A 141486-nucleotide genomic window follows, 5' to 3' on the forward strand; every position below is an offset into this window, starting at 1 on the left:
CTTTCTTTTTCTTTAATGTTTGCTATTTTAAATATGTTGTGTCTAGTGAGGGTCTCTTTGGGTTCATCTTGATTGGGACTCTCTGTACCTCCTGAACTTGTGTGACATTTTCCTTCACCAAGTTGAGAAAGTTTTCTGTCATTATTTCTGGTATTCCTGTAATGTGCATGTTGTTATGTTTCATGTTGTCCCAGAGTTCCCTTAAGCTATCTTCCTGCTTTTTAATTCTTTTTATATTTGCTGTTCTAATTGGGTATTTATTTCTTTGTCTTCCAAATTGCTAATTCAATTCTCTGCTTTATCCAATCTACTTTTAATACCCTCCGGTGTGTTCTTGATGTCAGATATATCATTCTTTGTTTATATCTGGTTCTTGTTCATGGCCTCTATTTCCCTTTTCATACTGTTGTATTTGCACTAAGAACTTAAGCATCTTTATAACCATTGCATTGAACTCTATGTCTGATAGGTTGCTTGCCTTCATTTCATTTAGGTTTTTTTCTGGAGATTCCTTCTTTTCTCTCATTTGGGGGTTGTTTCTTTGTCTCCCCATTTTAGCTGTCTCTTTGTATTTGCTTCTATGTGTTAAATATAACTGTTATGCCTCTCAGTCTTTATAAGATGGCCATATGTAGAAAGTGTCTTGAGGGGTCCAATAGTGCAGTCTCTTTTTTCACGTAAGCTGGATCTCTAGGAATGCCCCTTTTGTGTGTTATTTGGGCTCTCCTATTGTAATTAGAACTTGATTGTTGATGTCCTGTTTGTGGGAGGGATCTCCCCTTTGACTTGCAGCCAGTGAGGTTCAACTCCAATGTCGTTGTGCCAGCTGTTCTACAGGTGCTTTTGGGTCCGCTATTTGAGGGACTTGCTGGATTTTGCTTTGATGTTGTTGACTCTGGTCCTTTGGTTAGTCTATCTTGGGCCTCCTGGGAGCTTCTATAGTGCAGATGAATGTGAGTCATTGTTCCTTTCTGGCCCTGGGCAACCTGATTGAGGTCTGAGAGGTTGAAGGCCCTAGTAGTCCAGTGGTCAGAAACTCCTTAGCCCAGAGGCTGTGTTTGCCTTGAGTCTCACACTTTGATTATTCCTGTTCTGAGCTGTACTTCCTTCCCCAACAGAGTTGGTCCTACAGATGTCAGCTGCAATCACCTGGGGTCTCACTGACTCTTGCTTTGCTGAACGGTCCAGGATGGTGTCTGTGGTGGGGGTTGGAGGTGGGTGGGCCTCACGTAGGAGGTCCCGTTGGCATTCTCCTCCCTGCGTTGTCTGGGGTGGTGAGAAAATTATGTTATATCCATAACTATGTTATATCCATACAATAGAAGACTATGTAGTTATTAAATAGATGGAGGGGATACTATATATTGATGTATAAAACTGAGTATTTAAAAATTATGAAAAAGCCAAGTTGTAGAACATCATGTGAAGCATTATGTATTTTTTTTTTTAATTTTCTGTTTATGTGCATGCATGTTTACACTTGTATGTTAAGATATGGTGTGGCTCAGTGGTTGAGTGTTGACCCATGAACCAAGAGTGCACTGGTTCAATTCCCAGTCAGGGCACATGCCTGGGTTTTGGGCTTGATCCCCAGTAGGGGGCATGCAGGAAGCAGACAATCAATGTCTCTCCTTGATGTTTATCTCTCTCTCTAAAATCAATAAAAACATATTTAGAAAAATATGAATGGAAAGGGGTTATAAAGATAAACACCAGACATTTGAAACTAATATAATATTCTATGTTGATTAAAAAATAAAAAGATATTTTAAAAATATTTTAAAAGATATACACCAAACTGTTTAAGAGTTGATTGGGAATTTGGGAGGAAGAGGGAATGGACAGCAGTTCAGAAACTTTCACATTTTACTTTACACATAGCAATATTATTTGATATTATTATTATTATTATTTTAAATATATTTTATTGATTTACAGAGAGGAAGGGAGAGAGATAGAGAGTTAGAAACATCAATGAGAGAGAAACATTGATCAGCTGCCTCCTGCACATCTCCCACTGGGGATGTGCCCGCAACCCAGGTACATGCCCTTGACCGGAATCGAACCTGGGACCCTTCAGTCTGCAGGCTGACGCTCTATCCACTGAGCCAAACCGGTTTTGGCTGATATTATTATTATTTTAATCCTCATTCGAGGACATGCTTATTGATTTTTGAGAGAGGGGAAGGAGAAAGGGAGCAAGGGAAGGAGAGAGAAAGAGAGAGATCAGTTGCCTCCTGTATGTGTCCCAACCAGGGACTGAACCCACAACCTTTTGGTGTACTGGATGATGCTCCAACCAACTGAGTCACACTGACCAGGGCAATATTATTTTTTCAATGTTTAGAAAGAAGAATATTTTTGTTAACCCCAAAAGTCTAATTGATGGGATAGATTAGGAAATCAAATCCAAACCAAACCATAATTGGATTAAGATAAAGTAATAAAAATGACTGAGCTAGAGAATGGTGTGTAATAATTCTGTTTGGTGTTTAGGCAGAGTTCTTAAATAGGGGATTTCAAATCAGTAAAAGTTATTATAATGAAGAGAGATTGTTTTGTCTGCCTGAAACTCATGCCTTCTTTCTCTGGGGCAGCACCCTATTCTCTTGGGAAATGCTTCTCTCCCCTTTGCAAACATTTGGCTTAAAGAATATGCAAGTTTCTTTCCAAGTCTATGCTCCTGACCCAAATGATAGGCCTAAAAGCAAACACCTAACCCATAATGAGTCAACCTTATGAACACCGCCACCTCACCCCAATTATAATTGACGATGTAGTATCCACCTGACCTGGCAAGACCAATCACAGCTCTTTTGTGGCATTTTTTCAAACTGGACTTGGAGGAGAGAATCATTTCTTCTTGATGGTGAGAATTAAGGAACGTGTATCCCTGGGGCTGCCACCACCCATGTGGAGAAAGCCAGGTTGTAGGAGATGATGGAGCCAAAATCAGAAAGGCGCCATGATGAGACATGGAGAGCAAAACAGCCCAGCTCCACCACTGCCCCACTTCCTGGTTTGTGGTTGTGTGGGAAAGCAATTCTTCCCATGGCCTAAGTTAGTTCAGGTTGGGTTTCTGTCCTTCTCAGCCAGAAACATACTGGCTAATAACACACACACACACAGAAGGGTGAGCAAGCTAACATTTATTTGCTTCCACCTTCGTTGCAATGGTAGTGTAATAATGATATATGAATCTGAAAAGGAACTGATAATATTCACAAGATTATAGATTAGGATGACTACCACTTTTAGAATTTAAATAATAAAATCATGAAATAGCGCAGTACTTTTAAGTTCTCAAAGAAAACAGTTCATCCAAAGATCATTGTTTTCTGGTTGAGTGATCAATCATTTGGTAAAAAAATAGAAAGATTTCTTACAGCTTCAAAGACCAGAGACAGAATTTCTGACCACATATTTCACCTGTAAATAACATTTGAAAGTTATTTTTAGCAGCTCCCTAGGTAGAAAAATTATGTTGGAGGGATTTAATGGAAAACTATGACAGCTACTGGATGGTTGTCACGATCAGTATAATGGAGACTAAAAACCATAGGTGAGATCAGAAAGATAATGAATGAAACACACATTCAGACATGGAATAATTAGTGCAAAACTTTATGTCAGAGAAAGAAATCCAAAGTTTCTGCTTTGGTGTTTAATATAGAGATTAGACTGTTTTTTATTAATCTTGTGGAATTGAGTTAAATACAGCTATCTTCAACCCATTTTAGAAAATAGTACATGCCAATGTACTCTGCATAAAAAAGCATGATTGTTAAAAGCAAAATGAAAGAAGTATAGGAGGGAGAACTACTTCTCAGAAGGTAAAACAACTCTCAAGAAAAGTCTCATTCAATATTGAAAAGTATAGCCAATTTGTAAAGTTTAAAAATAGAAGATGAACTAAGATGCTACTACTAAATTATAGAGAAGGTATAAATGATATTCACTATAACAGATGTCAATGCATAAATTATTAATCATAGTGGTCACTATGTAAGATAATGGGAAGGCATAATAGAAAAGAATATTTAAATAATTTTACATTTGATCAAATATAGCACTAAAACTTTTAATGAAAACATGTTTAGAATGGAGCAGAGTAGGGCAGCCATCAGAACTCTCTTTGTAGACCTCAAGTACATGGAGTAATTGAGGAGAGCTCCAGCTGCTGGGCTGTGAAATCCTTCACCGTGGGAGGCTCTGCTACCCACAGGCCGCTCCCATGGTATCTAAGGCACACCCATTCCTGGGGACAAGGGATTCTTCTGACTAAAGCTTCAGCTGGAGGAAATCATCCTGGGATGATTTCCCAAGCTGCCTTGACTATGTGGTCTTCTGGAATGCTTCCACCTACCTTCCCTCTCTCCTTCGTCCCTCCAGGCCAGACTTGCATTGTGCTTGAGGACTCTCCCAGCCTTCTCTTGCTCCCTCCCTATATTTCTCCCAGGCATTTCCCTAATAAACAGTTGCATGGTTAATCTGGCTGTCGCATCTGGTTCTCTGATAACCCAGAGATAGTGACAAAATAATGCATTTGTGGTGAGAGCTGCACAGTATCAGACTATGAGCTACCTTGGCAAGTCCAGGGAGCAAGCATGCTAGAACTTTAACATTTCAGATGTGGCAGGAGAAGGAAGGCATAATTAGACTTAACAACATAGTGGCTTCCCAATATGGGTACATCCCAGGGGCAAATATGGATTTGTTTTTGTCTGAATTCAGCCCTTTGAGAAGATCTTAAATGAGGCCCTCAAATGTAGGAAGCATTAGCTCCAGGTAGTAGCCAGGGGATGCATACTGTGGTTGGCTCATGTACTCATCAGTGCAAAGGGTTCAGGGAATAGAATCGAGCTTCCCAGGCAACAGCAATGGTTGAGCTGGAGATGAGATCCAATCTTAACAGCGGTTACAACCAGAAATGGACACAGAAGTTCTATGGCATCATTCAATGCAGAGGTCACAGTAGGAAAGCAGCAGCCCAGGAGGCTCACTCAGTCACCACAAATAATCATTAAGGAGTAATAGCACTCACCACAAACTGCTCATACTCAAAGTAATAGGACCCATAATGTAATTCTTATTGGTCAGGATTACCTCAAAAAGAGTGGTGCTTCTTGGGGAAGGGAGGCAGGGAAGAAAAGGACTGACATCTTATATAATAAAGAGGTAATATGCAAATTAACCCCAAGCCCTCACAAGATGGCTGCCTACGACCAGGCAGGCAGGGGGGTTAGTGAGGGATGACCAAACAACTGAACAGCAGACTGTGTGGGGCGACCAGGCCAGCAGTTGGGCGGGCAGTTGGGGGTGTCCAAGCTGGCAGGGAAGGGCAGTTGAGGGTGACCAGGAAGGTAGGCAGGTGAGCAATTAGGAGCCAGTGGTCCAGGATTGGGATAGGGATGTCCGACTGCCAGTTTAGGCCCTATCCCCGGGATCCCCCAAGGGGTCCCAGATTGGAGAGGGTGCAGGCTGTGCTGAGGTGACTCCCATGCATGAATTTTGTGCACTGGGCCTCTAGTTACTCAATAAAACAAATTAATGAATATATTGATACTTGGACAATCCATTTATTCAGGCAATCTTAACACACTTTTGTGAAATTAGATGAAAAAACTTCCTAATAGCAGGAATTCTTCTCAATACCTTCTCTAACCACAATAGATTTGAAGAAGAAATTAATAATAAAAATATTAACAAATTCCTTTATTTTGTGAGATAGTAAAATATTTTTATAAGTAAAAATTGGCTTAGGAAAGAAATTAAGAATTCAATAGAAACCTATTTTAAAGCATTAATAAACACAGCTCTGCATATCAGAATGTGTTCAGATGTGGCCAAACAGTGTTTAGAAGAAAATGTATTCTAAGAGGTCTGTAATAAGAAATTTTTAAAAAGAGAGATTAATGAAAAATTATCACACTATAAAATTCTAGAATAGGACAAAGTATTAATCTAAAACAAAAGAGGAAAATAATGTAAGTTATTAATATGGAAAATATGTGGTATAAATTATATCAAATTAAAAGTTGGTTATTTGAGGAGAAGAAAATTGGTAAACCTCTGATAAATATAATCTACACTAATAAACATGCAAATTGGTGTCACTCTACTATGCCCACCAGCCAATCAGGATGAGCATGCAAATTAACCCAACAAGGATGGAGGTTAATTTGCATATGCAGGCACAGAGTGAAGACTGAAGATGACTAAAGACTGAAGACGACTGAAGACTGAAGAGGCTTGGCTTCTTTGCTGCGGCCAGAGCAAAGGCCTGGGTCCCGGGTGCTGGAGGAAAACCAGTGCTGGCAGCCAGGGAAAGGAAGGCCTATTGCACGAATCTCTTCATGCAACGGGCCTCTAGTAATAGTATATAAAGATATCTTTATGGTCACCCATATGTTTCCCATTATATCTCTTGGGTAGCTGTGACATCTACCAATTAAAAAAATAAACGCACGCACGCGCACACACACGCACACACGAAAAATCCTAACATGCCCTGAATTAATCTCCTTTGCTGGCTCTTCTCTTTCTAGCTATCAAATGTTGGACAGACCCATGATCTGACCTCTAAGGTTCATCCCTAGGGGATTTCCTCTGGACCCTTGACTTTAAAAATAAACTAAATTCAGACTTCCAATTTGTTACCTCTATTCTTGACCTTTCCCTTGAACTATAGATGTTTCTCTTTAATTTTGTACTCAACATCTCTACTTCACTGTCTAGTAAGCATCCTTTAAACATTTAAACAGAACCTAATGCATGTACCCATTCACAGCTTATTCCTCCTTCAGTTTTCTTTCCCACAGTTCCTCCAGCTTTTCAGGTATCAAACCTAGACATTTTGTTATTGCATCTCTTTCACCTCTCACCTCATCTCACATTGGAATGTATCAACTAGTCCTATTGGTACTATCTTTAAATATATCTATATTTCAGCTGCTGCTTGCCATTTCCATTGCTATCACTTAGTCTGTATCTTTATCTTCTCTTTTCTGGATTTTGTAGTGATTCTAATGGCCTCCTAACCAGCCTTTATGCTTCTATTCAACACTCCCTTCCCAGGGGACTGGATGATCACTCAGACACTATCCATTGATTTCCCATCACACATAAAGAAAAGTTCAAAGTCTTGCCTCAGATCATATGGTTATCTCCTTTATTCCTGCCCAAATGTCAGATCACATCAAACATGGTGCTTCATTCCCACCACCCTCCATATCTCTCTACTCCCTTTTCCTGCTTTAGTTTTCTTCACAGTAGTGGTCACTACCTAAGATTGCAGTGTTTATTTGTATGCATGTTTATTCTCTGTCTCTCTCTCTCTGGCTTCCAGAACACTGCCTACCCTTGCCCTGCCCCATCCCTATTCACAGCTATTTCCTATGGCCTCTTTTAAAAAATCTACTCAGGCCCTAGCCGGCTTGGCTCAGTGGATAGAGCATCAGCCTGTGGACTGAAGGGTCCCAGGTTCGATTCCGGCCAAGGGCACATGCCTGGGTTGCGGGCTCAATCCCCAATGGAGGGTGTGTAGGAGGCAGCTGATCAATGATTCTCTCTCATCATTGATGTTTCTATCTCTCTCTCTTTCTCCCTTCCTCTCTGAAATCAATTAATAAAAAGAAAAAAAATCTACTCAGACATAGCAATTCTCAAAAATACTTAGGTAAGAAGGTGGAGTGGAGGCTTGGAAAAGGTAACAAACTGTCTGAGACTATGGGAGGCCCCCATATGTCATAGTCAGAAGCTGGAGCCACAAGCACAGTTGTTTCAATATATGCTGGGCACTGAGTTATCACACAGAACTGAGATGCTATGACCTCATCAGAGAATATAACAGCTATATAACAAATACCTGCTGCAAAGGTAGACAAGACCTGGAAGTACTATCAGTCATCCATAAATATGAGAATGGTGGTTGAAGTTCACTTCACTTGATGATCTTTCTTGTTATAGGGTGGAGCTAGAATGGAGTCTTTATTTCTCAAAGTGAATCTCAAAGTACAAAGCTTGCTGGCTCTAATTCACCTCTAGTCACAGGGAGAAACTGAAATCAAAAGGTTGAAGACTCCCGGTATGGAAGTGTTGGGAGAGAAGTAGGGAGGTCTTCTCAATAATCTGTGAGCTCTCCGGGAAACTGGCTGTGCTCAGGTTTCCTCAGGGCCAGAACAGCACTTTTAGTGGGTCTCAGTGAGTTTGGCACTAGTAGCCTGAACAGGGTGTGTGCCCTGTAGCTTCGGACATCTACAGCCAGCCAGCTTCCGGGTCATCTCTTTGTTGGAGAACCAGGTGTGGTTCTGACTCTTATCAAGAGTGGTTACGCCTTCCAAGCTTGAGTAACCTAGTCTTTTAAATATAGACAGTGCAAATCCATTAACAACACTCTTACATTTTAAGCATAGCGTTGGCACTACAACTCAAACTGCTATACTAAAATCAAGTTGCATCCGCCAGTTCTATATTTACAGACCACAGGCTTTAAAAAATGTAGAAAACAATCTGGAAAGCAAAGTAAGAAAAGTTCATTTCAAAATAAGGTTTGCTTGGGAGACTCCGGGTGCCCAAAAGCGAATTGTCTTGGAGACTCTACCGCAACAGCCACCCAAGATCTAGAACAGGAACAGAGGCAAAATACACACATTCTTATTATCTCATGATAAATTTGGATATCTTATTTTTTTCAATTAAGAAGTGAAAACAACCCAGGACTAGCCTCATGAGAATCTGGGGTTAGATAGATGTGTCATCTTCATATCCTCTTTGGAGAAATATCTCTCCATGTCTACTGTACACTTGCAATTTGGATTATTTGTTTTTTAATGTTGAGTTTAGAGAGTTAGGTAGGGAGAGAAAGAGAAAGATTGATGTGAGAGCTGAACATTGATCAACTGTCTCCTGCATGCTCCATACTGGGATGGCGCCCAAAACACAGGCATGTGCCCTGACCGGGAATTGACCAGCAACTTTTTGGTTGGACAATGCCCAAACAACTGAATCACACAGGCCAGGGCAAGAGGTTTTCATAATTATGTATTTTAGATACTAGTTCTTTGTTGGATGTGTGGTTTGCAAATATTTTCCCAGTGTGCACTCTGTCTTTCCATCCTCTTAACATTGTTTGTTGCACAGCAAAAGTTATTAATTTTGATAAAGTGCAATTTATTAATTCTTCCTTTTATGGATTGCAGGCCTGAGAATCAGGAGCACCAGTGTCCAAAGGCAGGGGAAGATGGATGTCCCAGCTCAAGCAAAGACAGCAACTTCATCCTTCCCCTGCCTTTTTCTTCTATTCCAGCCCCCAGCAAATTGATGACACCCACACACACTGGCAAGGGTGACCTTTCTCCTTGCAGCTTCATTGAAATATAATACTGTGTAAGTTTAAGGTGTACAATGTGATTATCTGATACACATATATAAAAGCAAAATGATTGCCACAATAAGGTTAATTAATACACCCATTACCTCATATAACTAGTATTATTTTTTTGATAGTAAGAACATTTAAGATTTATCCTCTTAGCAACTTTCAAGTATATGATATAGTATTGTTAACTGTAGTCACAATGCTGTATATTAGATTCCCCAAATTTATTCATCTTGTCACTGGAGGTTTGTAGTCTTTGACAAGTATTTCTCCATTTTACCCACCCCATCCCCTATTCACTGCCACCCCTGGCAGCTCTGTTTCTGTGAGTTCAGCTCTTGTAAGAATCCATATATAAGTGATATCATGCAGTATTTGTTTTTTTCTGTATGACTTATTTCACTTAGCATAATACCTTCATTTTTATGGCTGAATATATATATATATATATATATATATATATATATATATATATATATATATATAACATTTTCTTTTTATTGCCATAGCTTTCCATCTATTATGTGAATAATGCAGTGAACATGGGAATGAAGATATTCCTTCAAGATCCTGCTTTCATTTCCTTTGGATATATACCCAGAAGTGGGATTGCTGGATCATATGGTACTTCTATTTTTTTTTTTTCAGGAATATTTGTATTGTTTTCTGTAGTGATTGCACCAATTTGCATCCTTGCCAGCACTAATCCGTAGTCTTCCTTTTTTTTTTTTTCAATGATTTTAGAGAGAGAAAGGAAGGGAGAGAGCGAGAGTGAGAGAGAGACATCAGTTTGTCTTTTCACTTGTTTATACATTCATTGGTTGATTCTTGCATGTGCCTTGACCAAGAATGGAACCAGCAACCTTGGTGTATCAGGATGATGCTCTAACCAGCTGAGCTACCTACCCAGAACCTCATCTCTTCTCTTTTTAACAGTAACCTTTCTAACAGGTGTGAGGTGATAGTTCATTGTGGGTTTGATTTGCATTTCCCTGATGATTAGTGAAGAAGAGCATTTTTCACATACTTGTTGACCTTTTGTATGTCTTTGGAAAAATGTCTGTCTATTCAGCTCCTCTGCCCATTTTAAAATCAGATTATTTGTTTTGTTTATTTATTTGTATCAAATTGTATGAGTGTCTTATCTAATAGATTAGATATTAACCCCTTATCTAATCTATTGTTTAAAAAGATTCTCTCCCATTTTACACATTTTTTTACTTTGTTGATTGTTTCTTTTTCTGTACAGAATCATTTTATTTTGATGTAGTCAAACTTGTTTATTTTTGCTTTTGTTGCCTGTGCTTTTGGTGAGATATTCAAGAAGTTACTGCCAATCCCAATGTCGGAAGTTTTTCTCCTATGTTTTCTTCTGCAAGTTTCACAAATTTAGGTCTTACATTTTAGTTTTTAATTCATTTTGTGTTAGTTTTTGTGTTTATGGTGTAAGATAAAGGTTCAATTTTATTCTTTCGCATGTGGATATCCGATTTTCCAGCACCATTTGTTGAAGAGACTATCCTTTCCACATTGTGTATTCTTGGGTTCCTTGTCTATGATTAGTTGACTATATATATGTGTGTGTGTTTATTTCTGGGATCTCTATTCTGTCACACTGATCTCTAAGTCTGTCTCTATGCCAGTATTGTACTGTGTTTTTTTTTTTTTTAAAAAAAGATTTTATCTTTTTAGAGCAGTTTTATATTCACAGCACAATTAAGATGACAGTGCAGAGATTTCTCATATACTCCGTACCCCTACACAGGCATGTATAGTCTCCGCCATTTTCATCATCCCCTACTAGAGTGGAACATTTGTTGCAATAGATGAACCTATATTGACACATCAACATCACCCAAAGTCATAGCTTACATTAGGATGAACTCTTGTTACATATTCTATGAGTTTGCACAAATGTATAATGGCATGTATCCATCATTATAATATACAGAGTAGATTTACTGCTCTCAAATTCCTCTGTGCTCTACTTAGTAATCCCTATTCCCACTCCCTCACAATCCCTGATAACCACTGATTATTATACAGTATCCATTGTTTTTTTAATTGTTTTATTGCTTAAAGTATTTTTTTTATTTTATTGCTTAAAGTATTACAAAGGGTATTACATATGTGTCCATTTCCCCCCCCCCCCCGCCCTAGACAGTCCCCTAGCCTCCCCTACCCCCCAGTGTCTTATGTCCATTGGTTATGCTTATATGCATGCATACAAGTCCTTTGATTGATCTCTTTCCCCTCTACCTCCTGCCCCCCAACCCTCCCCGGCCTTCCTGCTGCAGTTTGACAATCTGTTTGAGGCAGCTCTGCCTCTGTATCTATTATTGTTCAAAAGTTTATAATGGTCTCTATTATCCATGAATGAGTGAGATCATGTGGTATTTTTCCTTCATTGACTGGCTTCTTTCACTTAGCATAATGCTCTCCAGTTCCATCCATGCTGTTGCAAATGGTAAGAGTTCCTTCCTTTTTAGAGCAGCATAGTATTCCATCGTGTAGATGTACCACAGTTTTCTAATCCATTCATCTACTGATGGGCACTTAGGCTGTTTCCAGATCTTAGCTATGGTGAATTGTGTTGCTATGAACATAGAGGTGCACATATCCTTTCTGATTGGTGTTTCTGGTTTCTTGGGATATATTTCTAGAAGTGGGATCACAGGATCAAATGGGAGTTCCATTTTTAACTTTTTGAGGAAACTCCATACTGTCTTCCATAGTGGCTGCACCAGTCTGCATTCCCACCAGCAGTGCATGAGTATTCCTTTTTCTCCACATCCTCTCCAGCACTTGTCGTTTGTTGATTTGTTGATGATAGCCAGTCTGACGGGTGTGAGATGGTACCTCATTGTTGTTTTGATTTGCATCTCTCAGATGATTAGTGACTTTGAGCATGTTTTCATATGCCTCTTGGCTTTCTGAATGTCCTCTTTTGAAAGGTGTCTATTTAGATCCTTTGCCCATTTTTTGATTGGATTGTTTATCTTCTTTTTGTTAAGTTGTATGCGTTCCCCATAGTTTTATCTTTTCCCTAATGTCATATAGTTAGAGTCATACAGTATGTAGTCTTTTCAGATTGGCTTCTTTTACTTAATAACATCCGTTTAAGTTTCCTCAATGTCTTTTCATGGCTTGATAGCTCATTTCTTTATGGCACTGAATAATATTTCATTGTCTGGATATACTACAGGTTATCCATTATCCTGCTAAAGAACATCTTAGTTGCTTCCATATTTTGGCAATTATGAATAAAGCTGTTATAAACATCTGTGTGCAGGTTTTTGTGTGGACATAAATTTTTAACTCCTTTGGATAAATACCCAGGAGCATGGTTTCTGGATTATATAATAAGAGTATGTTTAGTTTTGTTAGAAACCACCAAACTGTCTTCAAGGTGGCTGCACCATTTTACATTCCCATCAGTAATTAATGAATGTTCCTATTGTAACACATCCTTACCAGTATTCAGTGTCCTCAGTGTTCTAGATTTTGGCCATTCTCATAGGTGTGTAGTGGTATCTCATTGCCATTTAATTTTCATTGCCCTAATGCTATATAATGTGGAGCATCTTTTCATATGCTTATCTTCCATCTATTTATTTTCTTTGGTGATGTATCTGTTAAGATTTGGGCCATTTTTTAATCAAGTTGTTTTCTCATTGTTGGGTTTTAAGAGAGGTTTTTTTGTGTGTGTATTTTTTGGATAGTAGTCCTTTATCAGATGTGTCTCTGGCAAATATTTTCTCTCAGTCTCTGGCTTTTCTTCTCATTTTCTTTTTCTTTTTTTTTTAATATATTTTATTGATTTTTTTTCAGAGAGGAAGGGAGAGGGATAGAGAGTTAGAAACATCGATGAGAGAGAAACATCAATCAGCTGCCTCCTGCACACCCCTTCCTGGGGATGTGCCCACAACCAAGGTACATGCCCTTGACCGGAATCGAACCCGGGACCCTTCAGTCCACAGGCGGACGCTCTATCCACTGAGCCAATCCGGTTAGGGCTCTTCTCATTTTCTTGATATTGTATTAAACAGAGCAGAAGTTTTAATTTTAATGAAATCCAGATTATCAATTATTTCCTTCATGAATCATGCCTTTGGTGTTTTATCTAAAAAGTCATCACTATACTCAAGATCATGTAGGTTTTCTCCTGTTACCTTCTAGACATTTATAGTTTTGGTTTTTTTATACTTATTTTTTAAAATTTTCAATAAAAATGATTTTAAGTATAATAACGTTACATGCAATAAACATAAATATTTTAAGAAAAAAGATTTTAAATATAATACTAGAGGCCCAGTGCATGAATTCATGCACAGGTGGGGTCTGGCTGGCTGGGGGGAAGGGCCACAGCCAGTTGTCCAGCCCCAACCCCTGGTAGAACTCCTGGTCAAACTCCCAGTCGAGGGGACATTTTGCATATTAGCCTTTTATTATATAGATTACATGCAATAAACATTAATATTTTAAGAATAGAAGAGTTTCTACATTTATAGTTTTGAGTTTTATATTTAGGTCTGTGATCCATCTTGGGTTAACTTTTGTGAAAAGTATAAAGGTCTGTCTAGATTTTTTTTTTTTTTTGGCATGTGGATGTCCAGTTGGTCCAGCACCATTTGCTGAAAAGACTCTCTTTGCATTGTGTTGTCTTTGCTTTTTTATCAAAGGTCAGTTGACAATATTTTTTTCAATCTTTTTTTAAAATATATTTTATTGATTTTTTACAGAGAGGAAGGGAGAGGGATAGAGAGTTAGAAACATTGATGAGAGAGAAACATCAATCAGCTGCCTCTTACACACCCTCTACTGGGGATGTGCCCGAAACCAAGGTACATGCCCTTGACCCGAATCGAACCTGGGACCCTTCGGTCAGCAGGCCAACGCTCTATTTACTGAGCCAAACTGGTCAGGGCAAATCTTTAATTTCTTTATTGATTAAGGTATTACATATGTGACCTCATCCCCTCATAATATTAATGGGAGTCTAGTTCTTCCCCCTCTATTTTGTTCCATTGATTTCTCTTTTTATTCTTTAACCAATACCACACTGTATTGATTATGGTTACTTCATACTAAGCCTTTGAAGTTAAGTAGTGTCAGTCCTCTAATTTTGTTCTTTTCCTTCAATATGGTTTTGGCTATTCTGGATCTTTTGTTTTTCTATATAAACTTTAAAATCAGTTTATCAATATCCACAAAATATCTTGCTGGTATTCTGATTAGAATCGCATGGAATCTATAGATCAATGGGGAAAAAACAACATCTTAACAATATTGAGTTTCCCTATTCATAATTTTATTCATCAGAGTTTTGTAGTTTTTCTCAGACAGATCTTGTACATATTCTGTTAGATTTATACTTATGGAATTAATTTTGGGGGATGCTAAGGTAAACATGTTTTTAATTCTAAATTCCATTTGTTCATTGATGGAATATCATATGGTTTTGATTCGTATCACTGTGTAATACACACATTTGAAATCAGGAACTGTGATGCCTACAGCTGAGTTATTCTTTTTCAAGATTTCATTGGCTATTCTAAGTATTTTATTGTTCCATATAAATTTTAGGATTTTTTCTATTTCTGTAAAAAAATATTATTGGAAATTTGATAAAGATTGTATCAGATCTATAGATTGTAGTGCCATGAGAATAGCAATGTCCATTCCAAGGATGCTGTTTCCAGAGGATAAAAACATGTAATTCCCAAGATATTGATAAGTTCTCCACATGAGAAGATAGAGTTTTCTTCCCAGCTTTGAGTCACTCTTGATCATCTGGGTCTTAAAGCAGTAGTGCATGTGCTCAGAGCTTTACAAGTGAACCAAAAACTCTTAGTAATTTGTCTGTTTGCAGATCAGGCCTGACCTCTTCTGCATAACCTATTCTACATACTCTTTATTAGAAGGAACTAAGTTTCCCAAGGCCCCTTCCCCTCTGAGTTCTAGGAAGATGCAGTCAAGAGGAATAAGGTAGAAGTAGAGAGGAAGCCACGGTGTTTCTCTTTTTCTCTCTGCTTCAGGGAGCACCTCCAGTGGTAGCTGTATCTACTCTGTGGCTACAACTCTCACTGGGCAGCCTTTTTTTCTACAGTCCCAGTTTGCTGAGCACATCCAATATGATTCCATGTTCTACTGGGTGATCCCTGATCCAGGGCTCTATTAACAACGTCCTTCCCTTCATTCCAGTAGCCTTATGGGTGGTAGTAGTTTTTTGTTGTTGATGATTTAGGGGTTTCTCATTGTCCCCCCATCCATATGGCTTCTCAATTCTTCTATCATCTGTGTACCCAATTACATGTATTGAATATCCTCTGTTTGAAATACCTAGAGTGGTTTGTTTCCCTGGAAGGACTCTAACTGTTAAAAAATTCATAAAAATAATGCCAAGTTGAACAGTTTGAACAAGGATATCAAGGTCTCTGGGTGAACCAGCAAGCATTATAGGCACAACTTAGCAGTATGAGTTCTACTTCCTCTTTTCATACTATACTTGTTCTTAAGGGTTGTCATGTGGCACAACTGATAGAAAATCATTCACATCCTAGTCCATGTAATTGACAATCCTTAGAGTTGTGCAGTTCACAATATGGTCATCTGTATCTAACAACTCTGGGTGGATAGATGTTAATCTAATTTTTCTTAGATAGTGATGTCTGTTCATTAGTAAGACTGGAGTCAATTCTGAGAGATAGAAGAAATTACAATAACTCAAAGAAGAGTAATTTTTTCACAGAAAAAAAGCCTGTAGAGACACAGTTCAGGGCTGGTATGGCCACTCATCTCCATAAAGTCCATAGCCACACAGACAATAGATTCCTTCCAGCTCACGAGTCTGACATCCCTAGTGTGTCTATCTTATCCTTATAATCCATGAAGCATATACTTTCCAGGCAGAAGAATGGAGTGAGGGACAAAATAAATGGAGAGGCAATGGGAGGTGCCAATTATCTCCTAAGAAGGATTCCAAATAGCTACTATCACACTTCCGCTCACATCCCTTTGGCTAAAACTTTCAGGAGTGAGGGTGGGTGGGCTTAGGTTGTTCCTTCTCTGGTCTATGGTTATCTCTAAGTAGTTGATGCTCATGCTCTGGCCTTAAACTTATAGAAACTTCTAAGGCCCCCATAGAAGAAAGAGAGACTAAATCAGAAACCTAGAATCATAGGCTTTGAGTACTAGATTTTACAGATATGAATAATTAGGTTAAAAAAATCACAACTAGTTTATGAAAAATGTAGGATTGGAAAACAGATTTTCTGATTCTTACTTTGGTGATCTCTTCATGACATGTTGCCTCACAGGGAAGGCTGTTCTTCTCCCTGTGGCATATTAAACAGAGATGCAAACTCTTTACAATTCATCTCCTCAAGTGGTAGAGTTTATTTTTCTGTTCTTTGAACCTGGGCTGGCCTTGAGACTTGTGTTGACCAATCGAATATGGCAAAAGTTATATTGTACACGTTTTCAATGTAAGTCTCCAGAGTCTTGCAGCTTCTACTCTGCTCTCTTGAAATGCAGTTGTCATGGGAACAAGCCTGAGCTGGCCTCTGGGGGTGCTCAATGGGGGAGATCTCAGACACCTTGGCTAATAGTTCCAGCCAACCACCAAATTGTGAGCCCGTTCTGGTCTAAGCAGCTCTGAGCTGGCCTGTTACTTGAAACCAAGCACCATAAATGGGCACAGCTGACACTCCAGCTGTATTTAATTTGCCAAGCCATAGAATGGAGAGCCAAAAAAATTATTTTTAAGGCACCAAATTTTGGCGTTGTTTATTATGGAGCAATAAATTACTGGTGCACTACCAAACAAGCCAGTCATATTGTGTGTGTGTGTGTGTGTGTGTGTGTGTGTGTGTGTGTGTGTGTGTGTGTTTAAGCTTCACAGAGGAAGACCACAAAACTTGTCCTATTATTTGGTTTCCTATTGTTATAAGTGGGAGAATTGTTGTTCATCAATCCATTGTACAGCACAGAAAACCTACTGAACATTAAATAGGACCATCCAGTGCTAAATTTTTAATGCCATTTGTATTGATAAGACAGATTTAATGAAATCATGCATAAATATTTTCCTCTCATTTTCCACATGATGAAACAAGTGAAGTTCCTTGTCCTTGGTCATGAAGTTAATGTGACTGATTTAATAATGGAGCTAGACTCAGCAAGGTGGAAGCAGAATTGTCTTTATTCTTTTCTACAACTATTCATGCAAAACCTGTTCTGTCAACTTGTTCAGCACCTCTGAGTGAGATCCAGGGGCTTTTCCCAGGTACTGTAGAAAATAAGAAGTCCCCCAGTCATTTCCTGGTAATAAAAAGGGCACTCTACCTCCAAAACTCTGGATCATTGTCTCTTTCAAAATTTCTGTTCTTTGCCTGTCTGCACTTGTCTCAGGCTTGAAGAATGCAGTGGGAAATGCAGCTCATGGTCAGAATCTCCTCTCTTTCTCTACCTATCTCCTTTCTAACTTGCAACTGCAGTTTTGGTTCCTTTCAGGTTGATGCTTGGGAAGCGGGTAGAAGTAAGGATGGAAAAAGTTTTACTTTTAATCTAGTGTTGGATTCCTCTGTCTTGGCAAATTAAGAGACTAATGTCCAAAGTTGTCTCTCCCTTATGGGACACTCTCTTATGGGCTCTTCAGAGTTATTCTCACTAGAAACATCTCCAAATTGGATTATGCTTCCTTTGGTTTACTGATTTCAATTTTGCCTTAATTTTTACTCCCAAGGGTGTATGTCTAACCACTTCTGTCTGGGTAGCCTTTATTCTGGCAGGAAGCCCTGCAGCATGTACATTCCAACTCAGCTTATGGCCAATTCACTCCATGAGATTTACAGAGCACGGAAAGTATGTGGAAGGTGCACATCCATAGAAGTGCATCTTGTGTCCAAACATGTGCATCTCAGGGCAGGCACCCACCTAGAGTCTCTTAATGACATAAGTTATGTGCTACTTATGTCAAGTTCTCCAATTTAACCTCTTGAACACCTTCATTTATCTCAAAGCAAGTGATAAACATGATTCACGGCGAGGAGAAGGAAAACCCTAGTATATCCCCAAACTCTAAAAAGTCTCCATTTTCCAACACCTTAGCAAATTCAGTCTTCACTATAATTCTAAAAGCTATTATTTTTTCCCATTTTATGAACAAGAAAACATGAAGGTATAATAAACTTTCCCAAAGTTATAAAGTTAATAATTATCAGAGCTGGGAGTCAAGCCAAAGCCTTAACCATTGAGCTTCTCAGTCATGAAGATTCTGTTTTTTGGAAGTCTCTTCCTAGACAGACTCTTCTTTTATCTAAACTCTTTAAACTACCCCTCATTGCTTGACCATCTATATATATAAAAGCCTAAGCAACCATCACAACTGAACAGACAACCAAACAGGCTGCGTGGGGTGACCAGGCTGACAGGGGGGTTAGTGAGGGGCGACCAAACGACTGAACAGCAGGCTTCATGGGGTGATCAGGCTGGTAGAGGTGTTAATGAGGGACGACCAAACAACTGAGCAGCAGGTTGCGTGGGGCAACCAGGCCGGCAGGAGGGTTAGTGAGGGACGACCAAATGACTGAGCAGCAGGCTGCAAAGATGGCGGCGCCCACAGCCACAAGATTGCTGGCAGGGGAGGGCAATTAAGGGTGACTGAGCCAGCAGGGGAGGACAGTTAGGGGTGACCAGGCCAGCAGGGAAAGGCAGTTAGGGGTGACTGGGCCAGCAGGGGAGGGCAGTTAGGGGCAATTGGGCCAGCAGGGGAGGGCAGTTGGGGGTGACCGGGCCAGCAGGGGAGCAGTTAGGCATCAATCAGGCTGGCAGGGGAGTGGTTAGGGGGTGATCGGGCTGGCAGACAGAAGCGGTTAGGGGCAATCAGGCAGGCAGGCAGGCAAGTGGTTGGGAGCCAGCAGTCCTGGATTGTGAGAGGGATATTTCACAGGGATTGGACCTAAACTGGAAGTTGGATATCCCCCAAGGGGTCCCAGAGTGGAGAGGGTGCAGGCTGGACTGAGGGACAACCCCACCGATCCCCGCCAGTGCACAAATTTTGTTTACCGGGCCTCTAGTGTTATATAAGTGCCTTGGGGCTGGTATTCTCCAAACTCTCAAACATCTAATTTCACCTTTGGAAGATTGTGGCCTTTGTTATCTGTCCATATAATCAGCTACTATCTACAGTGGTTAAGGTATCAAAATCAAGGATGAGACATTTATCTGTATAATGTGGTACTCTCAGGTATGTACATCACTAGCAATTCACTTCTAGGATCAATTGACTTCAGTGACAAAAGCAAAGAAGCTACCTTCTGAGGAGCAATAAACCCAATTTTGAATGAGCCCGAAAAAGTCTTGATGTCCCAGGAATGCTGGGGCAGTTGACAAGAGAAGGAAAAAACAGATCACTGAGGCAGGTTTGGGGACATTCTAGTTGCATTTTCAAAGGGAGCCATAATGAGAGTTGGGGATCACCTTTGAGAAAGTAGAATTTATGATTTTTGGAAGAAATTTAAGTAATGATAGAAGGACTACCTTTAATATTTACACCATGTGCATCTCTTTTATAGATATAGGATTAGAATAAGAATATGTAATCACTGTTAAATTAGTAAGTCATCAAAAATTATTAGGTAATAATTGGTTTGGTATTTGAATATGGCAAAAACTTGAAGGCAATACCCAAAGACTAAACTCTGAAAGTGTACATGTTGACACATCTCAAAAAGAAGATCCTTGTTCGTTATTTTTCTTGGTATTTTGCCATGCTACCACTTCCTTCTTCCCAATCGGACAGGGATACAGGGAATTACTCTTAACAAAGGAAACTTCAGTCAACAAAGGTATCAATTTCATATATGTAACTCACAAAGAATTTCGATAACATCTTGCTAAGCCCACTGTCTTAGTCAACTACTACCATGATAACGCTTTATAAAAACTAGATGCTTGTTGCACAAAAATTTGTGCACTCAGTGGGGGGTCCTTCAGCCTGGCCTGTGCCCTCTCACTGTCTGGGACGCCTCAGGGGATGTCCACCTGCTGGCTTAGGCCTGCTCCCTGGGGGATCGGGCCTAAGCTGGCAGTCAGACATCCCTCTGGCAGCCTGGGAGCCCTTGGGGGATGTCCACTTGCCAGCAGGGAGCAGGCCTAAGCTGTAGTTGAACATCCTTAGCGCTGCTGAGGAGGCGGCAGAGGCTCCCGCCACCACCGCTGTACTGGCAGCCATCAGCCTGGCTTGTGGCTGAACAGAGCTCCCCCTGTGGGAGCACATTGACCACCAGGGGGCAGCTCCTGCATTGAGCATCTGCCCCCTGGTGGTCAGTGTGTGTCATAGTGACCAGTCATTCCCAGTCGTTCTGCTATTAGGGTCAATTTGCATATTACCCTTTTACTATATAGGATAGAGGCCTGGTGCACGGGTGGGGGCTGGCTGGTTTGCCCTGAAGGGTGTCCCAGATCAGGGTTGGGGGTCCCGCTGGGGTGCCTGGCCAGCCTGGGTGAGGAGCTGAGGGCCGTTTTCAGGCTGCACACAGTCCCTTCGGGGGGGGGGGGGGGAGTCCTGCTGGGGATGCCTGGCCAGCCTGGGTGAGGGGCTGATGGCTGTTTTCAGGCTGGCCATGCCCCCCGGCAACCCAAGCTCCCAGCCTCTCCTTTTTTCTTTTTTTCTTTTTTCAGCACCTCCTTGAGTGGAGGCCAGGGTGAGTTGGAAGCAGGTATCTGGGATTTATTTATCTTCTATAATTGAAACTTTGTAGCCTTGAGCGGAGCCCAGGGCCAGCCAGGGCAGGTGGGAAGCTTGGCTTCCTCCATCACCAGGGGCAACCCAAGCCTCCTGCTCGCTCCAGCTCTGTGGCTGCCGCCATCTTAGTTGGGTTAATTTGCATACTTGCTCCTGATTGGCTGGTGGGAGTGGCTTGTGGGTGTAGTGGAGTGGTGGAGTGATGGTTAATTTGCATGTTTCTCTTTTATTAGTGTACATTGCTCAATGGTTACAAGAATAAGCATCTGTGCATTGACTACTCTCCAGCTGATGTAGGCTGTGTTCAAGCATGCTTCAGGTTGCATTTGGATGGGCTTGAACCTAGGACATAGGTTTATACAGGTCTGCCACATGCATTTGTTCAGGAACCCAGGCTGAAGGAGCAGAGCCTAAGCAAGTCATGTTTTCCCATAAAGGATCACCTGAATGCAAGAGTCAAGCCAAACCATGCAAGTAATTTTAAGACTTAGTTTTCATTTTCATCGTGATTAGTAATATTCCACTAGCCAAAGCAAATCACATGGCCAAGTCTAACATCAATGGATGAGGAGAAGTGTTTTGTTCATAGTGGGAGGGGAAGGGTAGTGAATCATTGCTAGACATTAAAGCCAAACCATTACACCCTCTTTATTGAAAACTTCACATGCTTTCTAGCTAGGATGAGGACCTTGGTCTACCTGTGTGGCAGCAGAAATATTGTCACCTTATATGAGACCAGCAGAAATCTACATAAAGAAGAAATGGCAGGAACTCAACTTGGCCAATCGTCTATGTGATGAACGCCTACAAATACTCATATCACATAAATGATGGCCCTTGTTATATATTATCAAGCATATATTGCCTTACCCTGGGACTGTTAAAACAGACTGTTTAGTCTTTTCTCCCTTTCCTCTTCTAAGCAACATGGCAGTTAGAGGCATTTACATCTCAGCAGGCCATACCTTCCCTGTGATCTCACCTCTCCCAGCCTTCTGTATGAGTTTTGGTTCTACCATTCTTCAATGTTATCAAGCATTGCAAGGCATCTCAGGCCACATGGCAATGCGGCACTTTCTTATCTATGAACTATAAATCAGCATTTCCACTCACATCAACAGTCAAAGGCTCCCCTACCTTTGCAGAAAAAACTAATAATTTAAAGATTGACCTTGACTTCTTAATTTCCTTCTGGTTATGCTTCAGACTATTGGCTCTGCCCCCTCTTTTAGGCCTAGAACTTATCTTTCAGAGTTTGTGCTTGCACTTGCTTGTACAGATTTAAACTTAAATACACTCTAAGAAAATCACCTTAAATTTACACCTTGGATCCTCAACTCCTGACAGACTCAGGTTAGGTTCTATAATACAGCTTCATACCCACAGACCTATATTCTGAATTCCATCACTACCTGACTAATATCTCAGAAGGGTCATACCTTTGGGTAGAAAAACACAAAAATCAAGGCTAAGAGTTTAGGTACTAAGTCATCAACAAGATGTATTGAATTCAAGAACTAGATGAAACTATCAGGAGTTGTCAAGAGCACAAGACTCAGGAAGAAGATATCCAATATTAGAGCATGGAAAAATCTGCATTGATAGCTGTTAGTTATATCTGGTCTCCAGGGAGTCCAAAGAGTCACACCTTTACCTGGCCTGATGCCCTCATTCTCTCTCTCTCTCTTCCTCTCTCTCTCTCTCTCTCTCTCTCTCTCTCTCTCTCCCCCCCCCCCCCCATCCAGTCTCTCCCACATAATTTCTATCTGTGAAATAGACTGAGTATACTTGCTGAGTCTATCAGGTGAAGAATGGTAGAACCAAAACTCATACAGAAGGCTGGGAGAGGTGAGATCACAGGGAAGGTATGGCCTGTTGAGATGTAAATGCCTCTAACTGCCATGTTGCTTAGAAGAGGAAAGGGAGAAAAGACTAAACAGTCTGTTTTAACAGTCCCAGGGTAAGGCAAACATTTGAAAATAAAGGAGGCAGAAAATTACAACCAAGGATGCATTATTGTCTAGATAAGATGCTGTGTGTGTATGGGAGAGGAAAGGAGAGAATGGGAAAAATAGAAACATCTAATGATGAGAGAGAATCATTGATTGACTGCTTCCTGCACACACCCCACTGGGGATCAAGCCCACAACCTGGGCATGTGCCCTTGACCAGAATCAAACCTGGGACCCTTCAGTCCTCAGGCTGAGGCTCTATCCACTGAGCTAAACCAGCTAGGGCCTGATGCCCTCATTTTTAATTTAGAGCTTCTACTACCAAGAACATTTATTAGTTACTGATTGATTGTGTTATCACACAACAGGGCAAGCTTACTCTGAATTGAAATAGGGAATCTCAGTCATATCTCCAACCTGGGAAGCTATTCCTTCTACTTCTTCTCTTCTCCCCCAGCCCAAATTCAATTCTTAAATTCTCTTATCATTATTTAAGATTTTTTAAAATTGTTTTTGAGAGGGGAGAGTGGTGAGAGAGAAACATTAAGGTGAGAGTGAAACATCAACCAACTATATATGCCTCCTGCATGTCCTCTACTGGGAATTGAGCTGCAACCTAGGCATGCGCCCTGCTGGGAATTAACCAGAATCCTTTTGATGCATGGGATGATGCCCACCCAACTGAGCCACACTTTCCAGGGCCCGTTCCCTATAGTTAAACACACACACACACACACACACACACACACACACACACACACACACCATCTTATCTAGAAAATAATGCATCCTTGGTTGTAATTTTCTGCCTCCTTTATTTTCAAATGTTTGCCTTACCCTGGGACTGTTAAGACAGACTGTTTTGATTTTTTCTCCCTTTCCTCTTCTAAGCAACATGGCAGTTAGAGGCATTCACATCTCAACAGGCCATATCTTCCCTGTGATCTTACCTCTCCAAGCCTTCTGTATGAGTTTTGGTTCTACCATTCTTCACCTGATAGACTCAGCAAGTATACTCAGTCTATTTCACAGATAGAAATTATGTGGACTAGTGTAAAGCAGGAATTCCAGATCTAGACAGTCTGGAGTTGATTTCAATCTGGATTCTACCAGTTACTAATCATGTGATCTTGGGAAAATCTCTTAATCAATCTGTACCTCCAATTTCCTCATCTATAAAACAAAGTAACCATACCTTATTTGACAGATTAGTATAGGACTAAGGAAGTAATGTATCATTGGTATGTTGCCTTGCATATTGTAGACCAACAAAAAATGATAGCTATCATAATTTGCATGTATTTATTTATGTTGTTCCAGAGTTTCTAAAAGCAATACAATAGTATCAGACCATCTATGTAGTAAAGGATGAGATGGTGAACCTAGTTTTTCCACTTTTGGTTTCTCTCACATCTCAATGGAATATAAGAAAAGGCTAAGAATTTGCTAAGATGTTGGAGAATGGGGACTTTTTAAAGAGAGTTTGGGGATACTGGGGTTTTCTTTTCCCTCACTGTGAATCATGTTTACCACTCACTTTGAGGCAAATGAGTATATGAAATAGTCTAATTTGGAGAACTGACATATCAGGAAGTAGCACATGACTTATTTCTGAACATTATAAAAGACAAGAGACTCTGGCAAAGGGGCAGAGCAAGGCAAGAGGAGCCTCCCAAGGGTAAGATTGCTTGGGGAGTGAGGACCCCCTCCCCCCTTTGCCTTCCCTGAGAAGCTAAGATAAAGGAGGAGAGGCCAGGGTGTCTCCTGACTGATAACCAGGCTCCACCCAGAGGCCAATGGTGTGTGTATGGGGACAGGGGCATCCAGTGGCAGAAGTGCCCCTTCTCCAGGACCAAAGAACGTGTGGGAGAAGGAGGGGGTCCATTTCCTGAATCCTACTCCTCAGACTCAGCATCCAGACCAGAACCGGGAAGGATTTTGGAAGCCAGAGAGGACAGAGAGACGGACAGGCAGACAGACGGCAAGTCCCCTGAAAAAAAAAATTTTTTTTTTTTTCATTTTGGAGTCAGAGGCCTCAGCTGGGGAGTGGGGGCAGCTGCTGTGTGAGAAGGCCCTGCTTGCCACTGGAGGGGAGGATGTGGGAGGCTTGGAGAGTAGAAAGGAGAAAGGACAGGAGACGTTGGGGGTAGGGGGCTAGTGGTACATCCTTGGGACATTTTCATTCTGAAGCCCATCTGGGAACACTGCCCTGGGATGAAAATATGCATGGAGAAGGTGTGAAAATGACCTGCTATAACTCTCATTACTGTACCCCCTCCCTGAATCAGCTTCTCTCTCCTCCTGTTCAGTCAGTTCAGGAGGGTGGGGACAAGTGTGAGGAGACCACAGGGACTGAACCTGTTGAGTGGAATGGGGACCCTCTGGAGCCAGGAGGTAAGAGATGTCCTTGACCCACACTGGGCAGATTTATGACACCCTTCCAGCTCTAGCATCCCACCCCTCACAGACTGCTTTGTCCTTATCCAGGACAGGCAACATCTCTTGTCTATGCATCTCCCAGTGGTGCTCATGGGCCTAGTTAGGGAGAATGGTCTTGGAACAAGGGGCCGTAGCACTAACTTATTTATTCTCTCCCCTCTCCCTGTACCTTTTCTCCACCCTTCCCCTCCCTTTTGTGTTTTTCATCACCTGGTTTCCTGTATGCAGAGACCTCCAGAAGAGGGGCAATCCACTGAACAGAGCAGATGGTGGGCCATGGCCAGGCGGCTGATAATGGCTGTCCTGCTTTTAGGCCTGCTCCTTGGTTCTTCTGTCCTTTTGTTCTACATCTTCCGGAGCTGTGGACCTCGTAAGCAGGATCCTGGAACCCCTAACCCCATCAGCCCTCACTCAGTCAAAGGCTTTATATGTCCATCACCCTGAGGCTCCATGCCCACTGATTTAACTCACCACTCATCCTGACCCTTCCATCTACCCCCTTCCAGGTCTCTCTTTGGTCCTCACCAGATGTTCCTTTTCCCAGACCCTTGGGGGAGCCCTCATCTCTCTTTTCTCCCAGCTCTGAGCATTTTCCCCACAGGTCCCTGTGAGATGCCCATGTGTTGGCATCTCCTGGATCATTACCTGGCCTCTGGGAACACTAGTGCGGCACCCTGCACTGACTTCTTCAGCTTTTCCTGTGGAAATGCCAAGGGAATGAGTAATTCTTTGCAGGCCCTTGCTGAGGAGAACAAGAGCCGACTTCGGAGAATACTGGGTAAGGAATGCAGGGCAAAGATTCTCTGTTTAAATGGGTGACTGAACCTAGAGCCATCATGACTCCCAAACCTGTGTGGTTGTGGAACAGCTGGCCTACACCATCCCTAATGGGCTTTCAGAACACTGCCCAGGTTTGCATTTCTCCTACAGTACCTTTCACCTCCATACCTCCTCTGATCCATCTCTTCCAGTCCCTCACTTGGTCTTGATCTAAATCCTATCCTCTTTTCCTTCCCATTTATCCATGATTACTCCGCTCTCTCCAAGTCCTCCCTTTTACCAAGCTCCATCTTCTTTGTTATCTCCCTTACACTTTCAATTTCTGTTCCTATGCTTGGCATCTTCCCCACCAGCACCTCCTCAAGAGCTTTTGCACTTTAATTCTTCTCTCCATCACTTTCAGTCTCTAGCCTTCAAATCCTTCTTGTCTATAATGCCCCCTTGTCATGTTATCCTCTCCCTCCCATAAATTCCCCATTCCATGACAATCATCTGTTCTCTGCTGAAACCTGGGACCATGGAGTGCAAGCTGAACTTGAAGAAGTGGGATAATGGGGATGGATGATGGAAGATGATGGTGAGAACGAAGTGGCATAGTGGGGTGAGAAGTGATAGAGGGGACTTTATATGGCTGTGTGTAAGGAATGAGTATAGATAGACATAAAGAACAGAACCAAGTTAAAAACCCCAGGGCACCAATTGGAATTTAGGAGAAATAAATGGATCCCTGTGCTCTCTTTATGACACAGAGAAGTAGGCTAGCCCTTGGTGGGGGGCATGCTTTCATTTAGGTACAGAGATGAAACGAAATAATAGGCTTAGGATAAATTCTTTTTTTAAAAAAAAATCTCTTTTTCTTATTTATTTATTTATTTATTTATTTATTTATTTATGTATTTATTTATTTGATTGATTGATTTCAGAGAGAAAGGGAGGATAGAGAGATAGGAACATCAATGATGAGAGAGAATCATTGATCAGCTGCCTTCTGCATGCCCCCCACTGGGAATTGAGCCCGCAACCCAGGCATATGCCCTTAGCTGGAATCGAAGCTGGGACCCTTCAGTCTGGAAGACTGACACTCTATCCACTGAGCCACACCGGCTAGGACAGCTTAGGATATATTCTGTTGCCTACAGTGGAATGAAAAGATGTCAGGAGGACTGAAGGAGAGGTGTTAGATATTCGAAGGTGGATGATTTTAATGGGTATGTGTTTGGGTTATTGTCATGTGTTTATTTTAGGGAAATCAAAGAGTGCGTAGTCTGAACTAGGGGAGCCCACCCTGTTTCTTCTTTTTGCTAAACCTTTCATTATGAGCTTTCCTCTCTTCAATCCCTAAAAGTTCTTTGATGTCCTAACTTTTTTAATTCCTTTACTCATCTCCATCCTGTCTTCAATATTTACCCTTTCTCCTTTATTCGTATCTCGCTCATTCCTCTCTCTTCCTTTTGTTTCCTGTATTTTCCTCCTTATTTTCTTTCTCACCTTCCCTTTATTTTCCTCATTGCTGTCTCCACACTCTTTTCCCCTGCTGTTATTCTTCCATCTAGGTCAGGGGTCCTCAAACTTTTTAAACAGGGGGCCAGTTCACCATCCCTCAGACTGTTGGAGGGCCGGACTATAGTTTAAAAAAAAACTATGAACAAATTCCTATGCACACTGCACATATCTTATTTTGAAGTAAAAAAACAAAACAGGAACAAATACATTCTTTGTATTTGCATGTGGCCCACAGGCCGTAGTTTGAGGACCCCTGCTCTAGGTGATCCAGTCCAAATTGGACAGTCTTCCCATATTCCCAAATTTCCTCACCTCTCCCTTCCTCCCTTCCTTCCCTTTTCCCATGAGCCTTTCCTTTCTTTCCTATAAGCCTCACACCTTCACTGCTTGTCTCTGTGTGGGCCCTATTCCTTTAATTCACCCATGCTTCTTTTCCAGAGACCCCAGGATCCTGGCATCTGGGGTCTGGGGAGGAGAAAGCCTTCCAGTTCTACAACTCCTGCATGGACACAAGTGCCATTGAGGCTGCAGGGGCTGGTCCCCTCAGACAAGTGATTGAGGAGGTGAGACATGGGGCATGACTCTTATGGACACATGTTATGTAGGATCAATTTATGCTCAGGGTTGCCACTTTATTTTCTAGAGGGTGGATCCCCAGGTTCTAGGAGAAATATGGAAATGGAAATGCACTGAGAAAGTATTAGGACCTTGGGTGAAGCTGGAGAAAGAAGGATAGAGGTGGAGCCCTAGAGAGATCAAATAGCTCAGAGTAAAAGTCAGGAAGTAGTAGCTATCTGAGGAATGGGATACAGGTGTCAGGGATGAGACCCCTTTGCTGAGCCTTGTTTCTCTTCTTCTCAGCTTGGAGGCTGGCCAATATCTGGTAATTGGACTTCCTTAGACTTTAACCGAACTCTGAGACTTCTGATGAGTCAGTATGGTCACTTCCCATTCTTCAGAGCTTATCTGCGACCTCATCCCAACCCTCCACACACGCCAGTCATCCAGGTGAGGGATGTACTGGCAAAAACACAGGGAGACCTGGGCCTGCCTAGAGTTCTAGCCTCTTGTTTCTTAGAGGAAGGTTGCAGGTTTCAGGAGAAAGGATAAATGCAATGCAGGGAAAAGACCTATCTTTATAGAAAATTATTCTTGTGAGAGTTAGGGACTCTAGGCAAGATTAGGGAAAAGAGTAGCAAGGCCAGTCCAGGGAAGACATAAATAGTTGTGGTCTTCCTTATTGCTTATCTGATTACCCCAGAGCCTCTTAACTAGACCTCTATCTTCATTATCACCCTTTTCTTATTTACATCAAGAGCTAATTATGCTAATATCTCTGCTTAAATGCCCCTGACTCACCAGGTCATCTAGTTCTTAATCTTTAGCAAAACCTTGCAAGCCTTTTTAGTCTGATCCCTACAGACTTCTCCAGCTTTATCTCCTGCCACATCCCTTCTGCCCCTTAAATTCCAAGCCATGCTCACTCACTTACCGCTCCTCAGTCCAATATATATATGACTTCCTTTACCTACAACACTACTCCCCAACTCCCCATGCTCAGCCTGGAAAATGTACATATTTGTCAAATTTTGGCTTACATTATTATCTCTTCACTGACATCCTGGCTCGAGATAGAGAACCCATTCACCCTCCCCTTTTCTATGCCCTCAGCACTTAACACTGTGTTGAAGGGTGTAAACCTTTTAAAAACAGGACCACACCTTATTCACCTGTGACTCTCAGGACCTAGCACAAAGCCAGGCCCACACCAGGTGTTTGTTGAGCAATAAATAAATAAAAACACTGGAGGCATCTGTATTGTGGCAGGTAATGTTATGCTATATATTTGACCCCATTCTCAAAAACTTCACAAGTTTATAAAAGATAAATATACAAGAAAAACTGACAATCAGTATATGGTATTCTGACTTTAGTTCCAAAGGGTGTGCTCAGAAGTTTAATGAACTTGGGGGATTAGTTAAAATCTGAAATGGTTAAGGAAGAATCAGAGAGGGGAGAATATGGGCTGAGCCCTGGAGTATGGTTCATTCATAGAGGTAAAGGTGAAGCTAAAGGACATGAAAAGAGCCCTTTAGCTTCACCTAAGAGGCTTTTTAGGGGAAGCCCTGAACTAAGAGAAAAGTCTGGGATGGTGTGACTCCTCTGTGGGGTGGGTGAACAGAGGCTATGGGGTGAGATGCCATCAGAGGTAAAAATAAGCCTGAGGACATGAGGTTGAGCTGTTTATTCCATACCTAAGAAGCCAGATCGAGGTGATAACTTTTGACATAATAGAAAAAAATTGCAACTAAAGTCTTTCAAATACAATGGTTGTACAGTGAACTTAAGTAGAGTCATCAGTTTGGGAGGTCAACCTAGACGTGCTGAGGAATTGAGATGAGCAATTTTGAGGTTCCGAGCTAAAATGCTTATGGTAGAAATGGAAAGGAAAGCCCAGATGTGAGGGTTTAGGTGACTCTATCCTTGTGGTCATGGTCCAGAGGACTTGATGACTGATTGAATGTACATGAAGGAAATGGAGGAGTTGCAAAGTGACACCCCAGTTTTGATTTTGTATGAATAGAAAGAGGTGGTTACTGTCAACTTGAGACTGGATGGACTCTGGGGAGTAGAATGAGTAGAAAGAATAGACTGGGGGAGCACTCCAATAAGGGGGTGGAGGCAGAGAGGAGCAAGAATAGGCAGCGAGGTGGGAGTCAGACTAGCCACAAAGTGAGCCACATAGGACATGGGAGGAGGCAGTTTCAGGAGAGAGGGGTCATTTTTGATTCTAAGATTTCTGAGCTCAGAGAATAAGGAATGAGAAGGCAGCCTTGGAAACCTCCTAGAGATAACATCAGAAAGGGTTATGAAAATGGCCACAGGTCATACAGAGTGTAGGAGGAAGATAAGGAAGCTGAAGCAGGGATATAGATGACTTAGTTCTTTAGCTTGGACATAAAATATGACAAGGGAGTCAGGTGAAAGTTTTTTCAAGGTCAGGGAAATGTAGATAGCTCAAGGTGGGAGCGGGATATTGAAGTTGGAAAAAAACAAGGAAAGTGTAGGAGAAATAATCCAGAATAGAATCAAGGACATGCCAGTGCCAGAACCAAGATGAGGCAAGGGAGGTGAGCAAGCCACTTGGCTAGTGAGCAAAATTTAAAAGAGTCCCTAAAACTCAGTAGTCAAGATAAATAATATTTAATGAAATTTTTTAAAAAATGAAAGTCAATGGAAAAATCCACAATAAACAAAATATCAATTTTTTTTTCCATTGTGGATTTTTTGAAAAACAAAACAAAACATTTTTCCCAAAATAGATTAAAACTCTACTGTAGACTTTTTTGAAAATATCTACAATTTTTTAAAAAAGTGAATAAAAAAATACATTTGAATCAATCACGCTTCAGGGCTCAGCTCATATTCTCCCCTCATTTTGGGGGAGAAAATCTATGGTGAACAAAGCCTTGTTATTTTACTCAGCATGGATTTTTAGCATTCATTTTGATTTTTAAAAATATCAATTAGGCTATTAGTTACCTTGATTACTGAGTTCTATTACCTCTTAAAGTTTGCATCTGAGATGGTATCTCACTCCTATACTCTAGGCCTGGCCCTAGCACAGACACGGTTTCTTTCAGGAGACGATTATCATGCTTCTCTCGCTGAGCACCCTCAAAACTGATTGAAATACCCACCTTCTCTTCACATTTCCTCCATCCCCTTGCACCCAGTTCTTTCCTTTCTTTGTATTCTCACTCCTTCTCTGTGCCCTCTTCATTCCATCTCCTGAGGCTGTCTTCCATGGCACAGTCCCCATCTCCCCACACCTGTCCTCTCCTTCCTCCACACTACCCCTTTCTCTCCAGTCTCTCTTGTGTCCAGATAGACCAGCCAGAGTTTGACATCCCCCTCAAGCAAGAGCAGGAACAGAAGATCTATGCCCAGGTAAGGTGGAGCGGTGGACAAAGGTTTTGACCTTTGACTCTAGGAGAAAGACGGGGGCCACTAGTGCCTGTGACTGAGGTTACCCCTCCCCCAGATCGTGCGGGAATACTTGACTTACCTGAATCAGCTGGGAACCTTGCTGGGAGGAGACCCAGGCAAGGTGCAAGAACATGCCTCCTTGTCCATCTCCATTACCTCACAACTGTTCCAGTTTCTGAGGCCCCTGGGGCAGCAGCAGGCACAGGGGAAGCTCTTCCAGCTCATCACTATAGACCAACTGCAGGTGCCTTGAACCGGGGACTGGAGGAGGATGGATATAAGGTCCTCTCTTTCCTTGACCTCCTTCTTTCTCCTCATTCCCTGAATTCCTTTCCATCTCTAACATTTTTGGCTCCATCCTTTCCCCTAACCATCCCCCTCCCCAATCCCTCTCAAACCCTGAAGGTGGGGAAACCCTTCTTCCTTCTCTCCTCCTTTTCTGTTCCCCTCAGCCTTTGTGTCCCTCTTCTAAGGAAATGGCCCCTGCCATTGACTGGTTGTCCTGCCTCCAAGCAACATTCACACCAATGTCCCTGAGCCCCTCCCAGACCGTCGTGGTACATGACCTGGATTATTTGAAAGACATGTCACAACTGGTGGAAAAACAGCTGTTGAGCCACAGGTTTGCTCCAGGTGGGATCAGGGAGGTACAGGGCAGAGGGAAGAGTGAAAACCCAGAGGTCTCAGGAACACAGGTGGCTTGGAGAATGAAGACTGGTAAGAGCCTCCCAGGAAGATGGGAGGGATTCACAGACACATGGGACAGAGAAGGGTTGGGGTTGACAGCCCAAGATAAAATGGAGGAAAGACGAAAGGCTTGGGGAAGGAAAAACACACATGAAATGAGGGATACCAGTGTCTGGCAAGACACAGTATTTGCTGGAGTAGAACCAAGCCTGTGAAGAGCCTCTGAGTTGTAGGAGATTTTGGAAGGCAAGTCATGGGGTTAGCTTGGCCATGTGTCTCATTAGTTGCTGATGAGTGTGGGTGGGAGGAGGAGGCATATGAGGGGATTGGATGGGAGAGATAATGGTTGGGCTTCTCTGGGGGAAAAGCTGAGGCAGAGGCCATTTCTCATATGTGGAGATCTTGTGGGAAAGATCAGGAAGTCAAAGAAGGTGGGGGACATGAGGGTGAGGCTCTGTGTTGGGCCTTCCTCCATCCCTGATACCTGTGTGGCCACCACCTAAAGGGGCTTTGGGCCCTTCTCATAGTAACTCAGTGGCAGCAACATCTAGAGATGCTTTCTGAGGGAAACAGACAAGCATTCATGTGGGTATGAGCAGATTTACGTAAAGGCACAAATCAAACCTGTAAGAGAGTTGCTATCAGGGCAGAGAAAAGTCCCTGATCCCAGCTTTGTTTTGCTTAGAATACATCTTAAGATGAGAGAGATCTTGGTCATAGAAGTAGATAAATCAGTTTTGTGAAATCTAAGTCCAGTCTTCATCTAGTCCAGATCTTTCTCTTCCTGTGACTTGAGAAGTCTGCCTCTTCATCTAATTCTTTGTTTCATCGTTCTTCAACCCCACTCCAAACCAAACCAAACCAAGAAAATCGCTCCTTCACTTTTTCACAGTCAAACAGCTCTTCTCTATAAATACAGAGGGAAGAGGCTTCTCCCAGGAATCCAGGTGACTTATACAAGGGACGACTTTGCATGAGGGATCACCAGAGCCATGAGATGTGTGGGTCTCTTTTCTTTCCACAGGGACTTTCTGCAGAGCCACATGATCTTTGGGCTGGTGGGGACCCTTTCTCCAGCCCTGGACAGCAAATTCCAGGAGGCACACAGATCCCTGAACCAGAAACTGTGGGAACTGACGGAACGGCCACCTGTGGTGAGGACAGGAGGGCATAAATTGTCCCAGATTGGGGGCTAAAGGAGCATCTGTTATTTTGAGGGGTAAATTTTGGCCTATTCCTCTCAGGTAGGGGACATAAGAGTAGATGCCTCTCAATGTCTGGGCTTTCCATGGAAGCAGACAGATTTGGAATGCAAGGCTTACCTTGAGAATTGAGGTACCAAGTAACACACCTTTTAGGCACATCTGGCTATGTCTATGCCTATGGCCTTTTGCTGAGTATTAAAGTTTGAATATAGAGCTCTAAAATTATCAAGAACTGCTTTTCCTTTGTCGTGACCCTTAAACTATTTTCCTAACTATCCTGAACTCTGTGACTTGAGGACTGGATGAGACACAGATGTAGCTAGTAGTGGCTTTTCCTTTGCCTGGTGATTCCAGTGTTTGGTGCTCATATTCTTCACAAAGAATTAATCTCTGACATCCAGTGGTATCTGTTGGGTCACACTATGGGCTTCGTGGTGCAAATCCTGATGTATCTGAGGAAGGAACTGCATAGCAAACACACTTCACTAATTGAAGTCTCCTGTGTTAGGTAAGATGTGGAGACACTTCTTTACAGATAACTTTGAAATCTGGATTGGACACATCCAAATGCAAGTGGAGGTATCTAGTATGTTAGAGACACCCTAACCTCTGCAAAGGCCTCGGTTTAGTCTTGAAAATCACTGCACTTTTGTGGGGGTTTTTCTTAGTAATTTATGAACCATTTCTCTGCCTTAAAGAAAATCACTGCTTTGGCAACCTGAAATATCTGTGGAATTCAAAGAGGGAAGATGTATGCACATGGTCCTGGGGTATATTTATTGTTTATTGAGAATTTACAAATGTGCCAGACATTTTTCTAAGTCCTTTAGATAGATGAGCTGGTTTAATCTTCACAGGTTTTCCATGAGTTAGATGCACCATTTCGTCCCTGTTTTATAGATAGGGAAATCTAGGCACAAAAGAAACTTGATCAAGGTAGTACACCAAGTAAGTCGATAGAGCTAGGATTTGAACTCTATCAGTCTGACTCCAGAGTTTCTGTGATTAATCATTGTGCTAAAAACAACAAAACAAAACACACACACACACACACACACACACACACACACACACACACACACACACATTCTTCTTAGTACTTACTCTTAAGACCCCAAGTAGGTTCCTTCTGCTCAGCCTTCTCTTGACTCAGATGAAGAAGAACAGAGTCCTAACTCCTATTAGTTGGGGTTGCTACAAAATACCTGGCAACAACTTCCTGTAAATCCCAGAACAGTTTTCCTGATGGCACTTCTTGAATGGGGAAAGAGTGACGGCCAACATTGAAACTCACACTTGAACTCAGAAGGCTTACAAATGGCTAAAATTAGGAGAATATATATATATCCTATATGGTATATAGTTGTTTGGGGGATGAAAAGCTGAATGAAGCTCTACCAACAAATGGTTGTGTGGCTTCGGGTAAGCCACTTCACCTCTCTGAAGCAACAGTACCAAATATGACACATAATAATAACAGCTGATACACGGTGTGTACCTACTGTTTTGTAGTTTCATTGCATGCAACTTTTAGCATAAATTGTTTTATTTAATCCTCCTAGAAACACTCAGAGGACCTCAGAAAGAACAAATACCTTTTACAAGACCACACAGCTTATAAATAAAAGAACAGACACCAAAACAATGTGCCTGGCTCATAGGGCCATGTTTTTAACCACATACTATGCAGAATTGAGAAATAAGTGGGTGGTACAGAAAATGGGTTCTTTCTATAAAGGTCAAGAGAGTAAAATTTTTGGCTTTTTGGTCCATATGGTCTGTGTTGCAACCACTTAACTCTGTTCTTGTACAACAAATAAATGAAAGGACTTAGTTTCATTCCAAGGAAACTATGGTTTAGACAACAGATACTTCTGGAGTTCCCAACAGGGAGAGACCTGGGTTGGATTGACAGAAGAGTGAGATCTCCACACAAGAGGAAGGATAGAAATAGTTTCTAGAGAACTGAAGTTTTCTGGCAAAGAAAGGACTATTATTTCATTGAGACAACGCATGGGATAGGCTGGCTAAAATGTGGTGTAATATGACAGATCCTCCTGGTGGCTCTGGCTGAGAAGAGCAGGCTGGACTATGCCTGCTGCTTGGGGAGCATGCTTAAGAGTTTGAGGATCAGCAAGGAGCCAGTGCAACTGAAACAGAGAATGCAAATGAAATAACAGTAGGGAGGAGTTCAAAGAGCATATAGGGCCTGGTAGGTCACTGTAGAGACTTTGGCTTTTCTCTGCATGAAAAGGGGGCCTATAGGATTTACTTGTTTTATGTTTTAAAACAGGGGTGAGGAACCTTTTTTTCTGCCAAGGGCCATTTGGATATTTATGACATCATTCATGGGCCATACAAAATTATCAACTTAAAAATTAGCCTTAAATTTTTTTTTTAAATTAAAAAGGAAGAGGAAAAAAAAGTAGCCTTCTATATTTGGTCAAACATTTAATTAACTCATTCCTAATGCCTTGGCAGGGACAGACCAAATGATTTCACTTGCCAGATATTTCCCACCCCTCTTTTAAAAGAATGTAATTTGAAATTAAGCAACAGGGTTTCCTGACAAATGTGTGGTATGAGTCAAAGACACTACCAAGATTTAAGCCTTAATTTGACCTGATTTATGATTCTGTTCTATGGTTATTAAGTACAAATTTCTGACTATATTCCTCTGAATGCATTCTATTTTATAGTGTCCTTATTTAGAAAGACTGCTAGGTCTCATTATATGAACATATTTTGTTGATGAATTTTGAATATATAGTCAAAAAATGGCTATTAATCCAGGTTTTATTATATTTGAGAAGCTGAATTTGGGGAAGTAAAAGTAGGACTTTACATTTGTACCTGTTAAATGTGAACTGTTTATATTCAGCCCAGCTTCCCAATGTACTCAGGTAATTTCATCCTTTTTTTCCCAAACATTCATTATATTACCTTCTTTCCCCCCAACCTTGAGTCATTTGCATTCTATAGTCTGTCTTCATCTAGATTACTGTTAAGATCTTGAAAAAGAAAGAGCATCGGGTCAGGCTGTTGAAGACCTGGCTATAGATCCATCCATTCATTTATGCGGCAAATATTTATTGAGCACCTGCTAGGTACAAGACCCTTCTATAGGAACTTTAGACTGCAGTGAACAAAAGAGATAAGAATCTCTGCCCTCAGACACTTATATTCTAATGGATGTAGAAAGATTTTTCAGTAGTCCTGGTCAGGGAAGCTCATACAAACTTGAAGTCATTAATTTTCAATGTTTTGTTATAGTTCAGCCAGCTGAGAATCCACTCAAATCATCCAACATAGATTTCTCCAATCTAATTCTCAAGGATTTAATTTGTGGTTTTACCAAATGCCTCCTTGAAATCAAAATAATGCTAGTAGGGTAACAGCTTAGAATTTACAGAGTGTTTTCAATGGATTCTTTTACTTCATCTTTTAAACAACTCTGTAATAAACTTGGAACAGATAGCCATTCTCACTTTTATAGCTGGTGTATCTGAAGTACCAAGATTTAAGTTAAACATCAACATTTAGTAAATACTGAATTCTCTGTGTGGAAGAGGTATTGAGGTGTTCCTAGAGGATGCATCTAACCTATCAATGTGTTTTGTTGGTCTTTAAAGCTTTTTATAGACGTTTAATTCATCATCAACATTCAAAAATTAGGAGATGGCATGCCAGTAATCTGATTTTTAGCCCTTTGTTGTAAACATGAAGTTTGTGTATTGCTGGGCTCGTCTTCTCCAGGGCAACAGCTGACTGCAGTTCAGCCCAGACTGGATGTGTTCTCTCCTATTTGCCATCACCCCTCCATGTCCTGTGGTTCTGATGTTGGATAGCTTCTCTGTTATGTCACCTCATGGCCCCTATTTGAGTTTGTGACTCCTGGTTTGAAGTATGTCCTCACGTGATTCCTGTTAATCATAGAAATCCCTATTATTTTGACCTTGTTTGTGCTCAGTGATCCTACGTTAGCCCTTAGTCACTGCACATTATTTTCCAAGTGTTAAAAAGTGGTCAGTTTAATGATTCCCAGAGTTGTACAGGGGTGAGCAATGGGTAGTCTGAGGTGGCATCTATATTCTCCAGGAATCAGGGCAGGCCTGCCATGGCCCAGGATATGGAGACAGGCATGGAGCAGGCAAAGGCTGATGGAGAAAGGAGCAGGCACCAGAGAAAGGGATCAGGGAATAAGTCAAGAACCAGGAGATATGAAAAGGGGAGGCACCACCAAGCACAAGGCCAGTGCTGTTGGCTGCTGTGCCAGCTGTCACTCCAAACGAAGCTTGACATAGGGAGGCCTGAGAGGGATGGACCTTGAAGATGGCCAGAAGGGCCTGCACTTGACCCAGTCATTTCACTATCAGACCCAGGTTCCCTTTCCACTTGTGTTTGCTTTTCAAATTTGTGTTTCAGCGCTCCAACTAATACACTAGAGAAAGTGTCTGAGTGCCTTCTCCTCACAAGGTCCTTAGCAGGTCTCATAGCGAGGGGACAAGAATACACAATGTGGACAACCAGGTCTGGAGCCACCTCAAAAATGATAAATGTCCTAACAGCCAGGCTCAGGACTTTCTTCTTCACTGAAGACAATACTGGCCTTCTCTTTCTGGTCCTTTTGTGGGAGCCCCATAAACTCTCTCCAGTCTTAGGGCCAGAGAGCTTAGTGGCAGCCTAAGAGGAGATTTAAGGGGAGTAAATAAGTTACAGGAATGAAATCTCGTGACTTCACCCCACTTAAATTAGCCTATTAGCTGGTTTTTTTAAAGTCCCAGCTCAGCTTTCTCTTAGGCCAGCTCTCATATTCCTACTGTGGCCCATTGGCCGCATTTTTCAGTCTGCCCTAAGTCATCTCTGGGCCTTCCTCTTGGTCAACTTTTTCGAAACCATTCAAGCCCACCATCAAAACCTCCCCAGCATCACTCTTTTTCTTATTCTTTCTGTCCTACTGTTAAAAATCACCCCAGATGCCAAGAGTCTCTTGGGTTTTTGTCTAACCATCTCTCTGCCTTTGAGGTTGAAGATGTCCCCTACCTCATCCTATTTTCTCTTCATTTTATATGGCTTTGGCTGCAGGTTCCTTACCTTTCTGAATTCACATCTTTAGTCTTCTCTTCAGTACTGTTCTCCTACCAGGCAATAGTATGGCATCTGAACCCCAATAATTTTACTCTGATGATTTTCTTCTTTATAAGACAAGATCTTGCCATATGATCCGTGATAACCATTTGGAGAGTGGGGAGGGTGGTGGATGGGAGGGAGAAATGACCTTCACTAATTTGCATTTTAAGCAAAGAAACGTGGGAAGGGGAGTCATTGTTGGGTTTCCAGAGCAGTGCCTGTGGTAGGTGGGGACAGGGTGGCCCAGGGACCTGAGAGGTTTGGTATCTAGTCCTCTCCTTTCCAGGAGCCTTTCCATTCTTCATAAGGATACTTCCCAGAAGCCTTGCTTTCAAATTCAGTAGGCAATAAACAAGATGATTTGCCCAACCCAGGCTTCTGAGGTTAATCTTGGAGAACTAAGCCTGGGTTAGCTAAACAGCAATGAACCCATGTATACCACCAAAAGGCATAACAGAATAAAGTGAGACAAACCCAGAATGTTCAGAAAGAGTACAGTCTCTGTTGGGAGGAGGACTAGACAAGATTGGCTTGGGAAAACAGATGAGGAAGACCCTGGATGGGAACCTCTCATTCTAACTTTGTCTCTGTAGCCCGCCCACCCTCGATGGATGAAGTGTGTGGAGGATACTGGAGACTTCTTTGAGCCTACCCTGGCAGCCTTGTTTGTCCGTGAGGCCTTCAGCCCAAGCACCCGAAGTGCTGTATGTGAGGGCTCTTCCCCAGCCTATGTCCCTCCACCCCTCTCCACCCAACATATCCTCTCCTATTTCTATTGACGGTGTCCTTCTCTATGGTTTGTGTATTTAAGGAATCAGGCAGTCACAGAGAGAGAACCCACTGTCCACATATATCAGAAAGAGAATGCCTCGTGCTATGTCCCCAGGGTTTGCATAGTTTAGCTATGAGACATAAAGGGTACACAACATGCACTAACTTGAACAAGTCATCCAACGTTCCTGCTCTTGTGTTTCCTCAACCAGAAAATGAGAAAACTGAACTCCATGACCTCTAAGGCTACTCCCTGTTTATGATTTTTTAACAACACATGAAATGACATGAGGATGGATTGATATAATCTTAAGAAGTGAAAATAAATAACTACTGAATACTTTTTGAGTGCCTATCATGTGCCTCGTACTCTTGTAAGAACTTCTTTTGAACTACTTTAAGTACAAGCATCATTCTGATACTTTAAGAACTGAAGCACAGAGAGGCTTTCCCAAGCTACCAAACAGCAGAGTCAGGACTTGAACTCAGGTTCCGATACTGTCGTCCATTTTCCTCCATTAAGAAAAGATATACATGAGATGGTAAATGGCAATAACTCTATAGTCAGGTTGTAAAGCTAGGGCGACTTCAACTTGTTGGGATGCTGAAGCCCCCAGGAAGATGGAAAGAGGAAAAGCATGCCTTAAGGAAGAAGGTGTGAGGAAAAAAAAGGGGTGTGTGTGTGAGGACAAGAGTCCTTGAGAACAGAGATAGTCCTCATCCTCCCTCTACTTTCTGAGTGGATTGCCTGGCCCAGAGTAAGGATGGGGTCTCCCTCCTTTGGCAGGGTGAGCGCTCCTCACAAAAAGACATAGCCTCCCCTGTCGACCCTCAGGAGTGGCCAGCTCCCACTTTCCCTTTCTGTCTCCACAGATCTTTCTGGGTTTTTGGCCACTAGGGAATACCTCTTTCTACTCTCTTCCTGATATCTTCCCCTTTCTCTGGCAGCTCCTCGGGGCCAAGGCCCAAGACCAAGACTGGTCCTCATCCTGTTTCTCTGTCCCTGCCCCCTCACACCCACAGGCCATGGACTTATTCACTGCCATCAAGGATGCCCTCATCATCCGCCTCAGAAGGGTTCCCTGGATGGATGAGGAAACCCGGAAAAAGGCCCAGGACAGGGTGAGGCTAGGGGAAAGAGACAGGTTGGTTATGTGCAGGGCTGGGGGTGGGATTGAGTATTGGATCAAGAGATCACAGAGGCAAGAGGAGAGCACCCAAGGCACAAGGGTACACCAACATGTGGTACACATACCCTAGTGACAACAGGGAAGGTGGGAACAGGGCCGTGAGCAGGAGAACTTCCCTTTGATAGCTCAGGGTAGCTAGGTTCCTTCTACCTGTGTCTCTCCCCAGGTCACCCAGCTGCAGGTGAAGATGGGGGGCCCAGAATGGGCCATGGAGCCAGCGCTGGCCAGACAGAAATACAGTGATGTGTGTTCCTGCCCTTGACAGCTCCACCTTAGTCTTCAACTTCTTCACCCCCTGACCCACTCAAATGGCAGATAATCTATTTTCCTTGGGTGATCTGAACCAATCCCTTCGTGCCCTCCTGCAGGCTGGACTTTATGGGCAAGATACTGTGGGTCTTGCCAGCAGATGAATGGAACCTTTTCAGGTCCTAATGTGTGTGCGCACACGTGCACATGTGCATTCTTGTGACTTGCCTGAGGGTATTTATCTGTGTGCTGACACATGTGAAGCCTATCTAGCCCATGTGTGGTGTGGTGGTGGTGTGCTGGTTTCCACTGTACTGGGGATGTCTGTGTGTAGGGCTAATCTGTTTGGGTTCAAATGTAGCCATCAGGGTATGTGGATGTACACTCGTCACCTCTTGGCTCCTCCCAGGTACACCTCGGACCCAGCTTCCTGCAGTCCTTCCTGAGTGGTATTCGATCCCGCCAAGCTAGAATTGTCCATAGCTCCTTGCAGCCTTTTCTCCACCACAGGTATGAGAGCAAAGTAGATACAGACACTGCATCCCAGAGATAGACATCCATGATTAGCAAGAGAGCAATCTAGGGGCTCAGGGAAACAGGAACAGTGACAGTAGTTGGGGGCAACTATATATGTCTTGATGGAGCTGGTATTCATATGTGCTCATCCCACAGGTGGCAGGTGTCCCCCTGGAGGGTCAATGCTTACTATTCAATAACTGACCATGTAGTGGTCTTCCCAGCTGGACTCCTCCAACCACCATTCTTCCATCCTGCCTACCCCAGGTATGGGCCATTCCATGAGGGTGGACAGGAAGTTTCCTAAAAGTGATGGGCAGCTGTGAGGTTTGGGGGGATGGGGCTGGCAATGGATGGGACTTGTGGTTGGAGGATTAGGGTTAAAAATGTCAAAGGGTTCCGGGGATAAGATAAGCCCTGTCTCTTTAGGGCCGTGAACTTTGGCGCTGCTGGCAGCATCATGGCCCGGGAGCTGTTGCACATCTTTGACCAGCTCTGTGGGTATCAGTGGGCCATTGGGAGGTGGGGTCATTGAGAACCCAGGTGAAGGCTCCAAAAGAGGCCTAGAGGAGGAGAAAGGGAGGGTATGTGAGGGCTCTGGGTGGGATAGTCCTGAGTCTTTGCAATACTCCTGGGAGCCAGCCCAGCCTGTGGTACCCCCATGTCCTCACCCCTGCACCATGCCTCAACATTCTATTCCCTTGCCCTATTTTCAACAGTACTCCCTGGAGGCTGCCCAGCCTGTGATACCCATGCCCTAGAGGGGGCGCTGCTGTGTCTGGAGCGCCATTATGCTGCCTTTCCATTATACGGTGTAACTTCCTTCAATAGCTCCCACATGGTACTGGAGAATGCTGCAGACATGGGGGCGTTGGCAGTGGCACTGCAGGTAACTCACACCCCAAAGGTCAGAATCTCTTTTCACTAGCGAAACAGACATCCCTCATGCAGACATAGTTGCAAAGCTTTCTGCCCATCATACACCCACTGAACAGTGGCCACTTGGGGATCCCCCTCCTACCTAATAGATTCCCTCTTTTCTAGGATAACCATAGATTTTCTCACATTTCTCCTGGCTCAGACCTGTGTGTCAGTGCAAAACTTGGGAAAGGGGACCATGAACTGGTTTGGGGGTTTGTGTATAGGGCATCAGACTTCCAAATGGCACAGGTTTGGAGCCTAAGGGTTACTCTCCATCCCACCCCCATATCTAGGCATACAACAAGATGCTATTATGGCACCGTGGGGAGACCACCCTGCCCAACCTAGGCCTCACCCCCCAGCAACTCTTCTTCCGAAGCTATGCCCAGGTAGGTGGCTGCCATCTCCCACCACGGTTTGCTCCACGTCAGATAAATACCCTATTGGTAAAGCTTAAAGAATCTCTTCCTCCTGATATGCATTTCCCCAAATGCTCCCACCATTGCCACAGATGTTCTTTCACACATGTCCCCTTGGGCCCATCCTTTCATGTTATCACAAATTCTTCTGCCAAATTTAGCATGTCCTTCAAAAAACTAACAAAAAATCTCTACTTCCAAATCCCTCCCAGGATGAGCTCAACTTTACCCCCCTCTTATTTCTTCTCCTGAAAATACAAACCCATGAAAAACAAGTCTTAACAGACTGTCTATAGACTACATTTCTCTTCAAAGACCTCACCCCCAAGTGTGAGCCCCTCAGTACCATGTGTTCCTCAATAGACGCTGCCCCCAATTTCTCAATATACTTAAAGACCTTGTCACAGAGTTCTTCCAATAGACCCTACCTCTCAGTCACTTACAAGTGGTCTGATTCCACAGCGGGGGCCCTCCCCTGAATGCCTAGAGCCAGGTTAAATGACCTACAACTGGAAAATGCTCTTCCTCTCTCCTCATGGCCCTTGGTCATTCCCATCCCTGCTTGACCTTTGTCTGCTGTTCCTTGCACCACCTCGTCACTAGGTCTTGCCTACTGATCCTTATCTACCCTGTTTTTCTCCTTACCCTCTGTGAACCTCTCTTTCTTCCTAGGTGATGTGTAGGAAGCTCAGCACACAGGATTCTCAGGACACTCACAGCCCTCCCACCCTTCGAGTCCATGGGCCCCTCAGCAACACTCCAGCTTTCGCTAGACATTTCTACTGTCCACGTGGTGCCCTCCTGAACCCCTCAGAACGCTGCCAACTCTGGTAACCTGGCTACCAAAGAGACCTCAATGCACATATATCAATATCTCCCTGCCCCATCCATGGAATCAGGGTGATGTCTCCTCTCTTCTTTTCCAAAAATAAAATCTGGCACTTGGTTTCTGCCTGTCTCTTAATGACTCTTTCCTGATTTGCACTGCCTAAAAGTCAGAAAAGATAAAGGAGAAACTTTGAAGCAGAGTTCACAGACATGGGAAAAGGAAAGAACCAATGATTGGTGAACTGGTAGGGCTAAAGGTCAGATGTTGGGTGATTAAACAGACTAGTTCGAGATAGGAGGGCTTTGGTTAAGTCTCAGGAATCTGGCCCCCAATTGTTTCAGGATTTTATTGCTATTACTTTTATTGTAGCTATCTCCTCCCCCTAATCTGCTGTGCTGAACAAAGCCAGTAGGGATGTGGAAGAGAGAAGAGTATGGGTCTGGTGTATTGGGCCCTGAGGGATGGAGCTCAGAGCAGGGACAGACAAGGGGCAGGACACTGTGTATACGTCTCCCTGGGAGTAGTGACCTAAAGCCCAGGGGAGAAAGGGTCAGTAAGCTATCATGAAGCCGAGGTAGATATCTAGGTCCTCATCCAGGAAAAAGGCTGCCACCTCATCTTCAATGTCTCTTATAAAAAAACCAAAACACTGGCCACATTAAAGCACAAGGCTAGGTCGAATAGGTGGTCACGAACAGCTGTGTTCTCCATCTCCGATGTCTTGTCATCCTCTTGTTGGGCCATGTTCACCTCCTGCCACATCTCACCCACTGAGGAGGCCACAAAGTACTCTTCGAACTGCTCTTGATTTTGGTCTGGAACAGAGGAGAGGGGGAAGGCAATGGAACACCGATCCTAACCTGTCCCTGTACAGGAAAGGGGAAGAAGTTGGAGAATATGGGGAAAGTTGGGTCCTGGGGCTTTTAACTCAATTATCCATATCCTTGTCCTTGACCGGAGAGGTGATGCTCCATCTGGGGGTCACTTCTGGTCTGTGTGAAACCACAGCTCTAGCCCAAGAGCACCAACACCCCATTTCCAACTCAACTGTGTCCTCCAAAGTGTTACATCATTTGGGAGTGAGGGACCACCTTACAAAAGAATGACAACCAAAGATCCTCTTCCCACAAATATGCATGTATGCTCATACTCATGAAAGCTCCATGCAATTTCCACTGGCCTGGAGTATTCCCCTGAATAGGGCTCTTCCCTGCTCGAGACACTTTCACATGACAGCCTCACACTACAATAGTAGGGGACCTGGGTATTCTCCCACAACCCAAACCTATCTCAGATTTCTCTCTGGCCTGATAAGTCATCTGGGAGTGATTAGAAACAGATCTGCAAACCTAGCCTCCTGAGGTTGCCCTCCTTTTCTACTTACCTGTAGAGGGCATTTGTTCTTTCTGACTCCTCTCACTGGGGCCTGGGCTCCCTCTCTGAGGCTTCACCCCCTTCATCCACAGCAGAAGTAGGATGGCTGCCAGTAATGCTGCTCTGAGGAGCTGGGAGCCCAGGGAAGTCATGGGTCTTCCCAGCCACTGTTGTGGCCTTCCCCACTCCCAGTGCCCAGCAGGCTCCCTGCCACCTCCCTCCCCTGTCCCTGTCCCACCCCTTCCCCCTTCCCAGCACCGTTTTATTCCCTTCCCTTCTATAGGACCTCTGACCTCATGAGCTCTGTGATATCACAGCCATGGGCTGACTCATTCCAGCTGACTAGAGAGTTCCATCACTAAGCAAGAGAGTGGGGAGTATTTAGCAGGGGATGACCAAGCCTTCGAGCATGACTATGGAGATCAATACAGATGACTTAAGAGTTTGTGAACTGCTTTCACATCCATTACATCCTTACAGCAGCCAGGTCTCAAAGGAATAGTGTCATCATCCCATTTTATAGATAAGGCTACTGAGGTTCACAAAAGAAATGACTCACCCACTCACGATCACAGAGAAAATAAGGGGCAGAGTGGGACTGTTGATTAATTCTTTTGATTCTAAATGTCACAGCTTCCCACTCTTCCATGAAACCTTTCTCAAAGGAAAGTGGCTTGCATAGGATGGGCTGAGACCAGATGCCTGAAATAAGGATCCTCAAGTTCTGGGCTGTGCTTAAAACTCAGGTCCATTGAAAATGAGGGAGGGGGAGGGGGAGGAGAGAGGGTGGACAAAGGGTCCATCTGGGCTGTGTGTGTGTGTGTGTGTGTGTGTGTGTGTAAGAGAGAGAGACAGGGAGAAAAAGAAAGAGAGACAGACACAGAGGGAAATAGGACAGACAGAATGCAGGGTGTCCTGGGCCTAAGTTGAACCTATTCTCTCCTTCCTCCTCCTCCCCTAACTGTCCTCATGCCTAGACTTTGCCCTCTTGTACTGATAGACTGGAAAAGCCTTTTCTCTCATTGTACATCCTCTTGTACTTTTAGTCACAGAGAAAACTTCATTAGAGGCTCATTCACTAAACTTCTTGCTTGGTAGAAGGAGGTAGAGTCCTCAGAGAAGAAGCAATGTGGCAGAGAGACAAGGAGCCCACCTAACAGATCTCAAGAAACCTGCCTCAGCGGCCCACTGCCCACCCTACCCTTGAACCTGGTGAGCTCATACCTGTTGGCAGTAACTGGCTGTGACTAATTTTCATCTGCTTCTTGGGACAGAGACGATGGTTAAGGGTGAGTTGGGGTGGGGTGGAGTGGGGTGGGGTGAGGTGGGGGAGACAGTATGGAGGGCTGTTCTGAAAACCAGAACAGATATAGGTCATGAGATACAGGAGAGGCATGCAGATAGGGATGAGTGGGAGAAGATTCTAGACACATTTGATCTATCCCAATGAGCCCACATCACTCCCGGTGCCCATGCATTCCACATCTGAATGAACCACCAAATGCAGGGGTAAGGATGTGTGCAGAAGCACGAACCTTTCTGGGAGAGGGGATTGCATGTGGAAATTTCTTTCTACAGATGTTACCCATATTGCCTACTTCATATACTTCCTGGTGATCCAAGTCAGGTGACTCGGTGACTGAGGAATGGTACAGGAGGTAACTTGATGGTGGGGGTGGAAAGATTAAAGTAAGCAGGTGACTCTGCTCATTCCTACCTTGAACTCATTGACTTGCAGGTCCAGGGAACGATGCTTGGGAAAAAAAAAAAATCACTAATGTCCTCCTGGCTATTTGGAGGACGGAGCCTCTTGGTTCCTGGCCAAAAAAGAAGCTATCTCCAGCTTGTGAGCATAAATGGGGAAGGAAGCTGTGGTGGAGAGCTTCTTGCAGAAGAGGAAGGAATGGAAAGAACCTGGTTAGAATGACCACCCTCCTTCCCAGCTTCCCATCTGAAAAGAATATATCCTTGAAGGAACCAAGAATCCTTTAAATTTTGTTTTCTTAATAAGAACTATTTAAGAAATATGAAAAACAAAAAGGGAAAGTAGTTCCACCCTCCAGTGGGCATCACTATTAATGTTTTCAAGTATGGTATTCAAATCTTTTCCCTATGTGGCTGTGGGTAGGTAGGTAGGAGTATATTTCCTATCAATTAAAATCCAGGTATCATGCGTGGTCCTCCTTATTGCATCAGAATAAGGGGTTGGCTGCTTTGGTACCAACCGGCTCTGGGCCCTGACATTGCTCTTACCTGCTTCTCCTGGGCACCTGGAAGGCATTACAGAGTCACGATAGACGTCAAGGCATCATCATAGGGTTGAAGCTGCTGCCTGAGGGAGAGAGACTGTGGTTGTCTTTGGTCCCAGAAATCTGAGAAAGCATGCAGAAGAATGCGAGGAGAAAAGGGACAGAAAGTGTAGTGATACGGTTGACGATAGAGGTGAAGGAGTAGTGGGGAAGAAAGCTGGAAAAGAGAAGAGAGAACTCCTTAAAGGTTAGAAAACAGTTTCCAAATCTCTAGTCTACCCCTGGGACAGGTGGGACTGTTACTGGAAAGGGGACCTGGCCTGGAGCAGGTCTGCCTAGGGCTGGCTGGTAGTGTGTGGACTCCTGACTTGGTGCAGGAAAGATTCCACAACAGGAGTCCAGGTGATTTTTGAAAGTATGCTATTAAAGTTCAGGACAGTGAAACACAAGAAGGGCTTAGCATAGAAGAAGTGACAGGAGAGGGCCTAGGTGGGAAACATTAGCCTAGGTGGGGCCGCTTTCACTCACTGGGAAGTCAGAGAAAGGGGGCCTTGAGGACAGGGTCAGAGGGTTAACCCAGGAGGAGCTGCTACTACCCATGGCTCCCCTGGTTGCAAGCCTCATGGGGTCTCTTAGTTTAGGCAATGAATACCTGTGGGGAAAGAAGAGGGGGGAGGGAGGGAAAAGGTGTGGGTGTGTTCCTGGGAGAGAGAGCAAGAACTGGGACCTTCATTTTGAAGGGTTTTAAAGAGTGGGAGTTTAGGGAAGGTCGTAGTGGAGGATCTCAATAGAATATTCATCAGTTCTATGCTGATGTGCCAAAAGGAGATTTATTCCCTTAAATTCATCTGTCCTTGGGTGTGGTTGACAAATGGCTCTCATTGGATTTGGATTTCTGTTATCTGTCTCCCCGAGTAGGGTGATTTAAGCTCTGGTTGGGGAGACGTGCAAACCATTTATTTATTTTTTTTAAATATTTTTTTATTGGTTTTTAGAGAGAGAGGAAGGGATAGGGAAAAAAAGAGAAACATTGATATGAGAGCAAAACATTAATCGGCTGCCCTGACCAGAAATCAAACCAGCAACCTTTTGGTGCATGGGATGACGCTCAACCAACTGAGCCACAGCAGCCAGGACCAAAACATTTACTCCTATGTATCCTTGGTTTAGGGAAGACAGGATTTACTAGATGGCTGCAAACTGCTGTTTAATTATCTATCTCAGTTTCCCTATTCCACTTGCCAAGGAATTTTCCTAGCTTCTTTAAATCTTGCCTTAGGACAACCTGGTTCCCCCAGGCTGCTGGTACCTGCCCCTCCCATTGGAGAGCACAGTGCAGGCGCAGAAGGGCAAGTGAGAGGGTGAAGAGCCTGCCCCCCTTTCTCCTCACTGACCCAAGGACACTGCCCTTGGTGAGAGACCCTGTGCACCTGCTCCGTGCGGCTCTGACCGGGCCTGCCCTCTCCCACCCCCTCCAAGATTAGCTTTATAGGCTGGGTGCTGCTTTCCTGTGCCTGCCCCTGCTTATCAGCTCATCTATAACCCCCACCTCAACCTTATCGCTGCCTCCATCTCCTTAGACTAATCCCAAGGCTTCAGAGGCTATTACCACCTCACCCTGCCTAACCCCCAGCGCAGCAGAAAAATGTCCCACAAGGTGACTCCCTCCCCTTAACCAGCCCGCCCCTCCCCCTCCCCAGGGTGAGAGCATGCTTTCTCCTTGTCTCCGGCATCTACTCTTTCTTGCCTTTTTATTTTCCTTTCAACTCCTGTCCTACTCTAAAGGTTGTTTTGTCCACCTTGCAACTGCTAGAAAAAACACCTTCATTCTTACAGCAAAAGAAGCGAGCATTCCCCCTGCTCCTGGAGACCCCGAAGGGGGAGGGTCCCCTGAGGATCTCCACTCAGATCTCTCACATCTTTATAGGCAGAAGTTTCCTAAGAAGCAACAAGGTCTGGCATGTGATCTGGAGCTAAGGTTTTAACTTTAAAGCCAGTTCCAGTTTTGCTACTTGCTGTAGGTACTCACACTTCCCGTCTGGGCTCCGTCTTGGTCTTCTCACTTATGAAATAAAGAGGACCTTCCCTATTCCCACCTACCTCTTAGGGCTATTGAATGACTACAGTTCAGTCGTAGGTATATACTGCTTTGAAAACAATCAGGAGGAGAAATAGAAACTGCCCTATCAGACAGTTTGGCTTACTCTTTCCTCCTGCTGTCTCATTCCCAGAGAGAGACCCAAAGGTGGGTGGGTCTACCTCCTTCACCTGCCTCTCTTCCTGTTGTGAAAACACAGGGCCCTCTGAAGGTCTCCTCTGATGAGGGCTCCAAGTAGCTGGAAGAGAAGAAGGGTCACTCTGAGTTTCTCACAGAGGAGGGGTGGCCTGGACCCCTTTTGTGAGTCAGGGTTGAGGACAGAGATGACCACCACTCAGGGAAGCAGCCCCAGCTGCTTCTAAGCTCATCTCTGGAAGGATCATCAACATCCTTGAGTTCTTAGGATCATGCTCTACAGCCACTTCCATGAGAGAGCAGAGGTGCTCCACTCCTTTTACAGAGTAGCAGACTGAGGCACAGAAAGCTCACCTAACTGATTTGCAAGGGCTGAGAGAGCCAGGATTCAAACCAGGCTGATAGCCCAGCTGGAGGACATGATTTCCAGATCATCTGCATCCCACTGACTGCTCACCTTGCTTGTGGGAGCCCGCTTCTAGGTCTCTCGCCTTGCTCCCCATTCAGAGTGCTCTGCCCCGCCCCTCACCTGTCCAGGTCTCAGCCCCAACCCACTGCCAAAGTTCCCTCCCCTCTCCCCTCCTGGCTGTAGGGCGGGCTCTGTGTCTCAGAGGTTCACTCTAGAAACAGCTCCTCCCCTTCCAGGTAAAGCTGCTCTCTCGTGACAGGGCAGTCAGTCACCAGTGCACATGCATACACACACACCCCACACACACCCCACAACCACAGACTGCACATACAAATAGCACGGGAGATACAATCATTCTCACTCCCAACCCCCAAGCAAACCTGGCCACTTCCTCAGTAGCTGCTGAGTCCTGGACCTGCCTCTTCACCACGCCCCATCACCTGCCTGCAAGGAGAAGACATGGGGACTCCTCCACCCAAGGTGAAAGGGCCCTGGACCCACCTCCAGAAACTTCTGACCTCATGGATGTTCAGAGAGAAAGACTGGGATCAGCAGCTGGATGAGGCCCACATGCTGCAACAGAAGAGGTAAGCTGTCCGGTCACATGGTGTCCCACCTCTCGCTGATCCACAGACCTTCCTGCCCACTCCAGTCTATCCCCAGAGTTCAGCGCCAGGCACTTGGATGTGCCCTTTCGTTGCAAAACCCAAGTTGCCCCTCTCAGTGATGAGGGGTGGGGGATGGAGTTGAGCCACACAGGTAGACCTTGATGTGGATTCCATAGATTTAGAGGCAGAGCTCTCATCTGCCTACTTGGTGGGAGAAGAGGATGGGGACAAGAGGGACCAGAGGGAAGAAGCCAGTATGTTAGGGGGGTTGCAGACAGGTGCAGGCTGATGGAGAGCAGGTTGCTGGGGAAGGGATGAGACCCTGTGGGTTGAAGAAAGAGGGAGGAATCAGCATTAGTAGAAATGGAAATGGATTGGTGGGAAAGAGGAGGAGAGCTTTGTTCACCTGGAGCTGACAGCCAAGGAGGGAAACCCACGTGACACTAGAGAGTCCTCAGTTCAGTCAGCGGTCGCCAACCTTTTGGATCTCATGGATCACCAGTGGTTCGCGGACCATCAGTTGGTGACCAGTTCATCTGCCTTTTATTGAGTGGGGTGTGTGCGGCGGTGTGCTGGGGACTGGAAATACAGCTGTTGATAAAGCCTATGTCTGCTTCTGGGACACTCAGTGCAGGTGGGGCTGATACACCTGGGGGCAGGTCATATCTTGGCTAATTAGCCCCGAGGTCCAGATCCCAGAAGCGCAGGCAGGGCAGGGACCTATCTTGTGGGAGGCCTCTGCCTCGGAGTGTTTGGAGGACTTGTCTCCCATGAGAGAGCATGGGAGCTCAGGGAATGAGCTGAACACACACTGGCAGATCAGGGGTCCAGCCAGGGCTGGTTTCACAGGTAGGTGACCTCTACAGTTGCATAGGGCTCTGGGCTTCAGAAAAGCCCTGCACTCTATTTAATGCACTGCTATCAACTGGAAATTCTTAATAATATTTTAAACAAGGGGTCCTGCACTTTCATTTTGCCCCAGGCCTTGCAAATTGTGTAGCAGAGCTTGGGTGCAATCTGAACCCTCATTCCAGGAAAGGCTCTCTGCTTGCTCAGCAGCACCCACTCCAGGGCCTGCAATGGAACCTTTGGCCTCCCACCTGTGTCCCTGCTTTGGAATGGGATTAGGGCAGACCTTCCCTCTGCAGGGGGCAGTGGACTGGAGGCTTCGGGCGACAGGCTGTGTGTAGTGCCCGCAGCATAGAGCTGAACTCTGGAAGCCTAGCCCTGGCTGCCCTGAGCTGCGGCTGGGACTGAGGGTCCAGGTGAGATGGGGCAGGGGCTGCCCCTCTCTCTGCTGGTCCATTTCTGAGAGCACTTCGTTAAATTAGGGCAGACCTGAGCTCTGCCTTGAGAATAAAACAAAAAAAACCTGCTTCGCTAAGTAAAACACCCTTTCCAATGGCTCACGGGGCCACTGAAGAGGAATTTGGGATTGAGAGACATCATGGTCACCAGTCAGTTTGTCTGCCTTTTGTCTCTCCCTCATGACCCTCAATCTGCCAGACCATGTGATCATCTTCACAGCCAGCTAATACTGACTTGCCCATCAGGGTGGGCTTTAGTTTTGTCTCTTGTTTGGCTCATCCAGGCAGGGAAAGCAAAGGCTGGCTGAGAGAGGTGCCCTGGGATGGGCCTCTCCACAGGGTGCCCCCCCCGGCCACCCCCCTGTGTTCCCCCTTAGTTACTACAGGGGTGTTTAGACCATTCAATTTGAGGGCAACACCCAGAATAGATTCTCCATAACCCACCCCAAACTCTCCCTGCCCCCATCATGGATGTGAACCTAAACAGTCCAGAGGGGTAATCAGAACTTCAGCAACTCACAAACACACACTGCTCTCATACCTGGCCTGCCTCATCCTCTCTGCCCAGTTCTAATCTCACAAACTCCCCAGGCCAGGGTGTCAACCGGGGACCAAAGTTCCATCTCCCTGACCTGCTCCAGCTCCCCAGGTTCCTGAAACATTTACACAGCTTAGATGGATTCAGCCAGGCCTCATGACCTTCTCTCCTGGCCACCAGGGCCACCCACTCTGCAGCCCAGGCCCTCCTCCCCTGGTCACTACAAGCCTCTGCTGAGTCTCCCACTCAGTGAGCCCAGGCCCCCAGTGTGGGAAGACCTAATGTGATATAATGGCTCTGGTCTCAGCTTCACTGCAATTCTGTCTCTGCATCACTCATGTTCATTTTCTCCCAGGATTCAAGAATCTCTACTACTTCAGGCTGCCAAGGACAACGACCTTTGTGTCTTGAAGAAACTTCTGCTAGACAGAAGCTGCGACTTACGGCAAAGAGGTGAGCTCAGAGTTTAATGTGATAGAGATGGGGCCCCTCTGGCCCAGAACTTCCAGAGTTTCTGCAAAGGGGTCTGTTCCCTGATGGGAGGGTTTGATGCCTCTGTCTTACTCTTCTCCAGGAGCCCTGGGAGAGACAGCACTGCACATAGCGGCCCTCTATGACAACCTGGAGGCTGCCATGGTGCTGATGGAGGCCGCCCCGGAGCTGGTTTATGAGTCCACCCTCTGTGAGCCATTTGTAGGTGAGGAGCCTTCAGTTTTTCAAGGTGGAAACAAGTAGGGGAGGGTCTGTTCACATGGGCCTCTGAGTTGGGAAGAATACACAGGTTCTGGTCTTGGCTTCCACGACTTCCTCAAGCCATTTATTATTTCCCTCAATTCCTTTCATGTTCTCTGAAGGACAGGACTCTATTTCCTTCACAGCAACACTAGAGTGATTGCAATTATGCCCTACCCCCAAAATTCAAGAGGTAGGGACAATGCTGTAAAAAGCCTGAGGGACTAATTGCCCTCAGTCACAGCCCAGTCTGCAGAGCTGAGGGCATAAATCTATTCAAGGATGTGTCAGGGACCTCCTGCAAGCCAGGCAGATGGTGCACCTGTGAAAGAAATGGGGACAGACCCCCATGACTGAGGGCTCTCTCTGAACCAGGTCAGACTGCACTGCACGTGGCCATCATGAACCAGAATGTGAACTTGGTGCGAGCCTTGCTAGCCCACGGGGCATGCGTCTCTGCCAGAGCTACAGGAACAGCTTTCCGCCTCAGCCCCCACAACCACATCTACTTTGGTGAGAACCAGAGCCAGGGCTGGGGAAGGGGAGGTAGGTGGCAGGCAAGAGCCAGGGGAGGATGGAATGAGGAGAGCTCTGTGCCTGATGGGGTGGGGTGGACTGGGGTCAGCCCTTATAGGGCTTAAGGCCAGAGCCCATTCCCCCAGGGCCTCTGCACCATCCCTGCCTCTGGTTTTGCTGATAAGTGTCCCCAAGTCTAGAGCTGAGCTGTGTGGAGGAACAGGCAGTCACTGGGGAGGTGCCCATCCCAGCCTGCACTCATGCCATGGAGCTCTCTGTTTCCCCAGGGGAGCACCCTTTGTCCTTTGCTGCCTGCGTGGGCAGTGAGGAGATTGTGCGTCTGCTCATTGAACATGGAGCTAACATCCGGGCCCAGGACTCCCTGGGTAAGCACTGGAGTGTGGAAAAAACTTGGGAAGGACCTGGGTGGGAGAGGAGGGTCTGGGACAATGGTCAGGCCCACCATGGGGACCATCAGGGACTAGGGTCCAGCAGCCACATGACACCGGTGTCCTCCCCAGGAAACACAGTGTTGCACATCCTCGTCTTCCAACCCAACAAGACCTTTGCCTGCCAGATGTACAACCTGCTGCTGTCCTATGATGGGCATGGGGGCCACCTGCAGTCCCTGGACCTTATACCCAATCACCAGGGTCTCACCCCCTTCAAGCTGGCTGGAGTGGAGGGCAACACTGTGGTGAGGGACACTCTCCAACCCTACATGTTCTCATGATCCTTCTCCTCAAACTCTCCAAAAGGATGGTAGTCCCTTACATCCAACTCTGTCACTAAAAGCCTCAGTCTCAGGAATCCCTGGCTAAGGAGGACCTGAGGCTCATTCTTTAGAATATCTACTGGGAACCCAAAGTTCTGTTCCCTTTGCCTGTTCTCTTCTTTCAGATCTTTGTAAGGTTTGTGGGAAGGAAAGATAACAAAAAAATAATAAGGAGGTTTATGGAATCAAAGGCTTGCTACGTCCTGACTGTCATCAGTCCCAAGGAATGAGTGCCAAGCTCTTCAATGGTGGTTCTCCCCTGGACCAGCTTCTCACACACTGACACTCCAACTCACTGCTGTGTTCTCACAGATGTTCCAACACCTGATGCAGAAGCGGAAGCACATCCAGTGGACCTATGGGCCGCTGACCTCTACTCTCTATGACCTCACAGAGATCGATTCCTGGGGAGAAAAGGTGTCCTTTCTGGAGCTCGTGGTCTCCTCTAAGAAGCGGGAGGTAAGGATGAGATGGAGGATCAAGGACTGTCATGTGCTCGTGCAGAGCCTATCCATTTGCTAAGATCCTGGGTTCCAGACACTTCCTCACCTGATAATATATGGAAATATATGGAAACAAGACTCCTGGAACCTTTGGGAGAAAAGTCCAATCAACACCCCTTTCCTGACTGCACTTTCCCTCTGCTTAGCTCTAGTCATTTTCCCTTACCTTTGTCACACTGACATTTCAAGATAAGGAACTCTCCAAATGGAGGTTGCTTACTACCACTCACTCATTAATTTAGTCATTCAGCATATTGAACACCTTCTGTGTCCCAGATGCTATACAAGGAACTGAGAATACAGAAATAAACAAAACACAGTTCCTATCTGTCAACTTCCTCAATTACAGTCCCTTTCCTCAATAATTGCAGTAGAGTACAATGTATACCATTCCAGGGGTTTGTACTGTGCATAATGGCAGCAAAATTGAGGTTGGGTGGATCAGAGACAATGTACCAGAAGTGCCTGAGGTGGGTCTTTAAGGAGGAGTTAGGAATTCCCAGGAAGATGAGAAAAATAGAGAGCTTTCTGGAGAGGGAAAAACAATGATCAGCCCGAGTTGAGTGATATGAGGGAAAGGCAAATACGTTGAAGACAGGTAGAGAGGATAAAATACTTTGAACTACCAGGAATCTGGTAGTGGCCAGATAGTGGCCAGATAAAGCTTCTGGTATTTATTTGCCAGTTGTTAATTTCTTAGGAATCGTCTAGAGCCATAAACTCAGATGACTAAGTGGTAATGAAAAGAAGAAAAGGTGAGTGGCTAGTTTGTATGAACTTCCTCAGAGGATATTCCTGGACACAGTATATCTCATTAGAGCCTACTCCCTCTGATAGATTGTGCCACCACAAGTCCTTGGTCTCTGATTTCAGCCAACTCTCAATATTCTCTTATAGGTTTTATTCTTGTCTTTGTCAGCTAGTTTTCTATTCCTTCAAAGTTCTCTTCCAGCTCCTTTTATGTCCCTCACTGCCTTCCCCCTTAGTTCTATCAGAAGACCCAGTCTCCTACCTTCTTTATCTTCCTGCCTGGTCCTGCCACACATATCTGGAAACTGCACTCTCTCTCTTCTCTAGGTTTAATGGAAAATATATTCTTTCTGTTAATGGTTAATCTCTCCAGCTGTGCTTTGAATTTTCCTTTTTTTTAAAAAAAAAATTGCCTTTTTATATTTTCTCAAACGTTCATTACCCCCTCACATTTGTATCTTTAACCTTTCACTATCTAGTTACATCAGAGGTCATTGATACATTCTACTACCTGGGTCCGCTATCACTTTTCTCCAGACCATAAGACTGCTAGAACAAATCTGGCTACTTCCTTGCTTGAACTCCCAATTGCTTCTCATTATGTTAAGAAAAAAGTTCAAACTCCCCACGTTAACATTCATGATGTAGGATAATCTGTCCATTATAGCATTCATTCATTTTAACCCCTACCCATCACTCCCAACAGGTTATCTCTTATCCCCAAACATATCTCATCTGCAAATAGCTTCTCATACCTTCCTGCCTTGGCAATTGCTACTACTTCATGGAATGATCTTAGGAACTTTCCCTTCACTCAACTATGTGCTGCTCATTGTTCAATGCCTCAATGATGCTATAGTGTCTTGTGTTCACTTCTATAACACTTAATCCGTAGCCCTAGCATATAAAAGAGGTTTACTAGTTGTCTGTAAGAAAAAAAATGAGGATGCCAGTGCTGGTGACTGCCCTGTCCATCTGGGACCCAGTGGGAAGCCCCACACTGCTCACTATGTTGGTCACCCCAAGCTGCATTCTCCTTCCATGGCAGGCTCGCCAGATCCTGGATCAGACCCCAGTGAAGCAGCTGGTGAGCTTCAAGTGGAGGAAATATGGGAGGCCCTACTTCTGCATTCTGGGTGCCTTGTATGTGCTCTACATGAGCTGCTTCACCATGTGCTGTGTCAACCGCCCCCTCAAGAATTGTAGCAGCAATCACACAGATTCCCGAGATATCACCCTTATGGAGCAGAAGCTGCTACAGGTGACTCTTCACAGAAGGAAATGAAAGGGAATGTTAAAATGGGGCGATGGTGCTGGAGACCAAAATGATACTACCCAGGGAAGATACCCTTCACTGGGCTCTAACAGCTGCAGGCTCCTAAGCAACTGACAGAAGTTGGACATGAGTTAGGGGCACCAGAAAGGAGGCTTACTGAGTAAAAATACACTTGTCCAGGGAGTTGTGCCTTCTCTCACTGACTTTGAAAGGATGCTTGGTGTTAGGAATACTGTGCATTGGTAAAAGTCCTTTCAGTGTAGGGAGAGGACCAGTCTTTTGTAATGTGAACTTGAAGGGAAACGCTGTTGTTCTAACGGAAGAGAAATCATGCTCCATGTCCATGTCTGGGTCCATTTCATCTCTGTGAGGGCAGCATAGCCCTCTGGCTTCCATTCTCTTCTGTGTTCTGTCAATACGAAGCACATTGGCAAGGATGTGTCAGCTGTCTGACCACCTGTCAGATACGCTGCAGAAGGATGCCTGTATAGTGTAGCAGGCCGAAGCCAATAATCTCGGAAGCAAATTTACTCTGGTGGGCTTGCATCCCGTGGTGTCCTTCAGAGACCTGGGTGGTGAGGACACTGAGTAGAGGTGTGGAAGAAATCTAAGAGTCTGCTGTTAGAGGAAGCAAATCCTCCTTTGAGTATAGCAGAATGAGTAGACTCTAATGAGTATTTTTGAAGATAGGCATTCAACAAGCATAGCTACATTGGGCTGGTTAATTTTTTGTAGGACAACTTTTTTGTCCTGGTGATCTGAAAAGAGCTGAAAGGGGCTGCAGCATGTGGGCAGAAAGTGAGATAGAGGAGGAAGAATTTAGCCAGGCAAGTAGGAGGTAGGTGACAGGAGATGTATGCTCTATGCAGGATGGACTAGCCATGGGTATAACTCAGCCTGGACTAGTGTCAGAATGAGAGCATAAACTGCGTAGGCCAAGGAGCAAAGTTAGACCAAAGACAGTGGTATGCTCAGAGAAGGAACAGGGCCAAGTACCTCACTAAACCCTAAAGTAGATCAAGACACTCTATCACTTCTGCTTCTATAACCACCTCTAAATATATAGATAGATGCTTATGTATCCAGAGCCCTGTATCTCATAAAAAAGGATTTGCTGACTTGTTAGAGGAGGGCATGAGTGCTTAGGGGAATTTGTGTCCCATGCATCTCAAAATGGGCATGAGGCTTGCCCCTAGTATGGAGACCAAACTGGGGAACTAAGGACATTTAGAAGATGGCCAAGTGAATGGGTGAGTGGCTAGAAGTAGAAAAAGATATAAACATGAGGAGTTGGTGGTAGCTGGGCTTTTCCAACATCCCCAGACCTATTTCTGCAGATGCACTAATTCCCAGCCTTCCTTTGTCTCAAGCTTACTTAGGGGTTTTCTGGATCTGGAATGTAGATAGTGTTCTGGCCCAAGAGTTGGGTGATGCCAAGTGATTAATTAGCACCAAATCTCCTCCCTGTGTGACTTTCTCTTTGGGGCAGGACTAATTGTGTACAAACATGTTCCTTTGACCCAGATAGTCTAAATTATATTATAAAACCCCTCCCCTTGCCTCAGGACTAGGTGAAGCATAATTTTAGCTGACTGTGCCTACTCATCTTCTTCTTTTTTTTTTTTTTTCTCTCTCTCTCTCCTATTCTTTTCTTTTCCTATTTTATCCTTTTTCTCTTTTACTCTTTCCCTGGTAAGATGAGGGAAACTGGAGTGCAGGGGCAGGGAGTCACATACAGAAGTGTCTCTCACCTCCTGCTATTTAAGTAATTATTGGTCCAAACAGAAGACTCTTGACTTTCAAATATCTTTACCTTCATGGGGAAGGAGGTAAAGAAGGTTAAGAATGCTATTGTAAGGGGTTTGGATAGCAAAGCTCACCAATGAGAGGTTCCTATTCTTTGGCATTGCCCCTTGAGACGTGGTCCTGAGTTTATGGATTTTTTGTGTTCCTTGCATTCAATAGTAAGTCAATCTGGATCAGATCAGGGGCTTCTACACCTATCACCATGATCTGAAAGATTCTGCTTTCATGATGCACCAGATTAGTTAGCTAATAGAAATTTTTCTTTTTTTCCTGCCTTTTTGTTACTTGAAAAAATGAAAATGTATCAATACATGTGTTGACTTGATTAATGCAATTGTTGACAGATTCCTTAGCCCATGGAGCTTTTTGTTAGACAAATGAATACTTTAACATCCAATTAAATTAATCAATCTGGACACACAGGATTTCAGTCTTAGTCACTGTAGGATTTCCTCTGTGGATCTCGTGGGTTCTGGAGCAGTCACTGGGCTCCATGAGGATAGCCTAGAGCCATGGTTGGCAAACCACGGCTTGAGAGCCACATGTGGCTCTTTGGCCCCTTGAGTGTGGCTCTTCCACAAAATACCACGAGTGCGCGCGCACGTACAGTGCGATTGAAACTTCGTGGCCCATGCGCAGAAGTCGGTATTTTGTGGAAGAGCCGGTATTTTGTGGAAGAGCCACACTCAAGGGGCCAAAGAGCCACATGTGGCTCTCAAGCCGTGGTTTGCTGAGCCGCAGTTTGCCGACCACTGGCCTAGAGCACCGTCTCAAGACAGCTGAAGTGAAAGAAAAATACTACACACTACTCAAAAGCAGATATATATGAGGATGGAGTTCATCTCAATCTAGTCTTAAAGATATCTTAATGGGCGTCTTAAGCCTAAGATGCCTCATTGTTCATCCATAAAAGTTATGCTTTTCCAGAGTTTCCCAAGAACTCTGTTAATTAAGTGGAGTTAATTTCCTATCTCCATTCAATGTCTATTTGGTTTGGACAGTACAACAGCCACTATAGCATTGGTTCTCTTAGGTTTGCAGGTGGGTAGACAGTTCAAAGTCTGGGAGTCAGGCAGCTTGGCTGTTAGTTTTAACAGATCTGTAGATCAATAGTTTTAAACCAAGATTGCACATTACAAACATGGGAAGCTAGTAAAGTTACCAGTTCTAAGTAAGCTACATCACACCTAATAAGTCAGAATGTCTGAGTGAGGCCCTGAATTGGTATTTATAAGAAACTCTTTTAGTGATCCTGATATTTAGCCAAGGCTGAAAACTACCAATTTCCATCTTTGATATCGATTCAGCTCCAGCTGTCCAGTCTGAAGTCAATCACTCCAATCATTAGATTCCTGATGTGCTGGTCAGCAAGAGGGCATTAGTCACTCACTATCAGATCGCTTTGTCTCTTGAAGATTTTCCATCATCAAATTTCCATTTTGTCTCTTGAAAATGTTTTCAATCTCTCCTCTGTCCTTTCCCCCCACCAAAAAATTTCACTAATTCATTCATTAAACAAATAATCATTGAGAGCTTCATAGAGCCTAGATATTATTCTAGATGTTAGAAATTCAACATGGTCTGAGCAAAACTCTGGCCTTCTATCACTGAGCTGAGACCTGGGTAAGAGAGAAAGGTACAAAGTGAGTTTAAGCAGAAAAGAGGCCTATGCAAAGGCAGAAAGAGCCTCGCCAACGTCTAGGCACTGAGTGAAGGCTGGGAGCACAGAAGCTGGGCAGGAGCCTCCAGATGAGGCTGTCCAGGCAAATCTTTCGCTGATCATCAAGGCCTTGCAGGCCATACTGATAGAGAAGCCACACTCTTTATCCAGAAGTAATGGAGAGCTCTGAAGGATTTTAAAGAAGGGAGGGCCTTGACTAGACTTTATTTTAGAAAAATGTCTCTGTAGGGTGGAGAACTGATTGGAGAAGGCCAGGGATGATGTAGGGAGATCAGTTAAGAGGTAATTATAGGTTAGCAAGCAAGAGACAATGGTTAATTGTTCTTGGGTTGTGATGGGGAAACTGAGAGAAAGGATTAGCACCAGGAGACTTATTGAAGGTAAAATCAATGCTACAGTGCAAAGGATTGGATACAGAGAGTAAGGGAGAAAAGACTGTGGCAGGAGTGACATGGCAGGCAGGTTTCCATTCATTTTAAATCATCCTCTGCTTGTCATGGTCAGTGGATTGATCTGTCTACACATCATTGTTTCTCAAAGCTCTCAATGACCCAGAGCATCCCAGCTATTTGAAAGCCCCACTGATCTCCAACTCTACACTGTTTTGTTCAGGGGTCCTAACCACTTCCTGTGGAACAATCACAGCAAATTAAAGACAGGGAAAGAGATGAAGAGAAGCAGGGAACCAGCTAGGTAAAAACAGCATCTACTGAGTGCTTGCTTGGTGCACTTTACATGTGCTCTGGAGATTCTGTGAATTTGCAGATTCTGGAAGCAAGTCTGGGGTGGGATCTGAGATTCTGCATTTCTGACTCATTGCTGGGCGATGCTTTAATTTTGTATACCCTATTTTGGATGATAAAACACTTTCATACCATTTGATCCTCATACATATCCTAATAAATAAATAATATTATTATCACCATTTTTAAGACAGTGAATCTGAAGTCAATCAAGAAAGGTTAAGTACATTGGCAAAGACACTCATCTAGTGAGGGTAGTGATGGGTCTGGGGTTCTGGTCTGCTTCCTCTTTAATATGAAGCCAGGCCATTTCTCCCTCCGGACCAAGGTGCTGAATTCCAGTTTTCCTTCTTAGGGAATCCATTGCATGAGAAATGTATGTCTCCAGGCTTTGTCCTGAACCTAGGCCTGCACACTCATCTGGCCACATCTAATCTTTCCCTGGAAAGATGAGGGACACTGGAGTACAAGGGCAGGGAGTCACATACAGAAGTGTCTCCCACATCCAGCTACCAAAGCTACTGTCTATTTTCTAGATTTGACCATAGGAACCATTTTTGATAGGATATAGGGTAGGTCCTCCTTCTTTGGTAAGGACTCCTCTGAGAAAATGCAGAGACCAAGACATGAAATAAAATGCTTGGAAAGCAGTCTTAGATTGTTGGGGTCCAGCCCCAGCAGGTCCAGGGGTTCCCAAAGGTGTGGACAGAGTTGGCGAAGAAGGAATGACACAGAGGCAGCGTTCAGTTGATCAGCATAGGGAGGTACTCCCTTTATTGTCCTGTTACATCTATATTCATACCATTTGATCCTATAAGCATGCCTCTATAATCACATCATGGTATGTTTTGGGTAGCATTCTACAGTTCCTTGTTTCTTATCTCACCTTTGCCAAAATCCTGTCTCTATTTAGTTCTGTTGATTTTAATCTTGTCTAGGTTAATCTCTGTGTTCCATTACAAGGGCTATTCCAAGGTCACTGCTCTACTGATAGGCTACAAGGAAGTGACTGAAGGAGATTATCCTACCCAGTAAAGGTTATGTCCTCCCAGCCTCGCTGCTTGCCTTCCCTGGGACTGCCCTGTGTCGGTGGATCTCCAGGGGTATAGGTTTTATTTCTTTCCCTGGTGGGCAGACCCCTGGGGATGTGGGCCCAACAAGTTCCAAATTTATTGCCAACAGTCTTAGTCCAAGTTCTTCATAAGTAGTACATGGTATTCTTGTAACACTAGGGGGTTTCACTGATTTATTCTCTTCCTTAGTCCTATTAATCCCTAACTCCAGGGAAAAATCCTCACCTGGGGAAACAACCTTTCTCTGGGAGGTGGTCCTGTTTAAAACACATAGTGCTAAGAGGGGGAGCAAACATATGCCATGTACGCCAGGTCCCTTGAAACATAAGCTGTGCAGATGTTTCTTCCCTGCAGCGACTGTGTCAAGCAGCAAGGGTGGACTGGCTTCCGGCATTAGATGAGAACCAGGAGATTTTCCTCTTTTTTGGTCTAGTGGTTCTCAACTTGAAGTATAGAAGGAACGCCTACATTTTAAAAAAATGCTAGGTCTCTGATCCAAACTAATTGAGTGAGAATCCCCAGTGTTTGCCTGGGTATGGATGTCGTGACATAACTTCCCAGTTGTTTCTGATGGGCAACCTAGTAAGAAACCCCTGTACATTTGAGAGGATCAGAGTAACTCTTCTTTATGAGCCAGTAAGACTCTTTCTGGGAGCTTCATTCCTTTGTAAGGCTGGGATCTTGGGGAGGAAAAGTGGGTCTAGGACTGAGGTTTGATAACTTTTTCTGGTGTCCTCCCAGCTTCCTCCCAGGTCATCCATGCTTGCTCCCCACCCTTCCCCCTGGTGGTACATGCTTGTGCTATGCACATCCCTTCTGGGCATTTCCTTCAAGGCAATGAGCTCAGCCAGCTGGCAAGTGAGAGCAATCTCACTGCACCAATTCTCACTGAAGTCAGCCCCTGCAGGGGAGTTAGCTTCTGACAACACCTGAAATTTCAAGCCATGTGATGATGTAAAGACTTCTGGTCATTGCTGGAAGACATTTGTTTTTTAAAGAGGTGGGGTGGAATATTTTCTGTGTAATATTAGCCATGCCTGCTTAAGTGACCTTGAGCTAGGAACCTGAAAATCCAAGAAAGCCCAATTAATTATCACCCTTTCCTCCATCCCCACATCCTGAGTCCCCCTTGACCATTCTCCTGAAGCTCTCAGATCATGCTTGGCTGCTACCTACCTGTTCACCCTCTCCTTTCCCTCCTTCCTTCTTTTCTTTCTTATTATGGGAACACCTACTATGTTGTGTGTTGTGGATGAAAAGTCAGAGTTAGATGTCCCTGCTCTCAGGGAATTCTAAGATTACTGGTGAGACCTGGAGTCCTCCGACGATTTCAGTGTGAGGGCTGTGAACAGAGTGGCACCATGGACCTACAGAAGAGTCACCTGACCCAGGAGGAAAGTTGTGACTTAAATCTCGAGGATTAAGTAAGGGTGAGCCAGGGAAACATGATGGAGGAAGGAGGCTGTAGCACCCTACTGCCTGGTTTAAGGGAAAGGACCTTTGGCAACAAAGTGGTGAAGGAAACTACTTTTTAGGGTAATCAGAGCCCAGGTGGAGCAGATACAAACACTTGGGGTCTCTGGACACCTCACCAGTAAACTTGTGCAGGGATCGCGTACCTGTAAAGGAATCTGCTGAACAAACTAACAGTACTGGTGAGGGGAAATCCAAGAAGAAGGTGGTGGTGATAGAAATTGTCCCTAACATTTCTCATTAGTTGGGGTTTCACCTTTCATCTCTAGGGAAGAGCTGGTGCCACTCTCCCACTGTCCTCTAGGGGCGTACTCATCCCTACAACTCACCTGACCAATTTGTGCACAGTACTTCCTTTTCTTCTTAATTGAGCCAAGGGAAGGTTGGTGGCAGTTTTGTAGACATACTCAACCAAGATACAAAGTTTTAAAAAGAATTTTTTAAAATATGTTTTTAATTGATTTTTAGAGAAAGAGAGGAAGGGAGAGGGACAGAGAGAAACATCAACTGGCTGCCTCCTGCATGCCTCCTACTGAGGATTGAGCCTGCAACCCTGGCTTGTGCCCTGACTGGGAATTGAATGGTGACCTTTTGAGTGCATGAGACAACACTCAACTAACTCAGCCACACCAGCAAGGGTCAAGATACAAAGTTTTAAACTGAATTCAAAAATTTTGTACGGACATGTATATGACATTGATGCAGTTATTTTTATATTTAGTGCTATTTTGTTTCTATAGTTAACATACTTATTTATCCTATTACTTTCTACCTGATCTCAAAAGGAGTTGGCATGTTTTACAAGATGCCATGGGAACATTAAGATAAAGAACAAAGCCCATTAACTGAATTTCAGGACAGAGAAGAGGGTATTCAAAATAGTTTCTAGAGCTGAGGATGAAGAGAGAACTCTGAGCTTCCTTGAAAACAAAGGAAAAGGAAATTTCCCATTATATGATAAAATACAATTAACTAGTTTCTCAAGACAGATAAATGTCAGAGAATTTTACAGATCATCAATTCTTTAAACAACAAAAATGTAACTAAAATCTAGTCACGGGTTGTTAGATCACACTGTTCAGCAGGCACAGATACCAACTCTTTTCCCAGTCTTTCTTGGCCCCATATGATGTAGTTTCAACATTTCAACCATCTGCTGGTCAGTCTGGCCCTACGCTTAAAGGCTATCTCCTTGGCTTCTTTTGCTCTGTTCTACACATTCTGAGCCATGAGGCACTTGGTGGGTACTTTTTTTATACCATAGATCACCTCCTACCATATGACATCTCTTCCTGTTTCAAAAGCTATGCCTCTTATTGTACCAGTGAGTGCACCACCAAAGTAGCCTGCAGCGAGATGCTAAGAGGTTCCAGTTTATTAGCAAAGTAAAGTTACTTAGCTTTCCTTATGTGTCATGAGCAATCATATCCTCTCCAGTTGATATCATCAACTTTCGCACTGACTCCAGGGCCCCTCAACTCCTAACTTGGTTACACTATTCAGAGATGTGACTATGGAGAACAGAGTTCTCAAAAGTTTAAAGGGTACTTGAATGTGTTAAAATTATTTGTCTAAATTTATGTGGGGACTGCATATGTATGAACTGTTTTCTGGAAGGAGGGTCTGTAGTCTTTATGATATTCTCAGATGTGCTCAGAACTTCAAAAAAGTTAAAGATCATTATGGTAGAGCTCCATCACTATCTCTGTATAATGTTGCAAAGGCTCACTCTGATGTAATATGCATCCAAAAAGGATGGTCTTATTTTTATCTTGAACATAGGACTATACTTTCTACACCTACTGCTCGGGACAAGACAGGGGCCCTTCCTCAGAACTAAAATCCATAGTGTCTCTAGCACCTTGCCTGCTCTTTTCTCTATTGCCAAGTCCTAATAAAACCATGATAAATATATCTATACTATTTTATAGATTATGAAGTACAACCAAATACATCATCTAATTCCAACTTCACAGTAACCCTGGGGAGGTAAGCATCAGAGTTTCCATTTTTCAGATGCGAAACCTCAAGATCAGGAAAGTCTAGTGACTGAGTCGAGGTTGTGCTAGAGTTAGTGGGTTCTGACTCCACCCGGGAAACTGAATTCTGTGATATGTTTATAGTCTCTTCTACCTGCCAGGAACCACAATGGGATTGGAAAAGCTGGAATTTCCGCATAGCTGAAACCATTCCAAGCCACTAATACCTCTTCCTGTTACAATAACTTTCTAAACTTGATGCTCTGAAATGTGATCACAGCCCTTCGGTACATATATCATAAATTACCACTCATAACATACGTATAAAAGATGACTTGCTAGGGAATTACTCAAGTTATCAGCATAAGCAACATATGGATACACAGACTAATGTCCTGGTCACAGAGTTAGCCACAATGACAAAACCATCCTGGGTGTGGTGGTGTAGAAAGGTGATCTTTTCTTCATTTTGGATAGACCTTAGTTACTTTAGACCAGGGGTGTGGAACCGTTTTTCTGCCAAGGACCATTTGGATATTTATAACATCATTTGTGGGCCATACAAAATTATCAACTTAAAAATTAGCCTGGTATAAAAAAATTAGCCTGCTATATTTGGTCAAACATTTAATTAATTCACCCTTAATGCCTTGGCAGGGTCAGACCAAATGATTTCATGGACTTTATGCAACCTGTGGGCCTAAGGTTCTCCACCCTTACATTAGACCACTTGCCCAAAAGGATTTGAGTTTCAATTCATCAGAAAGCATTTCTCATCCTGAATTTTCCCTCATAGGAGGCCTATGTAACTGAACAGGATAAAATCCGGCTGGTGGGGGAGCTGGTGACCGTCGTCGGGGCTCTAATCATGCTGATCCTAGAGGTGAGGTACACATGGGGTCCAGGCCAAGGCCATCTACCTGAGACCCCAGACTGAACTGCAGTCTCCATGGTCTTTTTGTTTTACTGGCCTCTTCCCAGATCCCAGACATCTTCAGGGTTGGTGTCTCTCGCTATTTTGGACAGACTGTCCTTGGTGGGCCATTCCATGTCATCATGTGAGTGTCCCTTCCTTCCAGCCCCATGTCTTCCCTCACCAGAATTGCTCCAGGTCTCTCTGGGACCTAGACCTCAGCTTACTTTTCCTATATGTGTGTTTCAGATATAAAGATTAAGTCTAAGTGTGTAGGTACCACCCAAGCCATGGCTATGTTGGAGAGGACCTAGAATATCCAGCCTTCCTCTCACTTCCTGCTCTCTGCTCTCCCCCCCAGCATCACCTCTGCCTCCCTAGTGCTGGTGACCATGGTGATGAGGCTCTCCAACACCAGAGGGGAGGTGGTGCCCATGTCCCTCGGTCTGGTACTGGGCTGGTGCAGCGTTATATACTTTGCCCGAGGATTCCAGATGTTGGGTCCTTTCAGCATCATGATTCAGAAGGTCAGTGCTTTCCCCAAAGTTTCCTCTGGCTTCATCCATGGGACCTTCCCAGACAGAGGGAGAGGGTGGGAGCCAAAAGAAAAATGCTGCTCAGAGTGGATCTGGTGGAACTCCAGGGACCTCCTGATCAATTAGCGATAACTGCTGAGAGGCAAATGGGAAAAGAATCACTCCACCCTCTCTCCCCTTCTCTGTTTTCTGTAGATGATTTTTGGAGACTTACTGCGTTTCTGCTGGCTGATGGTTGTGGTTATTCTGGGATTTGCCTCAGGTAAGAGCACTACTCCTTCCCCCACTAGATAATTGGATCCAATTCTTCAGAATATTCTCTCTCACTCTTGCTCTCAGTTCTTGTTTGCACTCCCATTTACTCCCCCTCCCAAGTGGAAAGTGAGTCAAAATACACACTGACACCCATAGAACCAAGGTCATTCAGGTTGGCCTAGAAGGTAAACCCATGTGCTCTGACTTTCTGAGCCAATAACATTCATGTTGACTACCCACTCTGCAAGATCCTTAAAGGACATGTAGAAAAAGGGCTTTGTAGTGAGAGGGACATTAAACAGGAAAGACTGGCCACATGTGGATTTCAGAAAATGATGTAGGCAGAGACAGTGCAGTATGTAAGCCGTCTATATGTACACTATAGAAGAAACATAAAGCATTCAATAACACATAATGTGCTTTTTTTTCTATGTGTGGTCAAAGTTGAAAAAAAGAGAAAGAATTCTCAAAAGGAGGTACAAAAAATGTTTGGAGAGTTTGAAGAATGAGAGAGGAAAACAGACAGAGTTGTGAAGAAAGACTGGGCAGAGAGAGGCAAGCAGGTGCTTACCAAAGGCCCTGGGTGCAGTGGGAGAATGCCAGGAAGGAGAGAAAGGATCACAGCATGAAACTGGCAGACAGGGGGAGGGACAGGGAAAGCAAATGAGTAGAAGAAAGTTTTTAGGCAGAAAGAGGAAGGAAGAGCCAAAGGCAACAACTCTAATCCAGTCTTCAATGTCCTCAACTGAGCATCCATAAGACAATGGGATGTTCTAGATGATATTTGAGGAACCCCCCAATTCTCAAAGATCAGGGCTCAGTACAAAGGGCACTATTCCTGTCTTAGGAATTCCCTATTAAATGGGGATCCTATAAACCAGTAGACCAAAAAACTGCACCAGCAGCTGAACTATAAAAGGTTAAAACTAAAATATATGTATATATCCTATCTAATAAAATGATAATATGCAAATTAGCAACTACTCTGTCATAAAGATGGTGGCATCCATAGCCACAAGATGGCGGCACCCAGTCCTCTCAGCTCCGCCGGAGTCCCCCAGTCCTGGGGGGGCGGCCGCTGAGAGTGGGCAGTGTGAGTGGCCTGGCAAAATGCTTGCTTTGTCGCCACGGCGACGAGGCAAGCGTTCTGTGCCTGGCCACAGAAGGGCCTCTGGCCCTGCCAGGGCACAGAATGCTTGCATAAGAAGAGAAGAAACTGGCGAGCTGAGCAGAGTCAAGTGGCCCCTGACTCCCAGGCAAGGTCAAGTCTGGGCGGCCAGAGGGTGGAGGGGGTGAAGGATAGTGTGACAGAGGGGCTGGTGGCAGAGGCACAGGGGTGAAAGCTGGCAGAGAAAGAGGAAGGAAGCCCTTTATCAGAGTTCCTGATAACAGGGATGGAAGTCTTTGCATTTTCCAGTGGCAAATGGGCCTCTGGCTAGGCCAGGGCGCAGAATGCTTGCGTCGTTGCCCCGGCGATGAGGCAAGCGTTCCATGCCCAGCCATGGATGGGCCTCTGGGCCGCGGAGAACCTCTGGGCAGCAGGCACAGAGTGGCCAGGCGCACGGATTCGTGTGCAGGGCTATTAGTGTGTGTGTGTGTGTGTGTGTGTGTGTGTGTGTATGCTAAATGGCTGAATATTAACATTATCCAGAGCGATGAACTTGGCATAGGATGTCTCAGGATTAGCCAGGTCCACAGGTAAAATGTAACTTACATGCATACATTCACACACCTATATTTATAGGTGTGTAAGTTGGTATAGGTGCATGTAAGTGTACGGAGATATATGTTGGAAGTAGAATGAATGCTTATTGTGATCATTCTCTTTTCTTCCATCTCTATGCCTTTTTCTTGGGCGGAGCAGCGTTCTTTATCATTTTCCAGACAGAGGACCCAAAAAAGCTAGGGGAATTCTATAACTACCCCACATCACTGTTCACGACCTTTGAGCTTTTCCTCACCCTCATCGATGGCCCTGCCAACTATGACGTGGATTTGCCTTTCATATACCACATCACCTATGCGGCCTTTGCCATCATCGCCACACTACTTATGCTCAACCTGTTCATAGCCATGATGGGTGACACTCACTGGCGAGTGGCTCAAGAGCGGGATGAGCTCTGGAGGGCTCAGGTAAGTTTACTAGTGTTAGTCTTACTAAGGAGCAGGGGGTAAGGGGAAAAATCAGAGTGTTACGTTATGGTGGATGACTCTTAGGAGAGTCATAAAAAACCCAGTGGGGCTGTCACCTCAACAGAGATACATTTGGATAGATCTAGGAGACAAAGAAGGGTAAAATGGTAGCAATGGGTAGGATCAACACCCAAGATCTGAAGATATTGATCACAAGGGAAAAGTAGATTCAGCCATCATCTTTGAGTCCAGGGAGAACTAGAAACAGTCTTGTTCTTATATATCCTAGTTTTTATTTATTTTTTTTCTGATAATTTTAGAATTTTTTATTGTCTAAAGTTTTACATATGTCTCCTTTATCCCAAATTGACACCACCGCCCCCCCCCCCCCAGCCATTCTCACCCAGGGCAAGCCCCCACTGCCCCAGTGTCTGTGTCCATTGGTTATGTTAATATGCATGCATACAAGTCCTTTGGTTGCTCTCTAACACCCCACCACCACCATTTGTCTATAGATCGATCTGTTCTTGTTCATCAAATTATTTTGATCATTATATCCCACATTTGAGATCATGTGATATTTTTTTTTTAAATATATTTATTGGTTTTCTACAGAGAGGAAGGGCGAGGGATAGAGAGCCAGAAACATCGATGAGAGAAACATCGATCAGCTGCCTCCTGCACACTCCCCACTGGGGACGTGCCCGCAACCAAGGTACATGCCCTCGACCAGAATCGAACCTGGGACCTTTGAGTCCGCAGGTTGACGCTCTATCCACTGAGCCAAACCAGTTAGGGCGATCATGTGATATTTATCTTACTCCAACTGGCTTATTTCTCTTAGCATAATGCTCTCTATTTCCATCCATGTTGTTACAAATGGTAAAAGTTCCTTCTTTTTTATAGTGGCATAGTATTCCATTGTGTAGATGTACCACAGTTTTTTAATCCACTCATCTGCTGATGGGCACTTAGACTGTTTCCAAATCTTAGCTATTATAAATTGTGCTGCTATGAACATAGGGGTGCATATATCCTTTCTGATTGGTGTTTCTGATTTCTTGGGATATAGTTCTAGAAGTGGGATTACTAGATCAAATGGGAGTTTCATTTTTAACTTTTTGAGGAAACTCTATCCTGTCTTTCACAGTGGCCGCACCAGTCTGCATTCCCACCAGCAGTGCAGGAGGGTTCCTTTTTCTCCACATCTTTGCCAGCACGTATCGTCTGTTGATTTGTTGATGATAGCCATTCTAACAGGTGTGAGGTGGCATCTCATTGTTGTTTTGATTTGCATCTCTTAGATGATTAGTGACTTTGAGCATGTTTTCATATGTTTCTGGGCCTTCTGTATGTCTTCTTTCAAAAAGTGTCTATTTAGATCTTTTGACCATTTTTTGATTGGATCGTTTATCTTCCTTTTGTTAAGTTGTATGAGTTCTCTGTAAATTTTGGAGATTAAACCCTTATCTGAAATAGCATTGGCAAATATGTTCTCCCATGCAGTACTTGTTGCTTTCTTGTTTTGTTGATGGTTTCTTTTGCTGTGCAGAAGCTTTTTATTTTGATGTAGTCCCATTTGTTTATTTCCTCCTTAGTCTTCATTGCCCTAGGAGCTGTGTCTGTAAAGATATTGCTACGACATATGTCTGGTATTTTGCTGCCTATGGAATCTTGTAGAATTTATATGGTTTCCTATCTTACATTCAACTCCTTTAGCCATTTTGAGTTTGTTTTTGTGTATGGTGTAAGTTGGTGATCTAGTTTCATTTTTTTTGCATGTGTCTGACCAAATTTCCTAGCACCATTTATTAAAGAGACTGTTTTGACTCCATTATATGCTCTTGTCTCCTTTGTCAAATATTAATTGAGCATAATGGCTTGGGTCAATTTCTGGGTCCTCTGTTCTGTTCCATTGGTCTATATGTCTGTTCTTGTGCCAGTACCAGGCAGTTTTGAGAACCATGGCTTGGTAATATAGCTTGATATCTGGTAATGTGATTCCTCCAACTTTGTTCTTCTTTCTCAGGATTGCTGTGGCTATTTGGGGTCTTTTTTTTTTATTCCAGATGAATGTTTGGAGAGTTTGTTCTAGATCTTTGAAATATGCTGTTGGTATTTTAATGGGGATTACATTGAATCTGCAGATTGCTCTGGGTGATATGGACATTTTAATGATACTGATTCTACCAATCCATGAACATGGTATGTTCTTCCATTTGTTTATGTCTTCCTCAATCTCTTTTTTCAATGTCCTGAAATTTTCTTAGTACAAGTCTTTTACATTCTTAGTTAAATTTATTCCTAGGTATCTTAAGTTTTTTGGTCCAATGGTAAATGAGATTTTTTTTTCATTTCCCTTTCGGTGAGTTCATTATTGGTGTGTAAAAAGACCACAGATTTCTGGGTGTTAATTTTGTATCCTGCTACATTTCCAAATTCATTTATTAGGTCTAGTAGTTTTTTTGATGGAGTCTTTGGGGTTTTCTATGTATAGTATCATGTCATCTGTGAATAAGGACAGTTTTACTTCTTCTTTTCCAATTTGGATGCCTTTTATTTCTTCTTCTTGTCTGATCACTATGGCTAGCACTTCCAGTACTATATTGAACAGGAGTGGTGAAAGTGGGCACTCGTGTCTTGTTCCTGTTCTTAGGGGAAATGAATTTAGTTTTTGCCCATTGAGTATGATATTGGCTGTAGGTTTGTCATATAAGGCTTTATTATGTTGAGGTATGATTCCACTATTCCCACTTTGCTGAGAGTTTTTATCAAGAAAAGGTGTTAGATTTTGTCATGCTTTTTCTGCATCAATTGATATGATTGTGATTTTTGTCTCTCAGTTTGTTTATGTGATGTATCACATTTGTTGACTTGCGAATATTGTACCATACTTGCATCCCCGGAATAAATCCCTCTTGGTCATGGTGTATGATCTTTCTAATGTAATGCTGAATCTGATTTGCTAGAATTGTGTTTAGGATTTTAGCATCTATGTTCATCAAGGATATTGGCCAGTAGTTCTCTTTTTTTGTGGTGTCTTTATCTGGTTTTTGGGATTAGGGTAATACTGGCTTCATAGACAGAACTTGGAAGTGTGCCTTCCTCTTGAATTTTTTTGGAATAGTCTGAGGATGATAGGTTTAGTTCTTCTCTGAATGCTTGGTAGAACTCCCCTGTAAAGCCGTCTGGACGGGGGCTTTTGTTTGCTGGGAGATTTTTGATCGCTGCTTCAATTTCTTTGGTAGTTATCAGCCTATTCAGGATTTTTTGTTTCTTCCTGATTGAGTTTTTGGAGCTTGTATTTTTCTAAGAATATGTCCATTTTATCTAGGTTGTCCATTTTGTTGGAATAGAGTTGTTCATAGTATTTTTTTCATAATCGTTTGTATTTCTGTGGGATCGGTTGTTACTTCACCTCTTTCATTTCTGATTTTGTTTATTTGGATCCTCTCTCTTTGCTTCTTGGTGAGCTTGGCTAGAGGTTCATCAATCTTGTTAATCCTTTCAAAGAACTAGCTCTTGGTTTTGTTGATCTTTTGTATTTTTGTTGTTGTTTTTATGTCATTTATCTCCACTCTGATCTTTATTATTTCCTTCCTTCTGCTTACCCTGGGCTCTTCTTGTTGCTCTCTTTCTAACTCTTTGAGTTGTATGGTTAGATCATTTATTACCATTGTTTCTTGTTTTTTTGAGATAGGCCTGTAGAGCTATGAACTTCCCTCTCAAGACTGCTTTTACTGTCCCATAGATTTTGGATTGTTATGTTTTCATTGTCATTTGTTGCCATGATGCTTTTTATTTCTTCTTTGATCTCTTTGGTAACCCAATCATTGTTTAATAGCATGCTATTTAGCCTCCAGGTGTTTGATATTTTCCATTGTTTTTATTGTAGTTGAATTCTAGTTTTATGCCATTGTGATCTGAGAAGATGCTTGATATGATTTCTATTTTCTTGAATTTGAAGAGACTTTGCCTGTGTCCCAATATGTGGTCTATCTTTGAAAATGACCCATGTGCACTTGAGAAGAATGTATATTCTGTGGCTATGGGGTGAAATGTTATGAAGATGTCAATTAATTCCATCTGATCTAGTGAGTCATTTAGGATTGATGTTTCTTTGATGATTTTTTGTTTAGAGGATTTGTCCAGTGGTGTTAGTGCGGTATTAAAGTCCCCTACTATGACTGTATTGCTGTCAATCTCTCCCTTGATATCCTCCAGAAGTTTTTTTATGTATTTGGGTGCTCCTGTATTGGGTGTGTATGTATATGTTTACCAGAGTTATTTCTTCTTTATTTTATTTTATTTTTTAATTTTTTAAAATTTTTTTATTAATTATTACATATGTGTCCTTATCCCCACATAACCCCCCCCCCCATCCCCCAAGTTATTTCTTCTTGTTGGAGTTCTCCCTTTAGTATTATGATGTGGCCTTCTTTATCTCTTGTTATGGCCTTCACTTTGAGGTCTAATTTGTCAGATATAAGTATTGCTATCCCAGCTGTTTTTTCATTTCCATTTGCCTGAAAAACCTTTTTCCATCCCTTTACCATCAGTCTGTGTAAGTCCTTTTGTCTGAGGTGGGTTTTCTGTAGACAGCAGATATATGGGTCATGCTTTCTTATCCATTCAGCTACCCTATGTCTTTTGATTGGGGCATTTAATCCATTTATATTTAAAGTTATTACTGATAGGTACTTGTTTGTTGCCATTTTTATTCTTTATGCCTGTGTTCCTTCTTCCCTTCCTATTTTTTCTTTTTACAGCAGACCCTTTAGCATTTCTTGCATTGCTGGTTTGGTGGTAATAAACTCCCTTAGTCCTTTTCTGTCTGTGAAGCTCCTAATTTCACCCTCAATTTTGATTGATAGCCTTACTGGGTACAGTATTCTTGGATTAAGACCCTTCCTTTGCATGACTTTGTATATTTCATTTTATTCCCTTCTGGCCTGATGTGTTTCTGTTGAGAAATCAGTCACTAGTCTGATGGGGGTTCCTTTGTAGGTAACTTTCTGTCTCTCTCTGGCAGCCTTTAAGATTCTTTGTCCTTGGTTTTTGACAATTTAATTATGATGTGTCTTGGTGTTGGTCTTTTGGGACTCTGTGAGCTTTTTGGACTTATGTGAGTTTTTTCTTCTTTATATCAGGTAAGTTTTCTGTCATTATTTCTTCAAACAGGTTTTATATTCCTTGCTCAGTTTCCTCTCCTTCTGGCACACCTATTATGTGGATGTTATTAGTTTCCTTTTGTCCCACAGTTCCCTTAGGCTCTCCTCCTGTTTTTTAAGGTTTTTTGTTTTTTTTTTTTTTCTTCTAGATACTGCTCTGCTTGGGTATTTTTTCCTACCTTGTCTTCTAGCTCACTGATGTGGTCCTCTGCTTCTTTCAGTCTACTATTGATGCTTTCTATTGAGTTCTTTATTGCAGCAATGTCATTTTTTTCATTTCTTCTTGGTTCTTCTTCATTTCCTCTTGGTTCTTACACATGTTGTTGAATTTGTCTTCCATCCTTTTCAGCCACCTTATGACCATTGCTCTGAATTCTTTCTCTGACATATTGCTTGCCTCCATTTTGTTTATTTTATGGTGATTCCTCCTGTTCTTTCATATGCAGGCTGTTTCTATGTCTCCCCATGATCGCTCCCCTCTGGATGTCTGGTTATGTAGCTCTCTGTCTTGCATTGACTTTCCCTAGATGATATCTGACCTTTACATCCACAGATTGCCTCACCAGCTGTATTTAATTTGCCAATTCTGGGTGGATGTAATCGATTCAGCTGTTCCTTCTATCTTCTCTATAAGAAGGCACAGGGCTCATCTATGTATTCACACCGCTTTGTCTCCTCCTGGACAGACTTTCTTGGCACTCATGGTCAGAGAGACTAGAGTTTTGGTGTTTCTGGGTTTGCAGCTGAGGCAGCTTGTTCCTGGGGGTTGTGGTTGTAGGGTCCTGGGAAGTAACTGAAGTCTGCCCAGTTGAAGGTAAGGCTGGGCTTCAGATCACTGCCACTCTTCCCTTTAAGATGGTGTTGTCTCTGTGGCAGAGCCAGCCACTCTGGAAGAGATTTCAGCAGCAGTAGAGGCTGCCAATCCAGGGGAGCCCCATCTGGCAGTCCCCAACAATTCCTTGGAATATAGCTGTCCCTCACTCACAAATATAGATGCTCCCTGCACATCCATACACCTTCCTTTCGTTCTCTAACTCACACACTATCTTACAGCTTGCCATCCCATTGGTAGCCATCTTGGATCTCCTATACCCTAGTTTTTAATTTGGACCTTATCTTCTATAACTCCCTGTTTCTCTATGATCTGTTTTTAAAATATATTTTTATTGATTTCAGAGAGGAAGGGAGTGGGAGAGAGAAATAGAACATTGATGAGAGAGAGACATGATCAGCTGCCTTATCATGTCCCCACAGGGATTGAGCCCACAACCTGGGCATGAGCCCAGACTTGGAATAGAACCATGACCTTGTGGTTCATAGGTCAATGCTTAACCACGGAGCCACACTGGCAGGGCTGTTCTGTTTTTTTTTATATCATGATAGGCTAATAAAATTTTAGAGTTGGAAATTCCTTTAGTGGTCTTCTAGTTGAGTTTCTATCCATTGTATAATCATTTATTGGCCAGAGAGTCATTCAATATCTTTTTCAATGCTGATTGGGATCTTATTATCATGTGGATTTGGGCAGTGATTGGGAGGAGGCAAGCTTATTTCACATTTTAAGTGTTTTTTTTTGTTATTAGAAAAGCCCATGTTACATTAAGCTGAAACACATTTTTCTATAATTCCATTCTTTGGCCCAAGTCTTCTTGTATAATGCAGAACACACCCTTCCCTATGAGCACTGTTCAAATATTTGAATACAGCTATTAGTTAATCCCTCAAACTTTTCATTCATTTTATAATAATTGTTTAGATAATAATTATGAGTTGGGAAGTGTCCAGGAGCTGGGGGATACAAGCACGAACACACCGATACAAGTTGTGTCCTCATGGACCTTCCATGAGCTTGGAAAGACAGACATCAAACAAATGACTTCGCAGGAAGCTGTACAATTGTAGTAAAAGTGTCACAGAGAAGTAGAAGATGCTATGAGCAGGGTGCAACAGGGGAGTCTGACAGGAAAGTTAGGAAAGGCTTTTCTGATGGAGTGACATTTAAGAGGAGCCCTAAACATGGGTAAGAATTAACCAGTTAAGAAGAATAAGGAAGAAGGATAAAGATTAGGATTTGAATCTATCAGGACTCTTGGCTACAGGACAGAAAATCAAACTTAAATAGACTTAAGAAAGGCAGTGGGAGGAGTTTGTGTTGGCCTCCATAAATAAAAAGTTTAAAGAATTAAACTAAATTTAGGTATGTCTGGTTGGAGCCCAGATCGTTTCAGGCACTATACCAGCTTTTCTGTTCTGTTCACTGTTGTCCAGCTTTTCTAAGGGAAGCTGTAAACTCCCAAAGGAATGAGCAAGTGTACTTCATAGCACAATGCCAAGGGCCCCATTCATGTTGTATCCTGATGCTGTGAAATGTGCCTTTAAAAGAGCATCTTCCCTCCAGTGAACCCAGTCTGAGTTCTATCTCATTGCAACAAGTCTGAGTTATAGGACTGGATAGTGGTGGTGGTGGTAATGGAAGAGGAGTCTGGGGAGAACAGACTAATCAACCAGAACTGTATGCAGACAAGTCTCCAATTGATGAAGTGGGGGTAGAGGAGGAGAGATTATCTAAATGAAAGATGGGCCCTGTTACCAGAGAAGGTGGGGGTTTCAAAGATAGCGCAAAGAAAACAAAAAGTGTCCTTTTCAAGATAAAGAGGAAGAAAAGCTATCCAGGGAGAGGGAATGGAATGATTGAAAGTCCTGAGTTTGGATGGAACTTGGTACAACTAGGAAACTGAGAGAAGGTCAAGAGAAGTGCAGCCGGGACCGGTTTGGCTCAGTGGATAGAGCGTCGGCCTGAGGACTGAAAGGTCCCAGGTTTGATTCCGGTCAAGGGCATGTACCTTGGTTGTGGGCACATCCCCAGTGGGGGGTGTGCAGGAGGCAGCTGATCGATGTTTCTCTCTCATCGATGTTTCTAACTCTCTATCTTTCTCCTTTCCTCTCTGTAAAAAATCAATAAAATATATATATATATTTTGTTTTTAAAAAAAGAGAAGTGTAGAGTACTAGAAAGACACAGGGTGTAAGAATGGAAAATGGAGAACTGGGCATTTTAAAGGATTGGCAGTCATTTCAATTAATGAAGCTTCTTGGCCCCAATCCATCCTGGCTGCATGCTCCTGTTCATGCCCTAATAGATCATGGGCCTTTCAAAACTGGGATGGTCCTGATATAATCAGAGGAATGCAGCATGAAGAGTGGGCATGCCCTTCCTTGCTTTGGACAATAAACCATGAATAGCACCTAAAATTGAGTTTATGATCAACTAGAACCCCACATTTCTGTTACCCAACTTACTTCGCTAAGCTCTGTCACTGTTTTCCTGTACTTACACAGACACTTGAGTCTTAAACATAAATAAAGAACCTTATATTTGGTTTCCTTAAGTTTTATGTTATTGGTTTCTGCCCAGCATTCCTGTCTGGTGAGATCATTTTTATATTGCTTCTGTCACCTTGCAAATTACATATCCCTCCCTATTTTGTGTCACGGGTATATTTGATAAGTTTTTCTTCTGTTTCATTTAAGTAATTAATGAAGGCTGGGCAAAGTACAGAACATGTGACATGCCACTAGAATTTTCCCTGCTAAGTGTGCCATCATTAACCTACTCTCTTCCTTGTTAGGATATTTGCTACAAGTTCCCTGAGCACTAGCAACCTTACTTAATCCTCAAGATCATAGAGATTCTATTTAATAATTTTATTTAAATCAGGATCATTGGTCTATGGCTTTCCTATGAAAGAGCAAATGAAATTACTTTGGAGTGAGTCACTTTTCATGAATCTGAATAGTAATGTAAGGGTCACTGTTTTATTCAAAGCACTCATAAAATATTCTTGTCCTTTTCTGATGAATTAGGAGTAAAGCAGATAGCATGGTGCCTGGCACAGGTGAGGGGAAGGATCAATGACTGTCATCTCCATTGATATCTGCTGTCTCTATTCCGTAGTTGCCCTTGGGTTCTCTGTCTGTGTTCTTTGAACCACATGGCTCCTTCTGAGTTCTTCCTCTACCTCTCCCCCTGTCCAGGTTGTGGCCACCACCGTGATGCTGGAGAGAAAGATGCCTCGCTTCCTGTGGCCTCGCTCTGGGATCTGTGGGTACAAGTACGGGCTAGGGGACCGCTGGTTCCTGCGGTGAGTGACAATGTATATGCGTGAACTGAAATGTGTGTGATGCCATGGGAACAAGGGTGACCAGTTCCACATTTATCACCCTCCTCTCCATTCTTGAGATCCCCATTAGACCTTAGGGAGAAGTCATCACTCTATACAGTGACCCTGCATTAGCCAGTTTGAGGGAGGAGGCTGGAGCCGAGGAGGGTAGAAAGAATGATGATAGCTGATGCCAGGCTATGTGTCCATCAGGGCAGTAACATGTGAAAAACTACATGTATGTATCTATGCTTGGATGTGGAGATGGGCTACCCAACTTGTTATAATCTTATTCCCAGATGACCCCCCATTCTAGTATGTTCTTGCCTAAAGCTAACCTCCTTCATACTCTATTCTTAGCTCCTAACCTGTCTCTTCTCTCCTCTTATTTATGTCCTGAATTTTACCTCATTTTTATGATATAATTTTTTATTAATTGGCTTTTTTCTCTTTCATATTCACCCATATTCCCCACCATCATACTCACACTCAAATCCTGAGTTCAAGACCTCCTTGGTCTCTACCCCAGTTAGTCCTTCATTCTATTGCACTTTCCTTCACTTGACCCTGGGTGCTCTTCTTATTTCACCTCTGCTCCTTACCTTCCCCTTTCCTCTTGGTCCAGTCTCCTACATGTGCCCCATTCACCTCTGTTCCTCCCCACAGCCCATCTCTGCCCACCTCAACTGAGTGCTTTCCCTTTTCCCCTCAGAATCGAGAGCCTCCATGATCAAAATACTTTGCGAATGCTTCGCTATGTGGAAGCTTTCAAGTCCTCAGATAGGGAGGATGAACATCTTTCTGAGAAACATCTCTCTGTGGTTGAAAATGGGACTCGAGCCAGAGGCTCTCTGACCCTCCCAACGCCCTCCCTGTCCCGGACCACATCCCGCAGCAGCAGTCACCGGGGTTGGGAGATCCTTCGTCGCAACACCCTGGGACACTTGAATCTTGGACTGGAGCTTGGTGAGGGTGATGGAGAGGAAAATATGTATTTATGATTAGAACTCCTGTTGCTCTGGACATAGCTCCAGGTGGCCTGGGTGGGAAGCAGGGAGAGAGGCACTTTCCTATACAAGTATCTAACTTCCATGCTGTTAATAATGGGAGCGGATGTACAGAATAATATTTGAAGGTCGTGTCTCAAACTTCATCTAAGCATTTCTGGAGATGGGCAATAGGCAAGTGTTGTCCGACACATCTTCTGAAAGCCCTACATCTTAAGAAAAGAAGGTTTTGCTTTTGTTTTTAGCAAAGTTGGGCTTGGCCATCAAAGACATGAAATAGGGATGCTAGACTAATAATGTCTGGATCATCTCTTTGCTTCTTGAAGGTACTGGAAAGTAGTAAGCTGTGTAGCCTGCCTGGATCCACATGCTGAATGTGGGAAAAGGCAGGCATGGCCCTGAGGTTGTGGCTCTTCCCTTTTTCCTATAGCCCTGAAGGGCTCTCTCCCCACATAGCAACCAAACCCCAACTAGAAGACTGTGAGAAAAAAGGTTCTTCATCCTTGCTTTATTTTTTTAAATTTATTGTGGTAATATACACATAAAATGATCACTTTAATCATTTTTAGGTATACAATTCCATGGCATTAATTATATTTACATTGTTGTTCAACTATCACCAGTATTTATTTATAGAAATTTTTCATCATCTTAAGGTGAAACTCTTATACCTATTCAACATTAATTCCCCATTATCTGCTCCCTAGAGCCCCTGATAATTAATGTTCTACTTTCTTTTATAAATTTGACTACTCTAGGCACCTCATAAAAGTGAAATCATACAATTAGTTCTATTGTATCTGATGTATTTCACTTAGCATAATGCTTTCAAGGTTCATTCATGTTGTAGCATGTATAAGAATTTCATTCTTTTTAAAGACTAAATAATTTAATTGTGTGCATATACAAATTATGTTTATCGATTCATCATGGTTGGACATTTGGGTTGTTTCCACCTTTTGACTATTATGAGTAATACTGTTACAAATATTAGTGTACAATTATCTAAGTCCCTGGTTTCAATTCCTTTGGGCACACACCTACAAGTGGAGTTGCTGGATCTTACTGTAATCTTTGCCTAATGTTTTGAGAAACTGCCATATTCTTTTCCTCAGTGGATGTGCTATTTTACATTTCCTCCAGCAATATACGTACAGTGTTCCAATTTCTCCACATCCTCATCAATACTTGTTACTTTTTGTGTTGTTATTGCTGTTGTTGTTATTGAGAGTAGGCATCCTAATAGATGTGAAGTGGTATCTTATTGTAATTTTGGTTTGCGTTTCCTTAATGCCTAATGACATTGAATACCTTTTTGTGTGCTTGTTGACTATCTGTAAATCTATTTTTTTTTTTTTTAGAAATGTGTATTGAAGTCCTTTGCCTATGTTTCAATTGTGTTGATTTTTTGTCTTTGTTTCTGAGTTCCTTGATTTTTGAGGCTCAGAGTGTAAAGTGTTTGTATCTTGTTTGCATCATGGTGTGTGTTTTTAAGTATGTGTGTCAAGTAATGCCTCAATGCTTGAATGGCCCAAACATTTCTTTTATGGGATTGTCCCTAGTCTGTCCCTCTGGTAGCTCATTAGCAGTTGACCATCCTTGTGACTAGAGGTAGCTCCCAGCTAAGTCTCCTGCCATCCCCAACTCCCTTCGCCCCTTTGCTGAGTTGTTGGGTGGATGACAATAATAGAAGAGGGGCCATCCCTCTTCAGGAAGGACATTGATAACTGGGTGTCAGGGTGCTCATTATAGGAACTCAGGTGTAGCCTCCCTCTTGACTCCAGCCCTTTACTTCTCACCCTAGCCCCATCTTCTCCCTCACCAAAAAACCATAATAGCTTGTAAGAGGACTATGGTCTATAACAGCAAAGAGATATGTAGAATTTGTGAAACCATAGACAGGTTCACCCAGATACTCATTCAAAGCACAGAATAGTATGGGATGGTGAGGGTCACATGAGCGAGCACGCATGCACACACGCACACAAATGGAGGGTACACAGGTGGCATGGGTTCTTAAAGTGTTCAGTCAGTCACCATGATCGCTTGTATTTTCTTTTACCTTGGAAGTATGTCCTCCCCTGTTGACAGCTATATTCCCACCTGTGTTTGAGATTGTTTTCTTTCTGTCTCTGCTGTCATCTGTGCCTATCACTTTTTTCTCTAATGTTCTCACGTGTGTATCTTCAACCCCTCCCTCCCTACTAGTTCTAGTCAGCAAATAACAATGCTTTATTCTTTTCCATCTTCAAACAAGTTGCACCTCCACCTCACCACCGCCTTTTAGCTATGACTGCCTCACTTTTTTCTCTCTCTTTCTCTTCAGGGCCAAATTTCTTAAGAGAAGACTCCATTTTCCACTGACCTTACACAGTTTCCTCAATCCATTGTGATGTGACCTTACCTCTCCATGCTACTGATATCACTCTCATCAAGGTTATCTATCTAACTGTAGTTAAATCCACTGAAATACTCAGTCTTGCTTGAACTTTCTCTAGCATCTGTCAGATTATAGGCAACCTCTCAGCATATCCACAGCCACATACTATACCACCCTGTCTGCTTCTCTTCACCAACCCCTTCAATATTTTCTGTCCATAGGCTCTGTTTTTCCCACCACCTGGGCAGTCCCATCCACCTCGTAGAGTGCATTAGCACGCACACGTTTGTGATTCCCAACCCCTTATCTTCAATTTAGATATGTCTCCCAAGCTCCAGGCAGAACAGCTTGGATTCCTATCTATTGCACATTTGTACCTAGATATTTTACAGACACCTCAAATTCAACATGTCCCAAACTGAACAACTTTTCTTCCTCACCAAACCTGCTCCTCCACCAATGTTTCCAACCAAATAAAAGTTGCCCAAGTCAGAATCCTTGGTGCTATCTACATCTGTCTCAACTCTCATCTCCAGTACATCTCAAGTCTTATGGATTCTTTGCTTAAAACACCTCCTTTGAAAAGTAACTAGTAGTGATTAATAATGCATCACATGGTACAAAATTGAGAGAGCACACAAGATATACAGGGGTGGGGAGAAGCTTTTCTACCTCTGTCCCAGCTCTTCTGGTGTTCTTTCCAGTGGCATTCACTTATAAACGTTTGTTATTTATCCTTCCAAAATTACTCTCTGCATATCCAAGCATATGTATGTATGTTCCTCTTAAAAATACATATAATAGCCTAGCCAGTGTGGCTCAGTGGTTGAGCATCAACCTATGAACCAGGAAGTCACAGTTCAGTTCCTGGTCAGGGCACATGCCCAGGATTTTGGGCCTGATTCCTAGTAGGGGGTGTGCAGGAGGCAGCCGATATTATATGTACATAAATACATATAACAGTACAGTATATTAGGAAAACAGTTCTTGCTTTTCTCATTTAATATATTTTGAAGATTGTTCCATGATACTATGACATAAAAACAACCCCTTTTATTTGTCTCTTGCCTCTATGAATCCCACTGGCATTCTAAAATGGGCCACTGTTATCTCTTGCCTGCATCACAGGAGTAGGTTCCTAACTGCTCTCTCTGCTTATAGTGCACACTACAGCCAAAATGACCTTTGTAAAATGCAACTTTTACCTCAAAGGGTGGTCTTCTGAAAGCCCTTTCATGAGCCGACCCCTGGCAACTTCTTCAGCCTCCTCACATATATCTCCTCTTGCACTCTGTCACCAAGCTAAATTATTATATTATTATTAGTTACTTGATGGTGCTATATTCTCCTTATCCTTGACCTTCACAATTTGTGGACCTTTCTGCACCTATTCCCCTTTCTGTCTTTGTAGCTCGTGTTCATCCTACTGGTCTCAATGATCATACACTGATTGTGTGTTTGTGTGTGTGGGGGGGTGTTCCTAACACATAGGCTGGGCTAGAGTCCACCTGCTCTATGTTCTCAGGCCATCTATTTTTTCTTTTTATTATGCGTCCTGAACTTTATTGTACTTACTTGTTTAAATGTTCATCTTCTTTAGTGGATTGTAAGGCAAAGATGACGTCCATCTCATTCATCATTGTGTTGCCAATGCGTGGCATAATTCCTGGTACAACGAAGTGGAAAATAAATATCTATTAACTCAATCTATTAATGATTGACCTGTTTTTATTCTAAGTTTTCCCAGTGAGGTAACAAATGCCTGCCTTTGAGTGGGGTTGCGATCATTAAAATGAGCAGATGGTATGGGTAGAAACACTTTGGAAAGGAAAAACACCATCACAAATGTGATGTGTGTGAGTGTGCGTGTGCGTATGTATGTGTGTGTGTGTGTCTATGAGAGAGAGAGAGAGAGAGAGAGAGAGAGAGAGAGAGAGAGAGAGAGAGAGAGAGAGGTGGGGGGAAGGAGATGGAGGATAAAGAAGTGGATATTATGAGGAAGAAGAAAAGAAGGGAAGAACAACCACAGCCCCAGAGCTCTGGGACTGGATCTTACTGAACCATCTGGTGTGTGGTGTCCTCTGAAAGCAGCAGTGAAGGCCTCAAGAGCCTGATGAGAAAGGCAAATATGCAGACACAGCCACTGCTGCATGACAGACAGACAAGGTGAGTGAACCAGGAGCTGAAGAGTTTAAGTGGCCGGCAGATGTTCTTGCCCCCATGGGCAGCCATTTGTTGCTCCAGAGAGAGGGACAGGGGACAGAGAAAAACTGCTGTTTCTGCCTCAGGAATTCTTAGGGTACCCCCAAACAGTTACCATTCTCCCCTCCCGTCTCCCTCCTCCCTGGTGACTTCGGAATACAGAAGGCAGAAAATTCTCATTTCTGAGCACCTCACACACCAAAGGCAGGGAGGTGACTGGAGGGACATTTTATTCTCTCAGGAGGCCCTGGACTTTATAAACATGTCCCCTCCCAGCTGCTTGGAAAGCATTTGATTGACAAGGTTCTAGTAGGGAGGGTTGTGGAGCCCCCAGGAATGCCTCTGCCAGTGGCCTTGGGAAGGAAGGGCAGAGGTCACTGTCCTTCCCTTGTGCCACGCTGAAGGAATGCCAGATAAGGTCTGGGTCCTACAGGTGAGGGAGGCAGAAACCAGAGAGGCTGACGAAGAATGGAAGACTTTGTGGGTCCCTGGGGCATGGTGCACATGGCAAAACTGCGTGGAAAAATAGAGGTGGAGTGAGGGCCAACTGTGGCTTCCACAAGGCGCCTTTGCACACTTGAGTTCACATGATGAAAGCTGTGAAAATACCTTGATGCAGGATCAAGGATCATTTACTTCTCCAGGTCAGGCCTACCTGGTTCTTAAAAGCCAATGGGGGGGAGGGGGGGGGGCAGGGGCAGGAATGAGAAATGTGCAAGGAAAGAAATGCTTTGACGGTAACAAGGAGTACGTTGGTAATGTGGCCCCTGTCTCTGTCCTGGGACGGCAGCCAGGCAGGAGCCACCTGGGGTGGACTGGACACACCTGCTTCCTTTGCTTGTACTACCTCTTTGTTATCCTGGCTTGGAGGAGGAGGCGATTATAGCCCTGGGGCCCCAGGCAGTGGTGGCTTATGCAAGGCCAGGCTGCAGCTGGAGGGACTGGGTGTGCCTGACCCCACTCGCCTGTGCGTGCTGGGCATCTGAGACAGGGGTCTGCCTGTGTGTGCGCTTGCATGCAAGTAGTCCTTAAAGGGCCACTCTCTTTTTAACATGCTTTTTAACTCCTCTCCTTCCTCCTGCTGGGGTTAGTTGCTTGCATAACTCCTTCCTTAAGTAGCTGTGAAGTAAATTGTCGGGGGCTGGCATGAGGTTCCTCCCAGAGATGCCAGCTCTGCCACCACCCCGCCCCCCCCCCCCCCGCCCCTGCCCCCAATGACTACATTGGCCAGAGACTAGCTTGGGTTCTGGGCTTATCTGAGGGTCACCCTGTTCACCTCCACCAGCTTTCTCATTGCCATGAGTGCCCCCACTAGGCAGCTGGGTCCTTTAGGGATAAGGAGTACAGGTAAAACGACCAGTTTCGCTTCGCTGCTCTGCCATGGGATTAGCTGATGGTTTCTGAAGTGTTTCCCTGACATGATTGTGGGAAGATAGTAGCATCATACTCATGAAAGCACATGGGCCACTAACATTTTACTCATGGAGGGAGTTTTTATAGGGATATACTTGCCGTCCCCTGGTTCACCTCTTTATGCTCCTGCCCTCTCTGTTTTTCCTCATCCATCTCCTTCCAATAAAAGGTAAGGAAGGGCAACAGATAGATCAAAGCCTGTGGCTACCTGAAGGTGACCTTTGGCCCAATCCTTCGAGATGCTCTCCTGTCCCGGGTCAGAGAGCATGACCCCTAAATGGGTGACTAGTATCTCTTTCCAAGACTCTCAGACTTGGCCCCTCCTCTCCCTAGGTCTGGAGAGGACACCTGCCAATTGTTCTTTCTTATCTTTGGCAGAAGACTCTGCCTCTTTATCCTCTCTCTCCCTCCTTGAGTGAACCTGGTGGGCACGAGGAGACAGTTCCAGGGCCCCCACAGCCTCTGTCCCAGACCCTCTGGGCCTTCTTAGGTCAGTGATCACTCCCTGTCTCTGGGTCCCAGGCCAGGGAGGAGAGGGACTCGGGACAGAATGGGGGTGGGGTGGAGTGGCTGCAACCAGCCACAGGTGTCTTTCTGAATACCAATTCATCTTTTAAAGGCAGAAGTCATTGTCTCTGTGTGGGCTGGGGATTGACAAACACCCTCCCCCCCTCCCAGGATACACACACACACACTTCCCTGCTACCTTTCCTTGTTCTCCCTGTCACCCTCTGGGCCTCTCTTTTGTACACTGACCCTCCTTTGCCTTTGGGGCCTAGGCAGGAAAATGCATCCACTAAATAGCTTGCAATTTCCTTGGCACAGATCATTCTCCATAGAACACAGTTCATCATACACTGCATGCCAGGTACTCTGACAGGGAACAAGGACACAATGTGGTTTCCACTCTGCCTCTGAGGATCTACAAGTGGGGGAGATGGGCAGGTAAAGGGGCGATGCTAAGGCAGTGCTATTCTGTGCACAGAGCAGGGAGCATGGAGGAGGCTGGCACTAGTCCTGGCTGGGTGAGGATGGATGCAGAAGAAAGAAAAGAGAGAACATAACATTTGAGCTGTGCTTCAAGGGATGAGCTAGAGTTTATACATCAGATACTTTCTGGGAAGCATCTTTCTAAACCAGGCTAGGACTGTGTGGTTACTAAACCTGGTGCAGGCAAACACCATAGGTCCTATTTCCTGCTACTCACTCCAACAGTAAACCAGGAGCTGGAGTTCAACAGTCTCTTTGGGAGCCAGTGGAGGGTGTGGGCCGTGAGATGATTGATACAGAAACCCACCCTATGTAGGTGGTAACAGTCCGAGGTGGGCTCTGCTCTGGTCCTCAGGGGGGATTTGCCCATGGGAGGGGATTGAAAGGGCTCCAAGACCCCAAAACAGTAGCAGAAGAGAGGACTGAGGGAGTAAGAACAGAGGCTGTTACTGTGCACCTGCCGTGGGGCCAGGTGCCTCCTACACCTGTCTCAGCTAATTCTCACCACCAGCTATTGCTATTCTACTTTTCCAGACAGGCACCTGGGGCCCAGAGCAGGTGAGGGCCCAGCATAAGGTCAAGTGATCATGATGTGCTCATTTTTCAGACAGAAAACTGAGTTTCAAACAAGTAGCTAATTTTCCCCAGACCTCTCAACTAGCAATTAATAGTTTGGCTTTGAACCCAAATTGATATGTCCTCAAGGCCTTAGCTCCTTCTATGACAAGATTCTAAGCCCCCGAGACAAGACAGCTCTAAAGTCTTTACCAGAAAGTTATTTCAAATACTCCCTCCCAAGCAAAGTTAAAAAGGCAAATGACTTATATTCATATGACACACTACGGCATATAAAGTCTTCTCGCGTCCCTTATCTTTTTTGTTGCTGTTAATCCTCACCTGAAGATACTAGGTTTTTTTTCCATTGATTTTTAGAGAGAGTGGAAGGGAGGGAGAAGAGAAAGAGAGGTCCATCGATTGGTTGCCCCAACTGAGGGTCAAACCTAAAACCCAGGGACTTGCCCTGGACCGGGAATTGAATGCACTACCTTTGGTGCATGGGCCAAATGCTCTAACCACTAAGCAACAGTGGCCAGGGCTCATGTCCCACATCTTTAATGCTAACAGCAACCCTGCAGAATCAATAGCACAGAGTGACTGTCCTCAGTTCACAAATGAGGAAGCCGATTCTCAGATTGTGTGATTGAAATCTAGGATCTCATCGGCGCAGGGCAGGATTACAACCCCGGCTTCTGGGCTCCTGGAGAGACCTGTCCCACACAATCACTCTCTCCCCTGCCTGCATGGACAGATCGGCAAAACCAGACCTCCAGACCTGGAAAGTGGAGGACTACCCTCTACACCACGTCTTTGGCAAAGAACAACACAGAGGGTGGCTCTCAGAGACACCTCGGTGCCATGCTGGCTCACGGGCACTTGCACACCTCTGACAGTTTTAATACATGTCTGTCACCCTTGACGATGGCACACGTCCTCAGCCACACAACCCACACTGGCACCTTCCACATGGATGGCAGTGGGCAGCCCTGTGCTCTGGAGTCTCTCAGCACTGATCTGCTCCCGAGGGTTTTAGGCTGAGCCCTGATGCTGCCTGATGCTGGACTTCCCTGTAGCTTGGGGACACATCTCAGTCAGCTGTTGTTGTTGGGAACTTCAGACAGGCTGGAAGAAGGGGGAGGAGCCCGGGAGGGGGGCTGGCTTGAGTACTGGCCCCAGCACCCAGCAGGGCATGCGCTAAGGTGCTGATTCCTCGGGGCCAGCAAGGAGATCCCTATGAGGAGATCACAGGGTGCACTATCGAATGCCTGACATTTATACTCCCACCTACCTGCACAGGGCTCCACACACCCGGGGCTCCACACACCCGGGGCTCCACACACCCGGGGCTCCACACACCCGGGGCACCCGTGTCTGGTAAGTCTATCCCATGGGGCCTGTGTAGAATAGCACCTAGTACTTTCTATCTCTCCTAGTACTGGTCCCTGGTAGTGGCTGACCAGGGACCTGCCACTCCTGTTGCCTAGGGAAATTCCGAATTGCCCATAGCTATCTGGAGAAAGTCCTGCTTGGCTTCAGTCCCTGCCTTGTACCCAGCTGGGACACCGCCTCCTGGTCCCCTCTCCACCCTCCTCAACTCCTACCACACCCTGCTTAGGTATCTGCCACAGAATCTGCCCAGCCCCTCGTGCTCCAGCCTGTGCTGCCTCACAGTCCTCAGGGGCACTCCCTCCCTGAGGCTTCTCTGTCCAGGGGCAAAGCCACAAGCCTGGCTGTGGGGAGAGGAGGCCCAGAACTGCCACCCAGGTCTGCCTCTCAGGGGTCAGCCCCCTTCTCTACCCTGCTCCTGCATGCCTTCCCCTGCCTGGCAGACCCTGACAGCTCCCCTTGCAGTGTGCCCTGCCTGCAATTGGCAGTTGCCCTGTTTTTAGACTGCTTGTGTTAAATAAATAGAATTTGAAAGGGTTTTTATCACCACCCTGTTGCACTTTCCCTGACTTTGGAGTGGGGGGAGGAAAAGACTAGAAGTGCAGGCGGGGCACCTGTGGGGGAAGACTGCTGATAAAACGCTGCCTCGCAGGGCTGCTGGCCTAGCTGTGGTGTCCACTGAGAACACATGCTTTTGGAAAAGGGTCTTGCTTTTGGCTGGGGTTTTTCATAGTGATGATCTGATTTAGGATAATGACTAGATCCTGTCTTCTGCGCCATAAACCAATCTGTTTACTCCTGGCCTGAGCCCAGTGTCCCACTGCCCAGAGTGGAGTGGAGGGAAGTGGCCCCCAGCCCCGTCTCCAGGGATGCCCACAGTGGAGGACTTTCCCCTCTCCTCACCCAGAATGACTCGGGTCCCAGGACCCTGCTATTTATAAGGCTAAAGGGTGAACAGAAGCCATGTGTCGCCGTGTCCTGCCTGCCTCCATTCTATCTCTCCTCTCTGCTTGATGGAGAGGGGCCCTGTGATTCAGAGACAAAGACAGGCAGGTTTCACTGAGAAAGAAGAGCCCTTTCTGATATAAGGTGCTTCTGAGCTCCAGTGTGCCTGCAGGTGGGAGTTGAGGAGGGGCTGCCTGTTGAAAGGACCAGGGAAACTTAAGAACTTAAGAGTCCTGCCAAAGCCGGTTTGGCTCAGTGGATAGAGCGTCGGCCTGCGGACTGAAGGGTCCCAGGTTCGATTCCGGTCAAGGGCATGTACCTGGGTTGTGGGCACATCCCCAGTAGAGGGTGTGCAGGAGGCAACTGATCGATGTTTCTCTCTCATCAATGTTTCTAACTCTCTATCTCTCGCCCTTCCTCTCTGTAAAAAATCAATAAAATATATTAAAAAAAAAAAAAAAAGAACTTAAGAGTCCTTATTTTTGCAGATCCGGACACTAAAAGGTAAGTGACTTGGCCAAGGCCACACAGTGATTTCTAGGGGAGCCGGGGTTGGAATGCAGCCATTCTGATCACATGACATTGCCTCTGCTTTGTGTCCTCCAGAAGCCAGCCTCGTGGTTCACTCTCCAGATTTGGAAAGTTATTTGGGGTCTGTGCACATTTCAGTGGCTTAATTCCTGGTTGACTTCAGCCTGATATGAAGGAGTTTGGGATAAAGTAAGAGGGGGTGAGAGACTGGGCGAGGCAGCAGAGTGGAGAGGCCCAGCTTGGGGGAAGGAAAAGGCTTTGGGGTCTGGAAGGAAGAAAGAAAGACAGGAGGAAGGAGAAGAGGCTCGAGAAGGGTAGCTGTGGGCTTTGCCACCCGCCTGCACACTGCCCTGTCTCCAGAGGGGCCACACTGGGACTAAGAGCCATGACTCCAGCCAGCAGAGACCTGGAGAGAGGGTTAAAGTCAGGCCAGGACTCTCACCCAGCAGCCACTGCCCAGCCTCACTCCAGGCTGAGCTTGTGTGTCTGCTCTGGAACCACTGCAAGCCCCAGAATCTACAGAAGACCACTTCTCAACTTACAGAACTTTTCCTAAATTTAGAAGAGTTGGAGTAACTTCCTTGCTATTTTCTTTGGCTTAACTTTGTCTTTGAATTTTAATGCTTGACCCCAGAAAAGAGGAGAAGGAGTGCCAGATTCCTGGTCTTTCCAGTTTAGAAAAGACTCTGGGCAGGTAGGGAACACAGGAGCCAAGGCCTGCCTGTCCCTGTCCCCCCGCCCCCCCGCCCCCTCCTTGGTTTTGTGTTACGTGCATTGCTGGAGAGTTTCAGATGATTATTTAATTTGTAAATATTGTATAAATTTTAATAGCTTAAATTGTATAGACAGCCAAATAAAAACCTGCGTTAACAATTGGTGAAGGAAAAAAAAAGAAAAAGAAAAAAGCCTGGAGGGCCTGAAGCTGCTAGGCATTGCCCCCTTGGTGTGAGCACTCAGGCAGGCTCAGGGACAGCTATGGAGAGGCTGTAGGAGATGATGAGGGCAAAGGGCTGGAGTACGGTTCCCACCTGGGTGAGGACAGGGGGCAGGGACTAAGAACGCATTTGGGGGGAAAGGGCATGAGAGTTTTGCAACAGTTTAGACCCCTGGCCTCTGACAGCTGAGGTGCCTGTGTGCACCAGGGGCCACTGTGACTTGCAGTCCTTAGCATCACAGGTGTTTGAGCTGAAAAGGAGTGTCGAGAGTTCTCGCACCAGCCACGGGCCCAGGAGTTCCAGTCACCATTTGCCCGAGGCCCTGGGCAGTACGGTGACCCACATGTGTGTGTGTATATGCCTGCATGTGTGTGTGCACATGTGTGCACACTCTCTGTCGATCTGACATTGCTCCTGTACAGGCTTTATGTGTTGGCACACAGGTGTGTGAACCCTGAGACTAGAACAAACTCCAACTTTAGCTGGTTTGGCTCGGTGTATACAGTGTCTGTTTACGGACTTAAGGGTCCCGGGTTTGATTCTGGTCAAGAGCACATGCCCAGATTGCAGGCTCGATCCCCAGTAGGGGGCATGCAAGAGGCAGCCAATCAATGATTCCCTCTCATCATTGATGTTTCTCTCTCTCTCTTCCTCTCCCTTCCTCTCTGAAATCAATAGTAAAAAAAAAAATCATTAGAACAAACTCCAGGCTGAGTGAGCAGTGGCTGTGACCTCGCTGCCCGAGCCAGCTCTGTCATCACAGCCCCTTGGCCTGCCCATCCTGCTCTCTCTTGACAACAGAGCTAAGGGACACCCTCAAAGAGGGTGTGGGGAGCAGGAATGGGGTGACGCAGTAAGCTGCACAGGAAACAAAGAGGCAGAGAGGAGAGGAAAGACAAAGAAACCCAGGGTTCCACAGAGAGACTATTCAGAGCCCTGGACACAGACACACACACCCACTATATCACACATCACAACCACACACACAGCATCCATCACACACCACACATGCCATACACACACACACACACACACACACACTTCACACGCACCCCCCCCCCCACACACACCGCAACCACAGAAATCCCACATGCGCCAGCTCAGAGGCTAAGACCAGGGGAGCAGATACAACTGCAGAGACAGAGGCCTGAGCAAGAAAAAAACAGAGAAATAGAAAGACATAGAACAAATGAAAAGAGGGACAAAACCAGAACAAAATATATGAATACACTTTTTTGCCCTAAATCAGTGTTTCTCAATGGAGAGTGATTTTGCCCTCCAGGGGCCAACAGTCAATGTCTGAAGACATTCTTGATTGTCACCCCTGAGCCAAGGGAATGCTCCTGGCACCCAGTGAGTGGCAGCTGAACATCCTACAATGCTGGCAAACCCCACACTACAGAGCTTTCTGTTCCAAGGTATCAATAGTGTCGAGGATGAGAAATGGTACCCCAAATGTAGGAATCCGTAGGCAACTTCTCAGCCACAATCCGGCTGTGCCCCAGCCCTGTTTGTATCAACACATGCATACACATGTCATCTCTCTGATCCCCTTCAGCCCATGCCAGTGTGGCCCTCAGAGGAGGCTGGTCAGACTCTGGTTGACCCTCCCCCCAGGCTCCTTCATTGAATCCTGAGGACCTAACTTTTGCTTAGAGTTCAAGCTCAGCCTGAGGCAGGAAGAACCTGTTTCAGACCCAGTCAACATTGACCCTCCAGTCCTCCCTCCCCCATGGGCCCTGACCTCTTCATTCCTCTAAAACTAGGTCAGAGATTGACTGCCATGAGGTCAAGGCAGACTGGATGACCGCCAGCCACCACAAGTCATATGCTCATCTTTATAGATGAGACCATCGAGAGGGACAATGACTTGCCCGTAGTCATAAAAGTTTTCTTAAATTTTGAGTCTGGGCAAGGGGACTTGGAGAGGGTGTGATGGCAAGTCTCACCAGATGAGGCTAGCAACTGTGACCGTCCCATCCTCCCCCTCACCCCCTGCACCTACAGCCTCCTGTATTTGGACCTCAAGTCTGGGACTCTGGGCTGCAGAGCCAACTGAGTTTTCTCTGTTGGGAGGTGCTGCCCAGCATGGCTTGGCATGAGCCAGGGTAGCCTGCCATACTCCTCAGATTGGGCCACACTCCAGTAAAGCTCCCTATCCCCCCAAAATCCATAATCCCAGGAGGGTACAGGGAATGTGGCTTTAAGATGTGAGAGGACCCATGTAGGTAGTGTCACCCACCCTGTGGCCCACCTTTGCCCACTGTCCAAACATATAATGTTGGGTCCAAGAGGTGAGAGGACACTGTTGGTAGAAGCTCTAGTATCTGGTAAACTGCCCCCTCCCCTCTAGGCCTTCACACCAATTTTCAGTCTGTTTGCAATTTCCCATTTGTCCTGGTGACCCATACAAGGAAGCGCCAGGTGGAGGAGGAAAAAGAAGTCTGGAATGACTGATTCCTCCTGTAGCCTTCTTCCCCCATATGCAAACACGACATTGCCTTGTCCTCTCCCCAAACAGGACTGCACTGGGGGCTTTGGCTGGAGCCCAGCAGGACAGAGAAGGTGGGTGGGTCATCAGGCAGACAAACACAGGCTTAATGGGCACAAAGTTCCTGGGTTCAAGGTTTGGGTTCTAGTGCCTTCCCCCCACCCAGCCCGAACCCGCTGACCCTGGATGGGTGGGGAAGGCAGCTAATCGAATGGCACTGTTTGCTCAGGGCGCTCTGGCCTGGCTCTGGGCCAACGGCAGGAGCCTTGCTTTCCTTTCATTTTGAGAGTGACCTTCCTCCACCCGCCCACAGAGATACCCTGCCCTGCACCTAAGCTGTGCTTCTCCCCATACATCCCCTCTCTCTCTGCCCCCCCCCCCCTCAACCAGGAATACATAGAAAACAAAATAAACTCTGGAGCTAGTGGGTGGCTCCCACACACCGGGGACTCTGAGTAACCAGGTGCCAGGCCAGTGGGTCTTTGGGTCGCTGTGGGACTTTGCATATGCCATGGCCTCTGTTTATTCCCAACATAAAAATTGAAGTAACCGATCTTCACAATGGCTCCCTGCTCACACATGGCAGAGTTCTGTGTGTGGGACTAGGATGGGCTGTGCTCTCTGCAATCCTTCATCACTGTGACTGTAGCTCCCTTTCCCTCCTGGAACTCAGTTGGAATGAGGGACTGTGGTAGGGTAGATAGATGTGGCTTCTGCATCAAGCCAGTGGGTCTGAATCTGGCCTCGGACACTGAATGGCTCTGTGGCCCTGGGTGATCTACTTTGCCACTTTGAGCTTTGCTTTTCCCCCATTGGTATAATGCAGGTAATAAACACCCCTCATAGGTATGACATAAGCCTACCTGGGACCACTTAGCTAAGGGCTTAGCAGACAATAGCGAGCAGGTGAATAAACACTGTGTCCGCTGGAGGTTGCCAGAGAAAGAATTTGCAATACAGTGGGGCCTTGGCTTATGAAATTTGTTAAGGAGCTGTTAAGGAGCTCGTTAACTCAAATTACTCTGTCAACTCAATGCAAAAAATCGGCTGAGAGACAGCTGGTATTTCAAAAAACTCGTTAGTCGGGACACTCGTAAGTCAAAGCCCCACTGTACTTGGGCACATTTACACTAAAAAAAAGTTATCTGAAATTCAACCTGAACTGGCATCCTGTATTTTATTTGGCACCCCACTACATATATGTTGTGTTGGGGAGGGTCTTGAGGTCCAGAGTGGGGGCTGCAAACTCTGTGCAGGGGCCAGGTCCTGCCACAACTCCAGGTTGTGTCTGAGCTCATGAACCCAGAATGGATTTTACATCTTAAAGGGGCTGTAAAAAAAATAAAAGAAGAAGAAAAAGAATGTGATCAGAGACTGTATTCTGGGGCTTGAAAGTCTAAAATATTTGCCTTTACTCTCTTGGCCCTTTACAGGAACAGTTTTCTGACCCCCAGTAGGTGAGGAGACTAAGAGTTCTCAATACTGTATACCTATTCTAGGCCGGTGGGAGATTAAATTGGAAGAGTCAAGAAAAGCTAAGTCCCCAGGATGGACGCACAGGAAAAGGTGGGGGGAAGCAGAAGGACAGGACCTGTGAGAAAGGTGGGCTCACTCCCTTGCTCACTTGAGAGGCCCTCAACCCCCAAAAGCCTGCCTGACCCCTCCCGCCTCCTTCACTGCCTGAGTCTCTCAGCCTAGTTTGACCCTCCCAAACCTTTCTATAAAAGGTGAGCAGGTGTCCCAAAGTCCAAAGGAGGTCAATCCAGTCTCTATGAGGAGCTTCCTTCCCTGGACTGGCCTGGGGGCAGGGAGCCAGACCAAGGTGAAGGAGTTTACGCAAGGCCCCAGGTGGCAGGCAGGGCTGCTGGCCTGTCTCTTTAAATCTCAGGTAATTTGGGAGGAGGGAGGGAGTTTGCGCTTTGAGGAGCTCCTGCCTGAGGAGCCCAATGAGGGAGGCCCAGCTCTGCCAAGAGTAACAAACTCAGAGCCCTCTGCAGTCTGGCTGGGGCGCCTCCCCGAGACTCCTGTGAGGGCCAGGGAGGTAGGAGATGGGACCTCTGCAGGGAGAGGGCAGGCCGGCCCTTGGGGAGACCAATGTGGCACCAAGGCGGAGTTCAGTCGGGATCTGGTCTCTGCCTCAGCCCTACAAGGAGCCTGTCTTACACGACATGGGGTTGCCACTGCCCAAGAAGACGGGCCTCATTTTCTGCCTGTGGAGAAAGTTCTGCAGATGGTTCCAGAGACAGGAGTCCTGGGCTCAGAGCCGAGATGAGCAGAACCTGCTGCAGCAGAAGAGGTAAGCCTCCACCTGCTGCTGCCGCCCCCCTGCCCCCCCCCCCCACACACACACCGGTGTCCCTCACTTCCTTCCCCTTTTCTCAGCCCACCTCCCCCTCCTCATTCTCTGTCTTTGTTTGGCACCTCTGTCTGGACAGACTGTACTCCATGCCTGGCCCCTTGGGAGCATTTTGTCTCAAGAGTCTCAGCCTGTGGGGCCTCAGGGCTCCAGGTGGAAGAGGAGGGCTGGTGTGCACACAGGTCTCACTATCTGTAAGATCCAAGTCAGTTAGGCAGCTTCTTGGGAGTGCAGCTGATGCTTGAACGATGTGGGGGTTAGGGGAGCTGAAAGGTGTAGCCAAAAATCCATGAATAACTGATGTCGACCCTCCACGTACAAGGATTCTTAACTGCCAATTGACCCTTGAGCAATGGGGTTTCAGCTGCCAGGGTCCATTGAGCTGTGCTTGTCAATTGAACTGAGTGGGTCCATTGAAAAAAAAATCTGCTTATAGGTGGATCCCCATAGTTCAAACCCACGGTGTTCAAGGGTCCACTGTACTTTCCTAATGGCCAGGCAACTTGCTGGGTCTTGGAGAGATTGTGACATCCACTAGAGGTGTGCCGGTGGATCAGAGCAATGCCTTATATCTCTACTCCCTTTCCCTTGAACAGTCTCTCAGGCAGAAACATATAGCACACATACGTAGGCATGTGGGAATGAATGAATGAATGAGAGGATCTGCAGACCCTAGGAACCCCCCCAAAAAGCCCAAATGTGATCATGGTTATCATTCCTGTGCATTTACTATAGCCACTGATGGGAGGGTCTGAAGATGAACAGCTGGGACCCAGCCTAGAATCCATGATTCTCTACTTGGGGAGAGGGCACTGGAAACTGGCCAAAATATACTTAGGACCCATGCTCACCCACTCCTTCGTCCAGATTGTGGAATTTGAGAGGCTCTAGAGGTTGAGCCCTAAAGAAATTTTACTTGTTGCTTCCAGCCCCTGAAAATGTCCCCACCCATCATCCCTGGCAGCTTAGAGTTGGGAGCTGGGGACATGGAGGAAGCTTGAAGCCATCCCAGTGTGTAGTCTTCCAAAGTCTACATGGACCGCCCCACCCAGGCAGTGGCATGCCTGAAGGAAATCCTCCTGTTGGGGTTTCCCTGAGCTCCTCAGAAGGCAGATAATATGTCTATTCATAGGGGAAAGCATAAACTTTTATGTGTCCATATGCAAATGGAGGGGCTTGCCTGAGCCTGACCAGGAGAGAGAAGGCTAAGAGGTCACATAGAGCCTCTGTGGGTTTTCTTCTTTAGCTCAAGGATTCTGGGCTGGGATGAGCCCCGTTTTTTCCAGTTTTGGCTTCCCATCTCTCACATCAGCCACCCACCTCTGTCCCCCAGGCCTGGGAGAGTTGGGGCTGAGCACATGTTTGGCTGATGACATCTTGAGGCAACAGAATGGTGTTGTTGTTGCAGACGAGGCCATCACTGGTCCCACTCATCCCCTTCCCACTCTTAGGACCCCAGGGCTGAGGAGCCAGACACAGAGCTCAGAGAGGCCTGGGATTTCGGAAGGAGTGGCGGAAGTTCCCTGTTTGCCCAAGCGAGGCGCAGACAGAGTCTCTGAAGGACCACAGCCTGGCTGTGAGAGGGCTGCTTCCACTTGTCCTTTCTGTTCTATTTCTTCTTAAGACCATCTGGGGGCCTCCTCCTGAATCTCGGACTAGAAAGGTCTGATGTCACCACTGTGAGGGGTTCCCCTCCATTCCTGATCTCCCTGCCTCATTCCACAGCTCCTTGGCCCTCGTCTTCCCAACCAGGAGCCAGGAGGCCCTGAAATAACCAGGAAGGGGAGAGGATGAGGCTGTGCAGTCACCTAGCCTAAGGGGAGATGCAAGTAATTAGATAAATACCGGACATCCATGGACACGAGGACAATTCAGTCAGGTCAGGGGGTGCACTGATGGAAGAAAGTAGCCAAAAATGTTACCAGCACCCATCTTATCTCAGAGTCCCCGATCTAACTGTGGGAGGGAGGCTTTATTCCCTGTGAAGGAGGCAGGCCCAGAGAAAGCAAGCAGTGACCTTGGGGATCTGTGCCCAGGGCTCAAAGGGAATTCCACAGGGTGTAGCATGGTCCAGTGAGGAGGAGGGCTTTCTGATCTCTTCAGGCTGATAGGGAACCCAGCATTCTTCTCAGTGGGCTTTAAAAATACATATATATATATATATATATATATATATATATATATATTGATTTCAGAGAGGAAGAAAGAGGGAGAGGGAGAGAGAGTGATAGAAACATCAATGATGAGAGAGAATCACTGATTGCCTGCCTCCTGCACACCCCACACTGGGGATTGAGCCTGCAACCCGGGCATGTGCCCTGACCGGGAATTGAACCGAGATCTCCTGGTTTATAGGTTGACGCTCTACCACTGAACCACACCAGCCAGGCACAGTGGGCTTTTCTTGTATCTCAGTCATGCAGCCCACTCTGGGTGAATCCCTGTCATTGCCATCCAAGCTGAACTCTCCCTTTTCTCCTGAACTGTCTCTCCCTGGGCCTTGAGTTGTCTTTCCCGACATTCAGTGCCCTAAACATTCATTGAGCAGAAACTACTCTGCTAGGTTTTTAGAAAATGAACATGGCACCTTCCCTGCTCTCTGGGAGCTCAGATTCTCATGGATGAAATACACCAATATGCATCTACTTGTCAATGCTTGGTGAGCTCCTGAAAGGGGTGTGGACAGAGCCATGGACGCTGTGGTGTCTGATTTCAGCTGGTGTGTGCTGGGCAGCTTCCAGAGGCTGTCTAACCTGAGCCTTACACCTGGCCCCCTTGCTGCACAGTCGCCCTCCCACTAGTATTCGGGAAGGCAATGAACACTGAAGGTTCTCCTCTGTTTAGATAGACACCTGTAAATATATGTGAACTGACGTGTCCATGAAAAGCAAGCCCTGGGACTTCGCAGCATTTCCGGACTCCCTGCCTCAGTAAACACACGCACATGCATCCTTGCAGGCACACGGGGCTACCGACGTGCTTGATGGAGTTCTGGCAGATAGAAAGGTGGCCCGACTCCAAGTCTGGAAACAGCCACTTTCCTGGAAGCTTTGAACCTCATTCCATTGTCAAGAACTTGACCTAGAGGGAGGTGACCCATGAGTGGCCAGTGCGTGTCTCCTCCCCAAACGTGGTTGCAGTTTCCTTCATCTGTGGTCACTGCTCTGGGCTGCCCCCTCCCCCTGGGAAGAGTCATAAAACTTGAAGAACCACATAATTTAGTGGTGAGCGCCTCAGGCTAGGTTCTTGGTGAAGCATTCTGCCTTTAACTCTGTGTGATCCTCCAGCCATGATTTGGCTATGCTGCCTCAATTTCCTTTTCTGAAAAGTGAGAGCATTATTCAGCCTGGGTGGCAGGGCTGTAAGGAGCAAGAGGGAGCATAAGCGAGATGCTGATTTGGAAGCTGAAAAGCACATTTAACGTGGGATTATTGTGATAAACAAAATCCACACAATAAAAGGGCGCCTCCCGTGATGGCAGGAACTTAGAGGGGCTGTCAGTTTCCTCCTGTCAGAACCATATTCATTCTGGAACCAAACTCTGAGCCACCATGTTGTCCGTGCCCTTCCCTTCCCAAATGACAGTCTCCCATGCCTCCTGTGAGAGGCTGCTTGTGGCAAAACCAGTGAAACCCACACAGGTCCATACAGTCCCCTGTGCCTTTTCTAACCCCATTTCAAGCCCTGATTAACACTGAGAATGGGGACAGAGAAATGACAAATAGGACGCTCGTCCCAGCTCTGCCTCTGACTTGTTAGGACAAGTCACCTCAGACTCCAGGCCTCTTTCTCCATCTGTTGCATTAACAAATTAAACTAGTTTTCTTTCTACTGACTTCCCTGCTCTAAAATCCTGATCTCAATTCTCCTGCAGACACTCTTGATTCTGCCCTGTTTCCCAGCAACCAAATACAAAACTCCACTTGTGCACCCTGCGCACACATGAGCATGCACACACACACAGGTAGACACATACACACAGGCAGGCACACATGCTCAGGAATGGAGGGGGAGAGCACAGGTGGTGGGAACTGGGAGAAGAGAAGTGGGAGATTCTCACTTGGTGGCCGGAGGGAACCCCGAGGGGGAGATCTGTTTATGAAGAATGTGCTAGGTTGTATGCCAGGGACCTTGTAATGAGGTTTGCACCAGTCTAATGTAGAACTATTTATCAATTTGATAAATAATTGTCCCACAAAATAAAACATTGTCTAAATCCTGCAGACACCTTTCATATGGTCATAATTGCAGATTCGCTCTATAATTTTGTGTTGCTACTTAATCAATGGGTGCTTAAAAGGCTTCACCTATTTGTTTAATGATGTGTAAGAAAACATGTATGTATAAGGCATTTCTCATCCTTTTGAATGTGAAGCATGCTTTTTAAAAGATGGCTTATGAATAATTATACCTCTAAGTTGGGGTTTCTCTAACCTTGGCACTGTTGACATGACGGGCAGGAAAATACTTTATTATGGTAAGCTGCTTATATAAGATGCTTAACAACATCCCATCCTCCAACCACTGAAATAAAATAGTACCTCTTTCCCCAGTTGCAACAATCAAAAATGTCTCCAGACATTGCCAGGTTCCTTGGGGAGGAGGCCAGGGATCACCCCTGTTTGAGAACCCTTGCTCTAAACTACTGTTTGTAGCTAGGGGATTCCAGTAATATTGTGAAGTATTCTGCTAAACAAAGTGACATTTTCCCCCTGGAAGGGAGAGAGTATAATCTAACCATTCAAATGGGAAGATACTTCTTCCGTATCGCCTCCTCTTCCTTGCCCCGGGGAGGGTCTGGCAGCTATCTGGTGAAGATGTGTTGAGTTTGCTCCAGATCTAAACTTCTAGGCTGGATTGCTATAAAAGAAATGACCAGTGCTTCAGGCATAAGAATCTTTGGATGGGTCTGCTTTTGCGTCTTTTTTATGGGACCCAAGGATAGTCAGGTGTTTTGGGGGACCCCCTTCCTGCCAAGAATGTGAGCAAAGGCTTTCTCTGCTGTCCCCTTGTGGTCCTGTGATGCTATTGCAAGTAACGGCTCTGCCTGATCCCCTCAGAACCATTGACAGGCTGCCCCCCTTTTTGCTGGATTCTGGAGTTTGCCAACAAGAGGAGGCCAGTTCTCTACAAACCCTGCTGGGTTGGGTTCTAAGCTGGTTCTTCACGCAGAGTGTGGTCTGACTGTGCTTGCGAGATAAGTCCAGGACACTGAGTTAAATTGCAATTTCAGATAATATGCTGTTCGTATAAGTTTGTCACAAATATTGTATGGGACAAACTTACACTAAAAATTATATGTTGTGTGTCTAAAATTCAAATGGAACTGAGCATCCCATATTTTTACTTGGTAGACCTGGCAAGCCTGTGTCAGACAGTCACTCCTTGACTTTTCCAGGCCCAGTAGGACCGTCAGCAGAGGCAAGGAAGTGAACACAGAGGACGTTTATGGAGGTTGTTTACTGGCTTCAGATATGTGTAGGGACCAAAAGGAATATATATCTTTGGGCCTGCCACCAACTAGCCTCCGCACACATACCCTAGGACAGTGGTTCTCAACCTTCTGGCCCTTTACATACAGTTCCTCATCTTGTGACCCAACCATAAAATTATTTTTGTTGCTGCTTCATAACTGTAATATTGCTACTGTTATGAATCGTAATGTAAATTTCTGATATGCAGGATGGTCTTAGGCAACCCCTGTGAAAGGGTCATTCAACTGCCAGAGGGGTCGTGACCCACAGATTGAGAACTGCTGCCCGAGGAGGTAGGGAGCTATGATAAAGCTGGAACTTGGGTAAGAAGAGCCCTGGGACCCATCTCTAGCTTTGCTGTTAATTTTTCACACATTTAGTCAAAGCCGGACACAAGAGTAGAAGCTAATTGGAAGAGGCCAGGGAAAGAATACAGAGATGAGAAAGTGACTGATCGCTGTCTTCAAGTCCCCTTAGTACAGAGGAAGAGATAGATACTAATTACAACACACATGCTAAGAGAAAGTACACCTGAGGAGAGAGTGCAAATCTTCCTGGGAGGCCATCTGTGTGCCTGCGTAGTGCTGACTCTAGGATATTTATAGAGGAGGGGTTTGGCCAAATTGTTGAGAAGGTGGTAGATGTGGTGAAGGGGAACATAGCAAACTTGTTTTGCAGCTGTTTGCATACTGAGAATACTATTTTTTTTTTTTTTTTTTTTTTTTTGCTTAGATTATATGTTAGCTTAAGGTTGGCTTGGGGATGGCCAATAAAGATAATAAGAAGGGGCAGTGAGGTCAAACCATGCTCCTTATTCACTCATTCTACAGAGAGTGGGGATGGCTACTATAGGCTGGGCACTTATTCTTGGGACATGGAAGAGGCAATTACTGGGTTGGGGGGGTACATATCAGGTGAGAGCAGGGCATGGCACAGGTGGTGAGGCCAAAATGCTGGCTGGGAGATGTAAGTGGGAGGAAAAGAGCATGGAAAAGTGTTGCCCAGAAACTGTAAAGGGTCCCTTCTCCTTGGGCATTTAAAGACCCATTGAACTTTTGTAAGCTGTGATTGCAATTGCCATTTAAAGAGAGTATCTTGGCAGCATTGAAAAATGTGAACTGGGGGTAAACAGGTTTGGGGAGACTAGTTAGGAGAGTACTTTGCTAATCTTGGGTTAGAGAATGAGGACATGAATTAATGAGGGGCAGACAGGATGAGGAGGTAGGGATTGAATGGAGAAAGAATTCGATGGTGAATTGGCAGGGCCAGGAGCTGCCTATGTGGCATGAGGGGGCTGTGGCTAGCATTTGGGAGATGTGTCCGGGGCTCAATCCTCCTCTCCCATTGCACTCCTACCCCCAGCACTGGAGTGGGTTTCCTGCCGCCACCAGGTGTGTGAGCACCCGTCTGGCTCTCTCTTTGTCACATAATTGGCCATCTCTGGATAAACAGGGTTATTTCATTCACTTCCATGGAAAGACCCCATGGCTCTGGGTCGAGAGAGAAAATTGAATGAAAGGGGTCCCAAGTGTCTTAGTTAAAGTAAGTTTTAATAAAAAATTAAAATATATATATATGTTTCTGAGTTCATTGTAGGAATTAAACTTAAGAGAGGATTGAGGAGTCAGAGAAGATAATTTTTGCTTAAAATAAGTGAGAAACAGATAGGAAGTAGGAAGAGACTATAATCTGCCAGAAAAACAAAAAGGCTGCACTATTCCTTTTGGGTTGAACCCTAAAGATGCTGGTACAGGGAGGGAAGAGCCAGGATCAAAGGGTTTCGCTGAGAAGGTCGAGGAAGCAGAGCACCATGCAACAGGAGAAAACCTGCTAACCTCTGCGTGTTGACTTCCTCCACAAACAAGAGGGAGGAATGCCTTGTATTCCTTGTCCTTGAAAACAAGGCTTATCATGGAGGGTCATCTCAGGACACTCAGTGAAGGCTGAATCAGGGTTGTTCCAGAAGTCAATAGTTCAAGAGATGAGTGAGTGCCTAAGTAGAGCTCCTCCCCTCCATGCCTGCTATGTACATACATTCTGGTGCCCACACCCTGGCAGGGGGCGGGGTGGGGGAGATGTAGAAACCAGTCACTGAGTTTTGGGCTAACTGGTCAGGAAAAAAAGAGATCAGAAACTCTTTGCACCCCAATGGCCTCAATTCCCTGAACCAGGGACCTTGGGGTTTGTTATCACTGAGGTCCACGTGTTTACATACAATCAAGCAATTCCTCACTCGTCACCCCATCACTGGGCATGCTCACTACTGATACCTTTCTGATCCCATTTCCTTGTAGGATCTTGGGGTGTCCTTTCCTTCTAGCTGCCAAAGAGAATGATGTCCAGACTCTCAACAAGCTGCTCGAATATCAGGCCTGTGAGGTGCACCAAAGAGGTAAGAAAGGAGCAGAGCCCTCAGCACCCAACTCTTTCTGGATCAGCTGCATGTGAGTGGCTCCCCAGGATAGCCCAGGACCTTCTGCTATGGGCCCCTAAGACACTATTGTTCCCATTCCCCTGACCTTAGAAGCCCCATGCCTCTTCTTTCTGTTCAGGAGTCATGGGGGAGACAGCGCTGCACATAGCAGCCCTCTATGACAATCTGGAGGCTGCCATGGTGCTGATGGAGGCTGCCCCGGAGCTGGTCTTGGAGCCCATGACATCTGAGCTGTATGAGGGTGAGGAACTAGGGGCCAGAGATGGAGGGAAGGGGAGACCTGTTGGATATTTCAAGTCAGACTTTGTGATGGATAACTTGGGGAAACCAAAGAGGGAACCTGAGCCCCACTACTTCCCTATTCCCTTTCCCATTTCCCTTCTGCCTTGTCATCCTCATGGCATGGCATTAGAGCACCAACCCCCCAAATGGAGAGACCTAGAGAATGGGAAAAAGGGGGCTATGGCTGGATACCCTGGGAACCTTGCCTGGCTCAGGGCTCTCTGTCTCCACCCCCTAGGCTGCCCTAGTATAGGATCATGTGAAGATATGGTATAGGACCTAGGGAATAGGAAGGGGGTGGGAGAGGAGTGGCTGGGACAATGATCAGGCCCATCCATATCTACTTGACCCTGCACAATCCTGAGGACAGACCCCATGCCTGAGGGCTCTCTCTGAACCAGGTCAGACTGCACTGCACGTGGCCATCATGAACCAGAATGTGAACTTGGTGCGAGCCCTGCTCGCCCACGGGGCCAACGTCTCTGCCAGAGCTACAGGAACAGCTTTCCGCCTCAGCCCCCACAGCCACATCTACTTTGGTGAGAACCAGAGCCAGGGCTGGGGAAGGGGAGGTAGGTGGCAGGCAAGAGCCAGGGGAGGATGGAATGAGGAGAGTTCTGTGCCTGAGGGGGTGGAGTGGACTGGGGTCAGCCCTTATAGGGCTTAAGGCCAGAGCCCATTCCCCCAGGGCCTCTGCACCATCCCTGCCTCTGGTTCTGCTGACAAGTGTCCCCAAGCCCAGACCTGAGCTGTGTGGAGGAACAGGCAGTCACTAGGGAGATGCCCATCCCAGCCTGCACTCATGCCATGGAGCTCTCTGTTTCCCCAGGGGAGCATCCTTTGTCCTTTGCTGCCTGCATGGGCAGTGAGGAGATCGTGCGTCTACTCATTGAACATGGAGCTAACATCCGGGCCCAGGACTCCCTGGGTAAGCACTGGAGTGTGGAAAGGACCTGGGGAACAGACAGGGAATGGGAGGGGAGGGTCTGGGACAATGGTCAGGACCACTCTGGGGTGGGCATGAGGACTGTCGGGGACTAGGGTCCAGTAACCACATGACACCAGTGTCCTCCCCAGGAAACACAGTGTTGCACATCCTCGTCTTCCAGCCCAACAAGACCTTTGCCTGCCAGATGTACAACCTGCTGCTGTCCTATGACAAACGTGGGGGCCACCTGCAGTCCCTGGATCTTGTACCCAACCACCAGGGTCTCACCCCCTTCAAGCTGGCTGGAGTGGAGGGCAATACTGTGGTGAGGGACACCCTCCAACCCCAAGGTGTCCTTCTAATGGCCCCATCCTATACTTCTAGCCCTTTGAGGAAATAGATGTAAACATTCATCCTTGATGCCTAGCTCCCATTTTCAGGTTGGAAGTGTTTGCTCAGCCCCCGTCTCCCTTGTTCCTGACCCTTTCTTGCCCACTTTCTCCTTTCTGAGGTGTTGGAGGCTACAGTCTAGCTCTCATGCTATGGTGGTTTGTAATGCCCACATCCACCCACACTTCCAGTTCATGGGCAGCAGACTCACCTCTTCCCAAGTTCTAGAGGGAGTAAAGCAACCCAGGGAGTCAGAAAGCAATCCAGGGGTCAGCATAAACATGGGTCTTTCTGCCCCAAAGGCTGTGATCATTGACTGAAGGGCAGCCACCCTTTCCAGGGATGCTGTTCTCCTGGACCTGCTCCTCACTCCCACCCTGTGACCCTCCCCTTTACCAGTTCCTCCTGACTCTGTGTTCCCCCTCCCCCAGATGTTCAATCACTTGATGCAGAAGTGGAAGCACAGCCAGGGGACATTTGGGTTGACAACCTATACCCTCTATGATCTCACAGAGATCGATTCCTTGGGGGATGAACCATCACTGCTGGAACTTATTGTCACCACCAAGAAGCGGGAGGTAAAAAGAGTTCAAGTCAGAGAGTGGCTGGGGAGGGACATCAGGGTCTCGGAGCCACTTGTTCTGTTCTCTTCCTGATGCAGGCTCGCCAGATCCTGGACCAGACACCAGTGAAGGAGCTGGTGAGCCTCAAGTGGAAGAGATACGGGCGACCCTACTTTTGCCTGCTGGGTGCCTTGTATGTACTCTACATCATCTGCTTCACCATGTGCTGCATCTACCGCCCCCTGAAGCCCAGGACTGATAACCGCACACAGCCCAGGGACAACACCCTCCTGCAGCAGAAGCTCCTTCAGGTGACCACTAGGAGCAGCTGAGTTTCTGGGCAGGATCCACTCTCTCCCCTTTCTCAGACTTGTTATCACTTGTCCTAAAACCCACACCTTTCCCTTCACCCAGGTCTCAAACGCATAGGCACAAACTCAAAATACACACATGCAGAAACACACATAACACTCAAAGAGTGGAGTTGGAGCTAGCCAAACAGGTTAAAAAGAATGGAGCACTGGCTCCCTTGGTTGGGCATCATCCCTGTGCACTCTAAGGTTGCCAGTTCAATTCCTGGTCAATGAACATGCCCAAATTAATGTTTTGCTCTCAAATTGATCTCTCTCTCTCTTCCTTTCTCTAAAAGTCAATTTAAAAAAAATATTTTTTAAAAGGAAAAATCAAACAAGGACACTGACTTCTGACCAGGGGCAGGCAGGGCAGATGCCTGAAAACCCTGAGTACTGACCATGTTTCTCTCCCCCAGGAGGCCTATGTGACCCCCCAGGATGCTATCCGACTGGTGGGGGAACTGTTAACTGTCATTGGAGCTGTGTTCATCCTGATTGTAGAGGTATGGTGTGGACTGGGTCTGGGGTGGGACTGTCTGATCCAAGGTTCTAGCCTGAGCCCTGGCCAATAAGTGCCTTTGTGTCTCTCTAGATTCCAGACATCTTCAGGGTGGGGGTCACTCAATTCTTTGGACATACCATCCTTGGGGGGCCATTCCATGTCCTCATGTGAGTCTCCTTCCTCACTCCCATCCCTTCCCTCACTAGGGCTCCAGTTTTGCCTCCTGGATTCCTGACCCTACAGAACCTTAACCCCACAGGGCCCTCTCAAGTGATGTGTGTGACCCTGGTTATTGAGCTTGCGAAGACTGAATCTGAGTGTGTGGGTCCTGTCTCAGTCACACTCTTGCTCTTGGGTCCCCAGGATAATCCCAGAACCCTCTCATCACCCCTTCTCTGCTCTCCTTCCAGCATCACCTATGCCTTCATGGTGCTGGTAACCATGGTGATGAGGCTCACCAACACCAGTGGGGAGGTGGTGCCCATGTCCTTTGCCCTGGTACTGGGCTGGTGCAATGTCATGTACTTCGCCCGAGGATTCCAGATGTTGGGCCCCTTCACCATCATGATCCAGAAGGTTCGTGTCTCCCTTCAAGCTTCCTAGAAAAAGGTCCTAGGGAAGAGGCTGCAAACATTTCTGTCAAGAGCCAGATAATAGATGATATCTCGGGCATTGTGAGCCACATTATGGTCTCTGTTGTATATTCTTTTCTTCTTCCTCCTTCTCCCCCCATTCCCCCCCCCCAAATCTTTAAAAGTATAAAAAACTATTCTTAGTCCAAGGGCCATACTAAAATAGGCCAAACAGATCTGGCCTACAGCCATAGTTTGCCAGCCCTGTCTTATAGGGTGGAGCTGTGAGAATTTTCAGTTAGAACCTATTCGAGGATGGGAGGGGCAGTGGCTCAAGTGACAGGTGTGATGTTCTCCCTTCCCTCTTTAGATGATTTTTGGTGACTTGATGAGATTCTGCTGGCTGATGGCTGTGGTCATTCTGGGGTTTACCTCAGGTAAATCATCTATTCAGGATGGGGACCATGGGAGGGGGAGATTGGAGGATTTTAGAGAACATAGAACTGCTGGGATAAACTTGGGGAAAAGTAGGAGGCAGCGGAGGTAAGTGGGGCCATGGTGTCTGAGGATGGGACATCCCTCAGAGATGAGGGAAAACTGGGAGTGTTTGGGAGAGGTGGCTCTTGGAATCAGAAGGATAAGCCATATGGAAAATAAGGTAACCTAAGAACCCAAAGTATAGAGTGATGAAGGGCTCGGATGGTGCTATGGAGATGAGGGAAATGGGCAGAGAAGAGCTGGATGGAGTTTGGTCATGTCCATGGTTACTCACCATGGTAACTCTCACCCCCTTGGGTGGAGCAGCCTTCTATATCATCTTCCAGACAGAGAACCCCGATGAGCTGGGCCATTTCTACAGTTACCCCATGGCACTGTTCAGCACCTTTGAGATGTTCCTCACCATCATCGATGGCCCTGCCAACTATGACGTGGATCTGCCCTTCATGTACAGCATCACCTATGCTGCCTTCGCCATCATCGCAACACTGCTCATGCTCAACCTCCTTATTGCCATGATGGGCGACACTCACTGGAGGGTGGCTCACGAGCGGGATGAGCTCTGGAGAGCTCAGGTGAGCCCCCTAGTGGCTGGGAGGGTTAGTGCAAGTCATTTCCTTTACAAAGACCAGGCCAAATTCAGGTAGAAGCAGGATATTTTGACCCCACATGTTTGGGTAGTTTTTAAGCAGTACACAGAATAATGCAGTGTATAGTAGAACTGGATTAGCAATACCACTGAACAATACTGAAATAGCTGGAAATAATTCCTCACAGTTTGCTCAAAAATTAAAACATTCATTTTCTAAAACAAAAAAAAAATTAAAGAATAAAGCTAATAGTGGCTAAAATGGCATTCTGAAGATTCTGCTACTGAATAAAAACTGGAATATCCCATCTTTCTGGCAATATTTCGGTCTTCAAAATTTGACCCAGAAGAATTTGACATGTTAAACATAATGCCACAAACCCCCCCTTGTAGTAGCAGAAAATATCTTCAGAGCATCATGGTGGGGACAAGAGGCCATTAATTGAATCAAATCATCACTTTAAAATATATGCAACAAATAATTTATCTCAACAAAAATAATTCCCACAAAATAAAAATGAAAATCCTGAAAATCAGATAGCATTTAATGGTGCTGTGTAGAAAATGGAGTTTATAAGAAAAATGAACTAAATGGGGTTTGCCAGGAATATTTTTTTTCCAGGCAAATGCAGATAGATGTCTCAGTATGATGTTTGCATTCATAAATGGCTTATATGTCTATAGGGTCAAAATATCCCGTGTATCCTTGCTTTGTTCACCTTCCCATTATTCTTGGAGCAAAGTCACCAACCTCTTGCAGCATCAGCACAGTGTCAGGTCACTAGGCATAGAACTGTGAGGCTCACATCCCATTGACAAAACTGACACTACTATCCTCAGCTTAGGAGTGCTGTTTGGTGAAACCAGAGTTCCTGAGTTTCCTAGCTGCTGTTTAACTGTCATCCCTCTGTCTAGCACCCTCCTTTCTCCCTACACTTCATCTCAGTCTATACCCAGCCTCTTCCTACTCTCCCCTGTCTCCACATGCAGGTTGTGGCCACCACAGTGATGCTGGAGCGGAAGTTGCCTCGCTGCCTGTGGCCTCGCTCAGGGATCTTTGGAGGAGATTACGGGCTGGGGGACCGCTGGTTCCTCCGGTGAGTGACAGTGAGGGGCTGTGTGTTCTTGTGATCTCAGGGATCCTGTGCCCTTTCTAGTCCTGATGACCTGGCTGCTGAGGGGCTGGGACCACCTGGCACACCAGCAGCAGACAAGGAAAAGGCCCATCATGGAGGGGGGGGATGTGCACAGGAGACGAGCAGGTCTAGCCCGTGGCCCTTGGCCACCTCCCAAGTCATCTATCCTCCCCAGGGTGGAAGACAAGCAGGACCTCTACCAGCAGCGAGTCCGGCGCTATGCACGGGCCTTCTACAACCGGGGATCTGATGACTTGGACAAGGACTCAGAAAAACTCCAACCACGTCACCCCTCTGGCCCCAACTTGTCCCTTCCTACCCCCTCGGTGTCTCGAAGCACTTCCCGCAGCAGCACCAACTGGGAGAAACTTCGGCAAGGGACCCTGAAGACAGATTTGATGGGGGTGGTCAACAGGGGTCTGGAAGAGGAGGGCTGGGAATATCAGATCTGAACGTGTGTTGTTGCTTCGGTTCCCAGCAGTTGCTTTCATGTTCCTGGGAACATTGCAAAACCAAAAAATACCTCCTAGGTCAAGGGGGAAAGGAGTAGAATAGTTGGGAATCCCTGTGCCCAGGTATCTATTCCTTGCTGGGCTCTGGAGCAAACAGAAAGCCGGGAGGTGGCTGGTGCCCCATCTTGGGCTTTAATGGAGTCCTGCTGCACTGTCACAACAAAGCACTTTAAAGACAGGCTTGCCACTTTTGCACCCAGTCTCCACCCCATGTCAGAGCGGGAGTGGTGAGCCCTGTCCAGGTGCTCTAGGGAGTTTTGGGGAGGCGTGTGGAGAAAGTGTGTGAGTGGGGACAGACAATGCTCTGGGGTGGGGTGACCCTGGTTGAGTCTTGTCACCTTCTATCTTCCAATAAATTGTTCCCTACTCTTCTCCCTGCTGTGCAGTGTCACCTTTGAGGGCGGGGGGGGGGGGGGGGGCTTGCAGACTGAGGCCTCACCACACCTCCAACTTGCAAAATCCCTTTTTTCCCTTTAATGTGGGGAGGGAGTGTGGGAAGGGACAGAGGGCAGGAGAAGGAAGCATCCTGAAGGTTGGGTTGAGTAGGCTGGGCATGAGAGGCCAAGACGGAGACTGGCTCATGTCTCCCACATCCCTCCTTGGACCTGTGTCCCAGCTGTGTCCTAAGCAGCGTCAGTCACAGCTTCCTGCCAGGGTCTCAGACCTCCACTGAGCCTGGCTGCCTCAGGTGCCGCTGCAGGAGCTGGATGTTGTGTAGCAGTTTCTTCTGGTGGCCAGCCAGGGTGATGCCCAGGGCAGGCAGGTCTCTGGTGGGGAAGGAGTGGATCAAATCTGGGCCAGTGTCTCCAAGATCCCAGGCACGACTCTGGCCTAGGGCCCAGAGGCTCCCCCACCCACCTCTCCCTGCTTACTCCAGGCTGAGCTGAGCCACATCATTGAAGGTGCAGAGGCCACCCCTGGAGAAGTTGTCCTGGTAACACTCCAGTCCAATGGCAGAAAGCCAGGCTTGAGGTGAATCCAGAGTAGGAAAGTCCAGGGACACAGGGTTCAGGAGGGCCTGGGATGGTCTAAGGGGGAAGGGGGAGGCAGGTCAAAGTCCCCTCTTCATCCGAGCCCCAGCTCCTCAGTTTTCTTTTTGGTTTGTATCGACCCTCCCTGGCTTTCCCAGGCTCCAGTCCCAAGCTCCAGACCTGTCCCCAGAGCTCCCGCCAGCCTGCAGAGTGTCTGGCTTGCGAATCATCTTGTCAAATGCAGCCACTAACTGGTCAAAGTGGGGACGCTGGGTACGGTCTTTCTGCCAAGTGTCCAACATAAGTAGATGTAGTCCAGGAGGACAGCCTGGAGGTGGGGGCAGCCGGAACTCCTGCTGTATTGCATTTAGCACCTGGGGATTAGAGGAAGAATATGGCGAGGGAAACTTGTAAGTGGAAAGAGTATATTGTTAAGTAAGGGGGTGGGCTGAGATCAGGTGGAGCATGAGGGCACACTGGTGAAGGAACTTAAAAATACAGAAAGCAAGAGCCATGAGATCTTAGGGAGGGAATGGATCACAGAATGGAGGTCTTAGAATGTGGGAGTCTGTGAGGCTGGTGGGTGGGAAGGATCAGGGGTGGGGAAGCCTCGATGTCTAGGTCAAGAGCTCACCTCTTGGTCACTCATGTCCCAGTAGGGCCGTTCTCCATAACTCATCACTTCCCACATCACTATCCCAAAGCTCCAGACATCGCTGGATGTTGTATGTTTTCCATGTGCAATGACCTCTGGGGCTGCCCAGCGAAGCATACAACTTGGGCCCTGAGGGGTAGGGTTAAAAGTACCAATAGCGATAATCACAACAACAGTCACATTTATTGAGCAACTACTCTGTGCTCAGACGTGAGTCAAAGGTCTCACATCAAGCCTCTCTCTTAATCCTCACAACAACCCTGCAGGGTAGATATCTTCATTTTGTAGAGGCTGAGGCATCAAGTGATATGAACTTGGGCAAAAAGTCACAGAGCTTAGGGTGGAGTGCTCAGAATTTGGGCCCAGCTGCTCTGACTCTAGAGTACCTGTGATCATTAGGGGAAAGGCAGGAAGTGGTTCTAGGTTTCTGAGGTCTCCCACCTTCCTCTTCTCAAGTCCTGAAATCCTTTAATGCTCCCTTTGCCCAGGCTTCTATCCTGGATGAAGCACAGGTGAGCTTTATCCCTTCATACACAATGATATGCCGCCCAAGGTCCCCACCCCAGGTTCTGGCTCATCCTCCAGCAACCGCTGAAGAATGCAGAGTCCCAGACTGTTCTCACCTGAGGGCTGTGACCAAGCCTGGCCACTTTGCACACCAAGTGGCTATTGACCAGCACACTGTGGGCAGAGAGCGCTCGGTGGACGAAGGCAAAACTGGACAGGTACTGCATGGCGGCGGCCACTCCCCGCTGCATGGCCACCAGCTGAAGGCTGCTGAACTGGCCCTCCCGCTGCTGAGGGGCAGAGGGCAGAGGTCAGCAACTACGTGGGAACCTCCACACATGCATAGCAGACATTAGCATGAGAGGGTGGGGGTTTGGGAATCAGAAAATGGCCTGGGAATGAAGGCTGAAGAACACTGGAAGTGGGCAGGAGGGAGCCAAGGTATAGGGCTCTGCCCCTGGAACAGTCTAGAACTGCACACTTTCCCAGACCCAAGGGCTCTCCACCTTCCCCCAGGCCAACTGACCCTGAGGAAGCTGTCCAGGGGACCCAGCTCCATGAGCTCAGTCAGCACCATGAGGGGCCGGCTTTTGGTGACCACGCCCTCCAACCGAAGGATGTTGGGGTGCTGGAACTGGCCCAGCACTGCGGCCTGGCTGAGAAAGGTCATCTGCAGGCTCTCGGCACCTCCAGTCCACAGGGCCTGGATGGCCACAGCCTGCTCCCGCCTGCCCCTGGGCTGCAGCCGGCCCCGGCGCACTTCTCCAAAGGAGCCTGGGGGGACAGTTGTAGGTTGGGCAGTGAGTGGTCAAGGAAGGACAGTGGGCTCATGGTTAAAAGGAATCCTGCCAGGCCCACCCTCTCTGCTGTTGAAGTACCTGCCCCAATGACCTCTTCAATCTTGATATAGGTGGGGTCCACCTCCCGGGCAAATTCCCGGATGGCCTGGCAGGGGTCCTCGTATGTGGATGGGTCGATGTAATACTTCACCCCAAGCCCTGTAGGTGCGTGGGGTACATTATGAGGATATAGTTCAAGGCTAGACTGCCCCCACACTGCAGGCATGCCCTGGTCCCCTCAAACTCAGGGGAGCCCACATTGGCTGGTATGCTTCTGGCCTGAGCTCCCAGCTCTTCATCTCTGCACCCCCGAACTGGGCCCCATTCCCCCCAGATCTCTCACCTGGGCTGCTATACTGCTGCAGTTGCTCCGTGTAGCCTGTCGCATGTCGCTTCCTGAGGGTCAAACCAGAGTCCTGGAATGACACTCCTCCTCCCCCTTCCCCCACACAGGCTGCTCGGCAGCCTGAGACCAGGTCCCTCCTTCCCACCTCTGCATGGGTCCCAAGAAAGAGCTGGGTGTGGGGGTTTCTGCATTGGGCCTTGGGCTTCCAGGGCGGGTGTGTGAGGCAGAGTGGTGGTGTGGGGACATGGTGAGGGGGGGGCTCACCTCTGGAAGACAACAGCCAGCACGGTGATGGCGGCCAGCAGGAGGAAGGCCAAAGCCCCCAGGATGGACCCAATCACCAAGGAGAGTCTTTCCGGAAGCTGGGCGGACAGCTCACCTGAGGAACCAGTGGCCCAGAATCACAGGAGGTCAAGGCCTCACATGAAAGTGCACCTACCCACACCCACCCACACCCATCCACACCCACCCGCACCCATCCACACCCACCCACACTCACCCACACCCATCCACACCCACCCACACCCACCCACACTCACCCCCACACACCCACACTCACCCACACCCACCCACCTACACTCACCCACACCACATCCACCCACACTCACCCACACCTACCCACACCAACCACATTCACCCACACCCACCCACAGTCACCCATACCAACCCACACCCATCCACACTCAACTATACCCACCCACACCAACCACACCCACTCATACCCATCCACAGTCACCCATATCAACCCATACCCATCCATACTAAACCATACCCATCCACACCCACCCACACCCACCCACACCAACCACATTCACCCACACTCACCCACACCCACCCACACTCATCCACACTCACCCACACCCACCCACACCCACCCACAGTCACCCATATCAACCCATACCCATCCACACTAAACCATACCCATCCACACCCACCCACACCCACCCACACCAACCACATTCACCCACACTCACCCACACCCACCCACACTCATCCACACTCACCCACACCCACCCACACTCATCCACACTCACCCACACCCACCCACAGTCACCCATACCAACCCACACTCATCCACACTCCCCCACACCAACCCACACTCACCCATACCCACCCACACCCATCCACACTCACCCACACACACCCACAGAGCCAAAGATGGGAGCTCAGCCAGGAACTCCCCTCACAGCCTTTGGCCTGCAGGGCCCTGGGCCTCTCCTCACTACCCCTGGTGCCCTCCACCCAGGCTTCCTCTCACCTTGAGGCAGCGTCTGGAAATACACCTTGCCTCCATAGGGGCCATGGCCTGCGGCTGTCCGAGCCCGAACCTGGAAGCCATAGATGTGGCCGGGGCTCAGCTGTGTCACGGTTGCTGTGTTGGTCTCGCTGGTCAGGGTGAAGGAGTGGGATTCATCTTCCGCCTGGAGGGACAGCCACTCACTCCCTGTCTGCCTGACCCAGCCCTCAAAGGCTTCCAGCCCCTCCCACTTCCTCAGGGCTCCTGGGCACCTCGGAACCCCCCTCCCCCCTCCCCCCTCCTCCCTCTAGCCCCAGGGTGGGACACTGCAAGTTCCCTCCAGCCCTACAGGGATGCCCCATCCCTTCCCACCTGGTCGTAGTAACGCAGCTGATAGTCCAGGATGTTCCCATTGGTCTGGTCTGGCTGCGGCCAGGACACTGTGATGCTGTTGGGTGCCCGGCTCACCTGGTGCATCACCGGGACTGCAGAGGGAACTGGGGTGGGGAGTCAGTAGGCGGAAGACAGGAGTGGAGGAGGGGTTCTAAGGAGCCGAGGTAAGGCCTTAGGCGGAGGAAAAGGCTCACCTGCGTGGCTGGTGCTGACATTAATGGATGCAGCCTGTGGAGGGTCGGGGCTGAGCTCTGAGACTCCGTTGACGGCCTGCACCTCCAAGATGTAGGGTACGTGTGCCCGGAGCCCCCCGACTAACACCCGGCTCTCAGTCAGGCCCCTCTGGCGGGGGTCGAAGTGCACCTCATCCCTACAGCGGTGACAAGCGCCCCCGCCGCCAGGCTCCTGGCGGCTTCCGCACTCCTTGCACACGACGTTGAAGAGCAGGTCCCCGCGCCCGCCGAGCTCCTGGGGCAGGCGCCAGTGCAGCATGAGCGCGGAGCCCTGCACCTCAAACCAAAGCTCCCGGGGAGCCGAAGGAGGGCCTGGGTGCCGGAAGGGGCGGGAAGGGCCACAGAAGAGGTGATTGAGGGAGGGAGGAGGCAGGGGCGGAGACACACAGCATGGGGTGGAGCCCAAAAGCAGAGGAGGCAGGTGAGAGGAGAGAGGCAGGAGGTGGACCAGGTGGGATGGGGTCAGGGAGAGAGACAGGTAAGGCAGGTAGGGGAGGAAACCAAGGACACAGAAGAAAGAAAAGTCATCGCCAATCACAACAGCCCCACCTGTCGCCCTTGGGATCCCCCTCTTCCCGCCCCACTCCCTGTCCTGTTTCTACCCCTGGGGTAGGTGGGGGACTTACCAGTGCAGGGGGCCTGTGGGGGGTCAGAACTGGCCCGAAAGAAACCCTCACGGCAGGGGCAAATGGGGGCTGCAGGCTCCGAGGCGTGGCTGCGGGCCGGGCACGGGGAGCAGGGGTTGTTCCCGGCCAAGGCCTTGTAGGACCCCTCTGGGCAGGCTGAGGAGCAGAGGAGAGTGGAGGCTTCAGCTCAGGCAATACCCCCCTCCTGCGCCCCCACACTGGGCTGGTTCCTCCTTCCTCCTGGGATGGAATCCCCAGCTCTCTCCTCCCTCCTTCCCTCCCTCAGGCAGAGATTACTTCTGCCACTTAACTGGGGTGGAACTGCATTTCCACTGATGGAAAAGTGAGGTGGGCGGGGGTTACGGGCAGGCCAAGCACCAGAGGTAGGTGTCTGTAGGCTGATTGCATAACCTCCCTCTGCAGAGGCCTGCTGCAACCTCCACCTGTGGCAGAATCATTCTCCTTAGTCCTCGGCTGGGATTCACTGCTTTCCACCTGCATCCTGGCCACCTGGACCTGGGATGAGCCCACCCCAAATACAGGGCAAATACGGACAAAGGACCCCATCCCACGATAACCCAGGAGTTCAACTCCTTCTGATCTCCATCACTTCTCAGGCCTGCACCTCTAGGAGCCTCCGCAATGGCTGCGGAAGTCTCCAGAAGGTGCTAAAATTTTCAGATGAGTGGATGAGAGTTCGTGTGCTTTAGGAAATAAAAGAGGAGTCCTTCCCTCAAGTAGCTTAATCCTAACCTTCGGGGGACAAAATGAAGTTTGGGGTATTCAGGAAAGGAGCTGAAAGGTCAGGGCAGGTGGGAGATCTTAGAAAAGCATATGGGGGCTAGGGTCTCACCTTGGCAGGCCTTGTCTCCACGTGCAGGCTGGTACCCAGGTTGGCAGCGGCAGCCTCCGACTGCAACCATCCACTTGCCCTCTCCATTGCAATGCAGCCTGGGGGGGCTGCCCCCGGCCTGGCCGCCACCCCCATCCTCCTCTGGCTCAGCATGAGCCACACAGGTGCCCATGGCTGCCACCAGGGAGGCCCCCCCGGCCCCACTGGCCTGGGTCTCAGGGAAAGAGGTGAAGGCACGGAGCACGGAGGGGCAGGCATGGTAGAAGAGCTTGATGGCCACGAGAGCCAGGCAGGCCCCGGTGTCCTGGAAAGCCACGTAGAAGCCACGCTGGGTCAGGGGGCCGAAGCTCCGCTCTTTGACGTTCAGCTGCAGCCCAGCCCTTGGCCCCGGCCCATGGGGCTCCACTGCCCAGGCAGAGGGGGCAGGAAAGCTCTCGTCCGCTGCAATCGTGTCCACCTTGGTCCAGCGTTTGAGGTGCCAGGCTGGAACACTGTTGGGGCCATCGGGCTCCTCCGCCTGGCGGTAGTACAGTGTGAAGGTCTCCCGACAGGTACCCCCGGCCACACCCAGGCTGGAGCAAGCCCGCACAGAGAAGTGGAGTCGGATGTGTGCCCTCTGGGCGCTGCGTCGCTCTACAAAGTGTGTCTGCAGCCAGTTGTCCTGCCCGATGCCTGGCGGGGACCCTGCCACGTGACAGGCCTCGAAGGTCCGAGTCAGGCGTCGCTGGTCATCCAGAACGCTCACTTCGTCCCACTGCAGGGAGGGGAGGGCGGTGATGGGTGTTAGCAGCTCAGGACTTGGAGGGTGCAGGAAGGGGGCATATCTCTTCCTCTGAGACTTAAAATGAATGACATGCAAAGCAGGGTAAAGGATACCCCAAAGCCCTGTTCCTCTGGAGGGAAAGCCCCTACCCAGGGGTTCCTTCCCCAGTTCCACCCTCCAGGGAGAAGGGTGAGGGCAGGGCCACGGGTTCAGAATGAAAGTGACACTCACCCCACCTGGTGGGTAGGTGAGCCAGCCTATCTCAGACGTCTCTCCGCTGGTGTCCAGCAATACCTCTGCCCAGAGATAAGAAGGGACAAGCACTGGCCAAGGCTCCACCAGCACTGCTAACCCCCAGCTCATTCCCAGGAGTAAAAACAATCTCCCTCCCTGGTCCCTGTAATTCACCAGCAGGAGCACAGCTGACTGGGGAGCCTTTCTCTGAAACCCTCCCCACTCCTTCCCCCCTCTTGATGTCCTTGGTCTTTTTCTGCCTTCTTTGAATCTTTCCCATTTCCCACCTGAGCTGGATCTGTAATAGCAAGTGGGGGTTCTCCAGTGCCCCCTCCCTCTTACCTTCCAGAGCCAGAACAGAGGACACCAGGAGCAGGACCCAGAGGCTGCACACCATGCCCGCCACTCCACTCCCTGACTGGGCAGCACCCTCAGCAGCCATGGGGCATCTTCGGGGCTCCCACCATTGCTCTGGCTGCCACCCTGTACCCAGGCAGGGCTGCTGCTTTGCAAGACTGGGGACTGCAGCCAAACTTGCTTCCTAGGGAGACAGGACCAGAGAGGCCGGGGGAGGTAAATGCCCTCTTCATTAGGGCCCAGCCTCCAAAGCCTCAACCTGGGTCTCCTCCTATAGCTCTCAAACTGTCGCAGCACCCATGACCTTGGGGTGAGAGCAGGACCTGACTCTCCCCTGACCTGACTGGTGCCAGACCCACAGTCTTGGAGGGCCATGTGCCGGGTGGCTCCTGTCCCCCATGGCCCTCCTCCCTCTTAGAGCACAGGGCAGTTAGTTCTGGGCCAATCTTAGTCTTTTATTCTGGAAGGAGCTATTTCAGTTCTTTTTCTTCATTTACTCTCTTCTTTTCCTCCTTACTCCAGCCTCCCTGTGCTGGGAATCGGGAGATTCTTCTCATTAAAAGCAAGTGAGTTAAAAGCTACTCCTTCACTGGGGACACACAATCCCCCCTCCCCACACTCCCATCCCCCGTTAGATTTGGATATGCCAGGCATCTCAGAAAGGCAGTGGAGCGAGAGGGACTGCTGAAGGAGAGCTGTAGGGTATGACGGGAGGGTGGGTGCCAGAACAGATGCACAGAGACCTAGGAGTGAAGACTGTCTAAGAAATGAGCCAATATCCAGGAAGGAGAGAGCTATGGAGGTCTGGCATACTGAGGTCCTCTCTCCACAAGGGGAGACAATTAATACATGCCTTAAATATATGCAAAGATGCTTCTAGTTTGCTCACAATGAAAGGAAGGCGTTTTGAAACAACAGGGACATGCCATTTTGTCCTATGAGATGAATAGTGCAATGAGTTGGAGAAGGCATGGAAAATGGGCTCTGTGAGAATTCCTGCGCTTAGGGGTTCAGGAATTTTGGAACAGGCTCTTAGAAGGACAATTGGTGATGTCTGCCTAGCAGCTTCACTTCTATGAATTTGTCCTCCAGGAACCATATACTTGGATCTGTTTGCACAGATGTTCAAACAAGGATATTTATTGCAGAACTGTTTGTAAAGGAAAAGACTATAAAGTTACTATACATCATTAGAAAGATGGTTTATGAGGATGTAAAGTACAGCAAAGGGAATGCAGTCAATAACATTGTAATAACTATGTATGGTTCAGATGGGTACTAGACTAATCAAGAGATCACTTCGTAAGATATATAAATGTCTAATTACTATGTTGTACACCTGGAACTAATATGATATTGTATGTCAAATGTAATGGAAATTTTTTTTTTTAAAATTTATGGCACAACCTTCAAAAGGAATAAGAGCTACTGTTTATGTACTGATATGAAAATAATTTCCAAGTGAAAGTCCAGTGAGGAACAGTATGAAGCATGCTCCTGATTGGAAATTTAAGGATGTCCATATCCATGGGTGGTCCTTTATGATGAAGAGACAAAATGTAGGGAGAAAGTTGGAGGGACAGCTGCAAGCTGGTATGAGGAAGACTCATACCCACTGTATTCCCTTTAATTTTTTTTTGTTTAAAAAATCTTGTATATATACTATCTTTTCAATAAATCATTTATTAAAAATCAATTTCTTTAAATCTGTATAATAGCTGTTTAGTAAAATGAATCGAAATAGTGTGCATGCCCTCAAAATGAATGACTATGTAATAAGCTACCCTTTCATATAAAACGCCCTTGAGCCCTCAGAAGCACGCACTGCAGCCCACAAGCCCAGGACCCGGAGGCATGACTGCTTCCAGGGTCACAGTGACAACAAACAGGCTCAGAATTTCCTGCTTCTTGGTCTAGAGATTAGTGGTGACCTATCTCTCTCCTCATGGCTCAGTCTCAAAAGTCCATGAGTGGCATGGACAAGAGCAGCAGATCCCATTTATTTCTGCTGAGAAGAAAACACTCATGTTGCTCAAAAGGCACAGGACTGAGAAAGAAAGAAAGGAAGGAAGGAAGGAAGGAAGAAAGAAAGAAAGAAAGAAAGAAAGAAAGAAAGAAAGAAAGCCAATTGAAAGTTGGAACATGTGTCCTCCTGGATATTTGTGGCCCTGGGATCCACAGTGCTGGTGAAAACAACACATTTCACAATGATGCTAAAATAAAACTATATTCAACTTTGATAGATATGATTTGATTTCTACAAATCTACTTTTTTTTTTCTGGTAATACTGGCTATACAGTAAGATGAAATCTTCAGTGTTATCTCCATGTGGTTACCGTGAAAAGACACCATTTCTACATCTGTATGAGCTGATGTGTGGTGGGTACCAACCAGCATTGACATTTACCTAAAGCAGTGGTCAGCAAACTGCAGCTCGCGAGCCACATGGGGCTCTTTGGCCCCTTGAGTGTGGCTCTTCCACAAAATACTGACTTCTGCGCATGGGCCACGAAGTTTCAATCGCACTGTACGTGCACACCCACACGTGGTATTTTGTGGAAGAGCCACACTCAAGGGGCCAAAGAGCTGCATGTGGCTCACGAGCCGCAGTTTGCCGACCACTGACCTAGAGAGTTCAACATAGTGCATATGGAGGCAATAAAGAAGCATTTTCAAATCATCACATTGCACAGCTTGAACTTACACAGTGTTACTCATATATGTCAACTGTATTTCAGTAAAGTTGGGGGGAAACAAAGGTTCTTTGCCAATACTGTTGTAAATGCTACTAGAATCATGCGCAGATTAAATGCATGCTTCCAAGGAGAACAGGGAGATCATGAAGTGAAAAGCATGGCCCCATCACCACAGGCTGTTTAATAACTATCCTGAACTAATTCACAGGGAAGGTGCACCCCCAAACTCTCAATGGCTTAACTTGGAGACATGCCTGACTCACCAAAACCAACTAGAATCTGTCCAGGGCCAGAAAGTCTTTAGGAACACTCTTATCAAAAACTGAAAATTGCTGCAGAACATCTTTAAACAATGAAGGCATTGTGCCATTTGCCCAGCAGTTATTCTTTAAAATAGCCTCTTTCAGTGAGAGCATGGATGCATTCTGGAATCTGTATAAAGAAGAAACTAGAAGCACTGGGTCTTCCCAAACTGATAAACTAGACAAATAGTCATGGAGAAGGGATAAAAAACACTTTAGATACATCTCAATGATATTTTTTTTTGAAGGGCAAGCAGCAAAGAAAGAAAAGTTGCAATGCAGATAATACCAGCAGTAAAATATGGAACATTCTGGAAGATTAGGAATGGCAAAGCATTTGCTGCGATGACACACAATACAAATAACGCAGTGGCTGTGGTTGTTGTGGGGTGTGCATGCATCGCTTTAGCAGGCATCCTAATGACAACATGAAGCTGGCCTCGCTCCAGAAATTCCGAAAAGAGCAAAAGCAATTACGAGACATGTTAAAGCCACTCAGCTTCTGTCCTCAAGAGGAATCAGAAAGGAAAGAATAATACGGATCGCCACTTCAGTAATTTTTAAAAATTTTACTAAGAACAAAAATATTCATTAAAAATAAATGATTGAATGCAACAGCATGGATGGAACTGGAGAGCATTATGCTAAGTGAAATAAGCCAGTCAGAGAAAGATAAATACCACATGATCTCACTCATTTGTGGATTATAGAGAACAACATAGACTGATGAAAAGGGACAGATCCAAAGACTGAGAAACAGCGATCAGGCTATCAATCCCCAGAAGGAAAGTAGGGGAGGGCGGGGGTGGGGGGAAGAGATCAACCGAAGGACTTGTATACATGTATATAAGCCAAACCAATGGACATGGACAACGAGGGGATGGGAGCATGAGTTTGTGTGTGTGTGTGGGGGGGAGGTGGGGGTTAATGGGGGGGATGAGGACACATTTGTAATACCTTAACTAATAATAATAAAAAAAAATAAAAAAAAATAAATGATTGAAGATAATAAAGTACCCAGAAGTGTAGTTTGGCTATTTGGTGAGGACATCTTTTAGATTTGGATCCAGAAAGTTGAAGATTATAAACAGGTTTCTCTAGAGAGAAAAAAGGTGTATCTGAGTGAGACTAGGCTGTTAGGTCAGTTCTTGCTTACCAAAGGAACCAGATAAGTTAAGTCTTTTCATTTTTAACAGCCGAAAAGAATTGGAGCGCATCTCTATGGCTAAAATAAATAGAAGAAAGAAGAAACCTTATTAAGATATGAAAGCAATTGCTGTCAGTGAATTCCTACCACTGCAGATTCTTTTGAGACAAGTTCCAAACTCAGAAATGTAAGTGTCAAGAACATGGAAGCTCCATGCATGTGCCTCGAATAATAAACAAGCAGGACTTAGAACTTGGTTTTTCAAATGGCTGAGGACTAGGACATCTTTCTGGTCCTCTTCCTTGTGGCCTGCTTGAGACTCTATCCTCTCCAACTAGTGAAAGGAATTGGCCAGTGTTTAGAAATCCTCTAACCCATGAAAGAGGAAAAAATCTTATCCCAATCAGGAAAACTTTCACATTTCAGATGTATACATGCTTTTAAAAATATCAAACACCAGAAGCAGCAGAAACGTTGCTGTCAAATGATAGCTCAGAAAAAGAGATGGATTAGACAGTTTCCTGTGACAAAAAGTGCCTTCTGTAACTTCCCGTCTTTTGTTTTTTTTCTCAGCTCCTTTAATGGCTATATCACTTCGTACCTTTTTCATATAAGTAGAGACTCTACATCCACAAGCCCACTACATGTCTTTGGTTTACAAAAATATGACAGTTTCTTAGCATCAGGATTGTATTTTGTTTCAGAAGCTGGCAAAGATGAAAGATGTGTAGAATCTTAGCTTATAAATCATAGCCTATGATTTCAGTCATCTATAAAACTGCAAGATTTAAACACGAGTAAGTCTGTAAGAATTTTAAAAGTATGCTAAATGTGATAATGTTATGAACAAACCAAGCTGACTTAATATAGTTTACATAATTCAATCCACAGAGTAGATTTTTAAAAAAATTAAATAATCTAAGCCAAATAAGCTTGGAAGAGGTATGGCAGAAGATATATTGGGCCATTAAAATTGGTTACTGTAGGATAGGAACTGAGGGGAAGGCATTAACTTTGTCTTACATATATTTGAATTATTTTTCTTATTACAATGAGCATATCTTATTTTTATAATTAAAACAAGAATCGCATAATTAAAATCTAGACTAAAATCTAAACAAAAAGGGGACATATTTATAAAACCTAGACTACTGTAGCTTATATTTATATTTTATCCTTCCTCCTTTTTACCCTCTAGTTTTCAAAATATCTAGAAATTTTAACTACAAGAAGAAAGCAGAGATGGAGAGGCAGGAGGAGCTGGGAATGAATGAGCAAAGAAATGTCAACAAGAAAAGCAAAGAACTTTTATCCCTGGATTTTCTTTAAGCTTTTCTTCCAAGAAGTTCACCTTGTCTCACTGATAACATCACACTTCTCTTACAGGATGTCAGAACTGTGACTTCAAAAGGAAAGAAGGGACCAGAGGGGACTGGACACTTGGGACACACTCAAGGGGCACTGCTGTATACTGAGCTCAGACAGAAACATGAAGCAAAACAGGCTGCAGGGGCCTGCGGGGTGAATGGCGATCCCAAGGGCAAAGGGACCAATGGTTTCGTGTCTGGTGTGGTTACTGAGCTGGTCCTCACACCTGTTAGCCACAGGGTCAGCGTGGGAGGGGTCAGCACACAGGCCCTGCCCTCTGTCCTCTTCAGCAGCTGTTTAAACGCCCAGGAAATTCCAGTATAATCCTTGCTCAGCTTAATGCTGCAGCCTCTCCCCTTTAATCTCCACCTGGGACCTGGTGTCAGGCACCCTCTCTTCGAGCTCTGGCCTCCTGCCTTGTAAGGGATCCCATTGGCCGTTAAGGCAGCATCCAGAGCAGACAGTGAGGAGGTGGCTGTCCATCTGGGCTCCAGCGTCTCTGTCCTGGCTGGAGAAGCCAATTTGTGGATTACCTAGCAAGGACAGTCCTATGTCCCTTGAGGCCTCCAGCCCTGAGAATGTCCCCTAGAGCATGAGGATGCAGATGAATGTGCCTCCCACTGTGGAGCTGGGGGAGGCTCTTAAGATGCAGGCAGTGTCTGGGTTTAACCAGATGGCCACCTAGAATGAGCCTCTCTGGCTGTGCACTGACTGGGGACATGCATGACTCTGGAAAAGAGCATAAGGGAGGGTGTTGGGGCAATGGTACGTGTGCACAGGGATGAGTAAGTGGAAATTGTGGTGGGAAGCACATGAGTGCCAGGATCAGTGCCTGTAAGAGCAAGTGTAAGAGTGTAAGGGAGTGGATATGAGGTGAGATGGGTGTAGATGGTAGGTGCTGGGAGGTATGCACGAATGTGTGTGTATGTGTGTGTGTGTCTGTGTGTGTGTGTGTGTGTGTGTGTGTGTGTGTGTACATGCCCATCAGTGCAGATCGGGCCCTCAGATGCCCATGAGCCCTACTCCACCTCTAGTCTGCCGGTGAACTGCCCTCTGCCCCAGGAGTTGCTTCTGTAGGAACACCTGGGCTGGGAGAGGGACGTAAGCAGGGAAAGAGAAAGGGAGACCAGGGGTGGCCAACCCCCTTCCTCCCAACTCTGCTCCTCCTTCCTTCCACCTGGTAAGGATTGCAGTGTGAACACGGCCCAGCTCAGGAGATGGTGACGAGCTGGGAGAGAACAGCTGGCCCAAAGGAGGAATGGTCCTGCCCTTCCCATGCTCAGCCATGGCTGCCTGTTGCTCCCCAGCATCCTGGTGCCACAGCTGTCGTTGCCAGCCATCTTCTTGCACCCTACATGAACCAAGACTCCAAAGGAGTCCTCCCCCTAGCCCACTAGGTAGGTACAGGAACCCCCACCCTAATCTTCCTGTGATGGAAAAGGTCCGTTGACCTGAAGGAGCCAAGTGGCCCCTCTGAACAGCTCCCAGTATGGCTCAGTCCCCCAGTGTCCCATTACTTGGACAGCTTCCCGGCAGTGCCCACAGTCCCACAGCCCCTTTCCCACCGAACCAGCATCTCCCTTTCCAGAGTCTGAGTCAAGTTCCCTGGCAGTGGAGGGCCTGGCCCAGGTTAACTGATTGGGAACAGGCCCAGCAGCTTTTCTCCACGGGCACTGCCAGGGACATTACAACATCTAGGCTATGCTGGGCCCACGCCAGCTCCCCCAGGGATGGGAGGAGAGAGGGTACCAGACAGCCAAGATTGGTGGGTGGTGGCCAGCGAGGCCAAGCTCCCAGACAGAAAGTGAGGGGGCGGGGCTGGGGCAGCAGCAAGCAGTAGACTTTGGTGCAACTTGGGGTTTGTGCTGGGGAGCAGGAATCAAGCCTTTCTGCCACCACATGGCTGACTTACCTAAGGTGATGCGGTGGGGAGCTGTAGAGCTGGGGGGAGCTGGGGGCAGGTGTGGGATTAACCTCCTGGCTCCTCCCAGCTCCACCGGGATTGGAGAGATGCCACTGGAGGGGTGGGCAAACCTCTGCAGAAGGCCGGGAGCCTGGCTCTGCGAGGACCCCTAAAGCAGGACCCCCATGTCAGAGCCCGAGGAGTGTCTGCAAACACAGTGGGGATGGCAGTAGCAGCTAGGGTAATGGGGGTGTCAATGAGGCTACTTAAGAGGGCAAGGGAGCCCGGTGGGCTAGTTCCGCATCCCCTCGCGAACTCGGCTCTCCCCTAGGGAGGGGTACTCGGCACCCCCAGGAGGCCTCCCGAGCATCTGCAGAGGCCCTGGCTGGAGGGACCCTCTATTTTGCAAACCTTAATTCCTCCGTCCCCAGGCACAACGACTCCCACCCTCCACAACCGCCGGCGACCCTGGGGCTCACCTTCCGCAGGCCGCAGGCTCCGCAGGTCTGCGCCCCCCAAGGCCCAGCGCCGCCCGCGCCTCCGCTCGGGTGCGGGGACCCCGCTCTCCGCTGCCCGGGTGCGCCCGCGCGGCGCGGCGCGTCTCTGGGGCTCGGGGCGGCCGAGAGGCGGGGGCTGGCGGCGGGGCTGCTGCTCGGAGGGGCGGGGGGCTCCGGGGTTCGTGCGGAGCCCCAGTCGCGCTGGCCGTCGCCCAGCTGGGTCGCGGGTCCCGCCGCCCGCGGCTCGGCTCCCAAGAGGCGGCTGGAGCAAGCGCAGCCCAGCCCGCCCCTCCGCGTCCCTCCCAGCCCGGCCCGCCCCTCTCCGGCCCCTGCTGCCGCCCTCGCTCTCCCCTTTTCCGGGGAGCCGAGCCCGCCCTCCCTCCCGGCCCAGGCTGGGAGCGCGGGGCGGAGGGACGTGGGCTTGGAGGGGGGCACGCGCGAGGGGCCGGGCGGAGGCGGGGATCCGAGCACCTGGGAGATGCGTTAACACCCCGGGGCCGATGGGGTCCGGGGCCCGGGAGAGCGGGGCAGGATGGTCGGGGCGGGCCGGGCGGCAACCTGGCCAGACCCCCGCGCCCTCTCCCCTTCCCTGCTTCTCCTTTTCAACTCTAGGAACTAAACCCACTGTCTTAGTTCCTGCTCTGGTTTGAACTCAGGTGGGCGTGAGCTGAGAAAAAAAAGAAGGAAAAGCCGGGGGTGGAGGGAAAGACAAACAGAAATCTCAAAGGGGACAGGGTTGTGGAGTGCTAGGCAGCCAGGGAGGGGGCGCGTGGGCATGAATGTGTCTCTGCTCCAGCCTTTAAACTCTTCTCCCCGCTTGTGACCCTGGCTCTTTGTCATGGTTGGGGCTTCAAACCCTCCCCTCCCCAAAGGGCAGGGAAGCCTGGGTCTTACGGGAAGTCCTGATGTCGGTGCCTGGCTTTGCATGGCCGGGCAAGTCGCTGCACCTCTGGGTGCCGCCTCCCTTGCCCGCTCCTCAGTGAGAACCTCCCCCACGGGGATGAGAAGCGATGGAAGGGACTCCGCGAGTTCTCGGCTGGAAGGGGTGAGGAACGGAGGGGGCGCCGCCAGGAAAGGTGTTTCCGCCCACCCCCTCTCCTCTGCTCAAACCCCGGGCAGCAACGGGGTTCTATTGTTTTGGGTTCCAACGGCGCTAAACTGGGGCCTCCCGCGAGGTGTTGCCACCACCTGCTGGTTTCTTCAAGGAACACAGGCACCTGATGGCATTCGCTCTGGCCTTTTTCTCCCCCTCCCCTTGTCATTCTGTCCCATCTTATTCTCCAAAGTCCTTCTTAGTCAAGACACTTTTACGTTTATGACAGCACTAGTCGCCAATGGGCTGGTCCAAACTGGTGCTTAAGGAGCCATCAGAAACCGAGGAAAATTGTGAAAGGGATCTGTGAGCCAACAAGCCCAATAAACAAAACAATGAAACTCATTAGGAGGCACCTGGGAGAAACAAACAGGCTTTAATGAATTGACTGAATGAGTGATGGAAGGAAAGATAAAGGCGCCAGAACAAGTCCCCGCTTGGCAAGGGGGTTGTTCACTCCCAATATCTGGAGTTAATTAATACACCTAACGATGTGGGATGGCTCTGCACTTGAATCGGGATAAGTCCATTTGCACTGGCGCCTCTAACGATGTCCTGCTGCTTCCCCTTGTTCTGAGATTCATTGGTGGAGAATTGACTTCATTTCTGAATGGTATCTGCAAGGCTTTGACAGAATTTTGTGAAACGTGAATTTACATTATACGTGGTATTATCTAACTCATGATCCTTGATGTATTAACAATATGACTGGTGGCCAGAAAGCTGTGGGTATATTGGAAACATTTTTTTAAAAACATGTAATTAAATTATGTTTAAAAAGAAAAGTATTGAACAAACCAAAACATAGACGTCACTTTGTAAAACCCAGACATTCCAGTAGTAATTTGCAACACATGTACTGACATTATAGTCAAAATGCCTTTATTCCTTTCTATTGTCTGGCATGCCTTATTGTTTACACTGCCCATTAGGTGCCTATAATATGAAATTAAGTTTTTGTTGTCCAAGGCTTATGTAATTCGTTATTTTTCTTTGGTTGATAAAATTTGAGAGGCATCCAGTTTTCAAAGAAAGCTCCATTGTACTCTGGAGGCAAAGAGGTTTAAATTTGCGATTATAATTGGCCCTGCATCATAATTTTCTATGTGTTATCAAAGTGGATTTGAAAGGTAGGTGGATAGCACAGAATGCATTACTAAGTTATGCTGCTATCTGCAGCTATTAAAAAGCCAAGTAATGAATTCCTTGTTCAAGTTGAACATAAATCTTTGCTACAATTTGTTCAGTGCCTGGCACATATTATATACTTAGAAGTGTTAGATATTAAGTAAATAAAATATAACAATATTGAAAGGCAGGACAAAGTTTGTGGCTCACAGAATTCATTGTCTTTGGGATGCAACCACCTATAAAGTAAATTTGGAGCCATAAAGAAGCTCCTTTGTAGAAAAACTCCAGGTGGTTTGGGTGTCTCTGATTGGTTCTGCTTTTTTTCTTTTTCTTTCTGTTTTTGCCTCCTTGGGCTTTTCTCTCTTCAGCATCTATCCCTCCCCAAGGGCGTGCAATTGCCTTCTTCCTTATTTCCCTTTAGAATGGCTAATGTAAGCTGATGTTATTAGAAACATGGAACTTTGTAAGTAGCTTCAGTGATAAGAATTCTAGTAAAAAGCAATAAAGGAATTTGCTAAGCCCCCAGATCTCTCATTCCATAACATTAGTTATATCTCCAGATGTACAACCTCACAGGGGTCCAGGCCATTACCTGACTGTCTGGAAGCCCTATGGCCTCTAGGCCAGGCCTGACTTCCCAAAAGGTGATCTCTAAGCATTTTTGTCCAATAAAAGTGTCAGATGCCCATTTATACAACTGAACTTTTCTTTCTTCCTTTCTTTCTTTCTTTCTTCCTTTCTTTCTTCCTTCCTTCCTTCCTTCCTTCCTTCCTTCCTTCCTTCCTTCCTTCCTTCCTTCCTTCCTTCCTCCCTCCCTCCCTCCCTCCCTCCCTCCCTCCCTTTCTTTCTTTCTTTCTTTCTTTCTTTCTTTCTTTCTTTCTTTCTTTCTTTCTTTCTTTCTTTCTTCCTTCTCTCTCTCTCTCTCTCTCTCTCTCTCTCTCTCTCTCTCTCTCTCTCTCTTTCTTTTTTTCTGTTTCAAAACTTCTAGAGAGTATTCTAGTCTTTTCCTATAGTACTGGTTTGTTCTGAGGACAAACTTAGTTTGCCACTGATTTGTAGACCAATAGCGATTGATATCCTTGTTGCTTGATGAACATGAGCGATCTTTGAATTGACCCACGAGAGGCTACATTTTGACATGACTTTAAACAAGCAATAAGGAAAAGACATTCGGAAGTATTAGTGCACAGGGAGACAGAGGAAAGCTCTTCTCTCATAACAGAACGTTTTATCAGTTAGACATTGGTAGTCAGATGCACGTAACAAAAGTTGTACAACAGTAGTTTCAACAAATTGAGTAACTTAAGACTGCTATGGAAGCCCAGGTCTGAGACTGAGGTTTCTGCCCTCCATCTTTAGGGTGAGGCCTTGTTCCCTGGTTTTCAGCTTGTCAGCCAGAGTTCCAGCTATAATGTCTATTAATTTCACTCAAGAAAAAGGAGATAGACACAGAATACAGGGCATAGCTTCAGCTGAGTTGGCACCCTTTAAAGAACTTTTCTGGAAGCTCCATCCTTATATATTATTGGCCAAGTCTGTGTCATATGGTGACCCGTATCTGAAAGGGACTGGAAATTACATCTTGTGCCAAATAAAATTAAACTTTGGTTAGTAAGAGGAGGGAAAGAATACTAGACAGGTAATCAGCAGCCTCTGGTTGATCATACTTATCTATATCTTTTCCTGCAATCTACAAAGATGAAAGCTTTTCATAGGATTCCTTGCTGGTATTCCCACCCTTCCCCCCTTGGGACCATCATCTTTAATACATTTTTTGTTTAATCTTCAAAGATGATTATCAGGAGGTTAGTAGAATGAATGGAAATGACAGAAGCCTTCTCTCACTAAAATGACTATGACACCAACTCAAAAGAAAAATAACAAACCCTGTGCAGTTACTCATATAAACAATAAGAGTTGAAAACATACCAGCTCTTAATAAAAGTTTGGCAGGACAGGGTTGATAAGTGCTCCACTCCACTCTGCTTCCTCTCTTCTCTGTGCTGTGTCAGCTCCCTTCAGATCCAGACAGGAGATATGATGATGTACCACATGGGGCAGGTGGTCCCATGAGCTGTACTTCTGTCAAGTGCTGTCGGGTTCTCCAGCTCTGGTCCCAGATAGTATTCTCTGAAAACATCCACATCCCTCCAAAGAGGAGGGTGACCTGCCTTGCTCCAAGATCTGCCTCTTGCTCTGAATGTGGCTATAGCATTTCCTTATTCTTCAGCTGCTGTATGTCCCCTTCTCTCTCTCTATTTATACAGGATTCTAGAATCTACCCCATAAGACTTTTAAGCACCAATATTAAAGAGAACAAGTCAACATCAAGCATGAGTAAACAACAACAGCAATAAAACTTGGGATCTTTTCAAAATATGAAGCCACGTGGAAATGGAGTCAAGAGTAAAAGTTTTAAGAAAAAGTTCCACTTAAATTCTTAGAGAGTTACGAGTAAAAGCGGATATCTAAACTATTTTTAAAGGTTGGAATAAAAGTCAATGAAAAAAAAAAGAAAAGAAGCACAATAGCCATAATAAAACATCAGTCATGCAGAAAGAAAAAAATGACAAAACTCCGGGAAAAATAAACCAGTGAAATATAATAAACCAGTGAACTATAACATGACCCTGGGAAGACATTCAAGATATGAGACATGAATAAATTATTTTTAAATAACAGAGAAGGTAAAAGGCCCGCAATTACAATAGGGAATTTTAACCTTAAAATAAAAGTACTTTCAGAATGAGAAAGATAAATACACAGAAGGGGGAAAAAAAGAAAAAGACAAAATTAAAAAAATTATTTTAGCATCTGATACATATTAAGTACTTAATAAATATTTATTAAGTAGTTAAACTAACTCAAAAAGTCATGAAACTAAAAATGTAGAGGCTTTGCCATCTTCTAAACAAAACTAATAAGCAAAAATCAATGCCAAGATATATTTTGGAAAAAGTTTTTCAGTCAGTACCTTATAAGTTTACACATCCACTCAGGAGTTAAAAATCAAAATACATTCATATTTCTTCTCTAGGGAACTGATTAATTAATAATTTAGGATTTCAGGAGAAAAGGATAAAACATTATTGATCAGCTTCTGAAAAGCCATTCTCAACTCTTGTCCTTGGCTCCCCAAAATGTTAAGGCTGAGAAGCTAAATAATTGCCCTCCTAGTCTTTCTTCCGGTTAGGAGTGGATACCAGACCTAATTCTGCTTCACCAGGAGAAAAGAGAATTTGGTTGGGGGCGCTTGATTTCTGATTAAAAATGTGGTCCTCTCTCCTTTGTCTTACTTTGTAGTCATCCCTGGGATATTGAGCCGGTTTCTTCAATGCCACAAAAAATATGGTGGCTGAAAACAACACAAATGTATTATCTTACTGATCTGGAGGTCGGAAGTGTGAAATGCATATAACTGGACTCAAAAAAATCACGATGTAGGCAGGACTGTTTTCCTTCTGGGGGCTCCTAGGAGAATGTTCGTCTTTCTTTTCTAGTGCGACCTCTAGAGGTCACTGCATTCCTTAATTAACTCAACCTCTCTGTCTTCAAATTTGGGTGAAGAAGTCAGCCTCCCTCTTCCACATATAAGGACCCTTGTGATTATATTGGGCCCATCTAGATAACCCAGGATTATCTTGACCTCTCAACGTCAGTTCCTTAGTAACCCCAATTCTTCTGCAATATTAATTCCCCTTTATCATGCCAACTAACAACAGATTCCAAGAATTAGAATGTGGATATTTTGGGGGACCATTATTCTGCCTACCATAGACATGATGGCCATATTGGCAGCTGAGCCCAAACCAGCAACCACATACACTTCTTGTTACATGAGAAGAATAAACGCCTGTAATTGTGATTTGTTGTGGTTGTTATTATCTGTAGCTTTATACTTCCCTATTGGATATAGACTCAAACATTATATCTCCAGCCAAAGGCTTATTCTTTTCAAAAGTAAGATAAAGTCATTCTCAGATCTGCAAATTCTTAGAACATTTGCCACTCAAGTCTGTTTTCCAGTAAGACACATTGCAAATGTACTCTGAGCAATTAAGAGATGAATAAGCAATTGTATTCTTCATTAGGGAAACTATGATTGAGGAAAAGTGGTTATAATCACCAAAACTATCTAAAATTATAGGATAAATAAAATAAAAAACACAAACCTGCAAATTACTAAGCAATAAAAAGAGGAAAATTAAGTACTTGAGGGTAATTATGGGAGTAAAGGTAAAATGCATAATGTAAATATTTTTTAAAAAAGTTTTTTTAAAGGAGACTTTAACTCTAGCTTAGCATAATACAAAATATAAGAGGAAAGGAGCAAAGAGGGGGAGGTCAGCAATGTTAGCTTCTTTGACTCCCATCAAAGGAAGTCAGTGGTTATTGTTGGAATAATTGAGTAAAAAGAATTTTAATGTTTTAAGATAATCATGTAAGATTATCTTTAAAATAGGGTGTTAACCTTACAAATCACAGATAAAAGCAAATGGATATAGTTCATTCATCCAAAGGCAAAATAATAGAAAAGGAAGCATTAAAATATGGAAAGCATAATTAAAGTGACAGATTTCAAACCAAGTACAATGTCCTAATAGGCATATATTCTAGAACAACTTCTATGGTAAGTCAGTGGAATAAGTATGTTGTGAAATTTCTTCATGTAGCAAGCAACCAAAAGGCTCACTTTTGCATTTCTAGAAATGCTTATATCAATTAGACCCTTTCATTTGGGGAGTACATTGGACCCTTTCATTTCTTAAATAAAAATGGGACCATTAGTGACAGTACTAAATAATACTGTTAAAATTAAATATATAAGTTTGAAATATTTAAACATAGAGTTTAAACACATGCACGCAAACACACACACATATAATTAGGAGCAGGATATTGCCATCCTTCCCCTGTTTCTGATCGCTCCTCTTCTACCTCTCTTTCCTTGCCTCTCCACAATGTAAGGAGAAATGGGAAGACGATGTTGACATGTCTACAAAATTGACTAGGATCTTGCAAGCAATAATTTCAAAGCTTCATCTGAGTCTTTGTATAGCTAAAGCAGCAATCATGAAAAGAGAGAAAACTAAGAAATGAACTCACTTTTTATTTATTTTAAACCCAAAGGAATGTGGTGTGAAAGTGGGAGATGATTTTAACAAATCATGGTATCATCACATTCAAGTTCAACAAAAATATAGGCTTAAAAACGTTAAGCACTTTAAACGAAAACATGAAATTGTTTATTTTCATATTGGAAAATAGACTACATTTCTTAACGCGGTCACATTCATTCTTTTCCTTCAAAGTAGATTAATGAAGCAGAAACATTTGACAGATAATATAAGACGTTAAATAAAACTAATATAAATTACAGAAATTTTCCATTCTTACTCTCATGAAATCACTTCAGACAACACCAACTTTCCCTTTCTTCCTCCCACAAATCTTTTTTTAATCTTAAGTGTTTATTTTTTTTAATTTTTTATTGATTAAGTTATTACATATGTGTCCTTATCTCCACATTACCTCCCATCCTCCCCACTCATGACAGACAACAGCGGGGTGAGGGCTCCCACAAACCTTTTAATTGCCTGGAAGGAGCTTTTCTAAAGCTACTCTTTATAATAGTGTAATTACTAATTGTATTATGGGCAAGGTGGACTTCACTAATTATTAGATAATTAGGTTCGTCCTCCTTGTAATTTTGTTCTGGACTACCCATGAGAATTAATGTTTGACCTTGTAAATTGTGCTTTCATGAATCACTGCTACCTGTTGGATACTAGAAAAAAAAAATGGCATGCTTATGATTCACATTGGTTACAAGATAATAAGGAGATTGGATTTAGTGCCACCCTGTGTTATTCTGAGTACATAATTCAGAATCTCCCCCTTCCCCCAAAGAGATTTATAATTTAATAAATCATGATGCCAGATTAATTTAATGCATCATGTGTAAGAGAAATAGGAGAATGAGATATTCATGCTACCCTCCTGGAAAAGAAAGTCAATACTTTCTTTTGTGGCTCAGACTCATCTTTCTACTTATAGGGACTTCCTCTCTTTTGTTATCTATTTAACTCCTGTTTATTCTTTAAATCTCAGCTCACAGCCCAAAAATAAACCCTGAAATATATGGTCATTTGATTTTTGGCTAGTGTTCCAAGATCATTGAATGAGGAAAGGACAGACTTCAACAGATGGTACTCCTGGGAAAACTGGAGGTTGAATCCTTACCTAACACTATAAACAAAACTTAACTCAAAATGGGTCAAAGACCTAACCTTATGAGTAAAATTATAAAACACCTAGAAAAAAAACATTGGGGAAAATCTTCATGGTATTGAATTTGGCAATGATTTCACAGACAGACATACCACCAAAAGCACCAGCACCAAAAGAAAAAATATGACTAAATCAAAATTAAGAACTTTTGTGCATCAAAGGATACTAACAAGAAACCAAAAAGCCAACTCACAGAATGGGAGAAATTATTTGCCTATTATATATCTGTTAAGTGATTAATATCCAGAATATATTTTTTTAAAAAAACTAAAACTCAACAATAAAAATTAAAAGCCCAATTCAAAAATGGGCAAAAGACTTGACTAGACATCTCTTCAATGAAGATATATAAATGACCAAATATGCTCATGTAAATCCAAACCACAATGAGATGCCACTTCACACTTACCAGGATGGCTATGATTTAAAAATGGAAAATAACACGTTTTGCTGAGGATGTAGAGAAATTAGAACTCTCCTGTATGTTGGTGGGAATGTAACATGGTGCAGCAGCTGTGGAAAACAGTTTAATCATTTTCTAAAAAGTTAAACATAGAATTACCACATGACCCAGCAATCTCACTCTTAGGTATGATTCCAAAAGAATGGAAAGCATGGTCTAGAACTGATATTTGTACTTCCTATGTTCATAGCAGCATTATTCACAATAGCCAAAGTGTGGTAACAACCCAAATGTCCATCAACAGATAAATGGATAAACAAAATGTGATATATACATATAATGGAATATTATTCAACCAGAAAGGGGAATAACATTTTGATATATGCTACAACATGGTTGGACCTTGAAAATATTGTTGCTTAGTGAAATAAGCCAGATGTAGGGCAAATAATGTATAAGTTTAGTTTTATGAGGTACCTAGAATAGGCAAATTAATAGTGATAGAAAATAGAATAGAAGCTATCAGGGGCTGAAAGAGACAGATAATTATTGTTTAATAGAAACAGAGCTCTTGTTGGGGAAGATGAAAATGTTTTGGGTAAAGGTCGTGGTTCACAGCTTTCAGAACATATTAAGTATGATCTTAAGTATATACCACTAAATTGTGGTTAAAATTATAAATAGTATGTTATGTATAGTTCACCAAAATGTAAAACAAAATCTCAGCTTACCGATTGCTGTTTCAGGGAAACCTTCTGAAATCCTATTATACTCATTGTGCTTTTTCTTTCATCATATTCATCTTAGTTTTTAAATATGTATTTACTTTTGTCATTTTAGGGAAATGTCTTTCTCTTCCCCAGGATTGTATGCTCCATAATGATTTCCAAATAAAGTTCACTTACACATCTTCCAACAGGGTCTTCAGTGGTTGGCAAACTCATTAGTCAACAGAGCCAAATATCAACAGTACAACGATTGAAATTTCTTTTGAGAGCCAAATTTTTAAAACTTAAACTATATAGGTAGGTACATTGTTATTAACTTAATTAGGGTACTCCTAAGGCTTAGGAAGAGCCACACTCAAGGGGCCAAAGAGCCGCATGTGGCTCGCGAGCTGCAGTTTGCCGACCACGGGTCTAGCCTATTGAAATAATTGGGTATAAAACTTATTTAATTACTTTTTCAGTATTAGGAAGGAAACTAAAGTATCATCTTGAATTCCTTTGCAATTATCTAAATCATCCCTAGCCATGACATTTACAGAGTTGCCTAATTTCAATAGGTTATAAAAAATATAATTTAGGGGTTAGTATCCAAAATAAATAAGGAACTCATACAAATTAACAAAAGGAAGGCAAGCAATCTAATTAAAAAATGGGCAAAGGACCTAAATAGACACTTCTCCAAAGGGGACATACTGGTGGCCAAGAGACATATGAAAACATGCTCAAAGTCACTAATCATCAGAGAGATACAAATTAAAATGACAATGAGGTATCACCTCACACCTGTCGGAATGGCTACCATCAACAGATGACAAGTGCTGGTGAGGATGGGAAGAAAAGGAAACCCTAATATACTGCTGGTGGGAATGCAGATTGGTGCAGTCACTATGGAAAACAGTATGGAGTTTCTTCAAAAAATTAAAAATAGAACTGTCATTTGACTCAGTGATCCCACTTCTAGAAATATATTCTAAGAAACCTGAAACACCAATCAGAAAGAATATATGCACCCCTCTGTTCACAGCAGTGAAATTTAAAATAGCTAAGATCTGGAAACAGCCCAAGTGTCCATCAGTAGATCAATGGATAAAAATGCTGTGGTACATCTACACCATGGAATACTATGCAGCAGTAAAAAAGAAGGCTCTCTTACCCTTTGAGACAGCAAGAAGGGACCTGGAGAGTATTATGCTAAGTGAAATAAGCAGTCAGAGAAAGACAAGTATCACATAATCTCACTCATATGTGGAATCTAAAGAACAAAATAAGCTGATGAACAAAATAGATCCAGAGACATAGAAACATGAAAAAGACTGTTGAATCTCAGAGGGAAAGCAAGGGTAGGTGAGTGGGTGAAAAGAGATTAATCAAATAATTTATATACATGTATGCACAAACCATGGACTCAGACAATAGGGTGGTGAAGGCCTGGGGTGGGGTGTGGGGGTGGGCTAGAAGGGGTTAATGGGGAAAAGGGGGACATCTGTAATACTTTCAACAATAAAGATAAGTTAAAAAAAAATATATATATATAATTTAGCAAATGTGGCCTGACTAGGCCACACACAAACACAGATAGAGAAACATGTCTAATTATTCTATTGTTACATCACATAATTATCCATGATCAAATCATAGATTGCAGAAGGAATGATCATTTCAGTGGTCTCTAAGAACCATCATTTTCCTTCATTTGACTTTGGAAGGAATTAGGAAGGGGCACAGCAACACAGCAACACATTTTCATTGCAGGCATTTCACTCTGAAGATTGATAATCATGGTGAGTAAACAAAGTTGCCTATGAGAATCTACCTATCTTGCAAGGGGCTTCAAAAAAACTAGCAGAGTGGGTTAGCATTATGGACTTTTCTATTTAATACTTTGCAATAACTTTTCATGCAATTGCTAATAGTTCAAAGGGTGAATAAAAAAAGAGTTAGATTTAATTCCATTTTTATTTTTGTTTCCTCATTTGACTAGAAAGTTTAAGATTTTAGGATAGCTTCTTTGGTGAATGTTTTTTTTTTCTTCATGGTAAATGATATTAATTTATTGGGCTGTATTCCAATCATACTTTATTTATAAAAACAAGTAGCAGACATATTGTGTTCAACATAGTAATGATAATATCAAACCATAATATAACTCCTATCAAATTCCTTCCCAGCAAACATAATTTTGCCAATAGAGACAAGATCACTCTAAAATTTAAATGAAAAGGCAAAGGACTAGAAAAGCTAAAACAATTTTTTTTGGTGAATGCTATTGATTCATTCAGTATTCAACCCAGAAGAATACGGACAAAATTTTATTCTGTAAGCATTTTTATAAAGCATCTTCCAAATACTCCCCCCACCATTGTGTGTGTGTGTGTGTGTGTGTGTGTGTGTGTGTGTGTGTGTGTGTGTGTGTGTATAGCAGTGGTGATGTAGTGGCGATGCTGGTAGATTTAATACTATTTAAAATAGGGAATTTCTATAGTTACATTGATTATATTGAAGTTATTTTACCAGGTGTCTATTCCTACTTAATCTGCTTTGTTAGTAAGAAGTATATTCACCAGTTTTGTTACTTAGTCTTTTTCTCCAAATGGAAACAATTTTGTCTTTGTAAATAAATAATTAAGGCCTTTAAGACTGTTTTTGTTGGGCCTCTGGTAAGTTTGTGTATAATTATGATGTGCGCCTTTCTCTGATCCAGGGTTTTTCCATCTGCTGAATACCGCTGAATAATTTAAAAGAAAAAAAAAAAAAAAGGCTGCTAAGACTCTGGTTGGCAGAGAGACAACATTCAAGCAGTAGAAATAGTATAATATGATAGAGAATGTTTTTTTTTTTGTTTGTTTGGTTTTTTCCTCTTGGCATCCGTTTGAAAATTCTCCTTGGGGAACTTTTGCTGTGTTTGGAGGAAATGTGTCAGTAAGATATTTGGAGTGAGGGTGATTGCAGTGTGAATGCTCAGGTACAGAAAAATGCTCCCCCCACCTTTTTTTTTCTTCTGAGTATTGCATGCATTTGTTATTTGGGTATGGGGGCTAGAGCAGTGTTGAATTGCTTTACATAATAAAGGTCTGAGTGTGCAGGGGTTTGTGTTTAACTTTTTTAAAAATAGCAAGTAGATGGAAATTTCAGGTTACCAAAGGAAAAAGAAAGTAGTCAAAGGGATAACAATTTCTCTTTTTGTTTTGTGTTTTTTTTTAAGTTCTTAGTTTATTAATCCTCTCAAGCAAAATCTGCACAGTCATCACAGATAAAGTCACTGAAGAATCTTGGCTCCTTCTGTTGTCCAATTTTCAGCTCACTTTTTGCAGCACCAACTTTGGCCTTTGCAGTCCTGCTGGCTTTCTTCACCCTGTTCCTGTGTTCCTTTCTGTGTGTTCTTGAGGTCTTCTTCTCATACAGGCCATGTCCTGCAAATCTATATTTTGGTTCATTTATTTATTTTTGTGTATGTAATCCAAGGAATCATAAATTATACCAAAGCCAATTGTCTTGCCACCACCAAAATAGGTTCTGAATCTAAACACAAAGATGACATCTGGCGCAGTCTTATACATTTTGGCCAGTTTTTCCTGAATTTCTGTCTTACATACTGTTGCCTTTCTGGGGTAAAGGACGTCAATGACCATTTGTTTCCACTGAGGTAGTCTGTTGGTCATGAACTTTCTGGTCCAGATAGTTACTGTGTTGTCATGTTGACAGCCCATCTTCAAGCCAGGGGAATCACTCTTTCTTCCAATAAATTATATTGATCAAAGGAGAGTCAGCTGGCAGCTATACTTCTTCAGGTCTCCTGCCTCATCATCATCAGTGACTCTGGTAGGGGCGTGGTAGGTAATGACATCAGACCCATTGGTGATGGCCTCAGAGCAGGATCTTCCAGGCTTCCATTTTGACAGAAAGGAGAGAGTCCTTCATGGTCATAAATGTTACTTCCTCTGGGGCAGACCCTTATGCTTGCTTCCCAGGAGTCGTCTGGTAAAATACAGTAATAATTATTTTTGTCTTATTTGAGATATTAATGGATCACTTTCTTTCTAGTTTACTAATAAAACAAGAGTATAACCTAAAAAAATTCTAAATGATGTATTGGTAGATATGGCCTCAGCACCGACAGACATGTATCTTTAAAGGAAGGACGAAAAAGATTGAGTTGCTTGGAGGCCCACCTGGAGGATTTCATGTGGAATCTGAGACAGTGAAGGGGGAAACTGAGGAAACAGAAAAGACACAGTAAAACTGGAGGGAGAGAATCCAGAGAGTGTCCTGTGACTACTTTCTTTCAGGGTTTTCAATTATAGATAACTGTATAATCTCCCAGTCAAGAAATTTAATAGACAGGTGAGCTTTATCTATGTTCTCTTTTCTCTTTGCTGACTGGATACAGAACAGTAGGAGATCTTGGAAGTTACATTTTGAAGAGGGCAGATGAGAAAAACAACAATAACTCCTTGGTCTCTAAATTATTCCCTGAAGAGGTGACTCCCTTCAACCAGGAACACCCACTTAGGATTTTATGCAAGCAAGAAGTAAACTTCTACCCTGATTGTGCCATTATGAAGTTTAGAGTTTGCTCATTACAGCTGCGAATGTTACTAATATGCTCTGCTGGTGTGTGGAGACCACAGAGATTGCTCAGCTGGATATGGGAGTCAAAGGATCAGAAAAGGTGGTTACTGAATAGTGTGGTTTGAGTAGGACCCACTTGAAACCTAAAACTTGAGCTACTATTCCAGGGCTCCTCCCATTATGAGTATGTTGCAGGGGAGAGAGAAAAGGAAAGCATTAAATAGCACCAAACATGGCTGCCTCAGTCTTTGCTTCTATAGCTGGTCATAAGGTCTAAATTAATAGTCATTGTGACCATCTGTTACCGAAACCCAAGTTCATGTGCCTGACTGTTCGAAAGGCCAAAATTCAAAACATAAGTTTGGAATAAGGAAAGGTTTATTGATCAAGAAGGTGCCAATTGAGGAGATGGGAGACTTAATGGTGCCGCAGATCCATCTTGCTCTCTGGACTAGATTAAGGTTTTTTTAAGGGGTTAGGAGAGCAGGTATGAGGAAGTGCTGATGGAGTGAGTTTTAATTGGAGGACCTTGGAACTTGACCACTTATGGTAAAGGGGCATCAACACTGCATCTTTCTGGGCAGTACACCTTGTCTTCTGTGGTCCCAGCACCCAGCATTAGTTCCGGTTGTGTCTTGATCCTTTGGTTCCTTGGGAGGGGGTCGACTTTGGTTCTGGGTACAGCTGGAGGTCAAAGTTCCCTCCCCTGTACATGCTTTGTCTGGATGACTTGCAGTTCTTGCCTGTAGTCGGAAAAGCAACTGAGTATCTCTTTAAACAGGACCATTTTGAGCTGGTCCTGCAGTCACATTTCTTCCTCTTCTCATTCCACTTGCCCTCTGCCCTCTGCCAGCACCTTAGCAGAATGGAGTTATTTTGTGGTCCGATGAATGACATCCTCCTTCCCAGAGTATCTGCATCTGTGGGGTCCTGGCTTCCCTGGGTTGCTGTTGTTTTTGTTATGTAGGAATATTAGACAGAGGAACACTCAGAGGCACCCCAGAGAATGCTCTG

At 45.4% G+C, this 141486-nt stretch overlaps 5 protein-coding genes and 1 long non-coding RNA gene across 16 annotated transcripts; 3 read left to right on the forward strand and 3 right to left on the reverse strand.

Annotated features, from left to right (window-relative positions):
• Positions 1–24862: 24862 nt before the first annotated feature.
• On the forward strand, positions 24863–43827 carry KEL (Kell metallo-endopeptidase (Kell blood group)). Of its 4 annotated transcripts, none has more exons than XM_036328491.1 (19): positions 24863–25061; positions 25369–25474; positions 25748–25889; positions 26121–26297; positions 28241–28365; positions 28664–28810; positions 31691–31753; positions 31848–32036; positions 32245–32414; positions 33504–33633; positions 39408–39518; positions 40609–40707; positions 40942–41019; positions 41434–41534; positions 41697–41807; positions 41970–42037; positions 42260–42429; positions 42755–42850; positions 43553–43827. In XM_036328491.1, the coding sequence occupies exons 2-19, from the start codon at positions 25451–25453 to the stop codon at positions 43712–43714; spliced, it is 2163 nt and encodes a 720-aa protein (XP_036184384.1). In that variant the 5' UTR covers positions 24863–25061; positions 25369–25450; the 3' UTR covers positions 43715–43827. The 4 variants fall into 4 exon arrangements, with proteins under 4 accessions (XP_036184384.1, XP_036184383.1, XP_036184385.1 ...); XM_036328490.1 differs by having other exon boundaries at positions 25390–25474; XM_036328492.1 differs by having other exon boundaries at positions 25390–25474; positions 32266–32414.
• A 111-nt stretch (positions 43828–43938) lies between these two features.
• Positions 43939–45235, reverse strand: LLCFC1 (LLLL and CFNLAS motif containing 1). The gene is made up of 2 exons (XM_036328997.1): positions 45094–45235; positions 43939–44524 (listed from the first exon to the last, which is right to left on the reverse strand). Exons 1-2 carry the CDS (start codon positions 45233–45235, stop codon positions 44340–44342), a joined length of 327 nt encoding a protein of 108 aa, XP_036184890.1. The 3' UTR covers positions 43939–44339.
• Positions 45236–50249: 5014 nt separating this feature from the next.
• Positions 50250–81378, forward strand: TRPV5 (transient receptor potential cation channel subfamily V member 5). 3 transcript variants are annotated; one of them, XM_036328487.1, is made up of 15 exons: positions 50250–50561; positions 52783–52880; positions 53002–53124; positions 53535–53672; positions 53963–54061; positions 54197–54372; positions 54763–54909; positions 56752–56964; positions 66531–66617; positions 66716–66792; positions 67009–67174; positions 67379–67445; positions 69303–69571; positions 78778–78884; positions 79615–81378. In XM_036328487.1, exons 1-15 carry the CDS (start codon positions 50434–50436, stop codon positions 79901–79903), a joined length of 2184 nt encoding a protein of 727 aa, XP_036184380.1. In that variant the 5' UTR covers positions 50250–50433; the 3' UTR covers positions 79904–81378. The 3 variants fall into 3 exon arrangements, with proteins under 3 accessions (XP_036184380.1, XP_036184381.1, XP_036184382.1); XM_036328488.1 differs by lacking the exon at positions 56752–56964; XM_036328489.1 differs by lacking the exon at positions 69303–69571 and having other exon boundaries at positions 79615–79769.
• Positions 81379–94898: 13520 nt separating this feature from the next.
• On the reverse strand, positions 94899–104127 carry LOC118666318. Its single transcript, XR_004970934.1, has 2 exons — positions 100835–104127; positions 94899–95070 (listed from the first exon to the last, which is right to left on the reverse strand). It is a non-coding gene; the product is annotated as an uncharacterized LOC118666318 (long non-coding RNA).
• On the forward strand, positions 95674–110700 carry LOC118666317 (transient receptor potential cation channel subfamily V member 6-like). The gene is made up of 15 exons (XM_036328501.1): positions 95674–96036; positions 103865–103962; positions 104123–104245; positions 104688–104825; positions 105116–105214; positions 105364–105539; positions 106036–106182; positions 106266–106478; positions 106937–107023; positions 107113–107189; positions 107433–107598; positions 107965–108031; positions 108399–108667; positions 109672–109778; positions 109993–110700. Exons 1-15 carry the CDS (start codon positions 95789–95791, stop codon positions 110267–110269), a joined length of 2292 nt encoding a protein of 763 aa, XP_036184394.1. The 5' UTR covers positions 95674–95788; the 3' UTR covers positions 110270–110700.
• A 76-nt stretch (positions 110701–110776) lies between these two features.
• Positions 110777–126528, reverse strand: EPHB6 (EPH receptor B6). Of its 6 annotated transcripts, none has more exons than XM_036328496.1 (18): positions 126240–126528; positions 125770–125929; positions 118329–118527; positions 117984–118048; positions 116990–117743; positions 116137–116292; positions 115472–115822; positions 115257–115381; positions 114906–115068; positions 113912–114035; positions 113645–113697; positions 113341–113460; positions 112989–113236; positions 112579–112752; positions 111935–112084; positions 111481–111674; positions 111202–111357; positions 110777–111096 (listed from the first exon to the last, which is right to left on the reverse strand). In XM_036328496.1, the coding sequence occupies exons 3-18, from the start codon at positions 118426–118428 to the stop codon at positions 110988–110990; spliced, it is 3042 nt and encodes a 1013-aa protein (XP_036184389.1). In that variant the 5' UTR covers positions 118429–118527; positions 125770–125929; positions 126240–126528; the 3' UTR covers positions 110777–110987. The 6 variants fall into 6 exon arrangements, with proteins under 6 accessions (XP_036184389.1, XP_036184387.1, XP_036184391.1 ...); XM_036328494.1 differs by having other exon boundaries at positions 125770–125966; XM_036328498.1 differs by having other exon boundaries at positions 113912–114026; positions 125770–125966; positions 126240–126527.
• Between the last annotated feature and the right edge of the window lie 14958 nt (positions 126529–141486).

Source organism: Myotis myotis, unplaced genomic scaffold (genome assembly GCF_014108235.1).
Source record: "Myotis myotis isolate mMyoMyo1 unplaced genomic scaffold, mMyoMyo1.p scaffold_m19_p_11, whole genome shotgun sequence".
Classification (NCBI taxonomy): Eukaryota; Metazoa; Chordata; class Mammalia; order Chiroptera; family Vespertilionidae; genus Myotis; species Myotis myotis.

Bases quoted from the DNA above. Each gene is read 5' to 3' on its own strand.
- KEL (XM_036328491.1), top strand. From the start codon at position 25,451: ATGGGGACCCTCTGGAGCCAGGAG. The intron at 33,634-39,407 runs GTGAGGACAGGA...TTGTCTCTGTAG, and splicing joins TGACGGAACGGCCACCTGTG to CCCGCCCACCCTCGATGGAT. The intron at 41,020-41,433 runs GTGTGTTCCTGC...GGCTCCTCCCAG, and splicing joins CCAGACAGAAATACAGTGAT to GTACACCTCGGACCCAGCTT.
- LLCFC1 (XM_036328997.1), bottom strand. From the start codon at position 45,235: ATGACTTCCCTGGGCTCCCAGCTCCTCAGAGCAGCATTACTGGCAGCC. The intron at 44,525-45,093 runs GTAAGTAGAAAA...CCTCTGTTCCAG, and splicing joins AGAACAAATGCCCTCTACAG to ACCAAAATCAAGAGCAGTTC.
- TRPV5 (XM_036328487.1), top strand. From the start codon at position 50,434: ATGGGGACTCCTCCACCCAAGGTGAAAGGGCCCTGGACCCACCTCCAG. The intron at 69,572-78,777 runs GTAAGTTTACTA...CCCCCTGTCCAG, and splicing joins ATGAGCTCTGGAGGGCTCAG to GTTGTGGCCACCACCGTGAT. The intron at 78,885-79,614 runs GTGAGTGACAAT...TTTTCCCCTCAG, and splicing joins GGGGACCGCTGGTTCCTGCG to AATCGAGAGCCTCCATGATC.
- LOC118666317 (XM_036328501.1), top strand. From the start codon at position 95,789: ATGGGACCTCTGCAGGGAGAGGGCAGGCCGGCCCTTGGGGAGACCAAT. The intron at 96,037-103,864 runs GTAAGCCTCCAC...ATTTCCTTGTAG, and splicing joins AACCTGCTGCAGCAGAAGAG to GATCTTGGGGTGTCCTTTCC. The intron at 109,779-109,992 runs GTGAGTGACAGT...TATCCTCCCCAG, and splicing joins GGGGACCGCTGGTTCCTCCG to GGTGGAAGACAAGCAGGACC.
- EPHB6 (XM_036328497.1), bottom strand. From the start codon at position 118,428: ATGGCTGCTGAGGGTGCTGCCCAGTCAGGGAGTGGAGTGGCGGGCATG. The intron at 115,823-116,136 runs GTAAGTCCCCCA...TCCGGCACCCAG, and splicing joins CCCACAGGCCCCCTGCACTG to GCCCTCCTTCGGCTCCCCGG. The intron at 115,382-115,471 runs GTGAGCCTTTTC...TCCCCACCCCAG, and splicing joins TGTCAGCACCAGCCACGCAG to TTCCCTCTGCAGTCCCGGTG.